The sequence below is a fragment of the Scardinius erythrophthalmus genome, assembly GCF_964197995.2.
Source record: "Scardinius erythrophthalmus genome assembly, chromosome: 12".
NCBI lineage: Eukaryota > Metazoa > Chordata > Actinopteri > Cypriniformes > Leuciscidae > Scardinius > Scardinius erythrophthalmus.
Window position 1 is genome coordinate 29,295,470 of NC_138232.1, and position 126,861 is coordinate 29,422,330.

General features: G+C 37.8%; 3 protein-coding genes across 18 annotated transcripts; 1 reads left to right on the forward strand and 2 right to left on the reverse strand.

Moving 5' to 3' along the window:
- Nucleotides 1–885: 885 nt before the first annotated feature.
- rae1 (ribonucleic acid export 1) lies at nucleotides 886–13,599 on the reverse strand (the record flags this gene model as incomplete). 14 transcript variants are annotated; one of them, XM_081381386.1, is made up of 13 exons in its annotated part: nucleotides 13,523–13,599; nucleotides 13,018–13,149; nucleotides 12,827–12,931; nucleotides 12,538–12,630; nucleotides 11,769–11,855; nucleotides 11,519–11,605; nucleotides 10,187–10,258; nucleotides 9,859–9,966; nucleotides 7,728–7,834; nucleotides 7,561–7,636; nucleotides 7,183–7,377; nucleotides 3,138–3,223; nucleotides 886–1,274 (listed from the first exon to the last, which is right to left on the reverse strand). In XM_081381386.1, coding segments are annotated over exons 2-13 (1,107 nt in total). In that variant the 5' UTR covers nucleotides 13,108–13,149; nucleotides 13,523–13,599. The 14 variants fall into 14 exon arrangements, with proteins under 14 accessions (XP_081237512.1, XP_081237501.1, XP_081237503.1 ...); XM_081381375.1 differs by having other exon boundaries at nucleotides 13,539–13,563; XM_081381377.1 differs by having other exon boundaries at nucleotides 13,519–13,563.
- A 28,180-nt stretch (nucleotides 13,600–41,779) lies between these two features.
- On the forward strand, nucleotides 41,780–95,055 carry gga1 (golgi-associated, gamma adaptin ear containing, ARF binding protein 1). The gene is made up of 18 exons (XM_081380272.1): nucleotides 41,780–41,839; nucleotides 44,857–44,948; nucleotides 46,048–46,132; nucleotides 49,684–49,759; nucleotides 51,473–51,571; nucleotides 52,971–53,094; nucleotides 53,344–53,444; nucleotides 53,570–53,650; nucleotides 76,485–76,622; nucleotides 76,766–76,847; nucleotides 76,958–77,068; nucleotides 78,426–78,563; nucleotides 81,584–81,645; nucleotides 84,295–84,482; nucleotides 85,018–85,235; nucleotides 87,079–87,248; nucleotides 87,327–87,437; nucleotides 93,802–95,055. Exons 2-18 carry the CDS (start codon nucleotides 44,906–44,908, stop codon nucleotides 93,910–93,912), a joined length of 1,938 nt encoding a protein of 645 aa, XP_081236398.1. The 5' UTR covers nucleotides 41,780–41,839; nucleotides 44,857–44,905; the 3' UTR covers nucleotides 93,913–95,055.
- On the reverse strand, nucleotides 94,103–121,656 carry ddx17 (DEAD-box helicase 17). Of its 3 annotated transcripts, XR_014031191.1 has the most exons (14): nucleotides 121,294–121,656; nucleotides 120,924–121,080; nucleotides 120,610–120,706; nucleotides 119,881–120,014; nucleotides 119,714–119,779; nucleotides 119,421–119,562; nucleotides 110,123–110,283; nucleotides 109,696–109,868; nucleotides 109,454–109,564; nucleotides 109,306–109,367; nucleotides 109,151–109,210; nucleotides 104,749–104,976; nucleotides 97,338–98,219; nucleotides 94,103–94,921 (listed from the first exon to the last, which is right to left on the reverse strand). XR_014031191.1 is itself a non-coding variant. In XM_081380269.1 (13 exons), the coding sequence occupies exons 1-13, from the start codon at nucleotides 121,347–121,349 to the stop codon at nucleotides 97,687–97,689; spliced, it is 1,980 nt and encodes a 659-aa protein (XP_081236395.1). In that variant the 5' UTR covers nucleotides 121,350–121,656; the 3' UTR covers nucleotides 96,718–97,686. The 3 variants fall into 3 exon arrangements, 2 of the variants coding, with proteins under 2 accessions (XP_081236395.1, XP_081236396.1); XM_081380269.1 differs by lacking the exon at nucleotides 94,103–94,921 and having other exon boundaries at nucleotides 96,718–98,219; XM_081380270.1 differs by lacking the exons at nucleotides 94,103–94,921; nucleotides 97,338–98,219 and adding an exon at nucleotides 104,188–104,349.
- Between the last annotated feature and the right edge of the window lie 5,205 nt (nucleotides 121,657–126,861).

Here is a 126,861-nt window from a genome sequence, read left to right on the forward strand (position 1 = left end):
GCCTATTGCCTTTCACGTAATGTGTATATAACTGTTTGTGAATTTAAAGGTCTGCAAAGATTTAAAGATCAAAGTGCACAACAAATAAAGTTATTGCCTCCTAAAACAAAGAATCGATTCTGAACTGGCAAGGTCATCAGCAATTCCAGTCTTACTGTGTTACATATCTACGTAATAATGTAACACATTTGCATAATGCCAGCCTATGGTCTTCAGTGGTTGCCCACGAACAACATCTACTTTGACCCGCCCTCAAACACTGTAGTTGTTGTAGCTGAGGACTGGAAGAGCTTGGTCTGTTATGTCAATTAGTCACTGTTTTCAGCACTGCAAATCCAATTTGCATGCGCTTTAAAAGGATAAGGATTCGCACTGGAATTGATAAGAAAAAACGTTGCCATCATTACTGTTCATATCACTGTGTATGAAAGAGTTGAGGTAGCGCCCCAGGTGAAATTCAGATATGGTATTGGTCATTTCTTTTCCGACACATGCTGAAAGAGTTAGACCAATCACGACAGGGCCATCTGACCCAGAAGAGAGTAGGTTCGTGGAAAGGAGGGGTTTGGAGAGACTGAATCTTTGAACAAACCGTTTTCAGATTATTTGAGAAATTAGGTGATGTGCAATGCATGCGTTTTTTGACCTTTGATGCTACGGCACTTTAACAGATCTTGACAGTCATGAGGGTGTCAGGGAATTCTAAGATGTTTTCCCCCCAGTATGTTGGTTGCACCACTTGACTAACAAGTTTTAATAGTTGAATTGTTGACAATTAACATTACTGCTTCAAAAGTAAGTTTATGCAAAACTACAAAATTATATTTATGAAAGTCTGCATCATTTTCCCACCTGCAAAACAATAAGACAAGTGCAATGTCAAAATGCAGAGAAAGCTTGAGATAGATTTATTATTGGTTACATAATGTGATTATACACCAAGAAGAGAAAGAAAAGCAAATGGTGAAAATGCATTTCCTTTGCAAGGCAGTATCAAGAAATAAGAGCTGCAAGTAATGAAGAACTTCATGAAGAAGAAAAAAAAAAAAGGTACATCAATTACACCAGAAATGCTAAAGCATGGCTTCCTTAATCGTATCAAAAGCCACTGCTCACATCACCATTGCTTATGAGCAGTTGGCGCCCTTCCGATTGGTCCATAAAAATTACGCATTGCCATGCCTTTGGTCCAGGTGTTAGCCAAATTGAGGTCTCTCTCCCATATTTACACACTAATGCAGGTCTTCCAAGATATGATGTGAAGCTTGACGAATCTAAAGACAAGGAGGGGCAGGCGTCAGTCAATACAGCATTCTGCTTTTCAAATCAAATTTATTTTTGGTTTTCTGTTCCCCATGAACAAAAAGAAAGTTTTCACATGGTCAAGAGAGGCATAATGCTGAATTATTACATCTTTATTCTCTGACAGGCCAATTCAAATGGCTCCAAGTTTTATAGATCATTCTCTTGTATTAAGAGATTTATCTAATAAGTAGATCAGAGACCAAAATTCATATATATCCTCCTCTGCATATAATATCCACACACAATCATCCAAACACCTGATACTAGTCAATTTATCAGCACAAGAAAAGGAACGCAGAGACTGTTAATGTAATTTTCTTAAATCACCACCTTGGTATGGTATTACAGTAAAAATATATTTCAATATTTTTACTGGAAACAAATGTTTTTTTTAACATAAAAAAATGGAGAACTTAAAAAAAAAATGAAAACATGCAAAGTACTATAAATGCTAAAACTAATACAGTTTCCTTTGCATCCTACTTGAGCATAAACACAGCTGACTTTTTCGTATTTCATGGTATTTTTCAGATCAATGCACTGAACAGATCTGGACATGCTACCACAAAACAGCACAACTGTGTGTGGCTGTACAGTGTCATCAGACCAATCCAGACAGCCAACAGCAGACATTTCTTAAGACCAATGGCCTGATTGACTCCCAAACATGTGCGGCAGCATGTCATTATACTGTCTGTCTTGCAAAGCCATCTAACGTTGATCAAGTTAAAAGTGCAACACAGATTGATGTAATGACATTTTTGCGAATCTTTTTCCAGAAAAATTAAGCCATGAGGCCAAAGTCATTAATAACACACTTCTCTACAGAAGACCAGGAGAAAAATCATTCAAAAGTAAAGCAACCATTACAAATCTTTCCATTTTGTATCTTATGACTTTTCAATTATTTTCATAAGATTTAAGTCCTAGAGACGATCAAATCAGATTTAAGTGCTTAACTCCATGAATAATAATTGAAGCATTAAATTAAAAGTGGAAGTACTGAATCATTCTCTTCAACTCATTACTTGGCTACTGGAGTCACTTATTAGCATACATACCAGTAAAAGAGTAAATACACAGTTCAGAGTGTAGGCTAAGTGAACAGTGCCCAAGTGTCAAGTTTTTTTTTTTTATCCCAATATGTGCATGGGAAATTCCGTACACAATTTTCAAAGCCCATTCTGTGCACGCACACAATGCTTAAACATCAGGCCCCAGAAGTTTCAAGAACAGTATTCTTCTGTAAAACAACAATTGAGTGGACAGCTAAAATAAAATGTTAGCTCATGCTGTACATCCTAATTTCGAGCTTCTTTTATTTTAATAAAACTAATTTTAAATCATTCAAGTTAACTTATGTCTCAGTTAGAAGTTTGCCGAGGGCTCCTAGCAGCCCTGGCATTCTGCCTGAGAACAACTAAAATAAAATGAATTATGAAATAGAATGGAAACATCACAGCTAGATTTATGAATATTACTGCAAAACAAAAAGATTCATTCCTAGTAAATAGTTACTTTCCTAACATGGTTTTGATTTATATAGTGGCTTTCCACTAGTAAACAAATGATTCACCATTATACTCAATGCGTAATACACTTCAATCCTGAACATTTAATTTTGAACTTAAGTAAAATCTCCTTTCTGTACACCATTTTAAAAACAATTGTGCTCCTTCAGAATTTATCCCACTATGCCAAGGGCAACTTATTTATCCATCATGAGATACCATAGAACTCAGAAAGCATCACAACTCTGCGTAAGTCAGAAAGCACACCGGCCCTTGCACGGTGAAAGAAAGTCTCCACAGTAATGGACATCCCGCTCTCACCATTTCTTGTTCCGAGGCTTCAGTTCCTCAGCCGCATTCCTCAAGAAGATGTAATTCTTTTTCTGGGGATTGTAATACTCGTGTCCCTGTTAAACAAAACAGAGGGGAAAAAAAATGAGCAGAGGTCACAATGGTTTTCACTCGAGTTCAATAGAAAGACATAGAACTTACTTTCATCATTTATCGTAACTGTATCTAAGTAACTAAGACAACACCAAATCATAAAATCGACATTCTAAAGGCCCAATCACAGTTCACACCCGGAAAACGAATCTACCCATATTTTGAAGAATATGAGTAACCAAACAGGCCACATTGACTTCCATTGTATGGAAATAAAAATAAAAAAAGCCAATGGGGCCCATTAACTGTTTGGTTAACAACATTCTTAAAAATATCTACTTTTGTGTTCAGTTCAGTAGAAGAAAGAAATTCATACAGGTTTGAAACAACTTGAGGGTGAGTAAATGACAATTAAAATTTTTTGGTGAACTATCCATTTAATGGCAATTTGCATTCTTATTGCATATTCACACCTACTGGGTGGTTGTGCAAACATTTTTCTTAAAAAAAATTTTTTATTACAGTGAACGAATTATATTGTTTGTTTAATGCTAAATACATAAAATATACATTAAATAAAAAAGCAAGATTGATTGAACTAAATCAATACAGTCTGTGCTTGCAAAGATATGGCTGTAAAAAAATATTTTTATGTTTAGCCATTTTACTTCCACATTTGTTGTGAAATGTATCACATATCTATTTTATTATAGAAATACATTATATAGACAATGTCCCGTTTTTATTCAAAAACATTTTGAATGCACATTGAAGTGTGAGATGAAAATATAATTAATAAATTATGGAGTAAAATAAAGAAGATGTTATAAGTAAACTTACTCTGGAACAAAAGTTAAGGTTATCCACAAACTTAAACGGGAATGTTGCATAACCTGCTATCTAGAATACCCCCAGATGACATGCCTGTAGCACACACTAATAAACTAAACATTCTTGTGCATTGGTGTGGGCGCTAATATAGTTATCGTAATTGATGTGAACATCTCATAAGGCAATGATGCTAAATGCTGGGATTGACAAGTCCAGCTGTATTTTATCACTCAATTTTTTCTGTATATGATTAGTCCTTAAAATGCTTAAAAGATGAGGAGCAAGTACAATGGTCGACTTGATTACAATTTTTTTCCGTATCTTTTTGGCCATTGCGTTGTGCCTTACTTGCACTTAAAGGGATGGTTCAGAGTAATTTCAACCTAGGGTCCTTTGCACCATGACCTCAAGGCTCAAGCTAGGTTGTAATTACTCTTAACCATCCCTTTAATGACCTACCATGAAAGCAGCATTAGGGCAGTGTGCCAACATGTCAAAAGACCAACTTCTAAAAATGTGGCTAAAGATCCTTGGATTCTGTTTGATTCCGTTGCACTGTCAAGCTATTTTTGAATACAAGAATGTGTCTTATTCTCGAGGTCGGACATCCGGGACTTGTGCTCCCATAATGCACTGCGCACGCATAGCAACCACGGCGAAGGGTAAAACAAACCAGCGCCCACCATTAAGCAACACACGAAGCGGAAGACAAACGAGCGCCTAACTCTTTTCCTTTGGTTGCAAATCATGCCGAAAAACTGTTGTGTTGTTGGTTGCACCAACAACAATCTCAACTCTCAGATTCTGTCACTTTTATTACGAAATTCAGACAATAAATAGCGTTTTGGCGCTTGTAAATGTGACGCGACCATAGACAGTAAGTTATAAGGACGCGACAGATCCCTAGCGGCACGTGAACCAACCGATCTAAGCTAACAGTAAATAAACACGAATGAACAATGTTGAAAGATACAGTACAAGTTACCGAAATGTATATTCCTCATACATAATAACGTCCAATCAATCAAACAAAGGGGTCAATAAAACAGCTGGAGAACAATTCACATTACATTTACCCGGAAATCCCTTGGCAAGAAAAAAAGAGCTATAGGGAGTATTTAGCTAAATATGAATAATACTGCCAGCTGATGGGGCTCTCTGTATCATGTTTTCAGCAATAGGCGAGTTGTTTTTTTCTTGAGAAAAATTAATGCCTATCTTACGTAGCCTACCTAATATTTATCCAAATGAGTCAATATTAAATCAAATCCCAATAATTGAATTGAAATAATAAAAAAGTGTAACGTTAGCTTACCAGAAATTGTACCATGTAAACATTGTAACATGTTGTCACTAAACCTAATCAAATTCAGTTTAGTTACTAAAATGTTTTGACAATCAAAATACACTTAATGTGATGCAATATTTATTTATTTATTTTTTTACAGACGCTAGGAGACTGTCTACTGATAAGACATTTTGTAATAGAAGAAGATCTGTATTCATATAGCGCCTTTCACAGACATGTAAGTTAGTTAGTCACAAAGCACTTTACATGAGTGTTTTATTACATTCACTTCTCACCACCGATATACATTCGCATACAAAGATATCATTCATCATTAATACAAAGTAGTCCGTTAGTATCCATAATTGACATAGTCCACAGCAAAACTTCCATGAATAGATACCTTTTTGATTTGCCTCGGGCTTTGCCATCGGTTTGTTTTACCCTTCAAACATTGCGGCGGCTTGTTGCTACGCAGGTCACATGATTTGTGACGTAACGCCGACCAAGAGAATGTTCACTACTCATTCTAGACTAGTCAATTTTAAAGCCACACTAGGTAGGAATTCCGTTTTGGACAAACAACGACCCCTAGAGCCGCTGTGGACTACTTGTATTTAACGTTACTGTCGTAAATACCACTCACGCAGAGCAGTCTCTTCACTCATGGCCTGATACCCTCCCCCCTGTATACCGGTCCTTGTTCAGTCGGATGGAAGCTGTAACGAGTGAAAATAAGGTGTGTCCCCTTTAAGAGCTGCGCGCGCCCTGTTTAACTTTCGGCAGTCTGTATTGTATGTGCGCCTCGAACATTCCGTAAGCGGATTGTTTCTGTTTGATGCTCATTCTTGTCCTATTTTTGTCTATCAAGTAATGCTGTGGACGGTAAAACGTGTGACAGACAGTTACATGAGTTTGATTGGGGAATAAACACAACGCGTTTCAAATCGTCGGACATCGAACATCGAGCTAGCCTCCGAAGATGTCTAAGTTACTAATCCATCAACAAGAACGCCAGGTGCTTTTTAGCTCACACCAACGAGTGAAAGCTTTTCCGAGTGATATACAATATAAGCAATATACTTACAAGTCCATCAGCATGTGAGGACGTGTTGGGGGAAGTGAGGTAGCCTATGCCGTAAAGCAGTCGAATTTTGTAGTTCTTTTTGTGCGCGGGGGTTACTACCCGAACCCCGAAGTTTAAAAGTACGATTAAAAACGATACAGACCCCGTCAGGCTATGGCAGATATGTCATTCAACCTATTGTAAGTCAATGTACCATCACAATAGTCTTGGAAATATATTATGAAGGTTGAAAAGTTACCTAGTGCTGCTTTAAACCTAGTAAAAGCAAATCCTTTGCAGTCTCTTTCATGAATGCCATATTTTCCTGATCACTTTAGCATTACTGTTCTTTCTCCAATGCTAATGTTTGCTTTCTAGCTGATAATCCATCACGCTGTTGTTGAATTCAATATTATAAAACCTGTTTCAACGTTAAGCATCCAACCATATGAGAATCTGGGGCAAACTTAAGAGAGGCACTGTACCTTTGACATTACATAAAAATGATGGTTCCTAAGCATAAATATTGTATAAATGTATATTTGCCCTTTATATTAAAAATACACTTCTATGAAATTGACCATAGGAACTTAAGTGAAGCTTAATCTATGAGATATCCTAACTGACAATAATACTATACTAAACATTTTTATACTTTAACAAACAAACCTAAAATCTAATCTAAAGTCAATTATCTGATGTTAGAAAAAAAAAATCAGTTCATATTATTCATAAAACGCTCATATTATTTCTGATGTTAATAACATACAAATGTTAAATATTAATTGAGAATGTACCTTAGACCAGTCATAGCTGGAGGCGTAGGCAAATATGTTCCCATTGTTATTGAAGCAACAGGCTGTTATTGGTTGATCTAATTGTTCAGAGGTCTTCAGCTTAGTGCGGGCATCTTTATCCCAGAAACTGAAGCGCCCATCAGAGCCTACTGTTGCCAGAGTGCCATGGACAGGGTGAAAGGAGATAGCATTTACCTACAACAGAGAAACAAACAGCATGACCATTTTCAGTTAGCTGAATAACAGGCAAATTAGGCAAAAGGTATTATCTTTTGAATATTGTCTTTGATACAACACTGGCCAGCCTTAGATTAGACTAAATACTCTAGCAAAATTTGCATTGCATTTAAAAAAGTACACAAAAACTAGAAAACTCACAGCATAAATATCTTGGGGTGTTGCAGTATTGGTTCCATTTGACCTGTGGCACTTAAAGGTGAAATTGTCCTTGGCTCTGGGTTAAAAGATATATATTAGATAAAAAAATATTCTGTGTTACTGTATTAGCTGTTAAAATGTATAAACCAGATCATATACAGACTTACGGGTTAGGTGGGTTTATGTAGTGAATGGCAACTCGGCCCTCAATGCTGCCTAGTGCAAAACCAGTAGGTTTACTCTGCTTGTCCTTAAAGATAGCCACACAGCGGTGCTGTTAAACAAAACACACAAGTTTAATACACTGTTTGCAACTGCAACTTGCAATTGAAAAATGTTACGACCAAAAAAAAAAAAAAAAAAAAAAAAACACAACCATAAAAGTACTGTAGACCATAAAAGCTTATGTGCTATATTCAAAGTCATCTGAAGCCATACAATAGTATTCCTCACACAAAACTAAAACAACTATAGTTATTCGCCAAAATATCTTACAATCCTCAAATTTAATTAAAGGATTAGCTCACTTTCAAAACAAATTTGCTGATAATTTACTCACCCCTAAGTCATCCAAGATATCCATGTCTTTCTTTCTTCAGTCGAAAAGAAATTAAGGTTTTTGAAAAAAACATTCCAGGATTTTTCTACACAGAATGGACTTCAATGGCAACCAACTATTCCAATGTTCAAAGAAGGTTCAAATGTCTAGTGATCGATCGGTCATTTAAAAAAAAAAAAAACAATTATACACTTTTTAACCACAAATGCCCGTCTTGTACAATCTCTGAGATGCGTCTCTGATGTATTACGTCATCACGTTGGAAAGGTCACGAAAAAAATAATAATAATAAATTAAAACAAAGATGTCGGACGATTTTGAAGTTGGAGGAGAAAATGAGATGACATTTTTCGCCCTTTCCTACCTTTTTGAACCGGAGTACACAGGCAAATAATTTAGATGATGTGACGCGTGACCTTTCCAACGTGATGACGCAATGCGTGGCACATCTCAGAGATGGCACACGACGAGCATTTGTGGTTAAAAAGTATATATTTATATTTATTTTATTTTATTAGAAAATGACCGATCGTTTCACAAGATAAGACCCTTATTTCTCGACTGGGATCATGTAGAGACTTTGAAGCTGCATTGAGACAGACATTTAAACCTTCTTTGAACATTGGAATAGCTGGTTGCCATGGAAGTCCATTATATGGAGAAAAATCCTGGAATGTTTTCCTCAAAAACTTTAATTTCTTTTCGACTAATGAAAGAAAGACATGGATATCTTGGATGACATCGGGGTGACTAAATTATCTGCAAAAAATTTTTTGAAAGTGAACTAATCCTTTAATTCCTCCATATTTTCAAACTTGGCAAGTAACAGGTGGTTACAAGATATGAAAGAACCAAAAGGTGAGTAATGATTCATTCATTAGAGGTTCAAGCATGAAGTGCCGAAACCCTATTGTAATTGTTAATTTCCAAGGATCAGCATTCTCACCTTAAACTGATCGGGCAGACCAAAGAATCTATATTGGTTCATTAAAATGAGAATCGAATAAAATCGAGAAAAAAAAATATTTTTATTTTTTTTACCCAGCCGTAGTTACTTCTTAAATGGTGTTAGAAAGCATTAAAATTACACTGACTTTACAGAAAATACAGATTTCAGGATTGCATGTTTTGTGTATTTGTTACATTTCACACACACACAGTGAGTTCTTAGAGTATATTTTAATTGAATTGCCATAAGCAAATCGCGTTTGCCGGGGAAAAAAAAGATTTATGGCATATGACCTAATCAATGTACAGTCTTTTTAGATATATTGCAATATTTATTGCAGTATTTATTTATTGTATATTCACATTACATTGTCACAAAATACAAAAGATTTTTATTATTATTTCTATGCTACAGTAATACATTTCAACAAGGAGAGCAGCTTGCACGGATAATGGTAGAAGATTTCTTACCAAAAAATACTTTATTTAGAGTTCAAATGCAAAGACAAAGCGTTTTTTAATTCACATCGTCATCTGTATTGTGTGTTTTCAAATTGAAAATGTTTCATCTTTGCATTTCGCTTCTAAATAAAGTTTTTTTGTAAGAAAACTTCTATTATGTGTCCGAGCTCCTCTCCTTGTTGAACTTTGATATGTTTTTTGAGCTTACGCACCAAAGTAATTTTTATTTACTAACTCCTCCTGTATTTTGCTTGATGTTTTTTTTGGTCGTGAATTTTTCTAATCAATTACTTCAAAAATTGAGTGTTTAGAAATGAACTAATACGGACCTGATGCTTCAGAGGCGAATCTATACGTCGAAACTCTGAAGGCTGATTTTCCAACTGGTAAACAATAAGACCACGTTCTGCTGTAGCAACAACAGCCATTGGATATACCTATAAAAGATATGCACAAAATGATTTCAAGAAATAATTTCAGAAAAAATATAGTTTATTTACCATGTACTCAGATGTTAAAATAGAAAGAGGTTCACTTTGCTAGTCAAGTACACACACCAAAATGAACTCAAGCTATCAATTATACTGGAAGAGTGAAAGAAACAGATAACCTTCTAAATTCATACTATAACAAATCATTCAAATCGCACTCCTTTACCACATCTGCACAGTAACACCTCTCTGGCATCTGCAGGGACATCATGGGGTTTGGGGAACGTGTATCCCAAAACTGTCAAAAAAATAAAGAGAGGTAGAGAAACAGTTTGCTAATGACACTGAGACTGTGATTTTGTCAGATACTGCACACTGAACTGTGATAAAAAAGGAAAAAAAGTCGGCACACCATGGCTCCAAAAATGTGAAAATTTAATAATAGACTCACACACAGGTGATAACGTTTCGAGCGTGTAGGCTCTTCGTCAGACAATTAAGAGTTAAACACACCACGCCTTTATACTCACAATAAAGTAAATTATTAGAAGTAATTATTAATAACTATTAGAAGTTTTAGAAGTAAATTATTGATGTCCCCTCCGTGCTGTGGACACTTCACCAATTCTATACCTAGGTATTGTAAGGTAGAAACAGAATGTCTAAAAGTAGCAAAATGCTGAGCGACCAGACTTTTGAAATCTCAATTTCTGATAGCGCAACGATGTTCTGAAATGCAGGTTTTTAAAGATCTACTCATTTTGCCCACATAGCAAAGGCCACAAGGGCAGAGCAGCATATAAATTACATTAGCCGTTTTGCACGAAATTGTCACATCAATTGGACATCAATAATTTACTTCTAAAACGCGAAACCTTCTGGATTTACACATTAGATACTATGGCACCTAGGGGATTAAATGAAGAATTTGATATTCGTCCGTTTCTCTAAGATTTGTTCTTGATGTTGTTATTTTGGTTTATGCAGGTATCATTATTTAAATGGATAGTAATTTTGTATGTTTACTTTGATTCTCACATTTAATATGCATTACTTTTGTATTTTTTCCTTTGCCTTTATTTGTTTTTCTGGGTGACATTGGTATTATTATTATTATTATTATTATATAATTATTATTTTTATTTTTATTTTGGGGGGGGCACCCAATTTGAGCAACATATTGCTTTGGATGTGCGTGCTTTTGATCTGATTTTACACTGAACTGTGATACAATTAACTAACAACTACAACTTAAGATACATTGGACTAAAAGAGATCCAAGCACACTTGCAAGCCCAATTTGATGAAAATATTTTTTTTTATGATCTTCAAACCAAGACAAACAGAACTGACCAAAAAGAACTGTCACTGGACAATGTTCCACCAAAGGATTGTAGTTTAAATACATCTTGGTCCATAAATTATAAAAAATATGCGAATGTGAAGAAGTGAATCTGGCAAGCTTATTGTGGTATAATAAGTTGCACTAGGCTATATGAGGATTTAGACTATATTTCAACTGTGCAGCCCTAAATACATCAAAGATGGGTTCCAGCACCTTCAGTGTTTTGTCCCAGCTGCCAGTCATAATACAGCTGTAGTTTGGTGCTTTTATCCAGTGAATTGTCTTGATTGGGCCTTCATGCTGGTCAAGGGAAAAAGTTGTAGAACCTGTTAATCATACTGTAAACCAACACAACTGAAATACATATACTAAAAGGTATGGTATGGGCTTTGCTAATAATTTACTTTGATTAGCCCATTATGCAGAAGAATAAGAATATAAAATGAACAAATTAACTTCTTACTTGCGCTATCTGAATGGTCTGATTGCTGTTCAGATCCCACATTTTGGCAGTTTTGTCACAGGATGCTGTAAATACTTTACTGCCATCCTGTTAATACAAAGCACAGAAGCAGAATTGGGTGAGAGGATGTATCATGTCAGTTTGTAATAAAAATAATATGGAAAATAGGACTCTGTTGGTTCAAGATTCTGACTTCTGACAGGAATACCAAATTGTATGCAAGCCAAAAAACAAAACAAAAAGTCCAACAATCTATCCATTTCTTATTTAGAATAATTAAGAACCTCCATTCAATTTATGAAATCCTAAATGGATTACAACAATTCTTGTGCATTTCAGTAGAACAGTTTAGAGCTAAGTGAAAAAACTAATTCTGTGTAAAATTCTATGCCAGCTCTGACCCAAAACCAGAAATAAAGCAAACAAGCATAACAGCCTAGGATCAGATGCAGTTTTAATGCCTTTAAGTTGTGCAAATGCAATGTCTAATCTGAGTCAGTATTGTGGCTTTTATTGTGTAAATGAAATGCCTAATCTGAGCAACCAGCATGAGAAGTTTGTTTTTGTGCAAATCAGTGCATGTCTTGTTTTCTGAGATTGTGCACAAGAACGATTTGTGCATTTGCAAAAATGTGTCCAGTGAGTAAGATTCCCATTTATTTGCTTTAAAATAGACTTTATGGTGAATAATGTTGGATGGTTGGAATGTTGGAAAGTCTTTAAGATGTGAAAATAACCCACTAATAATTATGTGTGCGCATGATCTTACATCACTCCAGCACACATCCAGAACTGGGCCTGTGTGCATCTGCTGGGCTTTAGGGACAGTTTGACCATTATCTTGAACCTCCCAGCACCGCACCTTAGTTAACAATACATAAGCAAATGTATCAGTTGCAAGCTGAAAGAAGCGTTATTCAACAACTACAAAGATGCAATAACATATTTGTAAGTGGAAATTAAACTCAATGTGGTACAAATATAAAAATACTGACACAAAGAAACACAAGTGAAAATGTATATTTAGTATAGGAGAAACGACTATGTCAACGGCTTACGTCATTGGCCCACGAGCCTCCGACAAGAAAGTTCCCAGGCATCGTAGGAGGACTGAATGCCAAGCAGCTTATGCTGTCATCGGGTGGCGATGTTACTTCAACATCCTATTAACGACACCTCAATTTAATTAACATGTACATATAACAATATAAATATAAGATATGTACGGATATTATATTTCTGTATTTACCTTCATTGGATTATGACTATCTGTGGTGGTGGTGCCAAATACACCTGTTCCAGCGGACCCAAAACCCGTGTTCGTCCCGAATAAACTCATTTCAGTCCGTTAAGAGCAGATCAAACAACAATGAATCAGACCCTATACACGGAACATGCGATATAGTATTAACACGTGACAACAAAGATCATCTACAACACCTAACGTTACACCGATTCAAGTCAATTTAACGGTAACCTTAACAAACGGCTACTATTTTGAAAGTGCCTGAAATGAATATCATAGCCAGGTTATAAAAAGTATATTATCATGTTCACATGCATTAAACCACAAACCGTGCGATGGGTTTTAATAGCCTTCAGAAAATACAATCAAATTATAGGCCTGGGCAAGATCTAAATTATTGGCAATATGCTATCAAAACATCTTAACCATCTAAACTCACTAACTGCCGCGGAAATATTTGATTACTCCCATAAAACCGGTTCCCGCTTTAGAAACGATACACACATACATACACACACACACACTCTGCTAAAGGCACTTCCGTCGCTCAGTTATTTTGGACGTGCTTTGATGACGTCATCCGTTGGTTTCAAAACCGACATCTTTAATTTATTTAAGTTACTTCTTTGTTTAACATCGCGGTTAAAGAGACTGTGAAATATTTAGGTATTTCAATTACCTAGAGATTCCAGAGATTCGAAGGTTAGTTTGGTTTTAGTTTAATTTTGAAAATAAAATGCAAAAAGTCAACAGAATCTTGAATTGCTGGTTGCAGAGAGATATATATAATTTTTTGGAAGAATTATTTTATCCAAAGTTGAATATTTATCTATATTGATTTATCCTGCTTTTGCTCCCTCTTTAGCTGTTATGAAAACAAGTAATCAAACAATTTATGACTTTATTTAGATGCACAAAACCCATTATATAAAAAATATCTGACATTATCAAGTCATATGACCAAGGTGGTTTGAATGTGATTGAATTCGAGTATGAATATTTTGTTAAAACTTTGAAGTGACTTCAAATGTTTTTATGTAGCACTGATAGCTTTTGGTATGTTGTGCCTTCAGCTCTGTTTTGTAAATTGGGTGGAATTCACTTTCTTCTCAAATGTGACTATGATTTACCCAAACTCTCAGTGAAACTATCAGCATTCCACCAACAAGTTTTATTGTTTTGGAAATTGGCACACACAGACACACACACACACACACATAATTTTACACCCCTACAATATTCCTATATGGAATAACAAATATATTTTACACAGAAACGAGGACTGGTTAAGTAGAAATATTTGGTCTGTGCTGGACCTAATGAATGAGAATGGTAACATATTAGATTACAATGCTTTCACTTTAAAAAACAGATTGGCCTGTCATCAAAAACAGTTCTTTACAGTTAATGCAATACCCTCTAGAAATTTTTTTTTTAATGAGATGTTCCCTCTCTTATTCGAAAAATTGTGGCAGTCTATATGTTTTTCTCATGTCATTTTTCTAGTCCCTTTTAGAGAACATTATATTATTGGCAAAATACTTTATACATAAATTTAGATTCTTTAAATCCCCTTTATTTGTTTATTATATTCAGAAACGATTTAAAATACTTCTCAGATGCCCTCAGTAAAATGAAAAACCAAAATGCAATAAAACTTTATAATTTGTTTGTATTATACAATCTGTTATAGTTTTTTTTTACTATTATTATTTAATTTTATTATTGTTGATTTCCTTTTTGTGTTGAGCCTTCCATTTTTTCTCTGTATATTGAATGTTTTATGCCATTTTGTTGTATTAAGATTTTGTATAAAAAATAAAATCTTTCATTTTATTTTACCGTTCCAATATATATTGGTTTTTTTACAACATTACAAAATTTCAGTCAAGAACGAAGATGAAAAAAATAACATAGGATATAGGTATATTGAGAGTTCCAAGAGTAGACTAAAAAGATAATCCAATACACTTAAATATATAAATAATAATAATAATGGACTGCAGCAGACCCCTGCGTCTCGTGGTGCAACATACAAAAATGTTTCAATTGCTGCCACCATAACACTGTCTGGCTACTTGAAAATATCTCACCATAGTCCTTATTGTTTTCTGCATTTTTATGTTCTGTGACCCTGTCCTTCAAGCACTGCTTTGTTCTTAGTTTTTTGTTCTTAAAAAAACTATATGATAACCAAACTCCACATATTGTCTATTACAACTGATTACTTTTTTTTAAATGTTTACATTTATTTTGCAATTATTTTGTCTAAGCCAGGTTGTTTTCTTCTTGCTCTGTAGGTGACTTTGTACTAATTTATTTTTTATGGACATTTATTTACCTTTATTTAAACAGGAGAATAGACTCACTGAGATTAAAATCTCTTTTGCAGGATTGTCCTGGCGAGTTTGCATATACAATTATACATCAAAGTTAACATAGAATACTATCCAACAAAAAACATATAAACATAAAACATGCAACATACAACCAGTTAAAAACAGCTTGGAAGGGTGTGTATTTGCTTCCAATAATATGCAAAATGATTAGCAGGCTGTCACGTGTCAGTGTATGTTTGGACTTTCAGTTTGTGTTTTGATTTGTTCCTGTTTTCCTTTGTTCTTTTCCCGCCAGTCCTTCGTTTCCATGGTTACTGTCATTATCAGTTCAGGTGTATCACCTATCACCTGTTTAGTCATCATCGTCATCTGTATCACCTGTGTTCTGTTAATCAGTGTAATCTGTGTTTGTATTTAAGTTCCGTCTGTTGTGACAGTCTTCATCTGATCTTTGTTATATTTAGTGTGTGTTGCTACCTGTTCTGTGTTTAATTATGTTAAACCTTTGTTCTTGGAATTATATCCTCGTCTCCGCTTGCCTTCTTGCAACGACCCGTGACAGATGATCAGACCAGCCCATATGGATGACAGGGCTACATTTGTCGCCATTGCTCAAGAGAGCACAGTTTTTCTCCTTCACGGAGAACTTTATTTGTCGAGCCGTCACTAGTCTCCTTGATGATGAAACCCTCAAGCTGCTTTTCTGGATCGGGCCAATTTCCACCAGGCCATTGACCTCCCAAACACTGATGGACTGAAATGGAGGGAAGCCATCAGCAGGTGTTTGGTGAGCGTTGTGTCCAGATCCAGAGAACAACCCCCATCACCAGCAGCTGCCGAGATCACCCTTCCAGAGTCTCGTCCCGCCGAGATGCCTGAGCCCTCGGAAAAGATGGCCGCCGTCTTGCCGCCACCTGAGTTCTCGGCAAAGATGCTTTTATCATTGAAAATGCTTTTATCATTGCCGACATGTCAGAGCCTGTTTTTGTCCCAAGACATGTTCCTGCCCCACGAACTGTTCCTGTTCCCTGAGCCTGTATCTGTCCCCGAGCCTGAGTCTGTTCCTGAACTCCCACCCAGCCTCCCTCTCCCACCTCCTCCCATCATAATCTCCTCATCCATGCATCCACTGCTTCCTGTCAGCCCCTCAGATCACCATTATTCCACCATCAGGGATGTGGGGTCACCGCAGGTCTGCCAGTCTCCAGCTCCTTCATGGTCAGTGGATCCCCGGTCTCCACCTTCGGTCCCTTCGTCCCTCTGGCTCCGTTGGGCTCCTCACTCCCTCCAGCTCCACCTTGGTCCTCTGTTGCTCTGGCTCCACTGCGGCCTTCTGGATCCCCGCCTGCACCTCGGTCGCCAGAGCCGTCGGCATTGCCATGTCCCTTGGGATCTTCAGGTTTTCATTTACTTAATATTATGTTATGTTAATATTATGTTTTCATTTACTCAAATAGCTAGCGACACCAGAGTTAAAGTTTCTTATAAACTTCATCTTAACTCCTTCGTCATCATTGCGTGGCTTCATTTGTCCGGTAGTTTGAGGCAAAACTTGTGCTAATATTAGTTTAACGACTTTTTTGTAATATTTGCACTAGTCTCACACTTGTGTATTATAAGAGATCACTCACCCTATAAAGCCCACAACAATAAGAAAAGCAGCAGATGAGGCAATGGGGTTTCACTTTTGTGGTTTTGTAGTGCTGTCATGAAAGCTGTGTCTAAAAGGTTTTAACCAAATTTGAGTTTCCAGAAATTATGATTTCTGAAGTATTTTGTATGCATGTCTTGATGTGTCATATTTTGCAGTGTTAACAATGCACTTAAGATTGCACGCCTGTGTCAAGTACCCTTTTCTGCTTTTTTTTTAGAGCAATTCGGGAGAAAAAAAAATACAAGGAAAGAAAGTTAATATACACGTCTTTGCTGAAATGTATTGTGCTGTTAACAAACCATGGTTCATTTGCTCTGCCCATAGGATTGCAAGTGTCCTGGGACAGGTGAGGGTGTGAGTGGGAAACCCACTGCTGAAACTTGGCCCTGGTTTGTCCTCATGGATGAGGTGTTGGGACAGAGGCATTGTACCAACCCCCCCTTGTCGTCATTGCCTCAATCCCTGAGGACACACCAGGTGTAGGCTACCTGACTTTACAAACATTTGACATTAAATAACTAAATAGCATCCAGTGTCTAGCAGTACAGCAGCATTTTTGGCTGAGGGAATTCCTGGACGGACTTCAGAGCCAGTCCCAAAGATCCAAGGGCCTTCATAAAATGGGTTTACGTGTTATTTTTTATATAGGCTATTTTTTATATTTCCATATATTTTACTTTGAGTTAGGATTTTTGTTGGTCCCAATAGATTCTGATGGTAATATCTGTCTTTTGGAGCCTCCTGTCCCAACAGAACCCCAGGCAGTCGTAAGTAGCCTACTCAATACACCAGAAATTATGACAAATAGTGTTATAAAGTGCACTCAACCAAATGCTCATCACATGGGGATAAAGAGTTTCTGCTGCCAGAGCTACAGAGGTAATGTTAATATTATATGTCTACATATCAAACAATCTACACACTCACATTTTTTCACATTTTTATGTGGAGTAGCCTATAGAATCAAAGTTAATATCTAAGTATAAACAGGTATTCGTATCTCTCCCTGCGCCCCCAGAGTGTGGAAGAACAGCTGGAGGACGGTCCATCAACTTCTGTTGCACAGATGAACAGTTCAGTGATTTCCAGTAAATGCCAGTTTAATTCTGTAGAATTTGTTCAGAACTACATTATGTAACTCCAATCTACTACTGTATTTTTAGTTGCCAGTTAAGGAGTTATATAGACTTCATCTTATTAAAAAAATAGAAAAAAACTGCAGTAAAAATAGCAATATTTTATTTATTAATGAAAGATTCATTTTATTAATAAAAATGTACTGAAAGAATGAATAAGGTGTTTAAACACTACTTCCTCTTTAAAAAAGGGGAGGAGACCAATAGAAACTCTGGGTTTACCGAAGAAAACCTGCTCCCGACCAGGTTAGGTTCACAGAGTAAGTTACCATGGTAACTGACTCTGAGTTTAAGTTACCTCTCTTTCAGAAACGGGCTTGACTTACTCTGCTTTCTCAGGTTTAACATACCTCCCATTCTGAAACAGAAAACTCAGAGTTTCCCTCATTTCAGGGTTAACATACTCAGAGTTTTCACTTAACCTCCTTTCTGAAACAGGCCCCAGGCTTGCAGGGCTGACTCAGTCAACAGCTCCCATGTAACTGAGTTTTTTTTTTTTTTTTTTTTTTTTAACCAAAAAGAGTATATTTCTGAAAAAAGTACTTTTAATAACTACTAATACTGCATTGGGGAAAAATTACTAAAACCTTAATTAAGCAAAATTATCTTGCATACTCTAATGTACTTAGGCTGAGGTATGTATTCTGCAGGGGGAAAAAAACTCCTTGTCAGGGTTTTTATGATAGTTTTGCATTTATATTATGCTACTACTGTATTTTACTTCTGAATATTTTCAAGGTTGTTACATTATATACTTTTGTGTAGTTTAATGTAAAATCATATGTGAGGGAAAAGTACTTCAGTAGGTTATTTCACATTTGTACGTGAATACTTAACGAAATATGCAGTTCTGAAAATTAAAGTAACAATGTAGGTCTATTGTCACAATATTAACAAATTGTTACAGCTGCGTCCCATACATAGATATCAAAGGACGCATCTGAAGCGCTCGGACTGGTCTAGCCTATGTAGGATTGTTCTTGTCGCCTGGCAACTGTGACAGCTATGGAATGATATTCCGGACATTATTCAAAAGGAATTGCAAATTGTATTTGCAATTGCGTTTTCAAATTGTGCACGCATAAAATGTGACATAATCCAAACGCAAATGCAAATCGCGCATTACCGTTTGCATTTTCGTTTAAGCGAACGCACAGTGACAGCCAAATTTAAAATGGAAATGCAAAGTCCGTTTGCAACTGTGTTTCCCATATCTTACGAGTCTTGACCCTGTCATATTTAAATAGCAATTTCAATTACCAAGTCTGCTTTTTCACTTTCTCAGCGTCGCGTATGTAGCCAGCCAAAACTCAAATGAAATCGCAATTCCCTTAGTATTTCCATTTCCGATGCCTTACAGAAACCTGTCAATCCGCGTCAAGGGTGGGATTATGCTATGGGGCGTGTTCGTGTTGGGACGTGACGTCACTCACAGTCGACGGTTAAGAGGTGATGCCCTGAACGACAGACGCTGATTTATTTTAAACAATGGAGGTAGTTGGTGAAATTGTGGAGGACCTTATGATGCTCGCGCAGCAAGTTGATGACAGTACATCCTCTACAGATGTAGGTAATGTAACAAAAGTCACAAAATTCCATGACACCGAGATAAAGATTTGGTTTTGGTTTAGTTTAAAATGAATATTTCTTAAACCCTCATGTTTTCTTTGGGTTCTGTTTGGATCTCATTTGATATTTTCCCCCCATTCAAAAAAAACATATCTCCCTTATCTCAGTGTCATGGAATTTTGTGACTTTTGTTACATTATTTGTCTAAACACACAAAAAAAACCTGGGTTTGATTTAATTGGTCTGAAAGTAGCCTATGTATAATTTTGTTTTTGTCCATTTCACAGTTGAGATTAATTTAAAATGATTAAATCCCACATAAATCTAAACAAATAGACTACACCATAAATGTAAAGTGGAACAAACATTCTCTCTCTCACACACACACACCAGCCGCGGCGCTACATTTGAGGTCCGGGCCCATCCATTTCTACTATGGTTTTGTACGTTTCTTCATTCGGATCTATTTGCGATCCATTCAATTCTAAACAACGCAGTTTACATGCTTTGTCCTTGTTACATTATTCATTAAGTGATAATAATAATTATAATAATAATTAGTGACATAATTATCAGTGAACTTGATAAATGTTGCAGTATGTTTTACTATGCATGCAAACAAATGCCTTTCAACTTATGCGTGCAAAATTCAGAATAAAATGAATGTGCAGCAATTTGTACAAATAGAGAGTCTGTATACTAGCCTATACATGTTGTAGCCATTAAATAAGCTCATTTAGTTTCATATTTGTTAAAATATTATAATGTTATTTTTTCATCTATGTTGATTATGAAAAGTGAACCGCACGAGTAAGATAGGATGCGCAATATATCGAGAGATGTGGGTCAGACATGATTTTGACCACTTTTTGTTTTGTAGAAAGCCTTTTTAAGTGAATTTCGTTTTATATAAATTGTATCTTAATTTTAATATTTTTTTTATCAACCAATAATTTTTTTATTGCCTGGATTTAATAAATTAAAAAGGAAATATAGCAGACAATAAAATCATTGAGGCGCCCACGCGGTCATTGCATTGCTCGTGAACAGGAGCGCATCTCATCCTAACTTAACGAAACTCAACGTATGCCTCACAGACATGAAATATATCTTAAGAAAGCCCAAAATGTATTTGTCTTAAAAAAGCAGCAAAAAAAAATCCGTTGTTTTTTTTGAAACCTATGCTAACTACGCATTAAATTCAGGTATAGTTAGTCGCTGTCCTCGGTGCCGCAGAAAAGCACTGAAACGGAGATGAAGGGGAACCCGTTTTTTGTTTTTGGCTTATTTTAACTGGCCCATCCAGTTTTCTGGAGGCCCACCTACAATCAAAATCCTGCGCCGCTAGTGACACACACACACACACACACACACACACACACACACACACAGGTTTAACTGCAACAGACAGCATTTTTATTGAATTTCGCAAATTGAGAACACTTATTTGAAGGGGTGAGACCTAGCACCGACACTCATCTCTTGTGGTATGTCCAGTAAAGGACGTCCAGGTTCTTTAGTTGTCCTGTCCTTCACAAAAAGCCTATTAGCTACTTCACTGAGGTTGGCGAAGACAACATTACTGATGTTGCTGTTGGTCAAGGCCACAAAAACATTTAACTTATCCAAAATGAAATGGCTTCTGAGTAAGAGGACATCTGTAGAGGATGTACTGTCATCAACTTGCTGCGCGAGCATCATAAGGTCCTCCACAATTTCACCAACTACCTCCATTGTTTAAAATAAATCGGCGTCTGTCGTTCAGGGCATCACCTCTTAACCGTCGACTGTGAGTGACGTCACGTCCCAACACGAACACGCCCCATAGCATAATCCCACCCTTGACGCTGATTGACAGGTTTCCGTGTAAGGCATCGGAAATGGAAATACTAAGGGAATTGCGATTTCATTTGAGTTTTGGCTGGCTACATACGCGACGCTGAGAAAGTGAAAAAGCAGACTTGGTAATTGAAATTGCTATTTAAATATGACAGGGTCAAGACTCGTAAGATATGGGAAACAGTTGCAAACGGACTTTGCATTTCCATTTTAAATTTGGCAGTCACTGTGCGTTCGCTTAAACGAAAATGCAAACGGTAATGCGCGATTTGCATTTGCGTTTGGATTATGTCACATTTTATGCGTGCACAATTTGAAAACGCAATTGCAAATACAATTTGCAATTCCTTTTGAAAAATGTCCGGAAAATCATTCCATAGACAGCTGCCGATGACGAGCGCAAGAAATACTGGACGTTTTATATTCAAACTGGGCTAAACCGAAAAAGCGCCGGGGCTGAAACATCCTCACCATGTCCTCCAGTAAAATATAAAACATAAAAATGACAATAGCCAATTCTGGCTCCATAGCTGTTTACTCAATTAGGCTATATCAAATGAATTATGAGGATGGCAGCTGTCCTCTCGCACCGTTGCTTGGCGCCAGGAGCGGTGATCAGAAACACCTTGCGCAATTAGGAAATCCTATGAAGGCTACATAGTGCGTCCTTCGAAGGATGCAGCCTTCACATTGGGACACATCTCATGTTTGGACTTTCAGTTTGTTTTGATTTGTTCCTGTTTTCCTTTGTTCTTTTCCTGCCACTCCTTCATTTCCATGGTTACTGTCATTATCAGTTCAGTTTTATCATCATCATCTGTATCACCTGTGCTCTGTTAATAGTGTAATCTGTGTTTGTATTTAAGTTCTGTCAGTCTTTGTCCGATCTCTGTTATGTTTAGTGTGTGTTGCTTCCTGTTCTTTAAATACATTTCACCTTCATTCTTGGAATTATATCCTCGTCTCCATCTGCCTTCCTGCAACCACCTGTGAAACAGGCTAAATATGAAAATGGGCATTGTATAAATGCAACATCAGAAGTGTAATTTACAAAATATTTAATGTAGCCTGCATCTTATTTCACTTTAAAACAACAAAAAACAATTCCAACTGCTATTTTGTGACTCACTGTATTTTAAAGGTTGATTGAATTATAGGAAAAGTTGGGATTAAAAAAGAATGCAAGTAAAGCCAATTTTAAAAATTTTGTTTTAGCACATGTAATTTTAAATGTATAATAACTCATGTCAAGTTTGGTGGTGAAGGTAGAATTTACTGAGCATGCTCAGTCTGATCACCGATTCTCAGTTCTGCAAAACCATTTGAGGCGAAACAGTTCCACCTTGCTTTTTTTAACTGCCACTATATGATTATCACGGCTGGTTTTGACTTTATTTGATGAATAATATTTTCGTAATTAAGAAATGTAAATTTTGTAAAAGTTTGAGTTTGCTTCTTATAAAGCTATAAAGGCTAAGTCTTCTGAAGAACCTCATATTGTCAGTACTGAGCATGCCCATTGGAGAAAGGTTAAAGTTGGGGGGGATACCCATAACCAGTTCACATATGGGAATTATGAGGATGAGTAGGCTAAATTAACTGTCCTTTTAGAATGAAAGGATAAACAATTTATTTGTTGTTTTATTTTCGAACCACGTTTAGGATAGTTAGTTTTTCTGAATTGCTAAAACACATTTCTTGAAACCATCACTCACTTTCTCAAAACATTAAACACAAAACCAAATTTTCAGAGAACCTCTGACTCTTCTGGCAAAATCATTGTATCTGTGCTCAAAATCAAACAATGCTTTCAGATCATGCGCACAGCGAGTCAATATTATAAACACTATATAGATAATTCATTAGACACTACACAAATAAAAAGGAGAACAGAATCCAAAGCGTGCAGTTACAGAAAAAAAAGTATATTGTAACAAAGTAAACAAATTTTGCAATTATGTAAAAAAAGTATAGTAATGACAAATTACAGTAGTAAGATGAAATATAGCTGCGAGCAGCGATTACGGGCCCAAGCCGGTGGCACCGCAACCCCGGTGCCTTTAGGGTGGCGGTGCCGCCGGCTTTGGCCCTTCATCGCTGCTCGCAGCTATATATATATATATATATATATATATATATATATATATATATATATATACATACATATATATATATATTTATTTATTTATTCATTCATTCATTCATTTTTTTTTTATTATTATTTATTTATTTATTTATTTATTTTTTATTCAGATTTTATGATACACTCAAAATATTCCACAACAAATCCTTTAAATTTAATGTAAAAGTAAAAATGAAAGTAAGCAGTGTTGGGCTCACGTAACCCTCTCATCAGAATCAAAATGTTTCAACATTTGCAATGTATTTGGATGCTAAACTATTCTTTATTATAGGCTTTGTTCTTCACTCGTGTTCCAATATTGATGGAAAAAATCATCCTCTTCACATGCGCAAAAATTTGCTTGGAAACATCACAGTGGAGCGAGCGGTGCTTACTGTGAATGTACGAATTGTACTACTGACTATTTAGAGCAGTGTAATTTTTATATGTTAGGTTGACTATTTTATTATTATATTTTATTAAGGCTATAATGAACAGGCTGCGATGTCAAGATTGTAATGCTGGAGTGTGTGTGTGTGTGTGTGTGTGTGTGTGTGTGTGTGTGTGTGTGTGTGTGTGTGTGTGTGTGTGTGTGTGTGTGTGTGTGTGTGTGTGTGTGTGTTCATGTTTTTCTATCCCGGTGGGGACTTTAACCTGAATGCACACAGACTCATGGGGACTCGTGTCACAGTGGGGACCTAAATAGAGGTCCCCATGGGTAAACAAGATTATAAATCATACAGAATGAGTTTTTTTGGAAATGTAAAAAATGCAGAAAGTTTTATGGGATAGGTAGGTTTAGGGGTAGGGTTAGTGTGAGGAGATAGAATATACAGTTTGTACAGTATAAAAACCATTAAGTCCATGGAGAGTACCCACAAAGATAGTAAACCGTGTGTGTGTGTGTGTGTGTGTGTGTGTGTGTGTGTGTGTGTGTGGCGTGGGCGCGATTGAACAGTAGACACATAAAAACATACTCCGTCATTATACAGGACGACATTCAAACTGCAAAGTGTTAACTTATATTTGTGTACAGTTGCAATAAAACACAAAATTGTGCTTTTGTAAAATAATTTCAAGCAATCCACCCCCCGAAAGGCGCTAATTTTAAAATGAAACTAAAATGCTCATGGCTGCACGGCATTCATAACGGTGCGCGTCCACGGCGAGGAACGAGCAGAACAGAGTGAACGTTTTTCAGTTAATTCCTACTTCCATGGGAATTCATTTGAAACGCTCGCTCAACAAATATAAATGTCAGTGCGGACGAACATATTTTACTTTCGTTTTTAAGTTAGCGATTAAAAAGCCCCCAGCGGTGTCACACGTCAGTTAACCGGTGGTAAAATATTCTCACCGTCACATACCTAGTATATTTTTATATAGATATAATAGGCCTACCTGATTTTGAACACAAGAGGGCAGTATAGCACTATGTTTGACCTTATTTATGTATTGTTTAGACCAGGGGTGGGCAAACTTTTTGGCTCAAGGGCCACACTGGGTTTTAAAATTTGACAGAGGGCCGGCCCAGTAGCAGATTATGAAGCACAATCTCATGAAAGTGCCACGAATTTTATTTCTCGTGCCATTATACGCCAAAAAGTTTTTTTTTTTTTGCGTGAATATGCTACGCACTGTAAACCCCTTGGTTAGGATTAGGGGTGTGGAGTGCGTGCCTATTACATGCCATAAAGTGCGTATCATATGCACGCGGAATTTGCGTATCATAAGCACTACAAATACAATTCGTGGTATTCGCACTTTCATGAGATCGGGCTGAGCAAACAGACATTTACGTTGTGGCAACGTCTGCGCGAAATTCAACATCTGAGAGACGATATTCTGACAATACATTTTTTTATGTTAGATATCCCCCATTTAGCATGTTATGTCTTGAATGTTAATTTTTAATTAGTCAGATGTTAGATAGCCTATACTTTTTAAATATTGTTTATTATTATTATTATTTAATGGGCCTAACAGTAAATTAGAAACAAAATACCTGCAAGTGTACACTTAGAAGAGTAAAAATGACAGAAGGTTACGTTAATTCACCTTTATCAAAACTGCATGGCAATTTGCACTTCCAAAAGTCATACATTCGTGGAAAAAAAAAAACGAAATAAACGAATACAAATTTATTTTAAGAATAATAAATTAAAACATAAAAAGCAAAGGCAGATCAGAACATTTAATGAAAAAAAAAAAAAAAACGGGTTCTGTAGCACTACATGGCAGACACGAGCGTAGTCGAAAGCCGGGCGATAAAGGTCGATAAACGGAATCAGTCAGGATACATCCACAAATCCAGAGGAGCTAAATAACTAATATTTAAAATAACTAAAACTAGCAGAGAAATCAAAGGAAAAACTAAGGTGTGCAAGCGGTTACCAAACATTTTTTTCTCTGTGAGCTTCCAAAAAAGGAAAAAACATTAACGTGCAACCAGTCTCTGTTTGGTTTCCATGGTGACGCGTCATTGCTTGTTACGTGACGCACCGCAGCCACAACAGTGCTGAATGAATGATGATCAGCTTTTATGTCATTTTCCCTTTTTTACATTTGTTAGCTATGGCATGCATGCAATATCTGATATTCCGATTGTCAAATATATGCAACGCAATATATAAGGCAAAGTATTGCAAGAAAAAAGGTAAAATTAATGCGATCTTAAGACAATTTTTTAAATACTCGGCGGGCCGGATTAAACAGCCTAACGGGCCGCATGTGGCCCGCGGGCCGTAGTTTGCCCACCCCTGGTTTAGACTAAACAACCATTCTGGCAGTTTTTAAACTTAAAATTCATTCTTAAATTGAAAAAAAAAGAATAAAATGTTTAGTTGTGATGTTTGTATACTTTTATATAGAAATAAATGGTATATAATTACATTTTTAGAAAATTTGAGGCTTTTAGTTTTTCCTTTTTGGACATTAATTTAATCCCTCGCCATAGCAAAACCGTTTGAGATTTAATGTATTTTCATCATGTTGAAAAAGTTTGTTGGGAATAAAATAAATAGTTTAAGAGGAGTGGCTAAAAATTCATAGGCTGATTTTGCAAAAAAATCCACATTCAGACCAAAATATCTGACTTCCTTTTGCTCTGAGCTAATGAATGTAAATTAGAAAGTTGTCCGGCTTGATGAGAACAATATAAAAACATTTTTTTTTTACTGTATTTAAAACTAACCCCCCCACTTTTGTCAAAAGCATGTTGAAAATGACACACTTCCTGCTGCCAGTTGGTGGCGCTATAACTTTGACTCACAATAGTCACATCCATCTGATCGGCCTCTTACCACGAACACACTGCTGAAGTTTCATCAAGATCAGTTGATGTATGCAGAAGTTATAACACTTCGTGTCTCTCTTTTCTCGCCATAAATTCGTTTCCTCACCACGGCCAAACCGTTCAAGATATCAAAAATCCGTCCGCAATTTAGCATCCTCAATGTCTTTACTTCATGCTGACTGAGTTTGGAGGTGATTGAATGAATTCTCTAGGAGGAGTACATCACATTCCACAGCAAGCGTTTTCCAAACAACCCATAATAGCTGACTTCCTGTTGGGCTGGCGTGAAACTTGACAAAGGGAAAGTTGTTCGGCCCGACGAGATCTATATGTGTACCGAGTTTCATATTAATTCATGCAAGCGTGTTTGATATATGGACCAAGTTTTCAGACCCTGTTCAAGAGGGCGCTGTTGAGCCCCCCTGCCACGCCCGTTTCTGAAACTTTTCACATGTCTACTGGCTAATAAGTGTTATGTGTCTGTCGAGTTTCATCCAATTTCAAGCATGTTAAGAGTCTCAAACGCATCCGAAAAGAATATTAAAACTTGATGCGTTGCCACGGCAACAGTATCTAAGATATCAATAATCCTTTCACAGGTCTACATCTGCCCTGTGTTTACATTATACACATAAAGTTTGAAGCAAATCGGGTAAAATTAAGAGGGTGACTTCAAAGCATTTTGAAAGTGACAAACTTCCTGCTGCCAGTTGGTGGCGCTATAACTTTGACTCACAATAGTCACATCCATGTGATCGGCCTCTTACAACGAACACACTGCTGAAGTTTCATCAAGATCAGTTAATGTATGCAGAAGTTATAACACACTTCCTGTGTCCCATTATTCGCCATAAATTTGTTTCCTCGCCACGGCCAAACCGTTCGAGATATCAAAAATCCGTTCGCAAGAATTCATCCTCAATGTCTTGACTTTATTCTCACCGAGTTTGGTGGCGATCGGATGAAATCCCTAGGAGGAGTATTTCACATTCCATTGTATGCGTTTTCCAAACAACGTATAATAACCGACTTCCTGTTGGGCTTTTGTAAAACTTAGAGCACGAAAGTTGTTCGGCCCGATGAGATCTATATGTGTACTGAGTTTCATATTATTACATGCAAGCGTGTTTGATTTATGGACCAAGTTTTCGGACCCCATTCCAGGGGGCGCTGTCGAGCCCCCCTGCCACGCCCCAGTACCAGCTTCAGCCCGGCCCTGATGGCCGCAGGTTCTGACGTGTGTGCAAAATTTCAAGAGTTTTTGAGCATGTTAAGGGCCCCAAAAGTGGCAAAAAGGCAAAAAAAAAAATAATGAAGAAAAAAAAAAATAATAATCCTTACGGAAACAATAGGGCCTTCGCCCTTTCAGGGCTTGGGCCCTAATAAATGATATACTGTATAGCATCGGTTCCCAACAGAGGGGTCGCGGCCCACAAGGGGGCCTCAGCGAGCTCTGTGGGGGGTCGAGTCATATTTTGAAAGGTTTTGAGCAATGAGCATTAAATAAAAGTACTTAACTTTTTCTGTTCAAAATTTACAAAATTTATATAATAAGCGAGTTCATCATGAATCCATTTTCCAATCCGTGTTTTTGTCTTATCTTGAACCACTATGTTACACCTATAATAAGTGTTTACATTGGGACTATTTTACACTGGTTCGCATCGCTGCCGCTGCGGAGTAGCCCCTACCTGCGTGACTCGTTCATAGACGTACACAGAGAGAAGTAGTTCCGGCTACAATGTTCTTCCGAAAGACGCATTATTCTGTTAATAAACGCAAGTTTATTATCGCTCGCTATAGCGCCAAAAGCGTAAAAAATAAAGCCTCATATTGATAAAGCCTCACAAATAACATACAAGTATTGAGGTCCCAGACAGCAGTCATTTAGTAATAGCCTTTATTCCTTTTTTTTTTTTTTTTTACCTACACACCAGTGTGAATATTTTTGTTATTGCATTTCAAATAGGGCCAATTTATAGGCTACTCCTAGGCTTACGTTTTTAAATTACAAAGGGCCTACTGATGTTTTTGTTATTGTATTTTCAATATTATAGGCTATTATTTGTGCATAAACATATCTGGTTATAGTAAACATACCGTTTGAGAGCGATAATATCATTAAATGTGAAGGGGGGCCCTAAAATATTTTCTTGGGGAAAAAGGGGGTCTCAGACAAAAAAAGGTTGGGAACCACTGCTGTATAGTATTGTACTGAATATTGTTTAGTATTGAATGCCTGTATATTCAGCACTGTGAAAATACAGTGACCCAATTCACTGCAAAAGCCAAAAAAGTTACCACCTCAGGCATCAAATCCCTATTATTATTGGTAATTATTTTAGGATATGGGCACTAGTCTTCAACCCCGTTATGGACACTATGGGAGCTCTCTGAATATTATTATAAAATATATTTGTAATGAAATCAACATTTTCCTAGATGTCCCTCACACTAATTCAGTAATTGTAAATGTAAAATTTACATATAATTTTACACTTATGCTATACTAAAGCCTGAAATGGGCACTTTTTGTGACAGCAACCTCATCATTTTTGATCAAAGATGTGGCTTAACTTCAGAATTTGAACTAAAATAAGTATTCTTATGATTGCTCTGAACATTTCACACTAAGTTCAACAAACATTAAATGACTTATTCATAAACTTAAAAAAATAATTAATAAAAATTTAGGTGTGACTAGGGTAACGGGGTTGAAGAGACAAATACAGCTTAACATAGGCTATATTAGTTAACATATGTAGTTGTTTTTTACTCAAATTCACTGTAAGATTTTCTATAAGCACTGTATTTCATTATGTAACCAAGAAAAACAATAGATATAAATTGCAATTGCAACTCAGTTTTATTAACCCTACTGCAGGAAAAACAACAATAACGTAGTATACATTAGAACATTATAAACTGACTGAATAGGTCATCAAAATAAAACATTACTTGTGTGCTTTTTTGATGTGTGTGTGTTCGAGCATGTTTGTGTTTTTTTGTTGTTGTTTTTTGCATGTGCGTGCTCTTCGTGGCAAAGTAACGGGGTTGAGTGTGACGGGGTTGTGATTTTTTGCTTGAAAATGGCCATGCTGTACATACATGAATAACAGGAGAGCACATGGCATGCATGGTATTAAGAAATCACGTATATTGTTAAAATAACAAAGATCATTTTCACAAGTAATAGAATTCTATGTTTATTTACTGTAACAGGGTTGAGTCGTTGAGCTTGACAACCACAATATCACAATTCTAAATAAGTTATAGTTATAAGAGAAGGTGGTAACTTGTCTGTGTTGTGATGGATTTTAATTAATCAACTATAATTAATCAACTAACATTTGTTTTTCTTGCAGGAACAACATTCATATGCTTTTAATGTTTCCAAACTCTTTAGGGAAGCAAGTTACAGTTTTTTACGATTGCTATGACAGAATTTTCAATACATTTAACAATTTTCCAAAACTCTTAACACAGTTAGCACTACATCTGCCTGTGTAAGCTATACTATTAACACATTTCTTGTTGCTTTAACACAAAATGCATACAATTAACACAAATTTAAAATGCTTGAACTTCTTTTACACACAAGATCAAACAAGAACAAAACAATGGATTTTTACTGCCAAATTTACCAGTGCTTTAACACTGTATGTCAGAACAGATAACACATGTTCTAAACCTAACCTTACAGGCTAAAGTCAAGGTAAACAGCTGTTTATATTGTGAACTGAAACACAAATATATCCCCTGTATTTTATTCTATTCTTACTGAGAAACAGCTGATTGAATTATGCAAATAATTAGATCTTTTTTTTTTTTTTTTTGGTGCTTTTTCTGTTCATATATTTTGTATCTTCACATTATTCCATTGCTAGTGAGAAACAGCTGATTGAAGTTATGCAAATATGGGACAATGTGGCATTCCACCATTCCCGTCTATAGTCACAGCCTGGTTTGACGCCCATCAGAGGATGATGGCCATTTTCCTTGCCCCTTACTTCCCTTTCCTCAACTCCATTGAGGAGTTTTCTCAGCCTGGAGATGAAAGGTTTTTGACCATAGTCCACAGGACCAAATGTCCCTCCTGTATGCAAAAGATGCTGCATACCAAGACATCACAGCTGAACACTGCCAGGGGTGGATAAGGCATGTTACTGTAAAAGATTCTTCCCAAGATGCCTTGCCAGGGAAGATATCAGGTGTGATGTGGATGAGAACATGTGGAAAAATGCAGAAGACTGGGCAGATTAGAAGATGACCTTTTCTGTTTGCATATTTTGTATTTTCACATACAGTAATACTGTAAATGGCAGCTATATTGCATATTTTTGTTATCTTGCAAAAATGTCCTGTTGCAAATAAAGCCGTTACAGCAGTAATTCTGTCTCTGTCTTCTTTTTTCATAAACCATACATTCCATAAAGCTACTCTAAGAAGGGTCATTTATTTTGTTGTATTGAATTTCTGCTGCAAAAAAACAACAACAAAATGCATTTACATTACAAACAAAACAAAAATGTAGAGAGACTTCAAAAGAAACTGCAGTGCAAAACACAATCTATGATCAATACATTATCTATAGATATAATAGATATAGTATAATATACCTATAGAATAATATGTCTGTTGTATAAGGGCATACCTGACACATATAAAATAATGCAGTTTCTGTAATTCCATCTGATGTTAGTGTTTTTTATGACATTGTGCTATGATTGACTAAATGTTCCTGGTGGAAGAGAACATGTGTTAATGTTTTGGTAGACATGGTGTATTGTGTTGGTGTATTATTGTATTTTGAAAATTAGTTTTGCAGTTTAGTTTATAATGTGTGATTTTGAGCATGAAATTAACCGTTTTGCCAATTGTGTGTTTTAGGTGTGTTGGTGCGTTAAGAGTTTAGGAAACTTGTTAAATGTATTGAAAAATCTGTCATAGCGATTGTAAAAAACTGTAGTTAGAAACTCGGCCAGTTGTCGACTGAAGACGCAAGAGCTAGAGTATAAAGGCATTGGGTGTCGATTAGTAGACGCCCCAGTTTAAGGTATTGGGTGTCGATTTGTAGACGCCCCAGTTAAAGGTATTGGTGTCGATTTGGACGCCAGAGGTATTAAGATCAGTTGGGTGTCGAGAGGAGACGAGACCCAGTTAGTTTAGGGAAAAATCTACCTGAGTGGGGACGTCGATTTGGAGACGAGAGCCAGGTAGTTAGGTTTAGGGAAAAATCTACCACAATTTGGCGGGCCATCCGGGAGTCCTCGGAATCTCCCTCTGTCGGATGGATGGGACGAGGAACCACGTTGTCTTCACTCTGCCAGACTGCAGAACCCTGTTCGACAGAGGGACCATTCCAGTCGGGCTAAAAGAACTTTAAGTATTAAGGTAGGATGACAGACCTGACATTTTTCCTTTAAAATGCTTCTAAATTAATTAAAAGTTTTAATTAAAAATTGGCTTTTCTGTTAAGTACAATTTTGAAGAAAACTGGTAATCAGATTTAAAAGATTTAAGTGATTTAAAAAAATGTTTTACCTTTGCTAAAAATGTTTCTTGCCTTGTCTATTAAGGGCAATGAATGATTATGGTTAAATTCAACCAAATTAGTATATGTTGAGTATTTTATTTGTTGTGTTTATGAGTGCGCCCAGAAAGCTGATAATAAAACTTTGTTCTGCAAATAGCAACTAGTCATGCTGGAAACCAGATTTGAGAGGGAAAATACCCTGAGATGCTGCCCTACTGAAACTTGCTTTTTGTTTGAAGTTTTGTTTGAAAAAGACTTTAATTTTGATTGAACCACAAACAAGGTCCCATCTGGGGTGCGGTGACACCTCCGTCCAAGCATCTCGACTTAAACTACACCAACCAGCCCTCAGCAACCACAGACGCCAACGCCAACACCAACGGCAACGCACAGCGTCAAGTGGGGGATCAAGGACGTGCTAGTAACGTACCTCCCTTGCCAACGAGGGAAAGCCCATTGCAACGGTTCGCAAAGAATCACCCTGGTGAAGATGGAACGTCCATGGGGCAACGAGATGATCAACACATCTGGAGGAAGATGTGAACCAACTAATGGTTTAAGCTTAGCATAATAATTAATTTTGTGTGATGTTTATTGATGTTTTATTTGGTTCAATCAAACTATACTGTAGGACTGAGTATTTAGATCTCATGATTTGAACAATTACTGATGAATTTGAAAATATTTCAGGCATATGTAAATTGGAAAGAGGAAAATCTCTTAATTCTGTAGAGTATAGGGACTCTAAATAGGGTACATTACTGTAAAAATAATAAATAATCTACGGACTATTTTTGAAGAAACTTGAGGGTTTTAGAACCCTAATTCAGATATCATAGATGCTAAAAAAAAAAAAAAAAAAAAAAAAAAAAAAGTAATAGTTGTAATAGTTGTTCTCTAATAAGAGAGAATGGAGGATAAGTTACTTTACTGGACTAGGTCCTAATAGATAATTGGGTAAACTTCTATAGCGATGAATGAATGACTACATTAAATATTTTTTAGGTGTTTCCATTTGTTAAAATAGCAAAAGAAAACTTTCAAAAGGAGATTGATTTTGAGAAACATTAAATTTTTGGATTATTATTAGTTAAAGAAGTTACCAGTGTGATTATTGAAATGTTCCTTTCATGTATTGTCTAATGTCTGTATTTGATATCTGAGAGGTGACTGCGGGTCTAGTCTATCTAGGAGTAACAGTACTTGCTTATTTAGCCCGGCTTCCAGAAATGAAATATGGACTCGTTTTGTTGAGAACGTGTTAAAAAAATTATGTAGGGGGCACAAAGTTAAAACCAAGACCAAGAACAATTTAACTCAAACATGTTAAATTTAAACTAAAATGAATCTAAACAGTTAAGACATTTCAGTGAAATAGAATATTTGCTCATAAAGCAAAATTCTAAAAAGCTTTCTTATTTCAGAATGATGATCTGGATCAATGGATCCATTATGAACTATTCCGCATTGCCAACAAATAGAGGCAGGACATGTTATGTCCATCAGTTAATTCTGAAAAATAGGGTAGTAAGATAAGTAATTAGCAGCTAAAGCTATTATCATGGCAACAGCTGGGTGAGGGTTAATTTTAAAGTAATGACATTGTTTGAAACAAAACAATACAATTATTGATATTTGTGTTAAGGATAAAAATGAAAAGATTTTTTAACTTTTTTGGTTAGATTTTATTACACAGATCCTTAAATAGATCTTACTAAGTAAAACAAACGGCTGCTTGAATTAAAAGCTAACAAAATAAGGTTGAGAAAAATGGTTAATCAGCAGTATCAACCTGTTAAAGGCCTAATAGATTGATGAGATTCAAAATCCAGAGAAAGATGATACTTAAACTTGACTCAAGGTCTACTAAAGTTAAAAGGCAATGTACTGTGGTATGTTTAGTTCTTACTGAAAATAGAATTAGATTGCCTAAAGATAGAATGTTGGGAAGAAGATGGAGAAGATGAGAAGATGGTATGTGTATGTGGTAACATTGGAAACAGGTGGTATTTTAATTACAACTTAGGATGCTGATTGAAGGAATATTTGACAGGTATTATAAAGTAAAAGATGGAACATGCCATGGTATGATTAGAGATATCAGGTGGTATTAAAGTCACTGACTTATAATGGGATGATTTGGTAAAGGTAAATTAGATTGCAGGTAAATCATGCGGGTATGGAATAATTCATTAGAGTAATTAAAAATCCAGCTTTTGGTTGTGTTTGATTACGACCAGAGAGAGGAATGTGATGGATTTTAATTACAGTTTTTCTCAATTGTTTACACACAAATACTGGTACTTGAGACACAATGACCACAACATGTAACTCATTCACCAACCCCCTGAACCAATTCTGCTCAACTACAAGCACAATTCCTGCTTTACACTCAAATTGCAGTTCTAAAACACACTTTTTTCAAAACACTACACACAATTCTCTGCTTTTGGCACAATTTTCATGCAGAAAATCTCTTGTTTTCACAAGGAACACACTGCCATTCAAATATGCACACTGACTCATCACATGGGCAAACACCCGTCACACAGTTTTACAATTAGCAATCAGAGCTTTAGCATAATAGGGCAACAGGTCAGCTCTTCAATGGAGCAATGGATGCCAACATTGGGTTTTTTTTGTTTTGTTTTTTTTACTGTAAAGGTGATGATACACAGGGCAACTTTTTGAGCAATGTTGCTGGGCAATGTTGCCGTCAACGGGCAACCAGATGAGACACAGAGCCCACGACCGATCTAAATTATCCAGATAGAAATGTATTGCCCATTTTCAATGGGAAAGTGCCCAAGCAACAATCACTCGGCATCACCTTAACTGTATACAGTCAATTCTTCTGTTGTTTTGTATGTAGACCACTGTATGTCCAACTTTGTGTTGGTTGGAATGTACACTGTGTACATTGTTTTTGTGGGAAAAATAAAATGAATTTGTTACCGTGTATTTGTGTGTTCTTCTGAGTATAAAAACAATATTCTCAAATATTTTACAACACACTTATATATGTACTGTCTGTAGTAAGTGTAACACTGAACCAAAAAAAAAGGCCTAAGTCATTATGATGAATGGAGAAGAAGTGTTTTGCATTCATCATAGTGTTTTACACTGAGCACATCAGTATGGAATGCCAAAGCTGTCAATATTAAAAATAAATAAATACATAAATAAATATACAAATAAATGTAAAAAAGAAAAATAATAAATATATATATAAATAAATATACATAGAAAAGCAAAAAAAAACGAAAATAAATAATTATTTATACATTTATTTCCTTATTTATGTATTTATTTATTTTTTTTCATATTTATTTATTTATTATTTTATTTATTTATACATTTATTTATGTATACATTTATTTATTTTTACATTTATTTATTTATGTATTTCTACATTTATTTATTTATTCATTTATTTCTTCCTACATTTCTTCCTGCGTAGGGTAATGAGGAGGGGGTGGTTTACCTCAGACAGAGCAATCGAGCTCAGAGTAAGCGAAGGGTTGAGGCCACAGTGACACTCTGTGGCGAAATACAATAAGTATAGCTCACTGACGTTGATGCGGTCTGTGACTGCGAGGTATATGGTCAAAATCCTAAATCTTACTGTCTGTGTGACATGGATAGGCTACTCTTTATTCCGGACATGGCCGTTGAACATCGTTTGTCTGGATTTGTAAAATGTCCTCCTGGGCTAACAAACATGAAACAGGGACTCTGAAACGGAAGCGCTTGATATTTTCCATTTTTCGGTCAGAACTCACGGAAAGGAAGCAGGGCACATATAGGCTACAGTGAAGTCGACGCAAGCATATTGACCAATGCTTTTGAAACGAGACCATTGCATTTTAAATATAATTTTCCGACGTGTGTTATTCATATCAGACAAACACAGTGGAAGTAACTATAAAGTTTACTCTTCTCACAGTTCACCGACCACTTTCTTGCATTTCTTTTTCGGGAGAAACTGATGACTCACAGACACAGCCACAGGATTCTCTGCGGCGCAAAGATCTCGTTATAGTAACTTGTTAGATCAAGATCAAGATTAGTTATAAAGGTTTTTAAATGACCAAACACACTCACATACACATTTTTGAGAATCGGAATATTAGATAGTTGATGAAATGGTAAGCAAGTTTGTGAATATTTTGAATAAAAAAGGGAAAAGGAAATAAAAGCGATACATCAGAGTTATTGTGGCTGCGGTGTGTCACGTGACAAATATGACGCGTCGCCATGGAAACATTAAGGGGGAACGTTCTAAAATAACAGTCGCCTTGAAAAAAACTCACCATAGACCCTTTTACAGTTGGTAAACACGGTGACGTATTTGTGTGGGCGGAGCTTAGCTGGAGGCAGAAAGATCCCTCTGGCCGCTTCACTAACGCTAGTTTGCCAGTTTTGTTAGCTTGTTTTTTAACAATGACTGGAGAAAATCCGATTTTGTCTTAATGTGCAAGGTCACTCACTGTCCAGGACGCCGATTGTTATTTGCAAAAGTTAATTTTAACGGACGGAACCAGATGACCGTACACGCTCAGTCAATGGACGAACTGACAGGATTAACGTTAACGCTCCCTCCGGTTGAGTGGCCTGACTTCTACACCTACCCGATAGAGAAACTGAGGCTAAAGAGAAACTGAGGACATATAAATATATTTAGATGCCTATAATATAACTATGTGCCGAATGGTCATGTAAAGACTTGTGTGGTTCAATCCGCAGTTCTGCCTAGCCAGCGCCAAGACGACAATGTAAAGAGTGACACTACGGTGCAATTTTAATGATATGAATATTTTCTAGAAATAAAAATTCCAGATACAGCATACTCATTTTTCATTGATTCTTGCACCCAAGAACACAACAAGATGACATTTAAAAATAAAAAGAATAATTTAAGCTCTTTATTATGTCGCCGAATCTGTGCTGGTTTGTATTGGCCGCCTCCAGTTTTCCGTTTGTTTTGCCTCCAGCTAGCGCCGTGACGTAACTGTGACGTCGGCGCAAAAGGGGTCTATAGATTGTTATGTATGTAATACTGCTATCCCCCATTGTGTCTGCAGGTGGCACTGCCACTTGTAATTATTAGTTGTGTTCCTCAAAAATAAATTCAGAAGAAGTTATTAAAATTAAGCGTGAAAGGGTTAATATATGCATAATAAATGACGCTGGCTTATCTTTTTTACTAAGCAAGTTATCAGTGTGTATTGTTCATTGATGGTATAAAGTTAAGCCCTCTTAACAATTTCACATGCCCCCTCAGTCATTTCATCCTGCAGCCGAGCCTGCCCAGGACATTTTACAAATCCAGACAAACGATGTTCAACGGCCATGTCCGGAATAAAGAGTAGCCTATCCATGTCACACAGTAAGATTTAGGATTTTGACCATATACCTCGCAGTCACATCAACGTCAGTGAGCTATACCAGAGAATGTCTAATATGGCGAGAAGTTTCACTCTCAGTACACTTCCGGCTTCTGAACTGGTTGCAGTTCCACTCTGATTCCATATGAGGGCGCTCACAGGACGAGTGCAGAATGAATGGAGGTCTATGGCGCTATACCAATAAAAATCCACTTTTCTCAGGATATAATTTTTTGTCTAGTAATTTGAATGTTGTATTCGAAAGGAGATGCAAATAAATTACAGATTGCTGGGTGTTAGATTTTTTTTGAGTCACTTATTTGCTTTAAAAAGTATTTTAAAGTGTCAATGACGTCATATACATGTACGACCAGAAATACTGCTTCACGGCAATCCTTCAGTCACTTTGGTGCGTTCGCGCTCTGCACTTTCTTTTCACTCGAGGCATCGACAACACAGCTGACACAGGTAAACACACTTGCTAGAAGAGTTTTTGTTTTGTTTGTTTCTGGTCCCGCTGCGGATGACACGATGCCATCAAGCGGTATCTCTGGTCGTAATCAGTCCTTCACTGACCAATCAGCGTTCATTAGCAGAATGCTAGCGTGTTATGGGCAACAACAACTCAACTTGTAAGAAATCGAAAGGACATAAGTACTCGTTCATTCAACTTTCGACCTAAAACCCATGTTGAACTTGCAAAATCTACAATCAGATTTGAGATTTATCAACGGCAATCGGGTGAAAGAGATACATTTAGCCGTCTAGCCCCATAGACTCCCATTCATTTTGCACTCATGGCGATCGCCCCCCAGTGGAACTCTGGTGGTACTACAACCAAAATTCGGTACAATAGAGCTTAATAGGGAGTGGGCAGGCTCTCCGTAGACGGGCTCTGGCTATACTTATTGTATTTCGCCACAGGGTGTCACTGTGGCCTCAACCCTTCGCTTACTCTGAGCTCGATTGCTATGTCTGAGGTAAACCACCCCCTCCTCATTACCCTACGCAGGAAGAAATGTAGGAAGAAATAAATGAATAAATAAATAAATGTAGAAATACATAAATGTATAAATAAATAAATGTAAAAATAAATAAATGTATAAATAAATAAATGTATAAATGAATAAATGTATAAATAAAAAAAATAATAAATAAATAAATATGGAAAAAATAAATAAATACATAAATAAGGAAATAAATGTATAAATAATTATTTATTTTCGTTTTTTTGTTTTTCTATGTATATTTATTTATATATATATTTATTTATTTTTCTTTTTTACATTTATTTGTATATTTATTTATGTATTTATTTATTTTTAATATTGACAGCTTTGGCATTCCATACATCAGTGTTCAACTGGTTCTTATAAATGTCTATTCATATGATGGTTTGTGTGTGTCATTTGAAAACAAAATACCATTTTGAGAAGAAATAACATTGTTTTGAATGTAAAGTTTCATTTTGCATGAGAATTGAGGGGTTTTGCCCATTGTGTGTGTGTTTTTTGATTTGTGTGTAGAGTTCTGAGAATATGAGGCATGCTTTCAGAAAATGTGTGTAAACAATCGAGAAAAACTGTATTCAACTATAATTAATCAACTTAACATTTGTTTTTCTTGCAGGAACAACATTCATATGCTTTTAAAGGAGAACTTGGTAACTTTTTTAACTTAATAAAACTGTCTAGAAATCATTTGGATGGTTAAACAACCTGTTCTGGTGATATTGGTGACTTTCCCCACTCCCCCCAGCGTTCCCAGGCGGAAAACCAACCTTGCAACTTGGGGACTACCGTCCCGGCAAAATAGAAATTGGAAGTCTCGTGAGAAGCGAGAACGAGAACGAGCGCGAAACACGAATCGCTTTACGGCAATTCAACATAAACACACGCATGTGATGTATTACCAGATTACCCACCTCGGTAGACATAGCTCCACACGATACAGTTGGCTTGCTCCGATCAAAACAAACGCACATATTTTTATTCTTCAGTTTCTTGAGGAATCTAATTTGTGGGAGAGAATTTAAAAGAAGTCGTCTTGATCCACACTCCATACCAGTTGGTGGCGGAAATACACCATTTTGTTGTTTGTCAACCGCCAATAAAATTCAAGAAGAAGAAGAAGAAATCAAACGCACATGAGCAGCGGTAGAGAGGGGGAGGAGGCAGTGGGTAAGCGTTTCATATTACTTTGAAGGTACCCCCGGGAGCCGCCATTGGCTAACAAGCCTTCACCTGCTGTTAGCATCCCATTGACTCCCATTCATTTTGGCGTCACTTTGACAGCGAATAACTTTACATCTGAGGCGTTTAAAGACTTCATTTGTCCATGGTTTATTTCTAAAGAAACACGACAATGTATAAAAGGCTCCATTAACTTGTATCCTACATTACGGCCCTGTAGAAGCAGTTTTTGTAAAAGTAGGCTAACGATTGCGTCATAACCACGCGACTCTCTGGAAATTACCATAGACAGTAAAAGAAATGGACACAGCGACCCCATTGGAACTCAGTTGAGACAAGTGAAGCCCGTTTTCAGTGATTTTTTAGCACTTCCTTTCCTGACGCGCAGACTCAAACCGAGCAAAGCGTTACACGGACCACGTGAGCAACCCGTCTGTCTTCTAGTAGCTGTGCTAAGAGAAATCTGAATCATTCCCTTCCGAATCTTGCAGAGACGGAGAGTGTGATTAGGAGCTGTCCATGAGCGTGGAGCAGGAGCAACTTTTGCCAGGTATTCTGATTAATTATATTGTCATTTTGCCTCCACGTCTCCCCGATTGCCCGCGAGCTTCTCCTCCCGTCCATACGGTAATCTCTCTAGTGTGCGACAGAGAGTCGCGTGATTATGACGCAATCGTTAGCATACTTTTACAAAAACTGCTTCTACGGGGCCATTACATAAGCTACAAGGTAATGGAGCATTTTATACATTGTCGTGTTTCTTTAGAAATAAAAAATGGACAAATGGAGTCTTCAAACGCCTCAGATGTAAAGTTATTCGCTGTCAAAGTGACGCCAAAATGAATGGAAGTCAATGGGATTGCTAACGCAAGTGAAGTTCCGCTCAAGATGGCGGCACCCGGCCGACTTCAACTTCCGGTCGACTTCCTTCCCGCTTGGAAATTACCGTAGAGACAGGAAGAGAAGCTCGCATGCAATCGGGGGGACGTGGAGGCATAAAGTCCGATAAAGTCAAGGGAGAAGGCCATAGAGAGTCATGACGTTGCTCCTGCTCCTAGCTCATGGACAGATCCTACTCACGCTTTCCGTCTCTGCAAGATTCGGAAGGGAATGGTTCAGATTTCGTTTGGCACAGCTACTAGAAAACTTACAACTGTCAGGCAGGCTGCTCACGTCACATCCACGTTGTCAAGCTCAGTTTGAGTCTGCGCAGTACGCTTGGCAATCAGGAAATGAGGGCTTATGTGCTTCACTTTCTCTCCGTTGAAACCTATGGGGTCGCTGTGTCCAGTTTATATACTGTCTATGGGAGGAGGCCGCCGCAAGTTTGTTTTTTACGACCGTGTTGTGAAATATACGCCTCCCCACAGCTGTAGGGGGAGCTCGTGGGGAAAACATGCGACAACAAAAGGGAAAATCAGCGAAGAAGTGACTAGAGTTCGCTAGAGTTGCCGAGTTCTTGAGAGAATAATGTTAGAAATCAAACTTACCTTTCATCTCAATGATCCCAAAAGGGAATTAGTTTCTCAGCAGCTGCGGAATTTTACTTTGCTCCAGTTAGCAATGCAGCAAAAAGTAAACACAGAAAAGAAGCGCGCTACAGTGTGTGCAGTACATGTGTGTGTACATATACTGTACATATACTGTCTATGGTGTGTACCGGCTCGGTTGCCTAGGTAACGTTAATCAATATCACTCCGCTGCTGCTGTAGACAATTACAGGGAACAAATTATAACTAATGCAATGTGATGAAAGGTAAGTTTGATTTCTAACATTATTCTCTCAACGGACATTTGCATCGATAGTCTAGTGTTATAATTGATTTGCGTTTGGTGCACTGTGGAGTGGGTAAAACGGTTTTTAATGGCTGGCTAACATCTACCCTTGACTCGCGCTAGCCTAGCATCGGCTAACTATCCAAATATAAGGACTGGATAATTTTTTTTAAAAAATGTCTCCACTGATGAATAACAACCAGGCTGACTTAAAAATGAGGTCCGATGTCAAAAATCCCGAACCACCCCTTTAATGTTTCCAAACTCTTTGGGGAAAACTTATGACTGACTGTATGTGTCTATGTGTATAAATACAGAAAGGGGAAATGTAACTAGACAGTCTGTTAGAATCTTGTGATTAACAAATTAAGTCATCATTAAGATCAGAGTTTGCTTTACCTAGTAACAGAGGGGTTTGCATATGAAGAGCCAATCAAATAGTGGGGAAATTATGTAATGCAGCCTAACATTTATGCCATACCTCTATCCTATAAAAACTGTTGTATATGTGTTTTACGGTGGGATTCTCAATGGAATTTGTCTGAGATTCTCTGGCCTTGCTTCTTGGGAGAGATTCCCTGAGAACTGCTCGGGAAGATCTCCTGGCCGTGATTAAAGCATTTAAAGGACATTTGCAGGTCTGTTTGTCGATTTATTCCTGCGCAGGAAGCTAGTTTAGGAAGCTAGTTTAGGAAGTAAGTTAGTTCAGGGGAACAAGTTAGACTAGGTGAGATATCCAAGTGAGGACGTCGCCAGGAGACGAGACCCAGGTACCCAAGTGGGGACGTCGATTTGGAGACGAGACCCAGGTACAGAGTTGGGTGTCCATTTGGAGACACCCCAGATAGTTAGTTTAGAAAAAATCTACCACGGTGTCTACACACACAATGTTGTTCAAAAAACTTCTATTATGTTACTTCCTTTTATTGATGTCACATAAGGATCTGTTCATTATTTTTATGGGGGAGAATGATTTGTGTAAGGGGGTTGAGGGATTAGGCTACTGAGGGACGGAACTAAATAATGTGATTTTAATGAATAATCATGAATTTACTTAGAAAAAAAACATTACCAGCAAAAAAGCACAGATAGATATTCATGGGAATGGCAAAATGTATGGACTTTTTTCTAATTATATTATTCATATCCCAAGTACACTTTCATAGAAGGCCATGAGGGACATATAGGTGGTGTCAACTGAAAAAACAAGATAATTTCTAATATAAAGATAATATGTATGTCATTATTTTTAAACTTTATTAAAGGAGACATTTCAATTGATACAAAAAGCTTTTAAAAATAGATTTTGGTGACCCAATAGGTAAAATACACTTACAGTTTTTCTGAATTGCTAAAACACTAAATCCCATTCTCTGAACCAAATTCTCAATAGCCTAAACCAAGTTGTCAATTAAATCACTCTTTCTGTAAAACATTAAACAAGTTCAGGCAGTTAAAACACTGTTTGCAAATCTCATGCACCCTTTTTGCAAAACTCTAAACACATTCTCGCTCACTAAAACACATTTCACACTGTGATGCACGTGTGTTTCAAAACTGCACAGACAGGCAAAAGTTAAACACAACTACAACACTCTTGTCATCATTTACACACAACGACTCAAAATTGTTCACACTCGATTCATTCGACAAATTGGTTTAGGCTATTGAGAATTTGGTTCAGAGAATGGGGTTTAGTGTTTTAGCAATTCAGAAAAACTAATCAAAAGATTTTTTTTCTTTTCACTTTTCTCTCTTAGTTTAGAATGGAAAACAGCACATCCTGTCAGTATAATCTTGTCACACAAGCTTAAAAAATTTAGACAATTTAGACAACGGATCTGACAATTCCACAGTTCTAGGCATATGAACCAAAATTAGCTTCACAGACAACCCACATTCTCGTGTAACACGGTTTGCTGTAAAACCACGCTACCAAATGTACCAAAAGGCCACCATGAAAATTTTAAAGACACAATCAGTTAATCTTTTTGTACAATTGTAGTTAAATGCATCATATGAAATAAGTGTGGTTTCAAGGTCATGGCCAAATAATCGTAATGTATTGTTTCATTTACAGTTTTTCTCGATTGTTTACACACATTTTCTGAAAGCATGCCTCATATTCTCAGAACTCTACACACAAATCCAAAAAAACACACACAATGGGCAAAACCCCTCAATTCTCCTGCAAAATGAAACTTTACTTTCAAAACAATGTTATTTCTTCTCAAAATGGTATTTTGTTTTCAAATGACACACAAACCATCACATGAATAGACATTTATAAGAGCCAGTTGAACACTGATGTGCTCAGTGTAAAACACTATGATGAATGGAAAACACTTCTTCTCCATTCATCATAATGACTTTTTTTGTTCAGTGTTACACTTACTACAGACAGTACATATATAAGTGTGTTGTAAAATATTTGAGAATATTGTTTTTATACTCAGAACACACAAATACACGGTAACAAATATATTTTATTTTTTCCACAAAAACAATGTACACAGTGTACATCCCAACCAACACAAAGTTGTACATACAGTGGTCTACATACAAAACAACAGAAGAATTGACTGTATACAGTTACAGTAAAAAAAGTTGGCATCCATTGCTCCATTGAAGAGCTGCCCTGTTTCCCTTTTATGCTAAAGATCTGATTGCTAATTGTAAAACTGTGTGACGGGTGTTTGCCCATGTGATGAGTCAGTGTGCATATTTGAATGGCAGTGTGTTCCTTGTGAAAACAAGAGATTTTCTGCATGAAAATTGTGCCAAAAGCAGAGAATTGTGTGTAGTGTTTCGAAAAAGGTGTGTTTTAGAACTGCAATTTGAGTGTAAAGCAGGAATTGTGCTTGTAGTTTAGCAGAATTGGTTCAGGGGGTTGGTGAATGAGTTACATGTTGTGGTCATTGTGTCTGAAGTACCAGAAAATGTGTGTAAACAATTGTAAAAAACTGTAATAAAAAATGCAGAAGTATTTCTGTACAGATGTCACGTGTTTCATCGCGAGATTTGGGTCTTGTGATCTCGGGTGAAGATGGCGGCTCCGCCTGACGAGCAGAGCTTAGAGTCCCGCATCAGTAAGTCAAACAAATTTAAACTACGAATTCATTACCTTCTAATGTGACAGTGCGAATATCAAGGACATGCATTAGCCTAAGTTGATGCCTTGGCGCAGGCGCTTTGTTAAACGCAGATGCGGAGTGTCATGTTGTTGTTGGCAGTGGAGTTATTAGCTTGCTAACGACGATATACTAGAAGTTTCTGACACAGTTTTGTTTTTTTTTGTTCACAAAACACAGTGTGTTTTGTGCGTATATCTTTCCTGTTGTGGAGTTTGCGTTCTGTGATGGACAGGTAAAGAAGAGTTCTAAAATTGCTAACTACCTCTTTTTGAGTCAAAAGGGAGGAGTCTCGCAGACTCATATGATCAATAAAATGTTGAATGAATACATTCAATAACAGAACATTTTGTTATGCCTATATAATGTAAAGTCCCTATTTCCGTTCTGCCTGTCAACATGTCAGTCAAGAAAAGATGATTCATTTGCCTTTTCCTTGAAGCGGCCATATCCGACCAACACTTTTGTCAGTTTTATGTTGCCCACTTGTGATGCAAGTAAAAATCACTTTCTCCAAAAAAGGTAATAATAATTAAATTAATTAAAAAAGACCTTTTCTACCCTCCAACCCCTTTGAATTATTGTCTTGGACCCTACATCAATAACATTACAAATTACATGTGCACTCAGTGTTTATTTATTTATTTATTTATTTATTTATTTTTCATTCAGAAGTTGTACTCTAATTAATAGATTTAATAGCATCAAATCAAAAGTGATTTCTATTTATTGTCTTTAATTATGTCACTGGTCTTATTGTGAATGATTTATGATCCATGCATGTTTTTTTGTTTTTGTTTTTTTTTGGACCTCCTAGTAGGCTAGTCCTTAATAAAAATGTCAAAAGTTGTTCTTCCTGTGATTTGACTTCACTTCTCTCTGCTGATATTTGCAAGGTCAAACTGCAGTTATTATTATTGTTTGCTTTTTTGTCTTATAACTGTTGTTTTACAGTTCTTGTGATCTTTATGCATAGGCTATATGCTTGTCATAGGTTTGTATGTAGGTTTTGTTAGTGTTTCTGACTTTTTTTGCTTAACTGTTCTGTCACCTGTAGACAAAGCGACCAACCCTTTAAATCGAGAAACTGACTGGGAGAGTATTCAACTGTTCTGTGACCAGCTCAGCAATGAACCTGAAGGGTGCGTCAACAATTCAATCATTTTTAAACTTAAATGTATCTCTTAAATGTGCACAAAAAGGATCCTTTCACATGGAATGTGTTTTTGCATTTTACTGTACTGATTTACATTGTTTTTTAATGTAAACATGCTAGACATGTCTTTGCATCTCACATTTCTAAACGCAAAACGCATTCTTTGTGAATGTTCCCAGAGACATTCCTGTACATATTTAGCAGGTTAAAAGTGCTCACAGAAGCCTCAAAGTATGTGAAATTTATGAATGTGTATTGTTGAGCAATTCATAAACCAAGGTCCACCCTCAGGTGTAATGTTGATAATATCCCACTAGTCTGTTTTCAGTCATTGTAAGCCTTAAGCAGTAGCTCAATAGAGTGCTGCAGGGATGATGTCAAACTGGGAAGACTAATTCGCCACTGGTTCCCTCAAGATTTTCCTATGGGGCTTTTTAATGGGGTTTTTCAATGGATGAGTAAAATAAGGCCTGTGGTAAACATAACTTGACATATTTGAATGTTTTCTTCTACAACGTAAACTGCACACACTCACACTCCAAACATTATCTAGTTACTTATTAGAAACATATGATTTTTTTATTTTTCAAATAAAAATGGCAGCTTCTAAATTTGTGGTTTCAATATGGTTGTGTACAGCACTTGAGATTACTAGCCACTCAGCATTTTCTCTGGCCACAGTTTTGTTGTTGGAGAAATTACTTTTTTAATAGGGGTGTGACGATACAGTTATCCCACGAGATGACACACGAGAACGAGACAGTATTTTAACACTATTTTTAAGAAATCTTCAATGATGAAATGTATGACTGGAAAAATAGTATTTTAATCGACTGAGTCACAAAATGCTAAATCAAGTAATCAGTCAATTATTTTGACAAATAATCGAGTCTGTTATTTTTTACTTTTTTTTAGTAATTGGCAAATGTTTTCCCAACAATGTAAATGTCTCAGCAGTGTATTATTTGTTTGTATTCGGTGTATTTCACTGTGGATTAATTGGTAAATTTCGGCGGAGGCTTTGCAAACAGACTTTTACGATATGGATCTGCCAGCAACGCCACAAACATTTAAGTAGTCATGTTTATTCTAATGCCTGATCTGTGATCAGTGATTTCTGATGTAATTTTTCAAGTACAGACAGATTATCTCTCAAAAAATCGTTCAATACTGTTTATGCATTTATAAATCAAGCCAGTGACTAAACAATCAACTTCACGTCATATCTCTTAGTAGGATGAAAATAATCTTATTTAAACTGATTAAATTATATAAAGAAAGCGATCAAAGAATGCTCCCTTTCCAATTGCCCAAGCTGTCAATCAAACAGTGCGAGTTTATCTGGACACTTGCCAAAACTCGTTGAAATCAATCATCACAAAATCATGACGCTGTTACAATGTACAGTACAACAAAGCTTTTACTGTATTTACATCGTGTTTGCATTGTTATTTGGTGAAAGCCAGAGGTGTAATTTCATACGCGATCAACTGACTGTCTGTCATCTGCTCAATGCTCATCACTGCAACCTTTCATGTGATGGGAATAGATCATTATGATCAATACTTACCACGATTCCTTAATCTCGATGGCTGTTATAGTAAAAACGTAGTAAAAGTTTTAGTTACGTATGTAATACTAGCTATTTCATATGCAAACATATCAGCCAATCACAGCAGTGGGTGTTTACACTGAAGTCTCACAGCAGACACAGCCCCTTAAAACAGAGCGTTCAAATCAGAGGCTAAAATCAGGCTTGGAAAAATGCCTTTTATTTATAAATTATGACAATTTTTGATGTTAAAATCATACCAACATTATAAGGGCACCCCAGGAAACATGATAAAATAATAAAATAATCCAGTCTATGACCCCTTTAAGTTTACACAGAGATGATAAAAGTATCGCTTTCAAAACTCGTTTTCAAAAACTAGCACTTTGAAACCTTCAAAGTTTGCGTTCTCCCTTCTCAGGCCACCAAAACGCTGTTTTCGGGTAAATTAACAGCCACAACGCATTCAACGTTTTGTTTTCAGTTGAAAACTGTGTTGTGTAAGCAACAAATAAGTTAATAACTAATGATTTTTACAACGGAAATGAAAAAACGTAAAACTTACTTAAGCTAGACAATGACTTTCTTCATAGAGCTTCTGTACAGCCAAAACAATTGTTGTTGCATTAATTTCCTGTTATCACTGTAAAGCTGCTTTGAAACAATCTGTATTGTAAAAAGCGCTATATAATCTTACTTTACTTGACTTCATTGGACTTCAAAGTGATTAGTGGGAGTGAGTGTGGTACACGCCACTGCTGAAATCCTCCCATATTTGTCAGGTTAGTGTGTAATGTCAAGCCTTGGGTGTGTGTAATTTACATTGTAGAGCAAAATTTTCAAGTATTGTGAAGTTATGTTTACCACAGTTTATGTTCCTTATTTTACTCATAAATTGAAAAACCCTGTTATAAAACCCCCAAAAGAAAATCTCGAGGGAAGCATTGTTGAATTAGTCTTTCGGGTTTTGACGTCATTCCTGCAGTACTCTATACCTTGCGGAGATATTGGTTTTAATGACTAGAAATCAACTTCTGTCCTGTTAGTGGCAGTTGAGCGAGCTTTCATTACTCTTCTGAAGAACTGACAAGCATTTAATTTTTCTTCAGCTGATGCAAAACCATATGTTGTGTGAGCACTGATTATTATACATGATGATAGATATGATACTTGTTGGGTTTACTTAAATTTAAACGACTCATAAAATGAGAAAGTATAAGTAGAACCTTTTGTGTTTATACTGAATGTGATTATTTTTGTCATTGTGGCTGTGCATGGTCATATAACAGTACCAGACAGGAATAAGGAAAGACAAGTATTTTGTTTAGGCTTGGCTTGTAGGGAATTCCAAACCTGCGTATATTCTAACGCACATAACTATAGAACCCATTCTAAATGCGCATGTGACCGCCATCAGCGTTTCTCACAGGTTCGCGTTTAAAGTCTGTGTAGAGAGAATGGTGTCGTCTTAGCGGCCCCTAATTTAATAACAAATGATCATTGCAACGGAACCAAATCAATTAAAACTAACTTTAGATGGAAATAACTTAACTCTGCTGTAAAGCCGAAACAATCTCTGTTACCTTAAATTATACGCTTATCTCTGTAAAGCTGCTTTGAGACAATCTACATTGTTAAAAGCGCTATATAAATGAAGATGACTTGACTTGACTTGACTACCAAAGGCAGAAACACACAAGGGTAAAGTTACACCTGTCCTTAATTCATTTCAGTGAGCTTCACATGACAGCGAAACGTAGAGAAAGCCAAGTAGTCTGTCACCCTTCTGCCATTTTTTATCAATGTGTGACAGACCTCTGAAAGAAGAGACCTAAGGAAAACACATACGCTCAAACTTGAATAGGATCATAAAAATAAAATGTATTAGGATCACATATCTTACTTTTGTTGTAATAATTCGACATGTAAATGTTCAAGGATCCTGTTTTACAGATTGTTCTTTTTATTGTGCATTGTGTGTGTAGTCCACAGTTGGCCACCAGGCTTCTGGCTCACAAGATTCAGTCCCCTCAGGAGTGGGAGGCCATGCAGGCACTCATGGTAAGATTGGCATTCAGGGTGTCCCCGAATATGCTGAAACCCTATTTTATTTGTACTTGATGTTTTGCTTATTTGCTGCTGAATTTTGATTTATCAATGTATTGCAAAGATATAAGCCAATTAAATTGTCTGGTATCACACATTTTGACTAATTGACTTGCTGAACGCAAGGTCTAAACTTAATTAAAAAACTTGAACACATAGACAACAGGATATTGTGAGGATGCACCAAATTTTTGTCCAATTCTGCCCATAGGGCGTGCTACAAATAAAAACTTCATAAATCAACAACCGTTTGATCAAGGAAAATGAAATTTCACACGTATCTTAAGGGCAAGTGGAAACCAAGCCATGAAAAATTAATATTACAAATAACTATTAAAATACTTTACACTTTTTTTCTAATAACTCTAAATCCATAAGGACTAGAACAATAAATTAATATTTCCACTGAATCCTTCCAAATGTTCCATTTATTCTAACCATCAAGTTTTTAATATGAGATTCACCATCATGTTCTTTTTGTCAGAATCCTTTTTCCCTAAAGCATGCTTTATTAGATTGTGATGTTTCAACCCTTTGAGAAACCTTTTTAATCAGTTAATACTTTCAAAGACATTTTTTTAAAGCTGAACTAAATATAGTTTTAGAGTTTTTAGCAAAAATAGATATAGCAAGAATTTTTTAGCAAGAATAGACATTATATAGTTTTACCATCAATGTTTCTCGCTAGAAGCAATACATAATACATATTTTCTTTACATCTTTAATACATCTTAATAATTATTTTCAAAATGTTTTAAAATATGGATTTTGTTCATATTATGAATTATTAATTCATAAATGACCTTACATTTTTGGGGAGTTGCACGACATTTATAACTTTGCCCCGTCATAAAAAGATCCAATTATCTGATATTTTAAGAGACTTATTGACCTTGACAAACAGCAGTAACGTCCTTTGCAATGTTTTTTTTTTTTTTTTATCAATTAATTAATCTCCCATCAATAGGCGGGAGGATCACATCATTGGCTCATCTACAAATTTGTCATAATTCAAATGTTACTGAGAGTTTTGTTGACAGTTTCATTGATTCAGGGTGTAAATGTTCTGAATGAATCATACAGCTGTTGGAAAGTTTTTCTTTCTTCAAAGCTGAGACCAGGAGACGTTGTTGCACGTTCAAACAAAGTTATTCTTTATTGAGGACTTCGCGTTGACGTGGCTGCAGGAATCCAACCTTATCTAACTAAGGGAACTTTACATGGTATCTTATAGGCATTTTAGGAGGAGGGACTTTTGAAGGTGGAGACAAATTCAAACAAAGCATGTAACAGGTTTAGGTAACACCCTAGACTGAGGGTCTGGCCAATCTCAATCCAATCAGCATAACCATTCAAATGCATATGTGCTAATCCAATCAGCCCAACGATTCAATGTCTGGGCTGTGGCTCTGAGTGAAACTGGGACTCCAGAGCCATTAAAGACAATAAGGAGAAAACAGGAATTGCAACTTTGCTGAGCAGAATCATTATCTCAACCTTAAACGCTAAATACAATATTCTTTACCGTGATGTTATGTATGGAAGCATATTTGAAATAGATTCTTAAATTTGTAACCCTTCACAGCTGATATTGAGAGATGATCTATCTACATTACTATTCTATTAGAAATTATTTAAATGTTTGTCTCTGTGTGTTTGTGTCCTAAGGTTCTAGAAACCTGTGTGAAGAACTGTGGGAAAAGGTTCCATAATGAGGTGGGGAAGTTCCGTTTCCTGAACGAGCTCATTAAAGTGGTTTCCCCTAAGGTTTGTTTGGTCTCTGTGTATATAAATGAGCAATGTTGTTTAGTTTGAATTCACACAAAGAATGTTAGTGTAATCACACAAAAAAATAATATAACATTGAACTTTTTTCATTTAGTTTCTTCACTAATGCATAATGCTGTGAATCCTTAACCACTGCAATTAAGATGGAATCTGAGCATGTACAACAGCACTTATGAACAATGTGTATCTGTAAGCAGTTCTGTAATTTGACAGCTAAAGTTATTTGGCCTATACATTTTTCATTTTTGGTGCCAAAAAAAAGCAAAAATAAAGGTTACAGTATTAACTGATTTAACGTTCAATACACATGCACGAAGTGTAAAACAAAAAGGGCATATCCTTATGAAAAGAAGAAAACATGAATATCGCGGTTGCTTGCATTCCTCCATGGTTGGCTTGTCAGTATCGCAGTATTACAATATAATACCACCGGTCAATAGCTGGGTTTCTATTACAGATTTGTGCAAAACTTTTGCGATATTTTCTTAATGGCGATAAAAAAAACGATTGCGAAATGACGCCGCTTTCATTAACAGATGTTATGCAACTAAAACTTAATTTTTTCCTCTCGTGATAAGTCATTACAAAAATCATGGCGGCGGATGTTAGTATGTAGTACGGATGTATATCGCAGCCAACTGCACTAGCCAATATTTTTTTATCGAGGGAGACATTATCCAAGCATTAATGGCAAGGAATGCACCTTACAATGAGTATGTGTATTAATATAGGTCCCCAACGATAACATGGGCTGCTTCAATTAAAAATGTTTATGTGTAGTTGTAAGTTTACATACAGGATCTGCAAAATGTTAATCATTTTAACAAAATAAGAGGGATCATAAAAATTGCATGTTGTTTTTTAGTACTGAACTGAATAAGCTATTTCACATAACAGATGTTTTAATCTGAATTAAAAGTAATTAAAAAAAAAAATAAAAAGCTGACCCACATTTGTAGTACATAAAATCCAGTGGTGTAAACTAATGTTAAGATTACCTGGCAAGCCACCTACACTGGATTTGTGGTGCAAACCCCAGGTAATTTGTCAGAGAGTTGTTTTTCCCCCTAATCTGCATACATCACTACATCCAACAATGAAAAATGTATGCATTTATTGCACATCCTTATTTGTTCAAATCTGAATAAATTGCATGAGGAACTCGAAGAACTGGAAAAACATGAAATCCAAAGAGAAAACACTTGAGCAAGAGGGTGATATGTCTGAACTATTCCTTTAACTTGTATTGAATATTTCCTTAAATGTGATGCTAATTAACATAACTAATCAGTTATGCTAATTTGTTGGATTGCACATACAAACACTAGCCCCTAAAGCATTTGTCAATAACTGTCCCTGTACCCTATTTTTGTTACAGTATCTTGGTTCTCGAGCCCCAGAACCAGTGAAGAAAAAAGTTTTAGAAATTATGTACAGCTGGACTGTGAGTTTACCAGAAGAGACAAAGATTTTGGATGCTTATCAGATGCTTAAGAAACAAGGTAACCTGATGTGCAGGGTCCTGATTTCTCATAACTGACGTACATATTTAGCTACGTCTCACATCTCATATTTCTATGTTCAATAGACATATTGACATTTGTATTTTCATGAGTGCTGTTAAAAGTAACAATAAGGAAACGTCTATATGTGTAAAACGATAATGTTCTCTTGTGGGACTCGCAGTGTTGATGATGTGGTTAATACATAGGCTACATTTTTTTATGTAACTGATCTGCATCTCTTTCCAGGTATTATTAAGCAGGATCCAGATCTTCCTGATGACAAGCCCTGTCCTCCTCCACCGCCTAGGCCCAAGAACGCCATCTTTGAGGATGAGGAGAAATCAAAGGTAGTGGAGATGCACTAATGCAGTTTAATTGATGATTAATGTTCTACTGTGATTGAAACCTAAGAAGGATTCAGGAGTTCAACCTGACATATGTGACATTGTACTTTCTTCCTCCAATTCAATAGATGTTGTCCCGTCTTCTGAATAGCTCTCACCCTGAGGACCTGCGGGCAGCAAACAAACTCATCAAAGAAATGGTTCAGGAGGTGAGCAGATGTGTATTTGTATGTCTTAGATATTTTATTAACTCTTAGGGGGTTCTTAGTGTCTATTTCCCAGAACAGCGATGTGCAAAAATGATACAATAACACCAACAAATGGTCTATTCACACCAAAAGCAAAAGCTATATCTGTCACTCTGAAAAAAAAATTCATTTCTTTTTTTTTTTATTCCTTTTTATTGCATTTTAACTATACACATGTACATACACATTTCAATGTACCAGATCAAACATAAATCAACAAACAAACAAACAAAACAAAACAAAACAAAACCAAAAGCTTCTCAGTATTTTACATTAATATACAACACCATACAATACCACCTCTTTTCTTAGTCTTCTATCAAAACTTTTCCAACTCCACCACATTTTACAAACAATTTGAAAGGTCCCCAAACTCCATCAAAAATTTTATATTTATTTTTTAATATATAGGTTATCTTTTCCATTGACATGTTTATTACCATCTCTTTCAGCCAACGACCTATACTTGGTGCACATGTACTTTTCCAATTTAAAGAAATAAGCCGTTTCGCTTGAAGAATACATATATTTATAAATATATGCTCTGTTTTCTTTAACTTGATCTCCTTAGGGTATAAATGAAAAAAAGATTAAAGGTGACAGTGGTATGTTAACATCAAGGATATTTTCTATCATTCCTTTCACACCTTTCCAAAACTTCTGAAGTTCTTCACACTCCCATATACAGTGATATAATGTTCCTTTAAAGCCACTGCATTTTAAGCAAGTGTCTGGGATATTTTCATTGTATTTATGTAATATAACTGGAGTTATGTAAATCCTCATCAACCACTTATATTGTAGCAGTTTCAGACGTGTGTTCGTTATTAGTGATTGAGCTTCCTTGCATGCTTCCATCCAGTCCTCCATTGAAATATCCACCTTAAGATCCGATCTCCAAGCTTCCAATTTATAATCTGAAGACTCCTTTGATCCTGACATCAGCATATTGTATAATGAAGAAATTAAACCTTTACTAAAACAATTTCTTGTCACTTCTTTTTCCAAGATAGACAATGATGGCATATCAAGGGAATTATTTTGTGATTTGAGGATAAAGTTTCTTATTTGTAAATACTTAAAGAAATGTTTTGCAGGAATATTGTATGTATTAACTATTTCCTCAAATGACATAAGAGTATTGTTAACATATAAATCTGCTATCTTTTGAATGCCCTTATCAGCCCAAATCTTGAAGCCTGCGTCTAATCTGCCTGGTTTAAATTTTTCATTGCCCCAAATGGGGCTAAAACAAGATAAAGGATAGAAGACACCTAGATATTTTTTCACGTCAAACCATACGGAAATCATATTTATAACTATAGGATTGGAAACATTTTTTTTTAAAGGTCCCATGACATGAAATTTTCACTTTCTGAGGTTTTTTAACATTAATATGAGTTCCCCTAGCCTGTATATGGTCCCCAAGTTTCTAGAAATTTTAATCGGTGTAAATCGAGCTTTTGCTATCTTTCTCTGCCTTTGAGAAAATGGAAGCTCAATCGCGCTGATCTTGAATCTCCTCCTTGTGACGTTATAAGGAGGAATGTTACCTCCCCTGTCTCTGCTTTGCCCGCCCAGAGAATATTTTCCGCCCATGAGAAAATGAGCTAGGAAGTAGGAACGCGCGTGCGCGATTTTAGTTTGTCCACGAGAGATATAATGGCTTTTGAGCGAGCGAAGCATAATAATTGCTCAATAATTGGATGTACAAATGAACACCGAGGGGTTAATACAGAGCTGGGCTTGCTGAACGTCTGAAACTAAAGTCTGGATCAGTACCAACTCTCTTTGGCTCAGCTAACGTTACACAACTCGGACAAGTAAGTCAACTAATGATACAAGTTGTTGCTTTACTGTTTATGGTTACCTAGCTTGTTACACGTAGAATGTGGCTGTAACATTAGCTATGCAGTTACTTGCGCTAATGTAAAGGTAGACAGCATCAAGTATGTGTGTGAATACAGTACACACACTGTAACGCGAGTGTTGTACACTTCTTTGTTATTTGGATAGCGTTTTCCTGTTGGTTATATGGCGCGCGCGATATCCGCATTTCAAGATCGCAGAGCTTGATGATGTAATTGTAATAATATAAATTACAGACGTTACAGATCTCCCGTGAAAAGGCAACAGTAGGTTAGCGTTAGCTACATGATAATAACTAAACCATCCAAATAAAGTACCGTATCTATCCAGACATAATATTTTAAACTAACCATTTGGAAACGTCCTGCTGGAGCCGCTGAGTTGCAACTTCTTCATCCGTTGCTTCTCCATCTGGATCAGATTCTGGGTCAAACTGAAATGCTTGAACGACTGCGTGTCTCCGTGCCATTGCAATATATCCAATGTAAACATGCATGGTCTACCGTTGCCGCAGATGGTCAAGGCCACACCCACCCTCCACCTTACGCCGCCTATCTCCTCCTCATTAACATTTAAAGCTACAGACACCGAAACGGCCCGTCTGAAGGAAGCTCATTCTGGGACTGGCTTATAGTGGCTATAATTCTGCACTGAGACTGAATTTTTGGAAAGAGATTTCAGATACAGTACTAGGGACCACTAAGGCCTATATTAAAGCCTGTCAAAAAGTAGCATGTCATGGGACCTTTAAGATCTTTCAATTCTGATGAATATAAACATAAATTTAAAGGCAGGCCAGCCTTAGTGGCAGCTGATTCCATATCCACCCAGGGTGGGCAGTCCTGAGATAAAAAATAAAACATAATTGTTCTAAGTTGCACAGCCCAATAATACCAATGAAAATTAGGACACTGTAAACCTCCTCTATCATATGGCAAATATAAAAGTGTTAGACGGAGTCTGGAACATCTGTTATTCCAAATGAATTTAGTGAACATTTTTTTAAGTCGTTGAAATAGATGCTTAGGGGGAGGCAGAGGAATGTTCTGGAATAAATATAAAAATTTTGGCAAAATATTAATTTTAAAAATATTTATTCGACCAATTAAAGATATGTGTAAGGGCATCCATCTTTCTATAGATCTACTAACAATTTCAAGAAGAGGATCATAATTAACTTGCACTACATCCTCTAGTTTTGGTACAATTTTTATACCCAAGTAGGTAAAACAATCAACAATATTGAAGGTTGCAACACAATTACTAGGTTGCTGTCTGTCAATCTCATTTAGATATAGAATAGAACTTTTAGAATTGTTAATTTTGTATCCAGAAATTCTTCCAAATGTACTGATAAGATCTAATAAAGCAGGTATTGATGTATCAAGTTGCTTTAGGAAAAGAATGACATCATCAGCGAATAACGCAATTTTATGTTCTATCTCTCCAATCTTAATACCTGTTAATTCCGCATGGTTTTTTACTGCTGTTGCAAAAGGCTCTATGGAGATGGCAAAAAGTAGAGGAGAAAGGGGAGAACCTTGTTTACACCCTCTTGATACACTAAATGGCTTTGAAACAATATTATTTGTCAATACTTCTGCTTTAGAACTATTATAAAGTAATCTAACCCACCTACAATACCTTTCACCAAAACCAAATCTAACCAATACATCAAACAAATAAGACCATTCAACCCGATCGAAGGCCTTTTCGGCATCCAATGATAGTAGAGCAGTATCTTGTTCACCCCTCTGTTCATAAAGAATATTTAGGACTCTTCGAACATTGTGAAATCCCTGCCTATGCTGTATAAAACCATTTTGATCCTCTCCTATTAAATTTGATAACGTACCTTCTAACCTCTTAGCTAAAACTTTACTTAATATTTTTGTGTCTGAATTTAACAAACTAATTGGCCGCATATTTTCACACTTTGTGTTTGTTTTTCCTGGTTTCGATAATAATGTAATTAAAGCTCCTCTCATTGATGTAGGCAAAAGATCTTGATGATACGCCTCTACTATCATTTCCATAAAAGGAGTTAGCAACTTTTCTTTAAACGTCTTATAAATTTCTATAGGAAGTCCATCTGGACCCGCAGCTTTTCCTGATTTCATAGTCGATGGCTTCTGCAATTTCTAGTAATGTGAGGTCTTCATCTAATTTGTTCTTTTCTTTAACTGAAATCTGAGGTATATTTAGACTATCTAAAAATTGCATCTGGATATCTACATTTAGTGAACACTCTGAACTATACAGTTTTTCATAATAAGTTCTAAATGCTTCATTGATCTTTCCTGGGTCAACTATATTTCCATTTGAACTCTCAATTGTTGTGATTGTACGCTCTGTTTGTTGTTGTCGAATTTGCCAAGCAAGTAACCGTCCTGTTTTATCTCCATATTCATAAAAATGTTGTTTCAACCTTAAAACTTTTGACGCTGCTCTACTTGCCGACAATTCATTATATCGTGACCTAAGTAAGAAAAGTTTCTCTTTTGCTTCTGCTGTATCTATGACTTTTTGAAAAATATTATTTTCTAGTTTTTTTATTTGATCTTTTAATTGTTTCATTTCTTGTCTAGATTTCCTAGCTTTTGAACTGCAAAACCCAATTATATGTCCTCGAATAAAAGCTTTGAATGCTTCCCATCTAATACAAGCAGATGTTTCAGACTTATTAATTTCAAAATACAAATCAATTTGCTTGCTCACATATTCTACAAACTCTGAATCATGAAGCCATCAAATCTGAAAACGCCATTTAGGCGGATTTTTTATAAATTTTGTAATTTTGTTTGATAAAGATACTGCTGCATGGTCAGATATGACTATACTGTGATAACTACAGTCTGTTATATTGTTAACCAATTGTGCGGAAATTAGGTAGTAATTAATACGTGAGTGTGTTTGATGCATACCAGAATAACAGGAATATGATATTGCTGTAGGAACATCCCTCCAAACATCTAATAAATTAAGGTCTTTCATAAATTCCTGTATCACTTTCCTGGCTTTAGTATGCGTTTTATCAAACCCTGTTGAACGATCTTTAGTAGGATTTAGTACACAATTAATATCCCCTGCTATAATATAGTATCCAGGCAAATTAGCAATTAACAAAAACAAATCATTAAAAAATGTAGGATTGTCATCATTTGGACCATAAATGTTAATTAAATTTATCTTCTCTGACAAAAATAAACATTGTAAAACAATATATCTTCCTAGTGTATCCTTAATTACTTTCTGAACCTGTATTGGGATTGATTTATGAATTAAAATCATTACTCCTCTTGCATTAGAAGTATGACAAGCAGCAAACACTTGCCCTTGCCATCTCCGACGAATCCTAATTGTTTCACTTTTTACCATGTGAGTTTCCTGAATAAATAGTATTTGTGTTTGTAATTGTTTGATTCTATCCATTACCTGCTTTATTTTTTTAATATTGCTCAGTCCTCTGCAATTCCAAGTTACAAATTTTACATTCCCTGTCTCCCCCATGATCTGTTACATTTCCCATTAAGAGGTATTTTGCCTTTTACAAAATCAACAATCTTAAACAAGCAAAAAATAAAAATATAAACAATAATTAACAACACTCCTCATATTAAAGAACATTCCACATCAACCCCGATTTCCCCAGTAGCGTCCATACTACTGCGTTTAACCCCCCACCCCTTTCTCTCCATATATGGCTCTGATTGGTCCACACACTCGTGAGGAACTTTCAGGTACTTGTCTATATTTGTGACAAACAACCCTATTTGTAACATTATTCTCACCTATTATATCAAACTATAAACACACTTTTTCACATTTCCAGAGAACAATAACACCTGAATACCTTTGATTATTATTTTACAAATTAGTCTCCATTAATCACTACCGAGTCTTCATACCAAAGAGGATCTGAATTATGATCTGAATTATTTTACATCTACATTCAGGATTCAAGTAGTCCAACTGGATTGAGCCCACCTTTATTCTGTGTCTAATTCTTCAATGAAGCTTTCGACTGCCTCCGGTGTGTCAAACACCCTTGATTTCTCCTGATGAGTAAGAAGTAGACGGGCGGGATATATGATCATATGTTTACCGATTCCTCTCTCTCGCAGCTTCTGTCTCACTCCATCATACGCTCTTTGTTTCCTGTGAATTTCAGCCGAAACATCTGGATGAAAGCGAAGAGTGTGTTCCTTGTATGAAATCACCCCCTTGGACCTGGCCACTCTAAGCACCTGTTCTTTTTGCTTGAAGTTTAGAAACTTCATTATAAGTGTTCTTGGTGGTGTAGGCCTACTGGTAACCCGTCTTGTGTTCCCAGGATCCATGTTTCGTTGTGGGCCGACTCTGTGCGCGTTCTATAACTAACGATGTACTCGAGTCCATTTCCAATATTTTTGGATTCCAGGCCTCCAAAAACGCACACGCATCGCCTCCCTCTTCCCGCTCCGGCAAACCCACCAGCCTCAAGTTGTTCCGTCTTTTTCTGTTTTCCATGTCATCCACCTTGTAAGTCAGTTTCTTAATTTGTGATTCAAGGGAATTTGCGCGAGCACTGAGTTGAACGATTTCATCCTCCGCTCCAGAAATGCGTTCCTCGGCCTCCTTCATGCGTTCATTCACCTCTTTGATTACTGACATGACGCCGTCAATTTTGTTTGTAACTCGTTTGTCCATTTCTTTAATGGCTTGTAACACATCTGCATTACTAGGGTTTGACTCAATTACTTTCGTAGGTTCGCCGTCGTCATCTTCCTCTGTCTCTTTTAATTCGTCTGCGTTATCAGAATCCTGCGACATCTCTTGAGCCTCGTTATATACTTTTTCCTGAGTTTTGTTCTTCTTTTTCGGTGCCATTTCGGTTGTTAAATTTTATGTGTTAAATATCAAACGAAGTATCAAAGTTTTAAGCGAGCTTGAAGGATTTATATACAAATTTTTAGGAGGGTCGTTATCTCGCGTCTTCTCAGTACCACTCCATAACCCAAAAAATTCATTTCTAAATTATTTCTTTGGTAAACTATTTTGATAGCTAAATATAGTTAACAAAACACACTCATCAACTTTTAGATGAACTGCCCCCAACTGATTGATATTAAATACAACTCATAGGTGCAATTAAACTTTAAATTTTAAATAAAACTGTAAAAATGTTGCTGAATAATTTTCAATCGCATGTTATTGCTTTACTTCGATCAGTTTATAATATCTGAACATTTTATATTGAACTATTCTATTCATAATAAATTAGTTACTTCCTTTTAATTTTGTAGGATATTAGTAATACTAGGTATGTTTAAATGTGTTCCCCGGTACATTTTTGCCACGTCTGCTTATTATACTGAGTTTTTAAATGGATTGTTTTGCTCTTTTTGTGATATCTGGCAACCTGTCACCGGAGCTTTAATCAAGAGAAGTTCAGAAGTGTCAAGTTCATCAAGTTCAGAAGTGACTAGAAGGAGAGCAGCAGTATGAAAACCAAACAGCAGCTACTGTTAGTGTTGACTAAGTAGTTTAAATTATACACACCTTGTTACTGTGTCATTATTTTACCATAGCCCGGTGAACACTGGCACACCGCGCTCCCTCTCAGTGCGTGTGTACGTGCGCGTCTTTTGCATCAGTAAAATGCGATCAGTTAATTTGAGTGTCAAGTTGTAATCACGTATCGAATCAAAGGAAGATTTTATCAGCTGGTTCAGTGGCCAATTGTATGGAGTTAGAAATACTAGTGCAAAGTCAGTTGAAAAAAATCTGTTTTTGTGTGTGTTTTTAGTAATTGTTGGTTCGGTGTGTTTGAGTGCTCATTGTTACAATTACACAGCAAAAGTTCAGTGACATTTTTGTTTGTGCATGGTTGAAAGCAAATACTGATACTGACATACAATAAATATGGAAAATTGAACTAAATGATTGAGGGAGCAGGCTACACAGTGAACTCTGAGAAAATGCTACGCTTGAGCAAACAATTTGTGTGTAGGCTACTACAAATGATGACCGTGAAAGAGACTGTGAGCGCGTTGAATAGGATATGTTTAGTTGGTGAATAGCATAGGCTACTATTACACAGTAGCCATAACGTTAAGCGCACCAGAATAAAATATAATATTCAGAAATAAACAGTGTAGCTGACTTACAGATTCAGTTAACATCTACAAATAAATAAGCGCGATGATTAAGGGAGCAGGCTACACAGTGAACTCAGAGAAAATGCTATTTAAGCTCCGCTTAGGCCTGTCACGATAACAAATTTTGCTGGACGATAAATTGTCCAAGAAATTATTGCGATAAACGATAATATTGTCGTTCGAGACCATTTTCATCTAATATAGTGATAATGGCATAATAATGCAGGTACACCTTTTCAAAGATCTATAAACTTTTATTTCTTAAGAATATTAAACATTGAAAACGGAAAAACATTTTAAATATCCACAAAAAATGAACAAAACAACCAAAAACAATAAAAGCAATGGACTCTCAGTGTCTGTTAACAAAAAAAATTCACTTGAATAAATACCAAAAACAATAAATAAAATGGATGTAAACAAAATTGCACTTCAAAAAATATTGAACATTAGGCTCAGACATAAATAGTGATACATTCCATAACAGGCAAAACTGCCGGTTAGGACCTTTATAAACAAATAAAAAAAAAGCCTCAACAGGCCATATCACACCATTTTGCACTGTCCTCCTGTTACTTTGTCGACTAAACAAACGCCCGAGTGATTGTGTACTGTCGGGAAGACGGAGACGCGCTTTATTGCGTGTATATGCTACGCACTGAAAATACTTGGTTAGGATTAGGGGTGAGGAGTGCGTGCGTATTACACGCCATAAAGTGCGTATCATATGCACGCAAAAACTATTTTTGGCATATAAATGGCACGAGAAATAACATTCGTTGTATAGATACGCATTTTCATGAGATCGGGCTCGCTGTCACGTTTGGCTTTGAAACCAATTCCATCTTTTTCTTTTTTTTTCCCTCCAACTCACAACTAGCGTCTTTTCTCTCTCCCGGCAGTCGCCGCAAGCAGTCCTGCCGGCGCTTTCCCATACAAAGACCATGTGACTGACAAGCGCCGCCTCCTCACACAAAGACCATGCAACCTCTATGCATGCAACTGACAAGAGGGTTCACTGTATCTATACGCTAAGGAACCGAGAGTGGTCATCCAGTCTATTTGGTAGAGAGAGAGAGAGAGACGAGGAAAACAAACAAGCATGCAAATGGAATTATCGCGGCCGGAAAAATTATCGAGCTCATTTTTTTTATCGTGAGATTAATTGATTTATTGACTATCACAACAGGCCTAGCTCCGCTGCTTTCTTCGACCTTCTCTGTCTCTGCTCCTGCGCTGTGCTCACTCAGTGTCAGTGTGAGGGGGGAGTGGCCAGCGTCTAGAGCGGCAAAAGCCAATGTGTGCTTCTTTTACCGATATATTTAACAATATCTTTTGCATTTCTAATCCAAAAAACGCCAAACTTGGCACTGCAGTTACTCGTGCCCGTAGCAAGACACCTGTCAAGTTTGAAATCCATCGGACTAATGGTTCGAGAGATATGCGAATAACAGACACACACACAGACAGACAGAAAGACGTTCCTGTAATTTATAGATAGATGTAATTTTCAGAAGTAAACAGCGTAGCTGACTTACAGATTCAGTTAACATCCACAAATGAATAACCGCAACGATTTAGGGAGCAGGCTACACAGTGAACTCCGAAAAAACGCTATGCTTGAGCAAACAGTTTGTGAATAGGCTACTACAAATGATGGCCTTGAATAAAATACAATATTCAGAAGTAAACCGTGTAGCTGACTTAATGTTTAGCTGACAGAGTGTTTTTCAGAATGTTTATTTTTAAACCACAACCTTCTAAGCGCTTCTTTTACCGATATATTTAATGATATCTTTTGCATTTCTAATCCAAACAACGTCAAACTTGGCACTGCACTTACTCGTGCCCATAGCCTGACAGACGTTTCTGTAATTTATAGATAGATATAACTCGCGCTACATATTAAGTAATTTTGCCTCAGATACAGGATTATACATTCCCTTTAACAACCAGGTTGTTCATTACCACGGCAACCGCTTGCGTGTTATGCTGAATGCGATTTTTGTGTTTAAAAAGTAACTGCATAAGAGATGGAAAAATGCAGATAACTATACAATATTTAAGGTTATTTCTATTCGTTACGATATTGATATATGAACTGTTGTTGACAAAAGCTTCATGCTTTCCCCGTTGCGAACGTGCACTCCTCTAAACTGTAGCCTACGGGTGCTGCACTGCTCAAGTTGACTGCTTCGCCTTTTTTTCCGAAAATATCACGTTAACAACAACCCTTTAGAAAACGTAATTCCTTTGTGGATCCTCTTGATCTGCTTTCTCCATGTTTCTTTGACAAATCTCAGTGTCTCAGTCTCACGCACGCTGCACGTGAGTTAACCACGCCCACGTATTTACATGTCGCGGTATACACGTAATAAAAAAATCTGTTACGGTTGACATTTTACGGTTAACGATATATACCATCATACCGCCCAGCCCTAGTTTACAGTGTCAGTTTATTTGTCAAGTAAGTTTTATTGGAAGACAATTAAGAATGTTTTACAATCCTACAGATGTCTCTTTACCAATAATAATAAAAAAATAAAAAATACAATAATACAAAAAAGTAAAAAAAAAAAAAATAAATAAATAAACCAACCCATACCCGACCTGTTTACATTGACTTGAAAAGGTATGATGAAGGAATGTTAAAACATTAAATTAGCAAAGATACATTAATCCACAAGGTTTCCATCTAGATAACAGCTAAAAGGGTGCCATATTTTATCAAACTGCTCATATTTTCCCTTCAAACAGTATCTGATTTGTTCCAAATGTAAAGTCGAAGACAACACTCCAAGCCATAACTTGACAGTAGGAACCTCTTTTTTCTTCCAGAACAACAGGAGTAACTTCTTGGCCGTATTTAAACTAGATGCAAGCAATTTGTGCTGTGTTCCTGACAATGGATGCATATGTTCAGAGAGTCCCAGAATGATGAGTGCCGGGTCTGGCTGCATTTGCACCTTAAAATTTTCTGAAAGCACATCAAAAATTCCATTCCAATAACTCTGAATCTTGGAGCAAAAAGCAAAACTATGGGACAAATCAGCATCTACTGAACTACATTTGTCACAAAGAGGCGAAACACTTTGAAAAATTCTATGCAGTTTCTTTTTTGAATAGTGCAATCTGTGAATGACCTTAAAGGGGAAATGAAACAGTCAATCAAGTTTACATGATTTACAAGATGGATTTCCACTATAATCAACAATTATATAAGAAACATGACAAATGTAAACATATAAAAGAAAAAAAAGAAAAACCGTTATATCTTTCACGGCCAGGGCGCCACCATTGTGCAGTATTCTAACATGTGACATCACGGGGTTGGTTGGCTTTAATAAACCTGGCTGAATGTAGGAATATCCCGACATCAAACTGTCTACACCACGGAGTTTTGACCGCTAACAACTAACGACGTCTAACGTTATATGTTATATACAGCAGATGGACTCTGACACGGTGGGCATCGCATTACAACAGCCACACTGAAACCAGGTAGCGAACCCGCCAACCTGCTCTTCGTCCCAAACCACCACCGGCTGTTCGACATAACAACGTAACTTACCACTGCTCGGTTCCCACGCCGTATCGGCTCAAATGCATATATTAATACATGCTAACTTACATGGTGTTGACAAGAGACAGGAATATGATGGCAGACATCGCGAACAATGTTTCCATGTGCAGTTTGTTAACATATAACGTTAGACGTCGTCTTTTTGTCTGGTACTAATAAACTTCACTAAAGTTAGCTAAACACTAAGTTAGTGTTAGCTAGTTCATGCTTACAGCTGTTAGCTAATAATGACTGTACCTAACGTTAGTTGTTCGCGGTCAAAACTCCGTGGTGTAGACAGTTTGATGTCGGGATATTCCTACATTCAGCCAGGTTTATTAAAGCCAACCAACCCCGTGACATCACATGTTAGAATACTGCACAATGGTGGCGCCCTGGCCGCGAAAGATATAACGGTTTTTCTTTTTTTTTCTTTTATATGTTTACATTTGTCATGTTTCTTATATAATTGTTGATTATAGTGGAAATCCATCTTGTAAATCATGTAAACTTGACTGACTGCTTCATTTCCCCTTTAAACTGAATAAGGCAATGTCTGGAACTGATAGAATGTTCATTAATATCTTTTAAACTCTTCAGCCAAGTTTCCTCAGAAATTTCTACTCCTAGTTCTTTCTCCCAGTCCTCCTTAAGAAATTTTGTAGAGGGAGGATTAAAGGATTCCAGCAAGTTATATATAATTGATAATGCCTTTTTACTTCCTTGACACTGATCAAGACATTTATCAATGATTGAGGGTGATGTAGTGTCTAGGGATGTCCCGATACCACTTTTTCACTTCCGATACTGATACCGATACCGCAGCTTTGGCTATTTGCCGATACCGATATCAATCCGATATTTTTATTTTTTTTCTTGAACTAATACTACTACTAATACAATATATGGAAGTACTTTGCTCAATTAACCACATAAAAACATCTCACTCAAATGGAGAAAAAAACTTCTCCAGAGTCCAGTGTATAGTCCACAACAACAGCTGATAATGAAAGACTGCCACCCTTTATTCAAGATATGAGACATGTTTGGTAATTGTACCTGAATGAATTTAAAATTATTTTGCTATATTTCAGATCAATATATTTGTTTCCTTAAAATTTTAATTAACTTTAACGTTATTCTCATCTGAATTATAAATAATTTATTTCTGTATAAAATAATACTACCATTAAAATCACATTTGATTTTCTTTTCAATGTAGAATGTGTAACTTCAAAATAAACAGATTAGTGCTCTGTTTCGGGACAAGAAATGAAAATCTATGCAATATGATGAATGTCCAAAAGATGAGATGATTTTTGCTTTTAAACAGCGCGCGCGCGCGTGTGTGTGTGTGATTTTGGTTGGGTGACAGTTGTAGGTTACAGTTTGACAAGAGTTTACAGTTTGACAAAAGCACAATGTTATGTTTTACACAAATATAAGTAGGCTAAACACTTTTTGCAGGTTTAATGATGTCCTGTATGAACAAAATTACGGAGTATGTTTTTATGTTTCCACTGTTTGATCGCGCCCGTGCCTCTCTCTCTTGACATCGCAGCCTGTTCATTTTGCTGCGTTCAAACCAAACGCGAACAGAGCGTCAAATTTGCGTCTATCGCGTCTAGTTCGATGCTTGAACAGTTTGAATCCATTCGCGCGTCCAAAGCGAATAGGATGCGCCGCGCGAGAGTTTGAAGCGAAATAGACGCGCGTTCAGAGCTAAGGCGGGGCTACAGATTAGGTGTCCCTAAAGTACCCGCATATGTCTATGCACGTATCTAACAGTAGTTCTGCATAACATTAATTAATGTGCACGCGAGTTTTATTTATTTTTATACCGTGTATTCTCTGTGTAAATCCATGCACCAAACCGTGACGGACGTTCAATATACGAATAGACAACATGTAGCGTTCCACCCTATAGGTATCGGATTAGGTATCGGATATTTTTTTTTTTCCCTCCGATATCCGATCTAGCGTTCTGGGCCAGTATCGGCACGATACCGATGCCGTGGATCGGATCGGGACATCCCTAGTAGTGTCTAATGAAGGTGTATGAGCACGTATATAGTTCCTAATCTGCAGAAATCTAAAAAAATGACTGTGGAAGTTTAAATTTCTGTTGCAGTTGACTAAAGGATGCTAGAACCCCATCAAAGAAAAGATCTCCTATAGTACGTATACCCAGTTCTTCCCATTGCATAAAGGTCCCATCTAATCTTGATGGTGTAAATGATGGATTCTTAGTAATAGGAGTTAGAAATGAAAGGGACTTTATCTTGAAATGTTCTTTTATCTGTTTCCAGATCCGGCATGTACTCCTTATTATGATATTACTATTAAAGATAGAATGATTCAGAGTTACAGGAGAGAGAATCACCGCTCTCGGATTGTAGGGATAACACTGATCACAAATTATTTGGAGCCAAACTGGACGAACACTATTATCATCCAACCACATTGAAATTTGTCTGATGTGAGAAGCCCAGTAATAAAGACGAAATTCTGGGAGTGCCAGACCTCCCTCTTGTTTAGGTTTACAGAGATGTGCCTTCTTAACTCTGTGATTTTTGTATCCCCACAAAAAAGGAAGAATAATCGAATCCAACTGCCTAAAGAAAGATTTAGGTAAAAAGATGGGAACATTCTGGAAAAGATATAATATCTGTGGTAAAAATATAATTTTAATTGCAATTATTCTGCCGTACAGAGAAATCGGAAGTGCTCTCCAAAATTGAATATTCGCTTGCAATTTGGAAATTAAAGGGGTAAAGTTGGCCTTTAAAAGTGAAGAATATTTAATGGTAACAACAATTCCAAGATAAGTAAATCTTTCCATTGAAACTTTAAATGGAGAAGATTGTATCGCAGACAAATCTATTAGTCCGATAGGCATAAGCTCACTTTTATTTAAATTAACTTTAAAGCCCGAAAAAATCCCAAAAACATTTATAGTGTCCAGAATAACCGGCAGACTCAAATGGGGATTGGTAATATATAGAAGAATATCATCTGCATATAAAGATATTTTATTGGCTGCATTTAAGGTGTTAAAGCCATGAATAGAAGGGTCAGAACGAATGGATTGAGCGAGAGGCTCCACGGTCAATGCAAATAAGAGTGGAGAAAGGGGACAACCTTGCCTTGTCCCTCTGTGAAGATTAAAGGGGCCAGACAAAGTATTATTGGTTAATACCTGTGCTGTAGGACTTTTATACAAAATCTTAATCCAATCTATAAATTTATCACCCATATCAAATTTTCTTAACACTGCGAAAAGATAGTGCCATTCCACTCGGTCGAATGCCTTTTCAGCATTGAGAGAGATTATTACCAGATTGTCTTGAATAGCTTTGGAGTGGTGCATTATATTTAAAAGGCGCCTAGTATTTTGTGAGACATTTCTGCCTGGAATAAATCCGTTCTGATCGGGATGAATTAGACCACTAATTAATCTACCAAGTCTATTTGCGAGTGTTTTTGACAGTATCTTCTGATCAACATTAAGAAGAGAAATCGGTATGTATCCTTCGACCTCCTCTGAATTTTTACCTTTTTTGGGAATAACAGTTATGATTGCTTCATTGAATCTTGGTGGCAGTCCATTCACTGATGCCTCCTCAAATGTTCTGAGCAGGTAGGGGGAGAGGGTGTCGCTAAATTCTTTATATAATTCAGAGGGCAAGCCATCCGGGCCTGGAGTTTTACCATTCTTTAAGGAGTTTATTGTGCCTTTTAACTCTCCTAAAGATATATCCTTATTAAGGGAATCACGCTCATCCTCAGTAAGAGAGGGAAGGTTACAATTATTTAGAAACTTATCCATAGCTTCTGGATAAGTCTGTACAAGGGTCTGAGGAATATAAAGTTGAATAGAATTCCTTAAAGCAATTGTTTATATCCTTAGATGAAACACATTGTTACTCCATGCTTTGTCTTGATCTTATGAATTGTCTTGTCACTTTCTAATTTACGTAACTGCCTCGCAAAAAATTTATGTGGCTTTTCCCCGAATTCAAAATATTTCTGTTTAATGAAGAGGAATGATTTACTTATCTGAAACAATTTTATTGTACTCATATCTTAACTGTAGAATTTTATTGTAAGTTTTTAATGAGGGAGTTTGTGCATTTTCCTTATCTAATTGATGAATTTTTTTCCCTAACTCTAAAAGTTTTGCTTTATGCAGTTTATTTCTGGACCCCTGATACGATATAACACATCCTCTTAAAAAGGCTTTCAGTGTTTCCCAAAGTAATCCTGGTGAAACTTCGGGGGTGTAATTTTTCTCAAAAAATATTTCCAATTGTGTAAGCATGAAATCGTGAAATTTAGGATCATCAACAAGTCGAGGATCCATTCTCCACACAGGACGTGAAGGTGTTAGATTATTAAGGAGAATTTCAAATGTGTTAGGAGCATGATCTGAAATTACTATATCATGGATCTTATTATTTAAGACATTAGAAATTAATTTGTTTTCCACTAGAAAATAATCAATGCGTGTGTATACATTATGAACTTGTGAGTGAAAGGTATAATCTCTCTCAATGGGGTGAAAAAGTCTCCATATATCCACTAAGTTAGAGTTATTAATAAATGCATTTAAAAAGTTTCTTGAATTAGAGTGAGGGGCTCTTTTAGATGATGATCTGTCCAAGTACACATCTAGGACACAATTAAAGTCCCCCTCTATGATGAGATTAGTTTGAGACATATTTGGGATAAGAGCCAACACTTTCTTAAAAAAATCTGGATCGTCATAGTTTGGGGTGTAGACATTCACTAAAGTAATAGGAAAGGAATACAACTCACCAGACAAGATAATGTACCGAACAGAGAAATTGGACTGATATACATTTCCTATCCATCTGCATTTCAACTTATCCTTGGAATCCGGTTTTAAGTGCGTTTCCTGCAAAAATATTACATCCGCAGAGAGTGATTTCAAGTGTGATAGTACCTTACTTGTTTTAACAGGGTGATTTAGACCTTTCACAGTCCAGGAAGCAAAAACAAGCCCTTGTTTGTTACCTGATGTTACAGCATTACTCTGCATCATTAGGTAGGCTACCTAATATATCGTTATCACCACACATTTTAACGCTTTGAAGTACTATCTTAAACAGGTCCCCACCCCGCCCACCCACCAACTTAAATAACAACCCCGTCATCTAAACCGACAATTAGAACCAACGGCGCGAGACAAGGTAAATTGAAAATTAACAAATTAGTATCAGAACAGAAATGAGTGTTAATTACTTCTAGAAAACACCTAACATAAACTTCTTATTCGTTGACCTTCAAGCAATAATCAACACAGCTCCACAATAGAGAATTTCAGAAGAACATCTCAGAACAAAGAAAATTCAAAGGAAAGGAAGGAGATAGCATGAAATGAAAGATGGAGCAAACATTTAATAAAATAAAACCTTATAAAGGTACAAAAAATTATTCTGTTTTCAAACAGCGATGTAATGAAACATTGACAATTTAAGTTTGAATGGAGTAAAGCCTCTGTTAAGGCTATTAAGGAAATGTAATTTTGCCAAAAGAAGAACTTAATTCTTAAATTCTTAAATTGTTCATTTTTAATTAGCCAACTTCAGTGTGATATGTTACCATATTATCATGCTTAACACTGAGAATTTGAATAATTGTAATGTGATCAGATGCAGATATCTAAATCAAAGAATATGGGCGGTTTGCGGGTGGATTTTTTTATTTTTAACAGTGGATTTGGGTGACTCAAAGTGCACCAGATTAATGAATTTATCTTTAAAATGTACAAAAAATTCTTGCCCCCGGACCCCCCTAGAGGTACCAACCTCCACCCACAAAAATAATGCCGAAAACACATTAGGCTATATGATGATCTATGAAAAATAATATTTAATTACCTTATTATTAAAATACATTATTAGGATTTTACCACCTCCGCCTCATTTTGAGCCAGGAAAAACCCTGTATACTTAAGTTTTGATGCGCTTGACCAATGCCCACTAGAAAGTTTTATCCTTGTTCAGTGTCTACGCTATTTCTCTCCGGAAGTTATCAACGATAAAAATGTCTTTGTATTCTTTTAAACTAGAGTTGTAGGTATCATTCAATCCCCTCACTCAAGCACTCATCAATGCAGGTGTCTAATGTTGTTGCTGTCTCCAGTAGTTTGTTGTTCTTCGGCCTTATTGGTTTCTTTTTTGACTATGAAACAATAGGCCTGGGCAGTGTTGCTACCTTGTAAACTAACTAATTAGTGCAAAAAAACTCAAGGCACATACACTACCGGTCAAAAGTTTTAGATCGGTAAGATTTTTAATGTTTCTTCTGCTCACCAAGTATCTTCTGTAAGTATTGTTGGATTACATTTTTATTAAATGTTTAATTTAGTTTTTCCACTGCAATAGTATATAAACTGATAAAGTTTAGTAGACTGATTTCAGATGATTATGGAGTCTCCAGCAAAGAGTCTCCGTTCCTGCCAGACCTGTTTTCTCTATTGTGTTTTAAATGAATCAGATCACTTGATTCTCACCTTTCGGAGCCCAGACGTTGAATCGTTAGGTTGATTGACTTTCACCTTTTGTCTTAAATGGCACTGGGATGGCTCTTGGAATTGGAGTTCCTGGCCAGTATCAGCATGTGAATAGTTATGCTGATTCAATTGGACTCAGAGTAGGGTGTGTTCCTACTTCATTTGCATGCTTTGTTCAGAGTCTCCACCTCTATGTAATCCCTCCCCCTTGGAATGTATATAACTACAATGCATACTGTATTAGACAGATCATGTTGGAAGTTTCTACAGCCGCGTACAGAGGAGTTCTCAATAAAGAATAACTTCCGTTGAACGCGATCCCAACTGTCTCCTGGTCTCTGCTTTGAAGAAAGAAAAACTTTACAACAGATGGTGCCTTGTGACCCGGATGGAGAAAAAGGAAACTCAAAGAACTGCATCTTGAAACTTCAAGCTCAAAGATCTCAACGAAGCTGACTGAGTTCCAGACTGAATCTTCTGAATCCAGATTGAAAACTTCAAGCTCCAAAAAGATCTCAAAGACTGATTTTTTTCCAGACGGAATCTTTCTCTACAAATGAAAGACTCGGTGAGTTTCACTCCATTAAAAGAACCAATGCAGACCAGTACAAATGTTTTCCTCTGCGCCGTTCAGAGAAGAAGTTAACAAACAGCTGTAGAGTTTGGTTAACTAAAGATAAGCCTCTAAAAAAGTTTTTCTTTTAGAGATGAAATTTACCCCCTGTTGTTGGCAGGGAAGATTAACAGTTACATGTTAATATTGTGTGTATGCTCTTGCTAGAGAAGACCTATCTGTAAGCTAGAGAATTAGCTTTAGAATTAGATTTAGCTTCTTGTGCTAATAAGATTGTACCCTATGTTTGCAAGACAGTAGAGAGAAGTTTTTTTAGTGTTTGTTTGTGGTAACAAAAAAATTCACAAAATGTTTAGGAAAAGTACTAGACAGATTACACCTTTTTGGACAGATAGTGAATTCAAGTCTTTGTTATCAGAGCACATGGACTCCATCGTGACTAAGCCAGTCAGATTGAATTTAACCAAGAAATTTGGCATTGATCCAGAGAAAGTGTGGTCAATTGAAGATTGCAAGAAAGTGTTGAGTGCATGTATCAGGAAGAAAAATCTGAAAGGCATCATCGGTTGTCACCGAGAATTTAGCTTATCCATTGCACAAGAACAAGCGCAGTGTATTGCTAAGTTGAAAGAACAGATCAAACAATTGCAGACTCAGGTGTCCTGTCTCAAGACAAACGTGGGCCATAACAAAGCCTCAACCAAATGTGATTTAGAAGACCAACAGTCAGAGGAAAGCTATCCTGATTTACAGTCTTTTGATAGTATAGAGGACAATGTCAATACAGATGTAAATGCAGTTGAAGTGTGCGTAGCTAGACAAAAGCCTCAGGGAAAAGGTGTTGATACAGTTCCATTTGCAACCCCCATATTGCAGCCACAAGCAATCAAAACATCTTTAGGTCCTAAAGAGATTGAGAGAATTGCTGAAAGTTTGCCATCAGTGCAAAGAAATTTTTCTGAGTTTAGAAGAGCATTGATCAGCAAAATGCGGCTCTATGATATGACTCTAGCTGAAGTCACCCAGCTAATATCACAGATCTTGACTGAGTCAGAATTCAATGATTTTGAAAGTGCTGTAAATAATTCTGAACTGCAACAGGCCAGTAAAGATGAATTGAGAGAGGAAGTTGTTAAAGTGTTAAAAAACATTGTTGGACCGAAGGTGGACTGGTCAAAGCTCACTAATTGTGTACAGAAGGAGGATGAAACTGTTTGTGAGTACACAGAAAGATTTTGCCAGACCGCTGCCGCTTACAGCGGAATTGCCGACACTTCAGAGAAAGTGTTAGGTCATAATGGTCCTCTAGTTCGTGCATGGTCCGATGGTCTTTTGTCAGAACATAGAAATGCATTGCCTTTCTTAGATCTTACATGGTCAAATAGAACCCTGCAAGACAACTTGGACAGTTTAGCTATTTGGGAAAGAGACTTTGATGTCAAGGCAAGAGTAAAAATTGCAGCAGCATCCTTTAAGGTTAACTCAGAGAAGCCAAAGAAACGCAAAAGTCCTAGAGAAGCCAGTTGTTCTTACTGTGGCAAGCACGGACATTTTGGAAAAGAATGTCGAAAAAATAAAAATAACTTAAGACAAGTTAACAATGTTATGCAGCTCTTGCTACATTTGTTTGCTACTTTGAAGCAACCCCTCCCCTCGTCACTGGACTCGTGGGTAAGCTTTTTGAGGTGTTAACAATTTGGGCTGTGATTGCTTAATCTCCCCAGTAACTTACAACAAAGATGAAAGACTTATTTTTTTTTGTTTAATAGAACAAAAGGAAAGTGACTGTCACAGCCTTTGTTTGGGGGACATTCAGAAAACTCACAGCCATAAATGTTACACTGCAGAACACTACAATCAGACCTCCATGCTCTATATGATGTCTATTAAGACTGATGTTTCACTGGAGAATGAAAATGTGCCAATTTTCTCACACACTGTACAGTGTGTGCACAACACAGGGACAGAATAGGACACGGTTCAGTGAGGGCCCTGGAAAGAACTGACGCAACAGGCGTCGGGGGCCAATCCAGGGTGAAGACACTACCTCATAGGCCTTTCCTCATTTAGTCCATCCTTACCTCACTGGTCCATAGGTGTCAAATCAATTAAGAAATAGGGAAAGAATGAAACGACAACAGTACACTCTGAAAACGAGAGAACCATTGTGTTTAAACTGCTACAACCGTAGTGTTTTGAAGAAATACTGCTCTCTGTTTTTCTGTTTTCTGTCTTACAGTGTGCAGATAAAACTTGATGGCTTTTTCAAGATCCATATGCAGCGACCGTCTCATCTGCGTATGAAGCCCCAACCTCAAGAAGACAACCAGACCCACTGCTGAACGAACTATCACAAAAGAAAATGAAAAATACACAACGCAGAAAATTCACGGACCCTAAATTGCATGTTTGTTTCTGTGTCAGCATGCAATTACAGATGAACAACACAGAGCAAGTTATATGTGCCTGTAACTTACACCAGTTACAAGAATGAACTTTATGTGTCTAAATTTGTATTTTATGTGAGAGTTTTTAAGAACTCTCAAAGGGGGAAGTGTTGGATTACATTTTTATTAAATGTTTAATTTAGTTTTTCCACTGCAATAGTATATAAACTGATAAAGTTTAGTAGACTGATTTCAGATGATTATGGAGTCTCCAGCAAAGAGTCTCCGTTCCTGCCAGACCTGTTTTCTCTATTGTGTTTTAAATGAATCAGATCACTTGATTCTCACCTTTCGGAGCCCAGACGTTGAATCGTTAGGTTGATTGACTTTCACCTTTTGTCTTAAATGGCACTGGGATGGCTCTTGGAATTGGAGTTCCTGGCCAGTATCAGCATGTGAATAGTTATGCTGATTCAATTGGACTCAGAGTAGGGTGTGTTCCTACTTCATTTGCATGCTTTGTTCAGAGTCTCCACCTCTATGTAATCCCTCCCCCTTGGAATGTATATAACTACAATGCATACTGTATTAGACAGATCATGTTGGAAGTTTCTACAGCCGCGTACAGAGGAGTTCTCAATAAAGAATAACTTCCGTTGAATGCGATCCCGACTGTCTCCTGGTCTCTGCTTTGAAGAAAGAAAAACTTTACAACAGTATCTTCTGCAGTAAAGTGTAATTTATTTCTGTGATCAAAGCTGAATTTTCAGCATCATTACTCCAGTCTTCAGCGTCACATGATCCTTCAGAAATCACTCTAATATGATAATTTGATGCTCAAGAAACATTTATGGTTATCAATGTTGAAAACAGTTTTTTACATTTTTATTTCATGATGCTATGATGAATAGAAAGTTCAAAAGAACAGCATTTATCTGAAATCTAAAGCTGTTTTAATATCAAACACTACCCTTCAAAAGTTTGATTTAAAAGTAAATCAATACTTTTATTCATCAAGGATGAGTTAAACTGATCAAAAGTTACAGTAAAGACATTTATAATGTTAGAAAATATTCTATTTTAAATAAATGCTGTTCTTTTGAACTTTCTATTCATCAAATAATTTTGAAAATAAATTGTACACAACTGTTTTCAACATTGAAAATAATAATGAATGTTTTTTGAGCATCAAATCATCATATTAGAATGATTTCTGAAGGATCATGTGACACTGAAGACTGGAGTAATGATGCTGAAAATTCAGCTTTCATCTGAGGAACAAATTACATTTTAAAATATATTAAAATAAAAAACAGTCATTTTAAATTGTCATATTTCACAATAATACAGTCTTTTTAAATTGTTTTTTTTTTATCAAATAAATACAGCCTTCTATTAAAAACATTAAAATCTTACCGATCTAAAACTTTTGACCAGTAGTGTATGTTAGCTGAGCGTACAGAGTATGCACGTTTAGACATCTGACTGCGCACACTAGGCTGATGATGAAATCTGAGTCACGCGCACTTTACGCTTACCCTAGCATATGCATAAAAACTTTTGAGTATACTTAAAAGTATACTTTTGATAATTGGATTTTTTTTTTTTTTATGTTGAAAGAGTGTGTCTGTAGTTGCTGTTTTTTTATTGCACAGTACCTTTTTTGTGAGCTTTTTGCATGAGCTCTGAGGATCTGCTGTGTAATGCATACAGTGTGTTTTTCAGGATCAGAAGCGTATGGAGAAGGTGTCGAAAAGGGTGAATGCTATTCAGGAGGTAAAGGAGAGTGTTGGGCTTCTCTCACAACTACTGGGAGATTACAGCAAAGAGAGCAGCTCACAAAGCAATGAGGAGCTCATTAAGGTCAGTAACACACATGTCAGCAAAACAGCCTGTCATACCCCTTAAATGGCAGTGGTGGACTTATCAGAGCAGCGAAGACATTTTTTTATTGAGAATTTATCTGTATTAAATAATTCTGTATGGTCTTTGTTGTGTCGTTGTAGGATCTGTACCAACGCTGTGAGAAAATGAGACCCACTCTGTTCAGACTGGCCAGTGATACTGAGGACAACGATGAAGCTCTCGGTGAGGCGTACAGGTCGAAGGGCAAAATAAAAAATTTCACAAATAGAGCCTATGAGTTGATGAACAGAGTAAATTTCTGACATTGTCTTTGTTTATGTGTTTGTCTGCAGCTGAGATCTTACAGGCGAATGACAGCTTAACGCAGGTGATCAATCTGTACAGGCAGCTAGTGAAAGGGGAAGAGGTGAATGGAGACACCATCAATACAGCCAGACTCACAGGTACAGCACTGACACCAGCCATGAGCTCAGTGATGTCTAAAGATTTTAAAGGTGCTCTAAGTGATGTTGGGTGACGTCACTTCTTGTTGACGTTCAAAGTATTGTCAAACAAAACGGAGGCTAGCTAGACCCTCCCTCCTCCTCATCCGCGCACTAACCCCCCAAACCCCACCCCAAATCCTTCTTGTCGGTTATTGGCTGGAACAGTTTGTTATGTTTCGTGGTGCGGGTTAGCCCAGTTTGTTTTTCTTGCCGTTTGTGGAGCCTGGGGTGTCTACAGAGACCGTGTTTTTTTTTACAGTGTGTTCGAGGGACAGGCAGCTAGCGGATGGTGAGGAGATGTTTGCTGTATGTGACAAAAAATGTTTTGGCCTAAAAAACACGAGACATCGCTTAGAGCACCTTTAAGCCTCATAGAAATAATCATAAATGATTGTTAAAGGGGTACTTAACCTCTGACAAAATGGGCTTTCAATAAAACTTGGCTGCCTATGCAGAAGAAAGGCAAAATATTGTTTTAAAATCTGTGCTACCTGACTAGAGAAAACAAAGAAAAAAGGCTGTTGTCTTCCTGTTTGCCTAATACATAGGAAAGCAACACGGTACTGGCATGTTGCCGTCCAAGGCCACATCCATTAGTTTGCTATGAATATGCTTGACTAGATTCAAATACTGCCTTTCTTTAGTAGGAAATATTTCTTAATAAACTTTGTCATAGAAGTGTCGACTTGTTTTGTTCACTGGTGCAAGAATTCAAAGAGTAAAGGTTTATGGGAGTGGGTTACTTTCGGTTTCCATTGATTCGGGTCCATTGTATATGGAGAGAACGCTGCAACGGAAAATCTGAAAAAAAAAAAAAATCTGTTTGTAGTCAACATTTCAAACTTGATGACTACGAACAGTGTTTTATGCCAAACAGAGGGGAAAAAAACTGAAAGAAACTGTCATTCTGTCAGTTCTGCCCAAAATGCCGTCGCATACAGATAAGAAAGCTGTTGCCATAGTGTTTCATTTTTACTATAATGCTGTTTAAAGAGCCAAAGTATGATATAATTTTCAATATGCTCTTACAATAAATCTTCTGTTAATAACCCTCTGTCGATCCGACTGTCTGCGGTAGGGGTTACAAAAATGCGAAAGTATAATCTGTTTTCACGAAGCCCTAGAGATGTCAAAAGTCTGCCGGATGACCCTTTTTCATTAACATCGGCAGTTACACTTTAATGGAGTGTCTCCGTTTGCTGTGAACCTTGTTCTATGGTTTTTAGAAATTATTGTGTAATTTAATGCCCACTAATGTGGGCATCATTTCCTATGTTTTTTCTAAAGTGTGATTGGATACTCTTGGTGTTCATAGGCAGCAGTACCGCTTTGTTGGACCTGACAGGACTGGACACATCCCTTTCAGCTCAGTCTTTCTCTGAATTTCCCTCTCAGACACCATCTTCACAGGAGCTGGGCTTCAGCCTTCTAGATGATGAGCTCATGTCCCTGGGTAAGACATCTGTGATGACATTTGTATTCTCTTGATATACTATGCCATGAATTCTCTTGATATTATATGGATTGTGAATTTAGGCATATGAAGGATTGCGTGAAAAGCGGGTGGACTTAACCCTAAAATGCATGACCCAACAAAAAAACTAAATGAAAAATGTCAAAATGACCTGTCCTGGATTCAGTGGTTTTCTTTTAAGAAAAGCCACCCTTTTTTGTTTTTATTGTCAGTGTTAGGAAATCCTTTAAAAATGTTTAGAAAGAGTACACATTAGGGCTGCACAATTTCTCAGAAAAATAATCACAGGTACAGCTGCCCCAATTACCTTATTGTGAAAAGTGTCGATTACAGTATTATATTTATATTTACTCCCATTGCATCCAAGGTTACTAATTACAATGTGTTTTTGCAGAGTTTTGCACTGTTTAGCACAGCTATGTCTGTTAAGTGCATGAACACTGTGGCCAATTAGAGATGTGCAAAAGAAACACTGCAGAGAGGAAACCCTCTCAAAACGATCTTTGTTCAGCACAAGCTCACTGACTGAGTTATACACTTTTGCAACTTTTCTCACAGGGTTTGAAATTAAACTTTTTACTTGATAGCACTGGTGCTATAGCACCCACCAAAAATTAAGGAGCACGCACCACAACTACAGTTTATATATACAGTATATTATAAACAGATTTCTTTTATTTAAAAACAACACCACATTTTTTTAGTGAAATGAAAACAGTAGTGATGCACTGATCATGATTTTTCATGGCCGATTCCAGATTTTTTTAAGAAGCAAATGGGCTGATTCTGATTCCGGTTGCCTGGTTTTTTTTTTTCTTTATTTAAGCATATTTATTTGTACTTTATTTGCTCTTTATACTTTGGGGCTGTTGAATGCTTGAATCTGATTGGTTTACAAGCGTTCTAAGGTGTGCAATTATTTTTAGGGAAACGCACGGTTTAAGTAGTTCCAGGCAGGTCTTGACCGCATTACAGTTCCATATCACTTCTCCAAATGATTTCTGTTATTTCAAAGGTCCTTACAGCTTACAACAGCAAAAGAACAAAAACCCACAATGACTTTATTATTTACGTTATTATGTACGGACAGCACATAATATCTTTCTCCTGATCTCTCTCCCTCTCAAACGCACACATACAGTACGGACACACTACAGAAACGGGTTGTCAGCTCTGCTCTGACGATTTTATCAGTAAAACAGTTTAACAACTTAAAAGCTACAAGACATTTTTCACTAGCGATGTAAAAACGGCTCTGTTCTTGGAGCAGATAAACTTACAGTTTTGCTATTAATAGAGACGCACACTGTTGAGAGATGCACAGACTTAGGTAATTCTTACACGCTTATCTGTCTCTCTCGCGCTCTAATAACTGCATTAGTCTTCTATCTGTGGCTGAAGCCTCCGTTAATAACTCTAAAATATAGTTTTGGAATTAGCAACGGAGGCTTGGGATTAGATGCGTAAAAAAATTGTCCTACACACAAGCGTTTTAAGGACAAAAACCTGACAAATGGCTTGAAATACATTATCTGAACAATGTTCTGAGGTGTTGTAATCGTCGTATAAGCTGAATAATTTACTCTGGGCCATTGAATTATTGAAAAATAATGCACACCTGAGGTGTAAGCATCGTGGCCGTATTACCACCTCTGGTGTGCATTATTTTTCTAATAATTCAACGGCCCATCGTCAATTATTCCTTACATAACAGGCCAAACTGGTCTTAAACAAAAAATATCTGTAGCCATTTGAAATGTTTTTCTTTAAGCATATTTAATTAATGTTTAGGCCCATTTACTCTATAACAGGCCCAACTGGTCTTAAACAAAAAAAAAATATCTGTAGGCATTTAATTATAGGATTTAAAGTAAAAACAGAATGGTCTGACTTTAGATTTGTTAAATTATGCTACATAAGTCATATCTGCACAAAACAAAAACAGCAGACGGACTGAAGGAAAATGCAAATTTACTCTCTGACAGTAGGTGGCACTTAAGGAACAGCAGTGATATAGCATTTCTTTGGGTACTGCTGTACAGAAATCAGTGCTGCGCTTATAAATCCTACTTTATACAGAGATAAGAGTAAAATAATCGGTTCCCTGCAGAGATACATTCATATAAACCCCCACCCCCAATTCAATATTTAGAGCACAAGCCCCAAAGGGGCAGAGGCTCTATTGTATTTCTAAGGATAATTAGGGCCCAAGCCATCTCAGAAAACAGGTTGCACCACAAGACTTATTTGCACTCACACAAATGCTTCCAAATATATTTTGAGGTTGCACATACTAAATGTAGGGAGCATATGTGACCAAAAAGGTCACAATTTCAAACCTTGTCTCATTATAACCAAGTATTGATACGATGTAAAAAAGTGATTCATTGTGCAGTTTAGTCAGGTTTACTGATTGTACGGGAGTTTTCGAGAGTGCAAAACTCAGTTAACTCACGCTGAAATTAAGCGATTAACAGCTTTAGCCATAAATAAAGAGAGCACTCTTTGCTTGTTTTCTTTACATAATCTATTCTCAATTTGAATTAAACAAAATGCAACTAGACCGGAATCAATGGAACGAAACAACACGGGTCTTGAGAAGTACCTCGAGAGCTGCAAAGTAAAAAAAAAAAATTTTAATTTCATAATTTTACTTTATTTCCCTCGATATTGTATTTGCGATTATTAATGTTGATTAAAGGAATTTGCATTGAAATATTTTTGTGGGGAGCAACTGCATGTCATATTCCAGTTCAAATCATTAAATGTATTTTATATTTAGTATGTAATGATCAACAAATGTATACCTGACTTTTGTTTGGGTGGCACTGGCTTTTGGGGGCTGTCTCAGGCCACTGGCCATTCATTCCTTAAAAGTAATTTTGTAAACTGAGCTTCAGTAGAAAGCTAATTCAGCAGAAACTTTGCACAGTAAACAGTAAGTGCAGTGACAAGACCATGTGTGGCATAACATGCTCATGTTTGTAACTCTGTTTCAGGCTTGACTGAAGTCAATTCACCTTCCCAATATGGAGATGCTATGACGTGGAATACTTTTCAGGTGGGCATGAATTGACTAATTTATCAAGATTTGTTTTCAAATTGTTGTTATAAGACGGTACACAAACAGTATGGAGTGCTATTCTATTAACAGTACCAGGAATTATTTATCTTACCTGCTGGTATTATTACATGTCAGTAATCTCTCATTGGTGGAACCCCCTTAACTGGCCTGTTTTAATCACGGTTTTAACCTTAAAGGCTAAATCTATGTAAGATTTTTGGATCAAAATATTCAAAAAACACTTGAACGATGTTATATATTTTGTCGATTTGTGTACTTACATTATCTCAAATGTTTCTAAGAATGCTTAAATTCAGAGAAATAAGCAGTTTTAACCAGGGCACGGATCGTCACCTATTAATGACATCATACCTGCATTACCCTGTGTTTTATTAGACAAGTGAGCAACTGGTTAGACATTTTCATCGACAGAAAATGAATTAATGTTATACGGCTCAACACAGTTAGTCTTTCTGTTTAAATCTCGTTTTCTTTACTGCGAGTACCATATTTACCATACCTAATATCGATCTAGCTCACTGCAGTGTGCAACAAGTGTCTCATATAGAAGCCACTGAGTGAACGCACAGAGTAGCATTATAACAACTTTCAACACACTCAAATATATCTAATATGATAAAACAGCGCTGTGTTACTCCACATACTCATGACCGGAAGAAGCGAAAGCGGCGTCTGCAGCATAACTAGATGTACCGCAGGGTGGTACAAAATATGACCGCCGCTCAGGCCTGCACTGGCTTTCCACAAAAATAAATGACGTGGAGCAATTTGGCTGTATTGCGTGTTTATGTATATACCTAAAAAAAGTAGTAGTATGTGCATGTCTGTGTGTATGTTTGTGTATGTGTGTGTCTGTGTGTGTCTGTGCGTGTATGTGTGCCTGCGTACATGTGTGCGCGTGTGTGTTTGTGTGTGTGTGTCTGTGCATGTGGATTTGTATGTGTGTGTATGGGTGTGTGTCTGTGCGTGTGGATGTCAGTGTGTGTGCATGCTTGCGTTTGTTTGTATTCCTGCATGTGTGTGTGTGTGTGTGTGACAGTATCATCCTAAACCAGCAACCCTTCGCTCAACACCACCATCTACAGGCCGATGAGTGTACAGTCACTAAATGTGCACGTAAATGAATTTATTTTATACCCCCCCCATGGATGAAATTCTACGAAACTTAGCATACCCCCAGAGGATGTCAAGTTAATCATACACATGAAATATGGTGCAGTTCTGAACATCTCAACTGAAGATAGGGGCGATTAAAGTAGAATAATATTGCATTTTAATTTTTTATGGGAGTGGCGTAAATCACAAATGAGTGATTATGGGCTAGGTTGATGTGGGCCCTTAAGACCAACATACCATAACAATTTCTTCATCCTCGGTGCCACGGTTCAGGTAGTTATGTAGGAAAAACTGCATTTTTGGGGTTTGGGGGGGCCCAGCTCGGGGGGGGGGAGTGGCCCCCGGGGACCAAACGAAATTTTTCCGTAAAAGTCTAGTGGGGCTACATGCCCACAAAATTTCATGTTCCCCGGTGTTTCGGTGTCCCTGGTATCGTTGACGGAAAATTCAGTAGGTTACGGAAAAAAAAAAAAAAAAAAAAACTTTGACAATCGATTATGGGCTAGGTTGATGTGGGCCCTTAAGACCAACATACCATAAAAAATTCGTCATCCTCGGTGCCACGGTTCAGGTAGTTATGTAGGAAAAACGGCATTTTTAGGGTTTGGGGGGCCCCAGCTCGGGGGGGGAGTGGCCCCCGGGGACCAAACGAAATTTTTCCGTAAAAGTCTAGTGGGGCTACATGCCCACCAAATTTCATGTTCCCCGGTGCTTCTGTGTCCCTGGTATCGTTGACGGAAAATTCAGTAGGTGACGAAAAAAAAAAAAAAAAAAACTTTGACAATCCCTATATGACCGCTTTCGCTAGCTATGCTAGCGGCGGTCATAATAAAAGCTCCATTGCTCTCGAGCCGTGGTTTGTGCTTGTCTTATTACTAATTGTTCCAGCGGCCTCATTCCGCTCAAACGGCTTTCGTAACGTTAATAAATCTTTAATGTATCCATGAATATGATTTCTGCCTGAGTTCCGTCGTATTCTCCACCGGCTGTAGAGGTGAAGATAACAACTCCCATGATTTCGCGAAATCAAGGTGTCATCAAGCTATGCCTTTGTTTTTAATAAGTGTGCCTTTAAAATATTTTGTGCAGTGATACTGGAAGATTTTTTTTTACTTTTGCAGATTTATTTATTTTTTATTAAATTTGAATATTTTAAAATATATATATTTAATTGTTTGCCCACAGTATTAAATTAACATCAGCAGTATGACAACAGGATGTTTTTGCCCCTTCCTACCCCTAGTATCTGTCAGTGCACTGTGAATTGGCCTTTTTTTTGTCTGTTAACAATAAGGCTGGCTGCCTGGAGAGCAAATGCGCTCTGCTGACACTGACGTTGCAACAACATACAGAATGCAGTTTGATAAGTGCCAACCTTAAGAGTGAATAGTCAACAACCCACCACTATTTGATTATAAAAATCCCTGGTCCATTGATGACTTGGGTAAATGTTATTTACCCAATATGTTATATACCCTGCTTACCATAACACTTCAAGGTTTTGTTTAGTCATCAGATTCTGTGGACGCTCCCGTTGCACCAGTCCCTGCAGTGCTGTTGCCAGTGGCAAGTGCTACCAAGACGCCTGTAACTGTAACTGTGCCTGTGATATCCACTAAATCCCTAGACGAGTTAGATCTGTTGGGTAAGACCCTGATGCAGCAGTCTCTACCCCCAGAAAATCTTCAGGTCAAATGGTAAATGTATACCCGTTTCCATTTTTCCATTAATTTACTGAAACATATTAAAACGGTTGGGTGAAATGTATGGGACCCCATACTCAGCTACATGTCATGTCATATCACTTTCACTTTCACTTAAAAATTGTTGCTCTTAAAGGGTTAGTTCACCCAAAAATGAAAATTCTGTCAGTAATTACTCAACCTCATGTTGTTCCAACCCCGTAAGACCTTCGTTCATCTTCGGAACACAAATTAAGATATTTTTGATTAAATCTGAGTGATTTAATCAAAAATATCTTAATTTGTGTTCCGAAGATGAACGAAGGTCTTGCGGGGTTGGAACAACATGAGGGTGAGTAATTACTGACATAATTTTCATTTTTGGGTGAACTAACCCTTTAAGGCCTTTAAAATGTTTAATTTGGAAAATGTTTGCTTGTTAATAAATGCAAAGATTATGGAGAATTTTCAGATTACTGGTAATATTCATGGTTTAAAGTACATCAGGCTATATCAGTGCAACAGATATACATTGAAACTTTTTCAACAGGGACAAGCTTCAGTCTCAGTCCAAACCCACACTACGAGACCTTCAGATCAAGTCTGGAAACAACTCCGCTACAACCCCTAGCCCTGTGTTGGCCTTTTCCTCTGAGCCAGGAGCTCTGCTGAATTCACAGCTCACAGCAGGCATCACTCCAGCCTCTACCCCTCAGGATGACATCTCATTGGTGAATCTGACTGTGCCCCTGGAGTCTATCAAACCTAGTAAGACTTGGGGCAGACTGTTTTAAAAGTAGTAGTTTACTTAAAAATGAGAATTGTCTCTCCTTTTTTTTTTTTTTTTTATCACTCATGTCATTTCAAAACTTGTACGTAAAATCAGAACATTTTAAAGAATTTGGCTGGTTGTTCTTTTCCATGCAATTACAGTCAGTTTCCTGAAGGTTTTTAAAAAGCCTTAAAATTACTTAAATTTAGTTTCAGAATTTAAAGGAGAACTTGGTAACTTTTTTAACTTAATAAAACTGTCTAGAAATCATTTGGATGGTTAAACAACCTGTTCTGGTGATATTGGTGACTTTCCCCACTCCCCCCAGCGTTCCCAGGCGGAAAACCAACCTTGCAACTTGGGGACTACCGTCTCGGCAAAATAGAAATTGGAAGTCTCGTGAGAAGCGAGAACGAGAACGAGCGCGAAACACGAATCGCTTTACGGCAATTCAACATAAACACACACGCATGTATGATGTATTACCAGATTACCCACCTCGGTAGACATAGCTCCACACGATACAGTTGGCTTGCTCCGATCAAAACAAACGCACATGAGCAGCGGTAGAGAGGGGGAGGAGGCCGCCGCAAGTGAGTTTTTTACGACCGTGTTGTGAAATATACGCCCCCCCCACAGCTGTAGGGGGAGCTCGTGGGGAAAACATGCGACAACAAAAGGGAAAATCAGCGAAGAAGTGACTAGAGTTCGCTAGAGTTGCCGAGTTCTCCTTTAAGACTGTAGAAAGTCTTGAGTATCTTAAATCTTATTTAAAAAAAACCGATATTTTGCAAACATCTTAGATTTGGTAAAGGACAGACAGGAGACAATTCACATAAATTCATATCACAGAGTTAAAGGAATAGTCCACTTAAAAATTTAAATTCTGTCATCAAGTTGTTTCAAGCCTGTACATACATACAGAATATACAAAATATGTCTGTACTGTACAAGAAAGAAATTCATACAGGTTTTAAACAACATGAGGGTGAGTAAATGATGACAGAATTTCCATTTTTAAGTGAACTATTCCTTTAAGGGGGCTATTAGCAGAATATGGAGTGTAGCGACAGAAATGTTCTCCTCCTGCCCGAAATGTATTGTAATATATTTTAATGTTTTTTTTCTCTAGTTAAAGCCTGCTTTACTGTAAACTCCAAAAGTTAACAATTTTGAGAGTAATCAGTTCTGTAAAGTAAACTTTTAAAATTATTTGTGACTGAGTCACATGATCTGTTTATGTTAGGAACAAAAAAAAAACAATCATTATCCACCGAAAAGCATTACGTCTGCCCTAGCTCTTTGTGGTGTGTTCATGACAGAAGTAGAGGTGAGCGAACTATTCTATTGTTCGCTCAATCAGCAGCTTGAAATAAAGGAGAATTATCAATTATGAATTATAAACAAAAAAAACCTTAAAAACGCTTAAATGCCAGTCTGTTCCTCACAAAGCTGTTGTATTCCTTCAGCACACAAGTCATATGGACTTCTTTTATGGTGCTTTTGTGTTCTTTTTGACGCTTGAAAGCCTCAGTCCGCATGGGGACTAATTGTATGGAAAAAAGTGACTAGCACAGTTTTTAAAGATGTCTTGTGTGTTCCATGGAAGGAATAAAATTTTATGGTTTGGAATTACATGAGCTTGAATAAATGTTTAGCTGTCCGTAGTGTATTGTGTAAATTGTGATGATGTTGTGGATGCTTTTTCCTTTTGTTGTTTGTTTTAAAGTGAGGATGTGTTGACCCATTTGTTTTATTTCTGTGTTTTATTGCTGTTTAGAATATCAATTCAACTGAAGATTTATTTAAAGATTCCTTTTTCTCTGTCTGACCTCACAGGTAGCTTGTTACCCGTGACAATCTTTGATAAACTCAGCCTGCGAGTTTTGTTCCATTTTGCAAGAGACTCTCCACCAGCCCGGCCAGATGTTTTAGTGGTGATAATCTCCATGTTGTCGTCTGCCCCTGTGCCCATCACAAATGTACGATTCCAGTCTGCTGTTCCTAAGGTAACTCTTATCTATACATGTGTCTTCGGTAAATCTCTAATGAATTTTGTATTAAAGCTGTATTCTATGTATGTGCAGACTATGAGAGTGAGGTTGCAGCCACCATCAGGATCAGATTTACCTGCCTTCAACCCTTTATTGCCCCCCGCCGCCATTACACAGGTCCTGCTTTTAGCCAATCCTCACAAGGTAAATAAACTGATAGGATCAGAGAATATAATGCAAAAGTTGGGCTGCAACAGTACATATATATTGGATGCAGAAATAGGGCTTTCGGTATGTACAAAAAATGACACATTTTGGAGCACTAAATGGATGTTGTTAATTCCTTGGGACAAGAGATAACATGCCCAAATAGCCAAATCTACTGGAAATAGAGAACAATTAACACACCATCCGTTTTTCCTGTCATCCTTTGGCTAGCGTTTACATTATATGATGACACTTAAATGCTTTTAAACCATTCAAGACAAAAGAAAACGCTGTCTGTGAATGTCGAGTTTCTTTTGCGTTTGTTTGAACAATAACACACAATTCGCTAGTTGCACGTGGCCGCCATTTTGGATTTCGGATCAGCGAGTGTACGCGTAGACACTTCCGGTTTCGCATTACGCCCGGTGCAGGGAGCCGGAGAAAGACGAAAATTATCTTTTATAGTTGTTTATAGAATCAATTATCACTTAAAATACTACTAAGATCCGTATTACTATCACACGAGCCAATGGCAATTAAATGCACGGATGCATAGTCAGATTAATGAATGAAATACAACTGTTCATGAACAGAAGATTGTATTTGTCTCATGTTGCATACTAGCCTAGAAATCTAGACGCACCCTAGCGGCAGCAAAATGTATTTTGCAGCCAGGGCAGTCTAGCAACTATCCATTGACTTTCACGCTGCAAAAACCTAAATTGGGTCAGGCCAATCACGTCGTGTATAGAGTAGGCGGGGCGGGCTTAACATAATGACGACAGAGTTGCGACTGTTACCTGCCACTTGAAAACAAAGAATGACGGCTGCTGCTTGCGAACAGTCTTTCGAATCGGCTTTGTCCGCGACTCTGGAGGACTTGGAGTTAGGTTTTTCTTTGAGAAAAGAGCATAGAACGGCACTTAAGTCATTCTTAAAAAAAGGAAGATGTGTTCGTAGTTTTGCCGCCCAGATATGGCAAAAGTTGAATCTATCAACTAGCTCCGCTGTTGGGAAAACGCTCTGGTTGGTTGAAGCGCTATCCTATTGCGTGCAGAGGGAATTTGAAAGACAGCCGTTTATCCCGCCCCTCGGATTGAGCCGTGTCTATGGTGAGTTGCCAGACCCAACATCTTGATGTAGGTCTGGCTTGCCAGGCTAGCTGACTACACATACGCAATGACAATTATGCCTACTGTAAATATAGAGTTACAACTACGAATAGAGTTGTTTGCATAAAATGCACTGTGAACATTCACACGTTTGCCCTGAGATAGGCTACAATTTATCTCCATAAATACTATTTTCTCAATTCTGCGCATGTATTTTTACTTGCATCAATTGCTTGATCAATATTATCATCACATATTTTACATTTACATTTTTAACTGTAGGTACCACAAACAATTTAATATAGGTAAGTTTGTGTATATTATACACATAGTACAATACCAAACGTGCTGCTTATAAACACCAGACAGATAATGATTTATGATCTTTACTCCTCTCACTTGCACAAAATAAATGCAGTAATAGAAAGCATAGAAACGCACAGGTGAAATACACTGAAAATGATATGCATTTAAAAATTTGGTCGGGTTGAAGTCCTCCCTCCGGATCTTCTGCATCCACTCAACGGGGAATGCATGAACGCTGACTTCTCTGTTGTAATGTGAAAAAACGGTACATAACGGCACACGACGATGAAGTGCTGAGGCTGTCACCCTCTGGAAGGCAAGTCACCTCTCTTGAATCATTGTGGAAAAAATATCTCTGTGGTAATGGAACTCGGTCGCTGTTGTCTCTCGCTCTCGCTGTCAGATCACCGGAAGTACTGGCCCACACACTCAATTTCGAACGTCAACAGTCGCCGTGCACGGAGCGAATTATGCCAAAATGTCAGTTTTGTTGAGTGTCCTCATAGGAGCAGTCTTAAATGAGGTAAAGTCTTAAAATGAAAGTAAAGAGTTGTGAGAAATTGTGACGCGTGTGAGATTCGCATGCAGTAGCCTTCTGTCTGTCATTAATGTTAATCAAAGAACAAAGCTAACAGAGAAAATTACTCGCTGCTCTTGACTAAAGAAATTTTATAGCTTTAATAAGGATTAATCTATTTTTAAATTATTATTTATGCATTGCAGACTGTTTGTTAACTATTTAATTTCGGTGTAGACACTGGTAACTATGACATTTATTATGGGTTTATGTGAGGATTGTTTTAAGTTCACTTAAATTAAAAGTTGTTATATTTGATAAGCCTAATGAATGTTAAGAAAAACTGATAGCTTTCAATTACACTAATGTTGAATGGCTGTAATTAATGTTTAAAATTGGGGTAAAAATCAATTTCATTGACATCAGTAGCTGTATTAGTGATACTGGCCTTCATTCATAAAAAGATGCCATTAAACAAATATTTAAAGGAGACATATCATGCTTTTAAATTGTTCCTTTTTACATATACATCATACATTTGTGGTCTATATAAAGCGGAACTGCAATGCTTGGGTCTGAATTCCTCATTATTATAGCTCTACGGGCCCCTTTTTTATCCCTTTTCTGAGGTGCTTCTGACAGCAACTCGTTTTGATGCGGTCTCTTTAAAGAGCATCTTGCAGGTAAAAAAAAAATCTAAATGAATATATAACCGTGTATGAAAATACCATATGAAAAGATAATGCAGGATTTAAAATGTTTTAAAACGACATAATGACACCAATTTAGTAGATAAAGTGAGCGTTTCTTTGACTGCTCGTACAAACCGCTTTTTTTTCAACATCGCGTCATTTTACGTCACACGAGGGAGACGTGTGCTGTCCTCTGCCGCAGCTCAGTGCAGAGTGGGTTGGTATTCAGTAAGAGCGGTCGTGAGACAGTGTGTTTTCAGTAGTTTTTGTATTTCAATTTATCATCGTCATGGTAAATTTTTGTGTTTGTGGAGCTTGCAAAAACTCCAGCCTGTCAGGACATCGAGTCCACCGGTTTCCTAACAAGAAAAAGGACGGTGCTATCTTTCGTGCCTGGGTGCGGTTTGTGCAGAGGTGAAGAGACGGGATTTCTCTTCCGCGTCGGCTTCGGAAAACGCGGTCGTGTGTAGCGTTCACTTCAGATCGGAGGATTATCGTCCCGGCGATATGAAGGAGTTCAACATGGGATACCGAAGTAAGAACCGGGTGAGACTCAGAGCTAGTGCGGTTCCTTCAGTGTACGCATCTTCGGGTTCTCCCGCTGGATGTAGGCGCGAGCACAACATCAACTGGCAAACGCAATGTAAGCGGAACGAAACTGAGCTAACAGTTACTCGTTATTGTGTTTGTGTGTGGACCGTTTATCAGTTTGGACCAGTGCAGCGCGAGCCTGATCAAGCAACACTGTAGCCTAACTGCGAGATCCAGTAAATAAAGAATTCGCCACTGAAGTAATAACATCGCTGCGAGATCTAGTGAGAAATATTCACATTTCTCCGTTATTAACGAATCAAACAGCGCTGACGTGAAAACCAGGAATAAACATTGTGCAATGAATGAACGAACTATCCAGTGTCCACAGATCAGCAACATTCACCATGGCTTTACTGTAGTAACACTAACTGCAACCATGGAAGTTTGGCATTTTCCACTAAGGCCCAGTATGCATCCACCTCCCTGCATGACTTTCCTCAGCTGTAAACATTGCCTCGCATTTCCCACACAAGCACCTGTGGAACAAAATATGTATCAGGAATAAATATCTCTCTGTCTCTCCATGAGAAACTGCTAAGTTATATCACGTAACGTTAGTCTGGGCGGATATTAATGAGCATGACAAACGCCTGATCAAAGCTTAGTTTCTGTTATTGTAAGTTCCAATATGTTCTGTCTAACATTAATCCTGGCCTGTCCCTGCTCTCTTGGCAGCCTAGCAGGTTCATGATTGTATGGCTGTGGTCCGTCAACAATTTCCTCAGCGTCCTAAATGTCATTGCAATCCATATTTCCCTGTTGTTTGAATCGACCGCTCTCCCTCGTGCTACGTCACGACTCTCGCCCGTCACGCCCAGAGCCATAGAGAGAGATCTCTCTATATGGCTCTGGTCACGCCCATTTTCAGATGCGGAAGTAAAATTTTCTCACAAAAACGACTCCAGAAGCCACTGTAGCATATTTATAATTTTTTTTTAAAGAAAATCTAGTTCCTACATTATTTTTCTATACATTGACTTGTTGGGTCTTTTAACCTACAAGTTGCTCTTTAAATACAATTGAGACACTTCATACCCCGCCCCCTCTCCAGGTTGCAGAGGTGACACTCGGTTCAACTCCACCCCGTTCGGCCATTTTTGTAGTCTGATAGCAGAGATAGGATTATCTAGCGGCACAGAAACTTTTTATTCACACGTTATTCACAAAATGTCAACAAGGGAAGACTTGTCCAGCCAGCCTTAGATGTTCGAGCCAGAGTCGGAGCCGGATCGAGATGAAAATGAAGACGACGAACCTGCAGAACAACGTCTTCATATTGGATGTATTGCAATGGTGTGTTACTGTATTTACACATAAAACTTTGGTCTTGCGACATTTTACCACCGTGTCGATTTATTTTGATTAATATGTGCAAGGGAGAGAGAGCTAGACAGCATCTAGTTTGGAGACGGTGTCTTGTTTACACTTTCGCTGGGCTCCAACAACCGAACATTTTAACTTACCCTCTCGTAACTTCTGCATCCTTTAGCTTGGACTACTACAAAATTGCAGCGAGAAATAATAATGGCGGATCGCTCGAAGTGTTGGGCTGGAAGTCAATGTCCTTATTTGGCAGTTCCGCTGCAAATACTGTGACGTGATAGTTCACAAAACGTCATAGATAACAGAAAAATCGGAACAGGTTGAAAAATATGACCAAAACAGAATATAAAGATATCAACGAAGCACCTGAAGAGAATAATTTCATATTTTCTGTACTTCTAAACACTCCAAATATACAACAAAATGCATTTAAGGGCTAAAAAAGTGCATTTAGCATGATATGTCCCCTTTAAAATATAATGCTTTATGTTGTTTCTACAGTAATTTGGAGATTAACTGTGATATTATTACATTATAAAATATATATAAAAAATGTCAATTAAATAAATTATCCACTAGCTGAGATTAAGCTATATTGTATTAATTATTTTATCTATCATCACTTTAAGTGAGCATGACATTTGTTTTCATTGTACTCTCATTTGTTGTCCAAAAATATGGTGACCACTACCTAGAATGCAATGACGTAAATTCCCATTCTCTGTATAGTAAGATCAGTAAACCACTTACAACTTGCCCATATTAATAAGCTACTTTATGAAAAAACAAGCCCAAAGTCATAATAAGTGAACATGGAAATACTGTGGATGGATAGGTGATGTCATCAAACTAATTACACATCACAGTTGCCACACATAATTTCCATGTACACATACCCACAAAAAAAAATCTAAATCATTTAAACTTAAAATTTTTAAATAAAATGTATTCAAACCTGAGATTTGGCCATGAAAAGAAGACTTGTAGCTGTGCCACCGTTTGTAACATGAATAATAATTTCAAGACAGATTCTTTGTTCTCTCTGCTGTACCAAACTGTGACCCCATTATTGAGGTATGTACTGAAATATGAATTGTGCACTGTTGCAGCCCTATGCAATAGTAATTAAAAAAATATATACTACCCATCAAAAGTTTTGAATAATTAAGATTTTAAATGTTTTGAAAGAAGTGTCTTATACCCACCAAGGCTGCATTTATTTGATCAAAAATACAGTAAAAACAGTCATGTGCAATATTATTACAATTTAAATTGAACTGTTTTGTATTTATATATATATATATATATATATATATATATATATATATATATATATATATATATATATATATATATATATTTGAAAAAGTCATTTATTCCTGTGATGCCAAAGCTGAATTTTTCTATATAGGTCTTTGGAACATAAAAGAATTTTTTTTTTTTTTTTTATGTATCTTTCCTCAAAAATATTAACCAGCTATCAACATTGATTTTGACTGAAAATAATGGCTGCTGAAAATCCAGCTTTAAAATCGAAAATTTCACAATATTACCGTTTTATTGTATTTTTGATCAAATAAAAGCAGCCTTGGTAAGAATCAGACTGTTAAAAAACATTTAAAAAATCTTTATTCCAACGTTTATACCAGTGGTGATGTGAATATAATTTGTCAGTAAAGCTCACTAACTGTGCTGGTTATATGGTTGTGGCTTATGTCAGATGTGTGTGACCAACTTTGCTGCTAATTTGTAGATATTTTCTGATTACATGGCATTTCTTCATGTTCTAACCTATACCATTTTTTTTCCTTTTGAAGGAGAAGGTGCGGTTGAGATACAAACTTACATTTGATTTAGGAGAAGAATCCCACGATGAGAGCGGAGATGTAGAGCAGTTCCCTCCACCAGAGTCCTGGGGAAACCTTTAAAGAAACAGACTGATTTCCTGCTTGTGGCTCCTCTGCTTCCCGATGGCAGTTCATATCCAGACCATATCTCTCTCCTCTCCTTAATGTCCGGATGAGTGCTGAGAGGAGGCCTTTATAAATGAACTTGGTTTGATTTTTTTTAAATTCCAGTTGTTCTAACTTTTTTTTTTTTCTTTCTTGTTGTTGTTTTCGGCCCTTTTTGTATGAAGCTTTAAATGTTTGAAAGTAAGAGAGTTGAGTTTTGTGGTCATTTCTGACATCATTTCCACGTGTGAATTGAGATGCTGGAGTCTCAGTCAGCTGTAATGACAGAGCAGGAGAAATTTCGCCACTAATTGTTTCATTTTTTATGGTGTTGATTTAATAGGTTTTCTGCGCTTGCACAGTTTTGATCATATTTCAGTTTTTTGTGTGTTCGATTGTATTGTCAGGCTGCATGTGGTTTACTGGTAACACACCAAACTTGAATCAGTTTCTTAGCAAGAAATACTAAAACTAACTGATCTATATTACAAATCAAACAGCCCTTCATTCATTGTGATTTTTGCATCTAATTAATCATGATTGTCCTCAATCCTAAAATTGCCCTTTTTCTGTAAACTGTACTGCTCGAACTTCACGCTGATGTCTTGTTTATATTTACCGTACGTGCCTAATCAGATTTTCTTTTTCATGTTAATGTGAATATAGACATTTTGTTTGATGCTTGTTTTTAATTGGTAGAATAACATGAGCATTTGCTCCTCGGGTCGACACTTTTGTTTTTTGAATCCTTGACAGTTCCACAGTTAGTCTGTTTTTTTTTTTAATGCAGTACAGTTTAATGAATACTATTTTACCTTTGCCATGCTTGTATGAGATAAATGAAGTTATCAGAAGAATTCTGTACTCAGATGATGTTAACAGAAATAATTTGTTGAATCAGTTCTCAAACTATTGTAGTTTGTGTCTCCCTACAGTTAAAGGTCTGTGATGAAGCCAGCTGCATTCCAGATTATGTCCTTCCAACCTGAAAAAAGTGTAAATATCGGTATTGCTATTATGTACATTTGCCAAAAACGTATACAGAGACTAAACATATGGAGAAGTGAATGTAGTGCAAATATGTATTTAAGGGAAATAAAGTTATTCTTTTTCTCTGGGGTTTAAAATGCATGTTTTCAATTAATCTTTTAAATCTTTGATCAAAGGTTGAACAAGGTCTATAATAATCAAAAAAAAAAAAAAAAATTGATAAGAGCGATCTGTATTTAACACTTTATTACAATCTGTAAAACAAGTGATTATATAAAAAGAAGTGGAAGCTTTCCAAGTGGAGAGCTGTTTTTAATGTGTGATCATACAAAATAGTAATGCAATAATGCAAACATGAATGTCTTGAATGTTTGCATTGGGTATAAGTCTTACATTGGGTATAAAATCTTATAACCTGCATATATTTACCTCTGACACATGACTTTGGTACTGTAAATGTGGTTTGATGTTGCATGATCACCAAACAGAAAAGTAGTCCGATTTAGATTGTTTACTCCTTTATCTATTGCTGGTTTGATTGGCACAGGCATATTCATTTAGTGAAGTTTTAAAAGAGACTCATGGTAAAGAATTAATTCAGTCAGTCATGTTCGACAGTCAAACGATCACTAAAATGTTAATATGAAAACATTGCTTGTAGGGCTGGGTATTGACAAATTTCACGATTCGATTTGATTTGGATTCTCTAGCTTGTGATTTAATTCAATTTGGTATCGATCAATTGGCGTATATCAGGTACAGTACATGGCAAATTTCCAATGTCTTAACTAATTCTGTAAACTACAGGGAACCCCAGTTGATACATTACTATAATATTACAGGTTAAAAATAACTGGTTTGTACAGTTAACTTACATTTTACATTAAACAAAGGAGGTTTTTTTTTATAATAATAATGTGATAATATAATTTTAATTGCATAATTATGTGTCTACTCATGGTTTGTTATTCAAACATACTTTAAATATTGATTAACATGTTAAGTAAAAATACAATGAATATGCAATAGTGCATATAATTAGCAAGATCCTCCTCTCTAGAGTTTATTTTTCTAGCTGACTAACAAGTTTATGGTCATTGAATGGCTTTTCTGAGGTAAATGTAACATTACAACAGGGGTGCCCAATCCAGTTCCAGGAGATCTACCTACCTGAGGAGTTCAGATCCAACCCTGATCCAACACACCTGAAGCAGCTAATTAACAATTAAAATAAACAAATAAGGAATTTTAACATTCCTTCTGATGTTCATTCATGTTTATTTCATGCTGTAACTAGTAGTAAAGCGGAAGAGATGATCGGTTCATGTGTGCGCCGTGCTGCCACTTCGCTTGAACTGAACCGCTATAGCGGTATTGTTTGAATTTCATAATAAAATGGACAGAATATGAAAGCTGAAACTTATTTTATATCAAAAGTAATAAAGCTCAAAGCTTATTGCAATTTATTGGATGGGAGGTGCGCTACAATGTTCTGTTCATTCATTAACTGAATGAACAATAATTGTAGTCAATAATTGTATACCTTAACTCATCTTTGATCACCAAAATTATATATTTGAATGTTTTTTCCTGTGAAAATGTATTCATGCCTTAAAATAGCTTGAATGTAACTCTACACCCTTGATTCATTTAGTATACACGGATCGTGAATGTGCATATTTTGCATGTTTGCATGTTGATGACATTGAGTTGGCAGACATTGGCAGGAGGGTTTTCCAGGGTGTGTGGTTGAAGTTAGCAAAATGGCTAAAAGTTAGCAAAACTAAGTAATTAAGAAATCAATGAAGTATCTTTAATGAAACAAATTACACTGCTTTAAAAAACTTCAATAACCATCATGAATAAGTACTGACCAACTGTAATCAAAAGATGTATTTAGGAAGATACACGTTAAAAAAGTAGATAAAAACTAAACTATGACAAACTAAAGATGCCTCGTAGCAGGTTTTGCTTCAAGACAGATTTTAGAACCAAAAAACAAGTATTATATTAAACGAGAGACCCTTCTCTCAAGACCCTGGACCACTGGCTTAAAGCTGCAGTCTGCAAGATTTTTTTGATCATATTCACTGAAATCGACACTATGCTCCGACAAAACAACATCAATCAGCCGGTAAAAAAAAAAAAAAAAAAAACATGCTTCTACCTCCACCTAGAGCCTGTTATCTGTTTTGCAAAAATCCACCGCTACCGGTTCTTTTGGTCCAATCAGCGCAGGGCTGTGTGAGATCTGACTGTCAGTCACAGTTCGTGCACATGCCACAGATCCCCCCTCCCCCCTCGCGCACGTTACAATATCACATGCACACGCCTGAATTTCGCAGGTGTGTTGGATTGTACGAAGCGTGATGGTGGAGAGACAATTTTTCTGAAAAAAAAACCTCAGTTACCTCTGAGTACTCCATGGTGTTGATCGATGCTGAAGAGAGGGGCGCGTTCACAGAAAATCTGGTGCACACGCACTGGCGAGCACGAACTCGATGGGAGGGTGTTCGGTGGTTGTGGGGGAGGGGTATGAGAGTTGTAAATATTCAAAATTTTGGCTAAGTCCCCTCAATCAGCCAGGCTTGCCGACTGCAGCTTTAATTAAATGCAAAGCCATCCTTTTCTATGACAACACAAAAGAAAATAAGGAGCACACCATATTACACAGCTATATTCAAATGTTCCGACTGGTAGCAGGGCAGGTTACTATTACAAAAAAAAAAAGGTTTGAAAAGACAGCAATGCCTCTGGATACTACTTTCTGGGAGGGGGAGGAAGGGGTGGTGGTGAGGCAAATGGGTATGGGCCAGGACCCATGAAACCCATGACAGGCTGTGGTGGAGGAGGGAACTGTTGTGCCATGAGTGGTTGCGGACCCGGCCCAGGCTGAGGAGGAGTTGGAGGCGGTGCTCCAAACAGACCTTGGGGAGGTCCAGCCTGATCTTGCCCTCCTGCTCCCCCACCTGGATGTGAGCCTCCCCCTCTGGAGCCATACTGCCCCCCTCCTCCACCCCCATAGCTCTGGTATTGGTCACCTCCTTCACTGTTGTAGGAGGGTCCTGAGTTGTAGTTGTTTCGTCCATCCCTATTGCGATCTCTGTAAGAAGAAGAGGACAAACGGTCGTCACGGCTGCTCCCACCTGACCTTCCATCGCGGCTAAAGTTGTTGCTGCGGGTGCCCTTGTTCCCCCCAGATGCAGAGCTCATACGCCTATCACATTCGTCCTGGTACATCATGTTGGGGTTATTTGAGCTTGAGTTGTTGCCACGGTAACGCATCCTTCCACCTATGGAAGTAGCCAGTGAGAGGCCAGAAATTAGGCTAGAGATACGAGAATTTGAAATGTGAAAAATAACTAAATGGTGTCAAACTAGACTGGGAATCGTACTCGGTTACTAATGTAACCTCGGTTCTCTCTAGAAGAGGGAACGAGTATTGCGTAAGTAGCTTACGCATCGGGAAAGTCTTCTTTCTTCGAGATCTGAAGCCAAAAAATTATCCTTAATTTTGTATTCATTGTCAACGCAGTGCAGCAGCCGACAGACCTAGGCAGGCTAAATAAGCGTGCTCATTGGCTGCTCGGCTGCAACTGCTTAAGCCTATCGGTGAGCGCTCTGAACGCGGCAACCAATGAGGGCGCTTCGCGCCCTCCACACCCTTCTAACCGTCAGAATGGGTGTGGCCAGCGTGTATATATTCAGCGCTCACAGGCTAAAATTCTGGTTTTCGCAGTCTGAAGCGCAAAAGCTCGTGGCGCGACACGGCAGGTTACGCAATACTCGTTTCCTCTTCTAGAGAGAACCGAGGTTACATTAGTAACCGAGTACGTTCTCTTACGAGAGGTTCTCTCGTATTGCGTAAGTAGCTTACGCATCGGGAACCCTTTGTCAACGCCGTGTGCGCCGAGCATCCAGCCCATGAATCCCAGGGGAACCGGGGAAAACACTCTGCTGGGAAATGTGGCCGGTCGGAGAGACGGGCCAGCGCAGTACATGCACTTCATGCAGCATATGAAATAGAGCGGCGCGGCCGGTCTATAAACATAACAGTACAAACAGTAGGGCCGGCGGAGCGAGCCCATACAGTACATAAGCACTCATAAGGGTAGGAGAAAACGACATAGTCGGTCTCACATGAACAGAAAAATTCCCGCGCGGCAGAGAATAATGCGGGCGGCCAGCAGCGCGGGCCAGCACCGATAACAGCGCGTAACGGGAAATAGGAAACAGAACGGATCAGCCGGTCTGAGTCAAACACTTCACCCTGAGTAGTTACCAGAATAGCGCCAGCATATGAACGTAGTCTGCACACGGGAGCTGGGCAGAGCATACATGTCACTTATACTGACAATATTTTTGCCTGTAGGGCAGGAACTTCCAGGTTATAAAACCTCACGAATGTTGACGGGGAGGCCCAGCTCGCCGCCATACAAATGTCGTGGATAGAAATTTCGCTGGACCAGGCCCACGACGAGGCCATGCCTCTAGTGGAATGGGCTCTGATGCCCAGAGGGCACTGCAGGTGTTTGGAGGCATAAGCTGCTGCTATCGCGTCCACTATCCACCTGGACAAGCTCTGCTTCGAGGCGGCAAGACCTTTGGTGCGTCCGCCGAAGGAAACAAAGAGCTGCTTTGAACGCCTGAAAGCGGCGGAGCGCGTGATGTAAACTCTCAGCGCCCGGACAGGGCATAGGAGGTTATCACTGTCCCCACTATCGGATGCTAACAGAGTCGAGAGGGAAATAACTTGTGCCCTAAACAGGGTTCCAATCGCTTTGGGGATGTAACCGTGCCTCGGTCTGAGAATGACTTTCGAGTCATTCGGCCCGAACTCAAGACATGCAGGGCTAACAGATAGCGCGTGCAAATCACCCACTCGTTTGACTGAAGACAGAGCTATCAGAAAAACGGTTTTAAGCGACAGATACTTTAGATCCGCGGATTCAAGCGGTTCAAAGGGAAAAGCCTTTAGGGCCGCCAGGACCAAGGACAGATCCCACGAGGGAACCGAGGGGGGCCGCGGGGGATTCATCCGTCTAGCTCCTCTGAGGAAGCGGATAATGAGCTCATTCCTTCCCATTGCCCGGCCGCGCGTCGTCTCAGCGAACGTTGTAATAGCGGCCACATATACTTTGAGCGTGGAAGGGGATCTGCCCTTTTCCAACAGCTCTTGTAAGAAGGAGAGCACCCGCGGGACCCCGCATGCGCGCGGATCCAGGTTTTGAGTAGCGCACCATTTAGAAAACACCGACCATTTAGACGCATAGAGCCGTCTCGTGGAGGGGGCTCTCGACTGTGTGATCGTGTTCACGACCCCTTCTGACAGGTCAACGGGTATCCGTTGATCACCCATGCATGCAGCGACCAGCGCTCTGGATGGGGATGCCAGATCGATCCAGCGGCTTGGGAGAGGATCCTTTCTCACCGGGATCGGCCACGGGGATGAGTGCGACAGCCTCACTAGCTCTGGGTACCAAGTTTGGTTTTCCCATCGCGGGGCTATAAGCAGCACTGAGTGGTGCGTTTCTCTGATCCTCTAAATGACCTGTGGCAACCGGGAGATCGGAGGAAAAGCATACAGCGGGAGGCTGGGCCATGTCTGGGACAGCGCGTCTTCGCTCTTCAAATAAAACTTCAGGCATTGAGCATTGTCTTTCGACGCAAAGAGGTCGATTTCCGCTCTGCCGAATAGGCGCCAGAGAAACTGGACTGTCTGGAGGTGCAGAGACCATTCTCCCGGGGGAATGTTGTCCCTGGACAGTCTGTCTGGACCGACATTCAGGTGGCCCGGTACGTGCGCGGCTCTCAGCGAGCGCAGCGAGCGGTAAGCCCACACGAGAAGGCGTTCTGTCAGCCTGCACAGATTCCTGGATCTGACACCGCCCTGTCGGTTCACATAGGATACCACGGACATGTTGTCCGAGCGGACTAGCACATGGTGATCCCGTATGAATGGGAGGAAGCGCCTGAGCGCGTTCTCGACCGCTATCATCTCCAAACAGTTTATGTGGAGGCATTTTTCCCGGTCTGACCATAGGCCAAAAGCCGGTTTGCCCTCGAACAGAGCGCCCCAGCCTGAGGTGGAAGCGTCCGTCGAGATAATTTTGCGGTGTGAGATAGCTCCCATTGTCACTCCCCGCTGGTACCAGTCGGCCGCTAACCAGGGCTTCAGAGCTGAAACGCAGCTCTGAGTCACTCTGATGCGAATACCGCCGGAAGCCCATGCTCTGTGAGGCACTCGGGCATTCAGCCAGCATTGTAGCGGGCGCATTCGTAAAAGACCCTGCTGAAGCACTGCTGCGGCTGAGGCCATACAACCCAGTAGCCTCTGAAATGTTTTGAGAGGTACGGTGCTGCCCGGCCGGAGAGACGCGGCCAGGCGTCGAATGCAGCGCGCGCGCTGTGTCGACAGGCGGGCCGTGTACTGATATACCTGACCGTCGAAGGCGAATCTCAAGAATGGCCTGTGACGGGGTATTATCAGGATCTGAAAAGCACGCGTCTTTTAGATCGAGAGATATAAACCAGTCCCTCGGGCGAATTTGCGCGAGAATTTGTCTGGTTGTGAGCATTTTGAACGGTCTTCTCATAAGAGCCTCGTTCAAACGTCTCAGATCCAAAATTGGTCTGAGTGCTCCGTCCTTCTTGGGAACGAGGAAATAACGGCTGTAAAAGCCCGACTCGCTCATGGAAGGGGAAACCGGTTCCATAGCCCTTTTGCACAGAAGTGTAGCTATTTCTGCTCGAAGTAGATGTGCTACTTCCCCATTAACTCTGGTCTCGAAACGCGCTTGAAAGCGCGGAGGGCGGCGAGCGAACTGCAGAGTATAGCCCTGTTTTACTGTGCTTAGCACCCGTTCTGATGCGCCTGGAATAGTTTCCCACGCTTTTGCGTGTGCAGCCAGGGGCAGAATGGCCTCCGGGCTCCGATCGCCGCGCATCGCGGGCTCGAGAGCTCGAAACGGAGGGGCGGGCGCGGCGCGCGCGCTCTTGGTGCTTAGATACGGCAGATCGCACGCAGCGATAGCTGGCCGTTTTACACACAGTGTCCCGGTGGCTTTAGACGGGGAACATAAAGTGTGAGGCGCCACGCGCGATGGCGGCGTCGGGGCGAAAATGTTCGTTAGTATGTGTGAGCGCTCGAGGGCGGGCACAGGAGTTACATTCAGGGGCGGGCGCGGCGCGCACGCTCTTGGTGGTTAGATACGGCGGATCGCACGTAGCGATAGCTGGCCGTTTTACACACAGTGTCCCGGTGGCTTTGGACGGGGAACATATAGTGTGAGGCGCGAAAATGTATGTGTGAGCGCTCGAGGGCGGGCACAGGACTCACATTTAAAACATGACCGGTCGTGCAAGGCCGTGTGACAGAGCGGGCAGTGAGTAGGTGTGGGCACGGAGAAGTGGACACGTGACCTACTTTTAACACTAAAGCGGCTTTTGCCTGCTTCATGAGAGTGGGCTCTGTGAGAGACACGGGATGTATAGTGCTTGTGTACAGGGGTGAGCACAGAACGTGGGCACATTCACTGTACTAGAAACACATACGGCGTCAGCCGTGCAACCAGACATTATGCTCTTTTGACATTTTTCTGGGTTGCCGTGAGAACGGCGGATGCGCGCAGGCGAGCGAGTAGATACCGGCTCGTTGACTGCGGGGTAAACAGCTGCAGTAGCCGTGGCAACGGGGACTGACAGAGCGTTAAGCTTCGACGGTGGTCCAGCCGCAGGGCTGCGGGATTTAACCGTCTTTTCTTCTCTCGTGTTTAGACGCTCAAAAAATACTCGAGCACCCTGAGAAGGTGTGGTGCGAGGGGCGGGTTCGCTTTCTGTAAGTAAGAAAGACTGGCCGCGAGCTCGGAGAAGCAAGCAGCATAAATTTTATTTTCCCCGAGAGCTGGGATCGAACGCGGGTCTCTCGCATGAAAGCGTATGATTCTGCCACTGAGCCACAGGGGAATCACATAGGCTTTCAGTTAGCGCGAGCATATAAAAAGCGACCTCATGTGTCGCGTCGGCGTTCGTTTGCAGGCGAGCGTGTGTTTAAAACAGGCTCGTTTACTGCAATAGTAATATTTCCAGTCGCCTGAACTTAAGAGGGGACTGAGAAATGTGTGAGGATTGGCGGTTGTCCAGCCGTAGCGAGACTAACACACTCTCTTCTCTTTTCGCCGGTGAGTGAGGCGCGCACGCTGAACGCTGCTCGTGACCGTCCGCTTTGTCATCCCTTGAACGGCGCAATCTGCACGGCCCAACGAGGGAGAGAGCGGGCTTGTTTTCTGTATGTAAGAAAAACTGGCCGCGAGCTCGGAGAAGCGAACAGCATAAACTTTAACTGCCGCGAGAGCGGGGACCGAACCCGGGTTTCTAGCTTGACAGTCTAGGATTCCGCCACTGAGCCACAGGGGAGAATACATTGGTACGCGGTTAGCGTCATCATGTCTTGTGACAGCGTTTGCTTGCAGGCGAGCGTGTATTTATAACAGGCTCGTATACTGCAATAGTAACAATTCCAGTCGCCTGAACTTAAGAGGGGACTGAGAAATGTGTGAGAATGGAGGTTATAGTCCAGGCCACGGCGGGACGAAAACACTCTGTTCCCCTTTCACCAGTGACGCGCGAGGACGGAGTAGCTTTCTTGTAACGTAAAGAGAGCTCAGACCGTCCGCTCCTGCCATCCCTTGTGAGCGGCGCAGTTTGCGCGGCTCGAACAGAGGGAGAGGAAACTCGCTCCGAGACCGTCCGCTCCTGCCATCCCTCGTGAGCGGCGTATTGCACGGCTCGAACAGAGGGAGAGGAAACTCGCTCCGAGACCGTCCGCTTCTGCCATCCCTTGTGAGCGGCATATTGCACGGCTCGAACAGAGGGAGAGTACGGGTATCTATCACATTCACCTCATCTCCTGACGCGGCGGCGGCGCGGGCAGAGCCGGCGGTTGAGCGGCCGGGAGGGAGAGGGCGAGAGAGAGCTCGAGGGAGAGGTTCCGGCGAGCTCCTCAGTCACAACAGTCTCCGGTGGTCGCTGCGAGCGGCGCCTCTTATTGCGCGGCCCGGCAGGGACAGGCGGAGCGACAGCTTGGTCGAAAGCTTCAAGTCGAGCCCGCAGGGTCGACATTGAAAGCTCTTCGCACTCGGAGAGTGCGGTGGCGGCGTGCCCGCGGCCCAGGCGGAGAGCGCAGAGAGGTGGCGGTCTCCGTTGCTGAGCGGGGCGCGGCACGAGCCGCAAAAACGCCTCGTGCTCTTTTAGAGTACACACAGAAACAGTAATAATGTAAAGGATATGTCGCCGGATAGCGTAGCAGGCACGGATGGCTGAAGGCGGCGAAGACGGCCGGCTTCCTCAGGCGCTGTCCTAAGCTTGCTGGTCGCTGGTTTCAACGGCGGCGGCTCTCAAGATCCAGCGATGCGAAGAGCGTCGCTGAAGACAAGAAAATCAGAATTTTAGCCTGTGAGCGCTGAATATATACACGCTGGCCACGCCCATTCTGACGGTTAGAAGGGTGTGGAGGGCGCGAAGCGCCCTCATTGGTTGCCGCGTTCAGAGCGCTCACCGATAGGCTTAAGCAGTTGCAGCCGAGCAGCCAATGAGCACGCTTATTTAGCCTGCCTAGGTCTGTCGGCTGCTGCACTGCGTTGACAATGAATACAAAATTAAGGATAATTTTTTGGCTTCAGATCTCGAAGAAAGAAGACTTTCCCGATGCGTAAGCTACTTACGCAATACGAGAGAACCTCTCGTAAGAGAACTAGATCTCTCAAGGACATAAAACAAACTAAAATATGCCTGCCCAACTGCAGCTCATCTTGAAACTCTCACCTCCCCCACGGCCTGTGTCCACCAACTGCAGTAGTTTGGGGTTGATGGCCTGTCTAGCCTCCTCAAGAACCCTGACCAGATCACGAGCCTGCCGAAGGTTCCCAGGTGTGAAGAAGGTGTAGGCTGTACCTTTGTTGGTGCTACGGGCTGTGCGCCCAATGCGATGAACATAATCCTCAGAAGAGTTTGGATAGTCATAGTTGATGACAAATTTAACATCCTCCACATCTTCATGGGGACAAGGTAATTTATGGAGGAAGAAAAAAGGTAGAAATTAGTGAAGTAGACAGAAGGAATGGACCATTGCCTAGTTCACTGCGACAGCAGTACTGGAATTATTCACTCATCTGTGTTTGGGATCTCTTCATGGATTTTACAGGCATGGCTTTGGAGTAAGTTTGTCTATCAATAATCTTTCAATAAGACAATTGGCACAGATTTTTTGACGTTTTTAAGTATGCTGTCATCAACAGTCATAAATATCCAGGTGTTAATTAATATATAAATGTATATATAAAACTAGTGATGCACCAAAATGATTTTTTTTTTTTTTTCACATTCAAAGGACATTTACTGTTGAATTTGAAAGCTCAGACTTAGTTTCATTTCAAAAGTAACAAAGCACAAAAGTTACTGTGATTATTGGATTGTATGTGCACACAAATAATGTTTAGTGAAGTTTTGCCAATGTATCAATGGAAAAAACTTAGACTAAATGATCGCAGTCCATCAAAATTAAAATCTTTACAAAACTAGAAATTGACATTATTTGTCATCCCAGCCCAAGTTATAGCTTATTCACATTGTGTACACAAAATAAACACTGGATTCATTTAAAACACGCCATCAGAAGAGTGTTAATTAATGCACCGTTTCAGTCAATGAATTCTTCCCTCCAAAACTGAATTTCGGAAGCTGAAATTTCAGTGCATCACTACAATATTAATCATTCAGATAAAGCTCTGTCTTTATTCAACCTAAAGACAGGGTCTCACTAGACGATTTTTCAGTCGATTTCCAATGGTCCCAGGTTTTGGAAAACAGCGTTCGCATCACTGAACACTGATGTCAAACAAAACCAGGTGCGCACCAAAAAGTGCTAGTGTGAAAGCACTGAACAGAATAGTGTGAAACGATTTTTAATGCCTGTTTTCAAACGACTAGTGAGAAACCGCCTTTAAGGAGACCAACACTATACAGTAAAATAAATAAAAACTTAGCTTTGAGTACTCACCTATTCCAAAGATAAATGGTTAATCTAATCTTTAGTATCTTAAGTATTACATGAACTATCAATGTAAATTAACAATATGATTCAGTTTTAAGACTATTTGTAACCAGCAATACTTTAGGTAGTATTAAAGAGGAGAAATGTCAGGAGTTCATTAAACATAAGGTGAAGTTTTGTTTTTTTTTTTGGACAAAAGGACAAAATGGACAAAATCTTAAAAGTCTGTTTCTTATTACAGATTAAAAGGGGCTCTAACAACACTGCTATTGACCCTAAAAGAAAACAGTCTCCTTTTGGAAATGATAATGATAGTTTATGCTATTTTAGATATCTAAAGAATGCAACGTGCTAAAATGGAAATACAGTCATGTATAATAATGACCTAATATACCATGGCACTTACCATACCCATTCAAACAAACTTAAAGGACATTTGCCACACTATGGAAACAGTTCTCATGAACAGGGCAGTGACTAGGGCATGATCAGGTACTTACCCTAGGTTAGGTTACTCTTGGCTGGGATCAGTCCTGGGTCCCGTGGAGCGGCCCAAGAGGAAGAGGTTAATGTGGGCTCACGCGTTGAGCTGCCCCCCCTTCACCCTCGGCCCTGCCCCAGCAACGCCAGGCGGGAGCAGAACCGGCTCTGCCCCAGTTCTCTCTCTCTCGCTGGGTTGTAGGGCCTCCACAAACCGGACCGGACTGTATCCAGCACTCTTAACTTTCTCTCTCTCTCTCTAGAACTCTGTGGGCCATTCAGCCCCAAATCTATCTTGGGGGCAGACTTTCCTGGAATCTAACAGAGCCCTGAGGGTCCATAGTATCCTTTTGAGAATTTTTTTTTTTTTTAATGGTCAATCCAGATTTTGAAGAAGAAAAAAAAAACAAGAAAAGTAAGCTAGTCGATGCCGCTAGCCCATAATACTCTAGATAAATAGGGGCGCAGCTGAGGGAGTTTATCCATATCAAGCCCTGTGCTAGTGTCTGGTAACATGGTAGAGGGAGGCCACTGTGTCAAATTAGCACAGCATGTCTGGGCTGGCAGTTAGGAAGTCAAAAATCCTGAAGGGGAAAAAGAACAATAATATTGTAAGACTCTCTAAAATAACCCAAACATACCCAGACAAAACAAATTAGCAATTTCTAATATTTTTGTGAGGTCATCGTTCACCCAGACATGAATGATTCCAGAAAGAAGTTTTGCACAAAAAAAAAAGAAAAAGTTCTGACCAACTCTACTCTGACCATGACTACGGATTAACATCTTCCAAGATAACAGGACACTTGTACACAATTTGTTCAGGAAGGAGACTGGCATTAGGACCCAGGGAAGAGGAGGGAAGGATAGCAGCTCCCCTAGATCCGTGCTAGGGTCAACAGCGAGCCGGTGAGCCCCACATGTGCGAGGATTTTTACATTAGTAACAAGAAACAGACAGCACAAGTTTATCATGTTTGGAACAGCTTGCTTGTGGAATTTGGAAACTGACGAAGCAGCCCACCAGTCAGTCACCGTCAGCCCAGAGTCCTTTTTACCATTAAATGTGAACTTGACAACGTGTCAATAAATATCTTTTCTTCCCAGCCATCACTTATTTTGAGCAAAATACATAAGAGAAGAAAGGACAAGAGTAAAATGATCGAACCAAATGTTCCCAAAATGTATGTGATGTTTTTCCAACTGAAAAGAGAGAAGCCATTAAGGTCTGAACCAAAATAATCCTAAACAAATAGTAGAATTCAAGGTACTGATTTCTAGGTCTTAAAACTATAGATATAAATTTAGGTTAAAAACTGTTCTTAATGTCTATCCTCCTCCTAAAGTCTGACAACTCTTAACCTGAAAGCATATTTTTTCGCATTCCACTTCATATTGTGGGAAGTCCATATGACAATTTTCCTCCTCAGCACAATCCGCAGATGTCTGTGCACACTGTCTACATGCAGCCCTATTTTTGTATCTGTGCAGACAACAGCACATGTGCAAGCGATTTGAGCGGTTAAAAAAAAAAGGTCCACTAGATGCACAAGATGAAGTAGAATGTGGAAAATGAAATAGACCCTTCAAGTACACAAAACACTGTTCTCTGTTCATCAACTGGACAAAAAGTAAAAGGGGCGTTCACACCGATACAGATTAAATAACTGGATGTTGCCAAATCTCTGTGCGGTTGTGTTGAGAATTCCTACTTAACTGATGACTATCCATCTGTAGTCTCAGGTAGAGGATCACAGTTCATTTTTAGGAAGTTGAGTTCTATTTAACTTCATTGCATTGCTAAAAGTCACACAATGATGGAAACCTTCAATTCTCTCAGAAAATGAATAGCATGGCCATTGTAAATAGTTGTCATTCTTCTCTAAATTCCCCCAGATTGAGGCATGATATATGTATTTGTCATATTTTATTTTCATGTCTATAATATCTTCATTATTTCCTGTAGTTTTGAATCAATGTGTACTGTGAAAAGCATTATACAAATACTTTTCACTTGATATATTTGAAAAAAAGTTCACACTTGACCAGTCCAATTAAAACAAAAATGTATCACTTTCTTTTTTGGTCCGGACCAAAAGAACTGAACAACACTCCAAGGGACATGGGACTTGGTTGTGTGCATTGACCAAGTTTCATTGTTAACAATAAGATATGACATTAGTGCGCTTATTTATCGATCAACATTTAGGTGTCTGTCTGACATAATTACTTGAAAAAAACACTTGGATTAGCTGTTTGCAGGGATGCAAACTCCTAAGGTGTGAAAAAGGTCAAACAATTACATATCCGAGGACATGCTTCAGTGGGAATTTCTCATGAAATAATAAGTTTCTAGCAAACATTTCAATTAATTTTAATGATTTAATGTATTTTAGGTTAAAGCTATTATACTCAAGTTTTCGGGTCTCGCAAAACATAAAATTTCTCCCCAAAAAAGATGAGCAGTTTGCAGCCCTGTGTTTGTGTGAATAGGAATGACATCTGCTTAACCAGTGCATCTCTATGGGCACAACGTTTGAGCATTCCACAATTATGTGACAATGTTGTATATGTCAAAGTGTTGTCTATATATTATCTACATTATTTAGTGGCGATCAGATAATCATTCCGTTTAGAATTTTAGACAAAAAAAATTAGAAACGGTTCTGAATGAGTATCAAGCATCAGACCATACCCAGACCCCGTGAGGCAACGTCAGTAGCAATCAAAATTGGAGCTTTTCCACTGCGGAACTCTGGAAATACATAACACACAGCACAACAAAGTGAGAACTGTCAGAAAGAAATGTAACAGCCTGCTTCAATAAAATGTGAAGCTTTAAAACTTCACCTGATAGTACCCAGTCCCTCTCTGGTTGGCTTTTGTCACCATGAATACACATTGCAGGCCACCTGGATGAAGACAGAACCCACATTGCATCAGCATACTATATGATTTTATATAAAAACCTTTAAGAGGGATTATAATGATCTCTCACCCATCTCTTCGCATTCTGCGAGTCAGTTCATCACAACGTTTCTTTGTCTCGACAAAGATGATGGTTTTGTTCTCCTTTTCAGCCATGATTTCCTCCATCAGCTGAATCAGCCTTTGAGCACAAACATTTCTTTGAAACATTTTCATCTTGATTTATACATACAAATAGGAAAGTAGACCAACACACATCGCAATGACTATAATAAAAGCTCAATAAATTTCATATCCAATACTTCAGCTCACTTGTTGTCTTTTTCATTTTCCATGCAGACATCCACTATCTGCAGGATGTTGTGGTTTGCGCTTAGTTCTAGAGCTCCTATATTGATTTGGACATAGTCATGGAGGAAATCTTCAGCCAGCTGACGCACTTCTTTAGGCCAGGTGGCACTCCACATGAGAGTCTGTCTGTCAGGCTGAAGGAAACAGGAACAGCAGCAAACGTAAAAGATTGAGCTTGATGTGTATTCAGAGGAAAGTGATTATGGGTAGCAATCTTAAACACAGACCAGGACAATTTTATGAGTGCATAATCATTCCTGATTAATATTCTCAGTCTAGCATTGCTGTGTGTGTAATGTTAACATCCATGAACTGTCAAATTCATCATGGATGAATTTCAAGTTCATCCATGAACTGTCAAACTGTTTCACAAAAGGACAGAACTTACTCTAATTTGGTCAAGAATTTTGCGGATTTGGGGTTCAAAACCCATGTCCAACATACGATCAGCCTCATCTAGCACCAGGTAGGTGCAACGGCGCAGGTTGGTTTTTCCTACCTCCAGGAAGTCGATCAGACGGCCAGGTGTGGCAATGCAGATTTCAACACCTTTAGGAGGTCAAACAATGTTTATTGAAAGAAAAGCCCTTAACTATTCCTGATTAATTTACTTAGAAAATATTCAGTTACTATTACACTAGTCCAGGAAAAGGGTTGAGAATCACAGCTCAATCCAACTTTTTTTCTACACCCCATGACGTTTTGCATGACTTATGGGAGTAACTTCCATTGAACTGTTAACAATCAGCAACTGTCAATGAACTTGTTTAAAGGGATAGTCCACTCTAAAATTAAAATTAAGTCATGATTTACTAACCCTAGTGGTGTTCTAATGCTGTATGCCCTTCTTTTTTGGGGGACCACAAAAGGAGAAAAAATGGCATATAATGGCAGTGAATAACCACTAGCATCAAGCTTTTTAAAATAGATGCAAAAGTATCACAGAATGATCCCATGTGACACGTGCCGTATATTCCAGTGTTGTTTTCGTCAACGATGACGATAACGAAATGATTTCGTTGACGCACCTTTTTTTATGACGATAACGCGACGATGACTAGCTAAAAATGGCTCCAAGGTGACTAAAACATGACGAGACGTTTTCGAGTTTTCGTTGACGAGACGAGACGGAACGAAAATTATTACATGTCTGACGGTTGCCAACCTCTCCAATTACCCAGGGGGCAAAACACCTGTTTTTTAGGAAATCAGACATGGGCTGCTGTAAAAGGTTGTCATATAAAAATGAAATCTATGATGTCTGAGGATCACAACCTGGGTGGCCAACCCGGTCAACAAGCTGCTGGAAACTTGTAATTAGGGTCAAAACAATGTTACCTCAAATTCGGCTTTAACTCCCAGAATCACCCAAACATGCTAAAACGGTTTAATTATATTCATGAATCGTGAGCCATATCTCCCTGATACTTTATGCTAGAAACAAACTGAGCACACCTTTAGAAAGAGTGGAAGATAAGCTTTCATCTGATGCCTTGGTGTACATGTACATGTTATTAGAATGTAAGAGTTAACAATGCCTCTTAATTCATAGGTAGGCAAAAAAAAGAAAAAAATATTGAACATTCCATTTGTAATCGGTAGCATTCTTTTCCCTTGTTGTTGTTACAATAAACAAATTACCATGTAAAGTTAAAGGAGCTGTATGTAAGAAATCTATTTCAATTAATCATAAAATTGCCCTGATGTGTCACTAGACATTAAGAAATCATGTTCATTTCAAATACTTATATCACTGACAACAGTAGTATGGCTAGGATATTGTCATTTAAAAAGTGGACTTGCAGCCCTCAACTGATGTTGATGTTGTCATCTTGTGTTTTGGCCTGAGCGCCTCCCTCCACCTATCTACCAATCACGAAGTCAGTAGTGTTTCGGGATCCGGGTTGCCAGCTTTGCTCTAACCTAACCTACCCTAACTCTAGTCGGATAAAAATGTCTAACGTTACTAAATCAAAAAGACCTCGTTATAATTCAGAAATTCGTTGTAACAAAGTCCGAAATAAAACCAGAATTTGTATAGGAGATGCTTTTGAAAGATGGAGGCGGCTGAAAACGGAGAAGAATTTGAACACAGACGCCAACGTTGCTAATTTTCTCCTAGACAGGTAAGATTCATCTATGCTTGGCTAACTTGTCCTGGATGTCAATGGACATTTCATATATTCATGACAGTCGAACAAAGTTATGCGTGTTCAAGCAACGTAACGTTAGCTCACATGGACGTATGCATTTGCAATGCATTATAGGAGCCCGTTTCTCTGTCATTATGCTGAGACGCTGATGAAAACATTAGCAAGCCCATTATGGCAATTTGAAACGTAATTGAGACAAGCCTAACTTTTCCTCAGAAAAAATTATTCGTCATTCGTTCTTCACGTATATCGTGGACTAAGTTACACATGCTGCAAGTTGACCTGTATGACCATTGCTAATGTAATTTAGTTACTCTAACAATATTTTCTGATGGGACTGAAAACAACCCTGTGATAGCCATTGGTGATATTGAATTTGTCCCGTGTTATAATTTCTGTGGCAAATGTTTATTCTGTTTTTAGCCTATAATATGACAAAAACTTTAGCACTTGTAAATCGAGGTTTTTTTTTCGTATTGAAAAATAAGGAAGTATTATTTTGTTGTTTAAGTCTATATGTTTTTTTGTTTTGTTTTACTATTATCCTTTTTTTTCCTCAGATTTTTTTTTAATTGTAATTGTATTTATATGTTCAAAATAAAGAAATCAAATCAAATTAAATATCAAATCAAAAACGCTTATCTCTTCAGCTATTATGGCCCCAGCACCTCAACAATTAGTACATTTTTTAAATAAGTAATTACTCATCAAAATATCTCTCATAAAGCATAAACACAATTAACAGAAAAAAAAACTTACTGTGTACGTCTCGTCATCACTTGCCATTGGAAGCTCATTGAAGCAGCCTGCGTTTCTGCTGAATCCTGCAGCTTATCTGGCAACCTCGAGTCAGGGGGGAGGGGGAGGGGATACACGGCTCTACAGTATTTTTAAAGTGATTGCAGTACCAGTTTTGGCCACAATCCTACATACGGTACCTTTAACTTTTACTGGATGAAATCATATTTTGATTTTTTTTTTACTAACCAGACAGTCCTCATGGCCCATAACACATTTAGAGGGAATTCAATTTCAAGCCTATAATAGCCTGTCAATTCAAACAAGATCCAAGAAAGAAGTTTACCATTAACTGGTGTTAATTGTATACTGCTCTGTTTCTGTATGTACAGTATATCGTTTGCATATTCATGCAATATCAATTATTTGTATTGCAATGTCTATTTCTAATATTCTTTCACAAGTGGGATAGCTTTATTTATTCTATTGAAATAAAAAAAAAAGGATTTGAGGATTTTGGGTTAGGCTGGTTTAGTGTCCATCATAAAAGTGCATCTATCCATCATAAAAGTGCATAGATGCACTTTTATGATGGATAGATGCACCTTTATGATGGACAGATGCACTTTTATGATGGATAGATGCACTTTTATGATGGACAGATGCACTTTAATGATGGATAGACGCACTTTTATGATGGACAGATGCACTTTTATGATGGATAGATGCACTTTTATGATGGACAGATGCACTTTTATGATGGATAGACGCACTTTTATGATGGATAGACGCACTTTTATGATGGACAGACGCACTTTTATGATGGATAGATGCACTTTTATGATGGATAGATGCACTTTTATGATGGATAGAAGCACTTTTATGATGGACAGATGCACTTTTATGATGGACAGATGCACTTTTATGATGGATAGACGCACTTTTATGATGGATAGATGTACTTTTATGATGGATAGACGCACTTTTATGATGGACAGATGCACTTTTATGATGGATAGATGCACTTTTATGATGGATAGATGCACTTTAATGATGGATAGACGCACTTTTATGATGGACAGATGCACTTTTATGATGGATAGATGCACTTTTATGATGGACAGATGCACTTTAATGATGGATAGACGCACTTTTATGATGGACAGATGCACTTTTATGATGGATAGATGCACTTTTATGATGGACAGATGCACTTTTATGATGGACAGATGCACTTTTATGATGGATAGATGCACTTTTATGATGGATAGACGCACTTATGATGGATAGATGCACTTTTATGATGGATAGATGCACCTTTATGATGGACAGATGCACTTTTATGATGGATAGATGCACTTTTATGATGGACAGATGCACTTTTATGATGGACAGATGCACTTTTATGATGGACAGATGCACTTTTATGATGGATAGACGCACTTTTATGATTGACACATGCACTTTTATGATGGATAGATGCACTTTTGTGATGGATAGATGCACTTTTATGATGGATAGATGCACTTTTATGATGGATAGATGTACTTTTATGATGGATACATGCACTTTTATGATGGATAGACGCACTTTTATGATGGACAGATGCAATTTTATGATGGATAGATGTACTTTTATGATGGACAGATGCAATTTTATGATGGATAGATGTACTTTTATGATGGATAGATACGCTTTTATGATGGACAGATGCACTTTTATGATGGACAGATGCACTTTTATGATGGATAGATGCACTTTGATGAAAAATATACCCATTGACTGTCATTATAAAGCTTGGAAGAGCCACGACACTTTTTAATATAACTCTGATTGTATTCTTCTGAAAGAAGAAAGTAATATACACCTAGGATGACGTCAGGGTGAGTAAATCATGGGCTAATTTTCCTTTTTGGGTGAACTATCCCTAGGACCATAGACATAAAATACAAATAGGACTAACAAATTGCCTATCACAGTTTTTGGTAAATCATGTGATGTGACACATCCTATTTACCCTGTTCACATTTCTGGGTTTCTCAGAAGTGTAAGGCATCATAGTTGGGTTAACTTCTATAGCAGTGAATGAAAGACTACATTAAATATATATTTTTGTGTTCCAATTTGCTCAAATAGCAAAAGAAAAACGCCACAACAGTGTTTTCACAACTTTCAAAAAGAGCAAAAAAATAGATAATGCCAGTCGGAAGAAAGAAAGTTGTCAACTTTGTCACAGCCGCGCTATTAGAAACACCCTCACAGCAGCGTTAACTAGTTTTTCTGTAAATAATACAAATATAGTGTTATATGCGTAATTATATTTTATTATGACAGTATGTGGCAACATGTACGTTAAAAGTGCATCTTCTGCACTAAACAATAATATTGCAATATTCTAGACTCTTACATGTACCTAACGCCACACTTACACTACAGAAGACTGTAAAAAATATATTTTTGTATTTTCAAATTACAAATTACTTGTATTTTAATTAAATACTTTTTGATGTATTTGTGCCCATCTCTGGTTAAAGGTTGTCAGAAGAACTGCTCCATGCTACATAGGATGCCGTTGCTAGGGTTGGCAACCAAATGTAGTAGGACACAGCATGCTGAAACACTAGAGAGCAGCGACAGCAGCGGTGATTCCGAAACAGCTAAACAAATTGTATAAACATTATTACAGAAATTAGTTATCACCCTGAATTGTAATCTGTTTGTCTGTTTCGTTTTTTTTTTTGTTTTTTTTTTGGTACAAATTGCTACTTAATGTAACAGTTTTAATCAGTAAATACTTTTAAACCTACTCCACACACGACTCCTGTGTGTTTTAGTCTTTCAGCATTTAGTTGTCAGTACCTTTGTCTCACACTCCAAACTCCAGGATTGAACACTAACCAGCCTAACCCAAAATCCTCAAATCCTTTTTTTTTTATTTCAATAGAATAAATAAAGCTATCCCACTTGTGAAAGAATATTAGAAATAGACATTGCAATACAAATAATTGATATTGCATAAATATGCAAACGATATACTGTACATACAGAAACAGAGCAGTATACAATTAACACCAGTTAATGGTAAACTTCTTTCTTGGATCTTGTTTGAATTGACAGGCTATTATAGGCTTGAAATTGAATTCCCTCTAAATGTGTTATGGGCCATGAGGACTGTCTGGTTAGTAAAAAAAAAAATCAAAATATGATTTCATCCAGTAAAAGTTAACTTTACATGGTAATTTGTTTATTGTAACAACAACAAGGGAAAAGAATGCTACCGATTACAAATGGAATGTTCAATATTTTTTTCTTTTTTTTTGCCTACCTATGAATTAAGAGGCATTGTTAACTCTTACATTCTAATGACATGTACATGTACACCAAGGCATCAGATGAAAGCTTATCTTCCACTCTTTCTAAAGGTGTGCTCAGTTTGTTTCTAGCATAAAGTATCAGGGAGATAAAGGCTCACAATTCATGAATATAATTAAACCGTTTTAGCATGTTTGGGTGATTCTGGGAGTTAAAGCCGAATTTGAGGTAACATTGTTTTGACCCTAATTACAAGTTTCCAGCAGCTTGTTGACCGAGTTGGCCACCCAGGTTGTGATCCTCAGACATCATAGATTTCATTTTTATATGACAACCTTTTACAGCAGCCCATGTCTGCTAAACCCCCTTTGCCCCCTGGGTAAATACGGAATCGTCCCGTATGTTCCTTCCGTATTTTTGAGAATCAATTGAGTGCAAATCCATGACAGACACATAGCTTCTAATATGTCAGACTATGAACGAAGACATTTGTAGGCTATGAGAAAAAAAACCGGTGCGGTAGATACTAATTTCTCCCCGTTTATGATCAGCGTAGCGTTTTTAACATCTTGGAACATCATCAGAGAATGCCCTTTTAATTGGTCGTTTCAGTCATTGTGAGTCACGTATCGTAGCAACGATGACGACAAGTGACAACAGCGGGAAATGTAAAAATGACCTCCGAGCAGCCGGCGAAAAAGAAAAGAGCACAGAAATGTAAAATTGAATGGGATTAAAATATCCGTGGCTGGAATGCGTGAGGGACAATGAATACAAGGCCAATTGTACCATATGCCGTCGCGTTTTTTTTTTCGTTTGTCACGGCGGAGTGTGTGATATTAAGCAGCACGCATCAGGAGATAATCTAATAATTCTATTGAATAAGTTCGCACAGAAGGCTACAGAAAACTGTTGTGTTTATCTTTTTTCAAATGCAGTCTAAGCCGGTGAGTTTTGAATGTTATATGTTGTATTTGTTTAAGTTAAAAATAAAACGTATTATAAACTAAACAAATCCATGGTTCATTGTTGGCAAAATGATCATGATAGCCTTTATATTTCACATCTATGTGGTTCAGTCTTGTATATTGATTAGGCCTACTTTGCTATTCTATAAATATATAGGCCTAATAAGTTGTATTATAATATGCTATATGAAATATATTTATCTAAATGTATCAATTAGTTTCCACAATATTCACCAGAAGTAATCATTTCAGGGGTTATTTTTCACAAAAAAATTTATGAATTGCAACACTTGCTACAACCTGTCAAACCTAAGCCCACTTCCAATACTTTTTAACCTAAAATTAAATTGTTAAAGAATACTTTTTTTTTTTTTACTAAAATTGATTAAAACTTGACTAAAACTTTTTTGCGTTTTCGTCGACTAAAACTTGACTAAAACTATCAAGTTTATAAGTGACTAAAATGTGACTAAAACTAAAAAGCATTTTCGTCCAAAAGACTAAGACTAAGACTAAAACTAAAAGGGCTGCCAAAAACAACACTGGTATATTCCAAGTGTTCTAGGGGTATATGATAGGGTTTGTTAAAATAAAATAAAAACTACTTCTGTACTTCGGTCCACAGCTAAAACTGCACATTCGTGAGACTCTAATAGCGCCGCAGTTCACTCCATCTTGCCCAGAAATAACAAACAAGTTGTGAGAAATTAAGATTAATAAATACGCGACATGAAAAACAACGCCTAGAAATCCCCAAAAAGTACCGCTGTATTTAATCCGTGTAAAGATTTACGGACCAGAACAACGTATGTCTGATGACAGTCAGAATTAGGGGTGGGCGATATCTCGATATTTACGATATATCGAGATATTTTTTAAACTCGATATGGATTTTGACATATCGTATATATCGATATATTGTTTATATTTAATTCTGATTTCGCCAATTTGCTTGTTTGCCTTCTCTGTGCTGTGCTCGCCCCCGCCCTCGCGTGTTGTCTCATTCAAGTCCCCCGAGTCCGGTCAGGCACATCAATCTTTCCCCGCCCAGCGAGTGCTTGAAGTGCGTCAGAAACAGCGTGCGCGCGCGATCAGTTGTTGTTGGTATTTTTTTGTGTAGCGTCGCCTCTCGCCGCATTGCTTTTGTTTGAGGGCGCTTAACACACTCACACTTAACATGCTCCCCTAGAAACGGGCCTGGCAGCTCGCGCCAGCTCTAGACACGTTCAAAGTTTCCTGATTGTGACGGATGGCCGAATTTACATGACACATTATAAATTAGCATTAGCCTAAGTTACCTATTCTGCTATATACATTGCCGAAAAGAAGAGAAGAAGATAAAGGTGGATAAAGACAGAGGTAAAGTGATGTAATGAATGAACAGTTTATCTAATTGCATAGTAGTCAGATACTATAATTTAATGGCAGTTATTTTTACCTTAAACTTTATGCTAGCAGTTGTTCTGAGTTCCCCAGAGGCCCCAGACAGTGTGATTTTGTAACAATCATGTCAATTTTTAGATGCATTTTTATCACTTTTTTTTAATTAATGTTTTACTCTACAGTTGTGCAGTTTTTGGGGGATATATGGCATTTTTTTTATTTATTTGCCAAAATTAGTAATGATATTTCTATACAGGTTTATTAAAAATAGTGCAATATGTATTATTTCTTCCTTTATTTTACAGTTAAATTATTATTTTTGTATACAGGGATTTTTTTTTTTTTTATGTTGCAGAAGCACTTTGTTCCTACATGAACAGCCTACCAATTTGCACTTCAATAAAAAAAGACTGTGGTATTTGGCATATTTGTTTTTGCAGTAGTTTTTGGGGGGTTATTTTTCCTGTAAAGATATCGAGATATATATCGTATATCGAGATATAGCAAAATATATCGAGATATATTTTTTGCTCCATATCGCCCAGCCCTAGTCAGAATGACAGGAGACAGATGTGAACATGATAAGTGTTGCATGAGATCATTCAGTGATACTTTTGTATCTTTTTTAAAAAGCTTGATGCTGGTCGCTTTTCACTGCCATTTATATGATGAGCACGAGTGGGACTTTTTTTTTTTCTCCTTTTGTGGTCCAAAAGAAAGAAGGGCATACTGCATTGGAACAACAACAACACCGACATTTATGACTTAATTTTCATTTTAAGGTGAACACCCTTTAAAGCTCTATAAATGCATTATGCATTTTCAAACATAAATGGCACCATAAAGTCATAATTACTGGCAAACGCTGCGAATTAATTACATACATTTATAACCCGACAACACTGCGTGTTTAAGAGTAAAGCATGGCATGATGTTCTTTTACACACATGCAGCTCATGACATTAGTGAGCTCACTAATGTCACTCTTTCAGTGTCTCGGATAGGCTTGGTTCATACGAATAAAATTAATAATAAAACGTTCTCAGAATAATCATGATTCAATTTTGAGCATTAACAATAGGTAAACTGTATTTTTTGTTAGGGTGTTGTAGATGTTGGTCAGTTTCCATACCTCTTTCTAAATCTCTGATCTGTGGACCTTTAGGGGCTCCACCATAAACACAGGTACTCTTGATTCGGGATGATTTGCCATAGTCATAAGCCACTTGCTGCACCTGCTGGGCTAATTCACGTGTGGGTGCTAACACAAGACACTAAACAGAACAGAAAGCAGGAAACGGAAGGATTGAAAAATGTACTAACAAAGCATTATGGATTCATTTTGCATCAACAACAGTACACCATTCTGATTCTTAATCAGTGCCTAATTCTACTTATTGTGGTAAAAGTTGTATGCCAACTTACGATGGGCCCATCCCCTCTCTCTGGGTATGGCTGATGGTTAATGTGCACTATGGCAGGCAACAGATACTGTGGAAAACATTGAAATAAGTAAACATGAGTATACTTAAATGGGTATTGCAAGTATGTGTGTTTTCGCTGGCTGTTGGTTATAGATGTAGGTCTCTTACAGCCAGTGTTTTTCCAGAGCCAGTCTGTGCGATGCCCACCATGTCCCTGCCACTGAGAGCCAAAGGAAAACCTTGAGCCTGGATAGCAGTGGGCTCCTTAAAGTTCTGCTGCAGCAGCACTTCCATCACATATTCTTAAAAAACACAGAAACAATACTCAATATTCTTATACGCAACCACTGCTCTACAAGACCAGAATATTTCAAAGAGCTCTTTTAACATAACTGAACAAAATTACAAAGCAATTTAGTTGTGGGAATTAGGAAGCAGATGCAATGAGGAAAAAAAGAGTCACAAGTTCAGACTCAAATTTGGCCAAATGCAGTTTAAACGCAAATCTTAATTAGCCTAAATAGGTGCACAAATATGTTAAATATAGTAAAGAATTATTTTGTAAATTAATGAAGACTAGAGTAATCACCTTTTTTCTGACCCTCTGTTTCCTGTACAGAGCCTATGCAGTTTTCACGTTAAACATGCATGTTGTGCATGCACAGCAAACAAAAAAATTATAAGACAACTCATTATTCCAGAGTCGTATAAAATATTTGTTCAATATGAATGAATTGTTCATGAACGACCCATCACTAGCAGAAAATAATACAAGAAAAAGAAATTATATTAGTAAGTGTGTTTCCATCACGGATGAAGAAAAAAAATATAAAATTTCAACACACTCATTTCAGATGAGTGTGTTGAAAAAGTTTTTTTTTTTTTCCCTAAACTCACGAGGGAATTGAGCTTGATGGAAGCTGGTGACAGGCTTTGGACAGCCGGAGCCTCTGACGGTGATCTCTTTCCTCTTGCGATATTCTTCAACATCATACTATTAAACATACAAAGATAAATATAAATAAAAGCAAAAATTAAATAAAAGCAAAAATTAAATAAAAGCAAAACAGTAGACCGAAAAGTTCACTATACTGATTTACCAAAATAACATAGTCAATAAGGTTTTTGCTGTAAATTAATTAATGAATTAATATGTACGGAAGCCCATTTCAGACTCAACTTTTTTTTCTTTTTCTTAGGTTATTTATTACCTGACTCATGTGATGAACCTCTGGGTGTTCGCTGTAGAAGTTCTTCTCAAATTTGGGCAGCTGGTCCAGGTCCCATTTCTTCTTCCTCAGTCGATCTCCTGGATTCCCAAACTTCTTAGGTGGAGGTTGGACAACTCGACTTGATCCAAAGCGAGGCCTGTGAGAGATGCATTTCTTTAACTTTGAATCCTTTTCCTGGCAGTTACGAGCACTGTTCGAGATAAGTGTTGTATACTTTGGAAAAGTAGCTAAATCTGTTAACTGAAACCAACACATTAATTACCTAATATCTAATATCCAATTTAACTGATATTATTAAATGTTTTAATACACACAAATAAACAAACATCAATTAAAAATAATGGCTCACCCTCTGTCCCGTCCTCGATCTCTGTCTCGGTCTCCATACGAGTTACTTCCTCTCATTTCCTTTACCCTACAGAAAGGTAATACCCCAGAACGAAACGAAGTAAAGCTGGTCCTACCTGGTTTGTAGAAATGTATTTTTCTGATAAGCGGTAGATTTGTAAAATGTTTAATGAGGGTGTTTTAGACAAGGTTAGTGTGTAGAAAATCGGCAAGTATCTCCATACAGCATGAAAACAGACTTTTACAAACAACAAACCAGCGAAAAATACACCAGCTTTGAGCTAGACAAACAACATATTCGTGCGTACTCGGTTCTGTAAAATGTCGTCTGCCACTAGCAACTGGACCCGCCCCGTTTAATGTCGTAGAATTTTGTGCGTAGGGATATATTTAAAGTACACAAACAACGCAACGGAACCTGCGTAGTGTGACGATGAATTCGCGTAAGTGCGTAAAAAACGGAGGTAACAATGGTGAACCTAACGGATTTGAATATCTAAAGGAGACTTTATCCAAATTAATTACGCGCTGGATGACTGGACGAACGAATTTCGTAGTTTAGATTAATATAAAATAATTACAAAACTGTTTTATAGCAGTCACAACAAAAGATAGGACTATACTGTTGCTGTGCCTGAAACCGTTCCCTATCCACTAAATAGTGCCCTATATAGGGTGTCGGCCATTTTGAAGTGGTGTCCGAATTCTGAGTGAACAACTTCATTCCCTACATATGTTCCCTCGTTTATATCAACAATGCACTCTGATTTTGAGCGTACACCCGATGTACACTCACTGAAGCACGAATTCCACCGTGGAGAGACCGAGCGCGAGAGTTTATACGAAAGATGCAGTTTGCAGCTTTCTTAATTCTGCTTTAACATTTATTTCACGCTGTTTCTAGTTTTTACTTTTTTATTTTATTTATGTATTAATCATTACTTCATTAAAACATATTCAAATATAGAGAGGCAATACTATATTGATGAAATTTAAAATTAACCCTTTCATGCATGAATTATGATAACCTCAGTCAGGATTTTTTTTCCTATGTGTTTTTATTGCTCTTAGGGCATGAAAAACAAGAATTGATTTTTATTTTATTTTTTCACAAATTTTTCAAAGAGATCTTCAGATGTCCACTTGAGTGGACAGCATGCGGTTGGTTTAAACTGAAGATATACTGTATTAAATATAAGACAATAATCAAACAGATAAAGTATGTGAATCTAACAATCAATACATTTATATCAAATAATGTGAAAACTATCAAATATATACAAAAAATATAAATGCAAAATATTGCAATGGCTTCATACAACTTCATACAAGTTGCACTTCGCGTATCTTTAATATCAGAACATGAGGACGTGATTCCATCAGAATTTTCTACATCCTGTCAAGGTACAACTGTGGAACCACTCAGATGTTCCCCCCAGTGCATATGGAGTAGGGGTGTCCATGGTTAACCGATTAACCGTTAAAAATTGCGTAACCGAGTGAAACATTTTGCTCGGTTAAATCTGCATATAGCGCGAGAATTGAAGATAGGATTTAAATCCGATTCGCAAAAACACATTTATGTGACCAGGTGTAAATGGAATCGTTTTGATAAATCAGAAATCCGATCTGAGAAAACGCATGAAGTGGCCAGTAAATAAATCTCTTATTTGTAAACCTGTTTGCATTCTATGTTGTATGTTGTTGCACTTGCTTGTAGATGTCATTTTTTTTACATGCTGTTCATTCATCCATTGTGGATAATTAGACCAGTCCAATAATTTCCACATATGTCTAGCTAACTTTCAATTATCAGAGCTGTTAACAGACTTGCTAACAACACTCGTTTCTCTTACGTGTTTTTTGCGTTATGTTTGATTGCCTAGCTTGCCTCACGAACCAGCTGAACTCAGGTGTTGTGAGGTGTATTCACATAGTCCCATAGACAGTATAAGAAGTGGACAGAGCCATCTCATTGGATCTCAATTGAGACAAGTGAAGCCCATTTTTAGCGATTTCTTCCTGACGCGCAGACTCAAACCGAGCTTGACGACGTAGATGTGACATGAGCAACCCGTCTGTCTTCTAGCTGTGCCAAGAGAAATCTGAATCATTCCCTTCCGAATCTTGCAGAGACGGAGTGTGAGTAGGAGGTGTCCATGAGCTTGGAGCAGGACTTTTGCTAGGTATTCTGATTAATAATTTTGTCATTTTGCCTCCACGTCCCCCCGATTGCCCGCGAGCTTCTCCTCCCGTCCATACGGTAATCTCTCTACTGTGCGACAGAGAGTCGCGTGGTTATGACGCAATCGTTAGCCTACTTTTACAAAATTTACGTATTTACGATAGTGCAAGTATTCCAAAGCGACTCTAGGGGTCGCTGTTTGACAAAAACACAATTTCTCCACAGTGACCCACTCCGATGAAAAACATGTTTTTCTAGGTGTTAACATGTTCTTGTGGCATTTTTCTGATGTTAGAGGACATATCTTGAGAAAAATAAGCTCAAAGTTGTATTTCTGAGTATTTCTGCTAAAATGCCGGCTAAAATAGACTGGAGTTGTGACCTAGTAACTCCACTGGGCAGGGCCACAAGCTCATACTCCCCTCTGCCTCTACCGGGCAAAAACGCCAGTGCTGCATAATGTGGCAACTCTGTGTTAACTTAACTTCATCTGTGTTAAAGCGATGTTACCCAGGGGGCAAAACACCTGTTTTTTAGGAAATCAGACATGGGCTGCTGTAAAAGGTTGTCATATATAAATGAAATCTATGATGTCTGAGGATCACAATCTGTGTGGCCAACCCGGTCAACAAGCTGCTGGAAACTTGTAATTAGGGTCAAAACAATGTTACCTCAAATTCGGCTTTAACTCCCAGAATCACCCAAACATGCTAAAACGGTTTGATTATATTCATGAATAGTGAGCCATATCTTCCTGATACTTTATGCTAGAAACAAACTGAGCACACATTTAGAAAGAGTGGAAGATAAGCTTTCATCTGATGCCTTGATTGTACATGTAATTAGAATGTAAGAGTTAACAATGCCTCTTAATTCATAGGTAGGCAAAAAAAAAGAAAAAAATATTGAACATTCCATTTGTAATCGGTAGCATTCTTTTCCCTTTGTTGTTGTTACAATAAACAAATTACCATGTAAAGTTAACTTTTACTGGATGAAATCATATTTTGATTTTTTTTTTTACTAACCAGACAGTCCTCATGGCCCATAACACATTTAGAGGGAATGCAATGTCAAGCCTATAATAGCCTGTCAATTCAAACAAGATCCAAGAAAGAAGTTTACCATTAACTGGTGTTAATTGTATACTGCTCTGTTTCTGTATGTACAGTATATCGTTTGCACATTTATGCAATATCAATTATTTGTATTGCAATGTCTATTTCTAATATTCTTTCACAAGTGGGATAGCTTTATTTATTCTATTGAAATAAAAAAAGGGATTTGAGGATTTTGGGTTAGGCTGGTTAGTGTTCAATCCAGGTGTTTGGAGTGTGAGACAAAGGTACTGACAACTAAATGCTGAAAGACTAAAACACACAGGAGTCATGTGTGGAGTAGGTTTAAAAGTATTTACTGATTAAAACTGTTACATTAAGTAGCAATTTGTACACACACAAAAAAAAAAAGACGAAACAGACAAACAGATTACAATTCAGGGTGATAACTAATTTCTGTAATAATGTTTATACAATTTGTTTAGCTGTTTCGGAATCACCGCTGCTGTCGCTGCTCTATTGTTTCAGCATGCTGTGTCCTGCTACATTTGGTTGCCAACCCCTAGCAACGGCATCCTGTGTAGCATGGAGCCGTTCTTCTGACAACCTTTAACCAGAGATGGGCACAAATACATCAAAAAGTATTTAATTAAAATACAAGTAATTTGTAATTTGAAAATACAAAAATATATTTTTTACAGTCTTCTGTAGTGTAAGTGTGGCGTTAGGTACATGTAAGAGTCTAGAATATTGCAATATTATTGTTTAGTGCAGAAGATGTGCTTTTAACGTACATGTTGCCACATACTGTCATAATAAAAGATAATTACGCATATAACACTATAATTGTATTATTTACACAAAAACTAGTTAACGCTGCTGTGAGGATGTTTCTAATAGCGCGGCTGTGACAAAGTTGACAACTTACTTTCTTCCGACTGCCATTATCTATTTTTTTACTCTTTTTGAAAGTTGTGAAAACACCGTTCACTGTTTCTTTTGCTATTTGAGCAAATTGGAACACAAAAATATATATTTAATGTAGTCTTTCATTCACTGCTATAGAAGTTAACCCAACTATGATGCCTTACACTTCTGAGAAACCCAGAAATGTGAACAGGGTCAATAGGATGTGTCACATCACGTGATTTACTTGCCAAAAACTGTGATAGGCAATTTGGTAGTCCTATTTGTATTTTATGTCTATGGTCCTAGGGATAGTTCACCCAAAAAGGAAAATTAGCCCATGATTTACTTACCCTGACGTCATCCTAGGTGTATCTTACTTTCTTCTTTCAGAAGAATACAATCAGAGTTATATTAAAAAGTGTCGTGGCTCTTCCAAGCTTTATAATGACAGTCAATGGGTATATTTTTCATCAAAGTGCATCTGTCCATCATAAAAGTGCATCTGTCCATCATAAAAGTGCATCTGTCCATCATAAAAGCGTATCTATCCATCATAAAAGTGCATCTATCCATCATAAAAGTGCATGTGTCAATCATAAAAGTGCGTCTATCCATCATAAAAGTGCATCTATCCATCATAAAAGTGCATCTGTCCATCATAAAAGTGCATCTATCCATCATAAAAGTGCATCTATCCATCATAAAAGTGCATGTGTCAATCATAAAAGTGCGTCTATCCATCATAAAAGTGCATGTGTCCATCATAAAAGTACGTCTATCCATCATTAAAGTGCATCTATCCATCATAAAAGCATATCTATCATCATAAAAGTGCATCTATCCATCATAAAAGTGCATCTGTCCATCATAAATGTGCATCTGTCCATCATAAAAGCTATCTATCCATCATAAAAGTACATCTATCCATCATAAAAGTGCATCTATCCATCATAAAAGTGCATGTGTCAATCATAAAAGTGCGTCTATCCATCATAAAAGTGCATCTGTCCATCATAAAAGTGCATCTATCCATCATAAAAGTGCATCTATCCATCATAAAAGTGCATGTGTCCATCATAAAAGTACGTCTATCCATCATTAAAGTGCATCCATCCATCATAAAAGCATATCTATCATCATAAAAGTGCATCTATCCATCATAAAAGTGCATCTGTCCATCATAAATGTGCATCTATCCATCATAAAAGTGCGTCTATCCATCATAAAAGTGCGTCTATCCATCATAAAAGTGCATCTGTCCATCATAAAAGTGCATCTGTCCATCATAAAAGTGCATCTGTCCATCATAAAAGTGCATCTGTCCATCATAAAAGTGCATCTATCCATTATAAAAGTGCATCTGTCCATCATAAAAGTGCATCTGTCCATTATAAAAGTGCATCTATCCATGATAAAA

What these genes read in the sequence shown, in the direction of transcription:
- gga1 (XM_081380272.1), top strand. Translation starts at nt 44,906, where the DNA reads ATGGCGGCTCCGCCTGACGAGCAGAGCTTAGAGTCCCGCATCA. An exon ending in GAGCTTAGAGTCCCGCATCA is followed by an intron (nt 44,949 to 46,047) that starts GTAAGTCAAACA and finishes TGTCACCTGTAG; the next exon opens with ACAAAGCGACCAACCCTTTA. An exon ending in TCAAAGAAATGGTTCAGGAG is followed by an intron (nt 53,651 to 76,484) that starts GTGAGCAGATGT and finishes TGTGTTTTTCAG; the next exon opens with GATCAGAAGCGTATGGAGAA.
- ddx17 (XM_081380269.1), bottom strand. Translation starts at nt 121,349, where the DNA reads ATGAGAGGAAGTAACTCGTATGGAGACCGAGACAGAGATCGAGGACGG. An exon ending in GATCGAGGACGGGACAGAGG is followed by an intron (nt 121,081 to 121,293) that starts GTGAGCCATTAT and finishes CATCTCTCACAG; the next exon opens with GCCTCGCTTTGGATCAAGTC. An exon ending in CCATCAAGCTCAATTCCCTC is followed by an intron (nt 120,015 to 120,609) that starts GTGAGTTTAGGG and finishes GTGTTTTTTAAG; the next exon opens with AATATGTGATGGAAGTGCTG.